The sequence below is a fragment of the Diplotaxodon limnothrissa genome, linkage group LG7 (genome assembly GCF_057381915.1).
Source record: "Diplotaxodon limnothrissa isolate DT_005_m linkage group LG7, D_limnothrissa_male_GT1.1, whole genome shotgun sequence".
NCBI lineage: Eukaryota > Metazoa > Chordata > Actinopteri > Cichliformes > Cichlidae > Diplotaxodon > Diplotaxodon limnothrissa.
In genome coordinates this window covers 41,890,172-41,993,238 of record NC_140602.1, presented here as the reverse complement: position 1 = coordinate 41,993,238, position 103,067 = coordinate 41,890,172, and the positions used below count along the sequence as shown (strand labels likewise).

Sequence of the window (103,067 nt, the reverse complement as noted above, 5' to 3'; positions counted from 1 at the left end):
CGCTTGTGAAGTGGCTGTTTGGTCTCTCCAATGTAGAGGTCTGAGCATTCCTCGCTGCACTGTACAGCATACACCACATTGTTAAGTTTGTGTTTTGGCGTTTTGTCTTTCGGGTGAACCAGTTTTTGCCTGAGTGTGTTGCTGGGTCTGAAATACCAAAGAAAAGCGTCTGGACTTCTTTAAGTTGCTTGAAGACGTTTCACCTCTCATCCGAGAAGCTTCTTCAGTTCTAAGGTCAAATGGTGGAGAGTCCCAGATATAAATATGATATGTATTTCAGACCCAGCAACACACTCAGACAGAAACTGGTTCACCCGAAAGACAAAACGCCAAAACACAAACTTAACAATGTGGTGTATGCTGTACAGTGCAGCGAGGAATGCTCAGACCTCTACATTGGAGAGACCAAACAGCCACTTCACAAGCGCATGGCACAACACAGAAGAGCCACCTCCACAGGACAAGACTCAGCAGTCCATCTGCATCTTAAGGATAAAGGACACTCTTTCGAGGATGCCAATGTTCACATTTTGGACAGAGAGGACAGATGGTTTGAAAGAGGAGTGAAAGAAGCCATCTATGTCCACTGTGAGCGGCCATCTTTGAACAGAGGCGGGGGTTTACGACACCAACTCTCTGCCATCTATAATCCAGTTTTGAGATCCCTTCCCAGACGCCTTAACGCCCACTCACATCCTGGGCCATCTGACCTCAGGAATTCGCATGATAAGGTGGGGCCAGGTTTCACAATGAACACACCCGAAACTCTGGCTGATTGGGACCCACGCCCAGTTTCACACCTTGGCTCAGGCGATTAGAGGATCATCAGGGGGTCCTTTTGTCCCTCTGGGGGGGGTCACTCCCACTAGGTTTATATCTGGGACTCTCCACCATTTGACCTTAGAACTGAAGAAGCTTCTCGGATGAGAGGTGAAACGTCTTCAAGCAACTTAAAGAAGTCCAGACGCTTTTCTTTGCAAGCTCCTTTGACTACGATGACCTGGATGACTGAGAACCTTCACAGACATTAAATGATCAAAGTTACATTTTGTGAAACTCTACAAGGTTCTGCTTAACAGAGGCCACTGATAAAGAATGACGAGCGTGATTTGAATTCGCTGTATAGTTTGTTTAATTAGTAGCAGCATTAACATCAGTGATGATCTGTGGTTGTCACTGTTCTTGACATACAGTAACCAATGCTTGATGAACTGAAAATAAAACTGAGAAAGTGCTAAAATCAATATCTGAGTATCTTTTTTTTTAATTGTCTCACACTGATGCCTATCAAAAGGGTCTGACCATAAAATAGATCTAGATTTTTATCTAAAATACATTACTGTGCAATAGTCTTGAAACAACATCATTTATTTGTATTTTGTTATGAACATGGGAAATGTGTACATCAGGGATGTCATACAGATTTTACATGGTGGGCCACGTACAGCTCACTTTGTTTCTACGTGGGACGGACCAGTGAACATTTCTGTCAGTGTTTAATCCCTGAGATGTCTGAATATAAGGTAAAGAAGTTCAACTGTATTTTTTAGTTTTCCTACATAATAATTGTAAGAAATGTCTAAAATTACAGAAAAAAACATTTTACTGAAATTCCTACAGAAGATCATTAAACAAACTGGGACTTTACTATCATTTAATTGCTTATCTGTTATTTAATTACTAGGTCTTTATCAATAGAAGCTGCAAACCAATTTAAAATTTGATATTGGACGTTGGCTGCCTTATGTTTCATTCTCTGTCAAGATGATCCCACACTGCTTCAATATTGTTGAGGTCCAGGCTCTGGAGAGGCCAATCTATTACTGATAGTTTCTATCCAGGTATGCTTTTTATTGTCTGTGTGTTTAGGATCATTGTCATGCTGAAAAATAAAAGCAGTTTCAAGTCAGATGCTTTAAAGATGGAGGATCTTTATGTTTTTTTATGTCACGCCATAATGTCAGACTCAAGGTTATGGACAATAATTGGTAAGTTTCTCTAAGAGTTTCAGCACATAGTGGTTTAGAAACATAAGCTGTCAGTCCTCTCTAAAGCAGTACTGCTTATGGCTGAGTCTGAGTATCCAGTGACATCTCCAGTAGTCAACACCATCAACGCACAGCCATAGCCGCCAATCATCCAACACAGCAATAAGTGTCTGTGCGTGCTGTTTCCTAAAAAAAACAACAGAGAAAAACGACATGCCTTTTTCATCTGACAGAAAGCAAAGAGGACAGCAAGGATGACGTCTAAACTCGCCAGACTATGACAGCCATCCTGACAAATTAAACCCTGCTCAGTATTAGTACATTGTGTCAATTGTGGTAGAATTAATGCATTAATTCAGGCTTAAAGTACTGTTTTATGGTATTATTTTCCCTTGAAAATGCAGACAGAGGTGTCAGAAATCTGAATGGGATGCTCCATTTGCATGCCAGCTCCCATTAACATGATAAAACCTTAATACAATGAAACAACTGTCTTCTATAAAGACTTGTTTTACAATGACTGCTCAGAAGTAGAGGAGGACGTACGTGATTAAAAATTAACTGAAGCAGAAACACCACAGTTTGAAACCTGGCTTTGTGCACGCTCGCTTATGTACACACTAATCTGGAAAACTAATAAGACTCAATATAATACCAGAGTCATCTGTATGCTAGGTGCAGACTCATACACTGTGGGGTAATAAATGACCTTGGACTGCTGACAACTTTTTGGGATGGCCTGTATTGTATTTCAGCTGGTAACAAGAAACGACGATATGCTCACAAATCAGATTAATTGGACAGGACTCATTCCTCTCCCCCTGACAGAGGACATCAGTGCCTGTTTATAGATGACAACATTGCTGGTGAAGATTTAACAAGGCCAGCAAACAGCTAAAGCCAACACAACATCAAATATCAGCTCTACATTTAGAGTAGCTATTTTATTCGAATGCCACAACCACACGGGATCTAAACCCAGATTGTATGGTTGGTAAACTGTGTGATAATTCTAGCATATTTTGACAAATATAAGACTGACTGGTCTGCAGTTTTATTTCTTCATTTGAGCAAAATAGGTCCATTTTAATTAAGCAGGTGTTTATGGGTGGTCTGCGGTTCGATCCCTGGCTGCATCACAAAGTATCCTAGGGCAAGATACCAAAGCCAGATTTGCTCCTGGTGCGTTCTTTGGTGTGTTAGTTTTAGATAGATGAAGAAAAAAGTGTGTGAATAGGTGATTGAGACATGTTGTGCAAAGCACAAGCACATGTCATCACACCTCGAACTACAGTGAGGAAGCAGAAAACTATCTATTCTTCTTTACTTACTTATTTGGCTATGTTTGGCTTACTGTGTAAGATTATCAACAATCTATTGCCACAACCACATAAACAGTTTGTAACAAAATATACACACTTTATTACTTACCCCTTGGTAGTACTGGTTTGGTCCCCTTTTTTCATCATTCATGGCATGACTTCAGAAGGTACCAAACATTCATCAGAGATTTTGGTTCATGTTGACATGACGGCATCATGCAGTTGCTGCAGATTTGTCAGCTAACTGATTGGAATCTCCTGTTCTACCACATCCCAGATGTGCTCTATTGGACAATAGACTGGACATCAACAGCCTGTACTGCTGATACAGAATAGGATGGATTTATTCTTTCATGTTGAAATTTGGACCTTTCCATCTGAATGTCCCAGCAGAATCAAGACTCATCAGACCAGGAAACATTTTCCAATCTTCTATGGTCCAGTTCTGGTGAGCACATATGAATTGTAGCCTCAGTTTCCCATCTGGTCTTCTGTTGCTGGAGCCCATCTAGGTTCAATGTGTTGTGCATTCAGAGATGCATACCCTCATGTAACAAGTGGTTATTTCAATCAATCAATCAATCTTTATTTATAAAGCACTTTTCATACAGAAAAAATGTAGCACAAAGTGCTTTACATAGTTAAAAGCAGCCCACCCCACCCTCCAACTCACTCCCCACACTCTCAATACACATATATCCCCCCACCCCCACCCACACACACATTTGACTTACTGTTGTTGTTCTGTCAGCCTGAAACAATCTGACCATTCTCCTGTGACCTCTGGCAGTGCAGAGAGCAGCTCTAACATCTTTACAATAACACGTATAAATCCAGATCTTTATTCCTATTTGCTAACACATTTGAAATCTCAGTAATTTAATTTAAACATTACCACCTTTGACTTTTATAAAGATCATATTTCTCAGTCCATTTTCCTAATGTGAGCTCAGTACACAGCGACCTCATGTATAAGAAAATCAAGTCCAAATATAAAGGCGCAGATTTGGTGGATTTGTCTACTGAGACTGATAGGAGAAGGCACCTAGTCCATCTGATATACACAAAATCACGACTGGCAAATGTTTTAGACAGGAAGTTTTCATTATTTTTCCTCAACACTCCAAATCAAACTCAAAAACCATGATAATCAAATGTCACGGCTCTCGGCTTCCTGCGAGAATACCCTCAGGCTTAATTATTCATTAAGAAGGCAATGATAGCAGAGTAATTGGCCACAACAAAGATGTGTGAAATTTTAACCGAAGCACATATATTTCCTGAAGCGGTGGAGGGTTTGCATTCTCCACAATCCTCACCTGAGCAAATGAGGCAGCAGAGATGAAACTAACAAGATCCACCGCTCAGGATTTTCACCTTTTCACCTGAAAATATCCAAACATTCACACACCATCCATAAAGGAAGAGGCTGAGTGTTATGTAAAAATTAGATTACAACTGAGTGTGAATAAGTGACCACTCATTTCTTTGTCTCCTTTCCCTTCCGTCAATAAGAGCAAAATAGGAAACACAAACAGATACATGATCGATGAAACAGAGAGCAGGGGGGGGGGGGAGTCAAAATAGCTGCAGAGAGATTAAAAATAAAACCACAGACAACTAGCATCTTGGATCAAACAGCTAAATCCTTTATGTATAAATGTTTTTCAAGAGCCTTATTAGCCAATATATATACCAACTAGGGGTGCAATGATGCACAAAATTCACGGTTCGGTTCGATACTTTGGTGTCACGGTTCGATATTTTTTCGATACAAAAAATGTTCATGCCTTTTTAATTTATAATTTATTAAAATTATAAATATATATTTTAACCCAAAAGTACAGTTTTTAAATTTAATGTTGCTGAAACAACAAAATAAAAAAAAATAAATCTATCTGATCGAGAAATCACTCATCTTTGGAAAAGAGAGTTTATTACAGAGAAATGGCTCTCAGGAGAATCATGTGGCTGTCTAAATGACTCGGGTAAAGTTAGTAGCATGCGTGCTTGTTGTTTTTGTCTGCTTCCACTTGTCTTTGCACTAGGATGATGTCGGTGTAAATGTGCAGTCATATTCGTTGTGTTCCCACTAGTGCTGTCAGCGTTAATCTTGTTAAACTGACATTAACGCCATAACACGGCAAATCTCCGTTAACGAGTTACCGCAGATCGCCCCGTGCGTGGGGCTGGACGGTGTCAACACGTTAACGAGCTAACTGCGCTAACACACTAGCTCCCACCAATGTAATTGAGCATTGCGTGGCACATCCGACATACTGTTTTTCTTTTGTCCATGACGCGCTTACCATCAGGGTCATGCTTCACATGAAAACCAAGATAGTTCCGAACACCAGATCTGAATGAGGGTGGGGGAGGTTCAATTTCAGGTAGCGTTGAGGCAGTAGCCATGTTGCAATGAGCTTAGCTTCTGTCTTGCTAGCTTGCGCTGCGCTCAGTGCAGCCTAGGCGGAGTAGTCGAACGCAGATCCACTGAGCGCTCAACACGGACAGCATCGTCAGAAGGAAAGTTGATAAAATAAATTAAAACTTTTGTATTGTTCGATACAAATGCGTACCGAACCAAAAGCACTGTATCGAACGGTTCAATATCGATACGAGTATCATTGCACCCCTAATACCAACTACTTATTTTACTTATGATGTAGCCTGCTTTCCAGCTAGCTAACATGACTGAAGAGCTTGATTTTATTTGACAAAGTATTTAAATTATTAATACACCCAGTGATTAAAGTGGGATATCAGAGGTAGGGAAACCCTAAGATCGGGAGTAGCAATGCAGTGTGAGGATAATAATCACTTAGAAATCCATCTATCCACTTATCCTTTTCAGGGTCATGGGGGGCGCTGGAGCCTATCCCTGCTGTCTTAGGGCAAGAGGCAGGATACAACCTGGACAGGTCGTCAGTCTGTCGAAGGGCTAATCACTTAGAAATGATTCAGTTAATAATTCCAGCAAATTTTCTTTGCTTACAGGCTGTGATCACGTGTCCTGTGCTACTAATATTCAATGCTATTTGTGGATCTAACGACCTGAATTCAACAAGATATAAGCAGATGAGCCATACGGCTTATTTCCCATAGCACACAAGGTACAGTTCAGCGAGTGAATCCAATAGGAATTTAAACTGTAAAGAGTCAGACATTTTCACATATTTATTAAATTAAAATTCTGAAAGTCTAAAAGTTCTTGCAGATCTCCAGATATGCTACTCTGCAGAAACAGCTTTCATCAAAGCAGTAGTTGACAGTAGATTCCTGTATAGGAATTCCTGTAGGGATCTACTGTGGCGGAATATTTTTTATTACATACTAAATTTGCAGCATTTACTACTGTTGAATTTATGAATTCTGTTTTCTAACAGGCTCCAGAGGCTCTAGAGTGAAGTCGGGGTGGAACACTTTTCCACCTTCACCCTACCACTTATCCCTTTGACATCTGAAGCTAAGTCATATGAATATTTAGTCTCAGAGATAAACTTATCAAAAGAAGCCAAGTTCAGTCTTGTTTGTGAGTTCACAAGATCAGGTGCCAGGAAGTTTATGAGGTTGTAAAAATACTGTCACACTGCCCCTCTTAGGCATATTCTCTGACAGACACACAGAGTTCCATCCCTGATTCATACATCAACAACCATTAAAGTCGAAGACAGCACCCATCAGCAGTCCCTGTGACATTCTATTTTGGTGCTTGGTGCCATTTGTTTACAGTCTTATACGCAGGCTAGAAAAAGGAGGGGGATAAAGTGTGAAGCAGATTGCATAATGCTGGCGTTTGTTACCTCCAGCAGCTCCCGGTATGCTACCGGCTTTCCAACTTTTCATGCCTGCTTCTTTGCAATCTGCAGCTGCAGAGCCAAACTCCCCACTGCCGTCGTCACTAAAGGTGTTAATTTATCGGCTAGATCTAAGTTATAAACACTCCAAATGATATATGTGAGACCTCCAGTTCAACTAGTGCACATTGCACATATCATACACTGAGGCGAAGACAGAAAATAGCTCATCCCTGACACAGATAACAATGCACCCATCATTTTGAGGCACGTTCTCTGAGGGAGAAGATGAGCGATAGAACCGGCGCCAAAGTGCGTACAAGCTACGAAGAGCTTTCCATGCATCTCGAGGGAAAAGGCTTGTTTAAGTGTCTGACAGATAGCCTGTTTTCACAAGACATAATTAGCTAGCAGAAACAGGTTTATTTTCATCTTTAAAACTCTCAGAACCTCCCAAGAGGACACAAAGAGAAGTCTCATTATATCACCATCATGGGCCTCTTTTATCTCTTTCTCAATTCCAACTCGAGACACTGAAGAGGATATTGACATGTAAGGCTTTTTTTGTGTTATTTTATAGATACTGCCTTCAAACTCAAGCGATATAAGAGTTAAAGGAGCAAAATACTAATAAGTTTTAGGTTTTAAGCTTTAATTCATTTTGTGGCTTCTCAATACTTTAATAGCTTTAAAAGTAACAGTGATTCCTTTCTCGTTGAAATTGGTGGAAAGAAGATATTGATGGGAGTGAGCAAGGTCACACACACTCAGAGGGTAAGGTGATGCTTTTACCTATCAAAGTTCACAGTTACCTAAAACAGAGAAGCAGCAGTTTCTCTCACTGGACTTCAAGTTGAGCAACAACACTTTTGCTTAACGATTATAATGGCTTACTTTAATGACTATCTTCTATCATCTTACTGTTTTGACTCCTCTTACTGTGCAAACATAATTAATCTGTAGCATCGTCATGATCACAGGGCGGTCTGCTCCCTTCTGTTTTTCTTTCCATCCCCGTTTCATCTTATTCCTCCATAATCATAAAAGGTCCCAGTATGCAAAATACTGAATGTGACAACCAGGATAAAGTTTTTTCACATCATAAACAGTTGGCATTTCAAACCACAATATCATATTGAGACTTTATCACTTTAGCCCTGTGCTCCTGTAAAGTTCCTTTTAACCTTTATTCGATTTTATATTGTTTGTCTTTTTTTAAATAAATAAAGATGCAAAATAACGGAAAGACACGCAGATATTCTTCTGTTGATATCTTTATATTGAAATTCATGAAGTATACACAGTGCATTCTACACTATTACAATTTGCACACGTTGATAATGTTTTTGTCGTTGGATGATAAAGCTACGTTTTGGCATTTAATTAACCAAACAGCAGTCTGACTGAAAAGCTTAGAGCCAAAAAAAAGAGCCCCAAATAAACAAACGAACATTAAAACATTGTTGTGAATCAAACTGTAGCACGGCAGCAGGTGGGTGGGTACAAGTAGGCATCATTAGTTATAGTTACAGAGTAGAAAATCATAAACAAAAACTCAATATTTAGGTTTTTTGTTTTTTTTAATGTTTCTTATTTACAACCCAGTGCCTTTAGAGGGATGGCCCTTCGTTTCTTTCAACTTCATGCGGACTCCTCCTCTGACATCACTAGAATACAAGCCAATCAGATTACACCTTTCATATCAGAATTTATACAATTTACAGTAAGTTTGAAAAATTGCGCTTTTTCTCATTTTTTTTTCAGTCTTGCAGTAAATTATGAATAGAAACTAGAATATTGATGAGCTCCCTTTTGAGTTGGCTAAATATGAAAACACACAAGCACTTTTTTACATCAACCCCCACAGACGGATTATCCTGATCCACACTCCTGAGCTGCTCACAGGTGTCTTCACATGTGTGGCCTTTCTGTCCCTGCGTTCGCAGGAGTGTCGGTCGCCACCTTAATGTTTAAGTCTCCTCAGCACTGTGATCTGATTGAGCACGTCGAATGCTCCGAGGCACGGATTCATCGATCTGTTGGGGGGTGGGGTTAGCGGGGCTTTTGCTCTGCGTTGGAAGCCAGTAAAGCAATCTAATCCCTCGATGCTACCTCTGACTGGATACTGGACTTAATAGCATAGAGACACACAACAACGCAAACTTTAACTTGTTGCATCATCAAACACCCAGGTCTTGTGATGTCATGCGTTATCTGGTTATTCCCCGCTCTCGTCTGTGTCCTTCATGCTGGTGTTTTGGACTGACCTCTCGTTGACAGAGCACGGTTTTGCTGCTAACTGCATATCTTCTTTCAGATCTCATGTTATTATAACCTTCTGTGCAGGTGGACATGAGGGACTACTTTTAACTAGCTTTTTTTTTTAAATATATATATTTACACACACATGTGTGTCTGCATTTTAGTTCAGTGTTTTTTAACAACCAAAAGTGTGACTGAAATGTGCCTGGCGTGCTGCACAACCAAGGATTAAATGGGACCTTGGTCAAAAGGTCAAAGATTGCAGTGCAGCTGGAGGCGTGGGTAGAGGGAGGCGGGGCTTAAAGGTGGGCTTCAGTGCAGTAGGAAATCAAACTTTCTGTCTGTGTGTGTTTTCCGATTCAGACTTCCTCTAAGCAGTGCATAAGCTTTCTGGCAAACGATGCATCGCTGTGTGTTTCAGCTATCCTCACACTCTCACAGTACGCTTGTGCAGCACACACAGAGGTTTGCGTGGTTTTGAGCTTTTCTTTGCGCCAAGTGACCCAAACCAAACAAACCCTGCGTGTGAAATTTGACACGAGGAAAGGTTAAGCTGTCGGTTAACATTACAGCAGCTTTTATCATAAATTACATAATTATACCAACCACTTTTTACCAACCTTCAGATCAAGGCTTTGTCATCAAACCTCTTGTTAGCATCGTTCGTATACACGCTTGAACATTGAAGCAGACTAGACAAACAGCTTGCATGCAGGCGTACACGCACAACCTTAGTGCTTTTTCTTTCCCTAGGGCTTACGCACACTTTCCAGCTCTTTCTTTTGAACACACACAGTTTTGCACATTATTTTAGTCAAATATTTATCCACTCAAACATCACCTCACAGTCGAAAACAAAGCAAATTAACATGCGCTCTTACATTCACACATACGTTTCCCCTTTACGCAAGCATATTTGACAAGGTACAAGAAAAAAGCAAAACAAAACAGACAACAACAAAAGGTATTGTTCAACGTAAATTAGAAAATGCTCCGTTTCAAAAAGGCATCTATTAGCTCTCGTACCTAAAACAAAACATTTACAGGGACTGGTAGTTTTGTGCCAGTAGTTTAGAAGGGAAGTGCACACAGAGCGGCAAGGAAGGACGGAGTGTTTTCTTCTCTATCCCGTAAGGACAAAGACATTTCAGGTGTCCTTACCTTCCTTCTGTGGGTCTTTAATATCAGCAGTACAAAGACAGAAATAATTATGCTGTTTTTTTGTTATTTTCATTTTTAAACACTTGTCTTTATGTGACTGCTGGAAGCACACTGTCTCAGAGAGTGGTACTGCTGTAATTCATTCATCTCATGTTTGCAACCCCTTCTCATCAGTTGGCTGCAGTCATTTGGGATTTGTGCTGGGCAGATTAGATCAGGAATGAGGGAAACACGACGATATTGTTGTTAGGAGGAACACAGCCTGTAGCAAAGTGATCCTGGGATTTAACGGCTAATGTTCATGTCAAAGTTATGGCCCGGTGGGTTACGTTAGAGGTCCGGAGGTTTCGGCGTGATGAGTTGCGCCGATCTCCAGACATAATCCGGTCGAAACTGGGTGGATAGGGAATGTTAGGTTAGGTGGTCTCCTTGCCCTGGGTCCCAGTGACGGTTTTGATGGAGCTGAGTGTGCGGTTGAACCAGGTCTTCTTGGCGGCCTGCACCTCATTGAGAGCCAGACCCAGGTGGTGCTCCAGATCCTGGATGAAAGAGAGCAAGAAATTACAGCCCAAACAGGCAATATATCTTATTTACTGCTTTTACTTTGCAGCTTTGAGTCCAACACAAAATCCTCAACTTTCCTCATCATCACTCCAAGTAATCTCCACACAGAGCGCTTTGTTGCAGTCACTTTAATGCATTTTTCCCCCTTAAGCCTCTATTTAGAAACTAGACCTCAATTTTTTCACTCTGCTCACACGGGTTTTTAAAAAAAAACACTTAACACAGCAATGTTTAAAAGCTCCCCGCTATAATAACAATGCTTCTTTTCTGATTCCATTACATGCTAACGTTGATTCAGAGCCTGTGATCACAGCACTGTCCTCAATTAGTAAATTAAATCGAGCTGTCGCATAAAGCTGCAGGTTTCTTCAACTCTATCTTCTTAAAAGAAAATGTTCTGCTTTCATTTGTTGGGCCTGTGCTGCAGGTTACTGCTGCTGCGCCTGTTCGGGGGTGATAAAGTAATTAGAGCAGAAATGTGGCCTCCTTTTTTTCTCCTTTCAACACGAATGACACAATGTTTTACTTTCAACTTTAAGAAACATCCCATGTCAGAATAATGAATGACTCACACTCTGACCTCTGGACCCTACCTGGATTTTGCACTCGGCCTCCACCAGCTGCAGTTTGGTCTGAGCTAGTTCCAGCTCCATCTCCCTCAGCTGGTTTTTCAGATCCTCCTTCTCTTCATCGGTCTCCTCGGCTCCCCCGGCAGATGCTGTGGTCACAGCGGCCCGTACCCGTCCCTCCTTGTTGAAAAGACTGCTGCATTTCTCGCAGCCTTCAACTTTCGCCTACATATGAGGGGGAGGAAGAAACAAACAGAAGAGGTAAGAGGACACTTTAAGCCTGAGCAAGGTTAGAGAAGAAAGAGACGGAGTGAGAAAAGGAAAACTTAAAATGGAACAGGAGAATGCCCCAAATGTTTTTCCTCTCACCAAACAACTGTTGTCTCAATTGAATGCAGATATTTATAGCTACCCAGCTGTCTTCTCGCTGTAAAGTTTTCATAATGATCACCACTTAGGCTGCGTCCAAAAACCCCATAGACTCATGTGTTAAAACAGATTTATAGCCTGGTGCTAAAAACAAAACAAAAAGAAAGATTTCTCTCTCACTCTTCTCATTTCTAAATAACTCATCAGGCCTGGAAGTCTGCTTCACCTTAAAGTCTGCTTCACCTTAAAGTCTGCTTCACCTCAGTGAATGGAACATCTCACCTGTGTAAAGTGTTGATGTCTACTGTAATTATCTGAGAAAATACATGCTGTGCTGTGTCACTGATTGTGATGTTCAGCCAGTCAAAAAGTGTGTATTAGTTTGTTACTTAGGATCGAATTGTTAGCCTAGGTTGACAGTGCGAGCTGATAACTCCACCTTCTCCTAAATCCAAAAAAAACAAACAAAAAAAGATGCTGACAGGTATGAAATTAAAGTCACCGCAAGAATCATAGTGTCAAAGTTCGAAGGGTTTTTGTCCGTTTTTGACCCATAAATCATGAAAGTGACCTTGAAGACTTTGTTGAATATGATCCTAATTTTAATGGATTGTTAACATGACCTCGCTCTACACCCCTACAGAGTTTTATCAGAATTCATTCAAAACTTTTTGAGCTATTTGTTAAATTCCATGTTTTTGCAGAAGGCATATGAAGTCTGTTTGAGCAGATGAGGTAAGTAAAAGTATTATTTACTTTCAGTTGCTCTTTCTAAGTTTGGCTCAGGATAACCAGACTAGTAGGGCGACTCCTCTGAGATTATTCTAGACAGATCAGTGCCTGAGTTGGCACCAACATGTAGGACTGTCGACAGGACTTTACATTCAGGGTTGCTTGCCACAGTAACAACAGCCGACTGAGGCAGCCGGTGGAGACGCTTCCTAAAAATGAATATTTTATGAGAATATTTAATTTGGATTAAATGTGGCCAGTTTTAAGCTGAATAGTAATTATATGTAAAGTTTCCAGTCTCATTGTTGCAGAAGTGGCCTTAATGAAGCAGCAGAGTGCTTGAGCTGCAATTGGTGCTCTTGTCACTTCAAATTCAGTTTTAGTGAGTCGCTGTCAGTGTGTTTATTTAAATATCTAAAAAAAAAAAATGCATCTGTGAGCAGCTACAGCAGCTGCTGACAGTTAGGAGAATTTCTGCACCATTAGTAGTATAGAAAAAAACTGCACAGATTTACCTCCACACAGGCAGAGAGGTCCTGCTGCAACCTTTACATGACTTGACCTTGGTGCACTAAACATTTTGTGAGCTTCCTGCCAAAACTGCCCTTTTCTTACATCGCCTACTGTTTGAACTAATACTTCACGGGCCACAGGTAAGACTGCCATGGCCTCCTCGGTCATGCTCCTCACTCTTCCCCCCAAAAGATCTGATTTTAAACATTACATTTAACTACAGGTTTTACTTTAACCTGTAGGTTCAGTCAAACTTTCTTGTTCATGTAATCTTTGACTCAAAGCTTTCCAGACAGAGCTAAGAACCACTCTCTAGACAGCCAGTTATCTCTAGACTAAGTAGGCCCTCTGTGCTGGGATGCCAGAGTAACAAGAGTTGATGCTCATTTTTAATATAATTGGTCAAAAAGGCTCATTGGCTTCTTTTGCATGTATTGGGGGATGGGGGTTCATGTCATAGATTTTACAGTAAATGATCCGTCCATCGGCCTCTCAATGCGGTGAAGTCGTCCCGTATCCTTAGCAGAAAACAGCTCTTCAGCATGTTTCCACCTCCATGCTTGACTATGCAGGGGGTGTTCTTTGGGTCTGAGTCAGCATTTCTTGGCCTGTACATGTGTCTTCCTGAGCACGGGGACCTTGTGGGTGCTGAAAAACTTCACACCATTACTGCATGGTGTGCTACCAGTGGAGGTGCCTCTTGGCGACTGTGCTCCTAACTGCCTTCAGATCATTAACAAGCTCCTTCCATGTACTTTTGGGCTGCTCCAAGACTTTTCTCATGATCTTCCTCCTCCCATGAGCCAAAATCTTGCATTGACCTCTACATCTATAACAACTGGTTATTTTATATTTCACAACACCAACTTCTTGGTGATGGTCTTGAAGTCCATTCAGCCAATCTTGCCCCTGATGTCTTTTGATAGCTCTTTGGTCTTGCACATGGAGGTGGAGAGGTTGCAATGGAAGAAACTGATTCTATCGACAGGTATATGCTTAACAACATAAGTTCAGATCAGGAGTATCCCACAGATTACAATTGATTGATAATCTGTGGGATCTAGAATTGTGGCTGGGTTGTAGGGGATCAAATACTTATTTCACTCACTGACAAGCAAATCAATGTATATGAGGCTGTGTCTCAGATGTTAAAACAGGTTATCTGTTCATCAGAAGTGTCTTTAAGCAATGAATTGAATCCTGCTGACAGAGGAGCACATTACATGGCAGCTCATGGAGTAATGAGAGGTAAAAATTGTAATACACTTTGTAAACTCATAAAGTGACAAAGTTAATCCTGGCGTCATGGTTACGTCATTTGGGTTGGTGTAAAACTCACCCTGATTTTCTCGAGTTCTCCTCGCGTAGCCGTCTGTTGTTTCTCTAGTCGTTCGCTCAGCTGGGAGCAGATCTGCAGAAAACAAAAACAGCTTGGTTTGTTCACCCACTTTTAGACAGAGCTCGTCAATTAAACCAGAGGAACGCTTTTCAATTAAAATGAATACTCAATACCAATAATCTGTACTTCAAGTCAAGCTTTTTCCAGTCTCTGGTGCTTCAACACAGCTCCAACAAGCCACAAAAGCTTGCTTAGTTTTCGGCCAACAACAATCAAAGATTCAAATCATTAATTTACCTAAGCACCCAGCCACTGGGCTGTTTTAAAACAAAAAACCTAATAGTAAAACAAAGTATACACAGGAAAACAGGAGGGAAAAAACTCCCTTTCAGAAAAAGTTTGATGAATATTTATGAATGAAAACTGTTCATCCCCATAATATGGTAAAAACACAATACAGACAGAGTAATAAGAATAACATCAGCACTCAGAGAGCACCACTCCCCCCGTAGGGCAAGGGCTATACTGAAACTGTGATGTTTTATAATGTTTTTATTATAACATGCGCATGTTTTATTATCCTAGGATGACGTCAGTCAGTTATGGCATCATTGTGACCTTGTAAGGTGTTGAATTGAGGTGGTGTACAACTCTCTCCATCGCTTTTCGTATGACATATTTTTTGATATGGTTTCTTCTTCTGACCTTTTTATCGCTAACAATGAAGGTCAAGGTCAAGTGCTCATGCCCCCCCAAGGTCTAGGATATTGTTGAGAAGTTTGAAGATGAAAACAAATTGTGGGTAATATACAATTTTTACTGGTTTTCACAACTGGTGTGTCTTAAATCACCTCAAGGTGTTGTTGGCATCTACTGTCAATCAAAATTTGAAAATGATATATTGAAAACTGCTAACAAATAGACAGACAGTTGTGTTTCCCCTACTGTGTTTATAGGTTAATAAGTCTGTATGGACTTTATCCTCTTAGCTTTAAGTGCATTAGTGGTGTCATAGGCCTTATGTATATTCAAATCTCCTTTTCCCCTTCTCCTTCAAACAGCTACAAGCATCCTGAGAGTCAAACAAACACCCACAAACTTTTCCTGTAGCTTGCAGACGGACAGAGAAATCAGAGTGCAACGAGTTATCCTATAAGAGACATCAGGCCGTCTATAGACAGTCCATCTATCTCGACATCTACTTTTGCTCTTATTCTCTGTGTTACATACATTATATTGGTGACCCTCATCTCTCTTTTTTTTTACTATACTTATCATGCAGCTATCTTTCCATCCTGTCACATTCTCCCTCATATTGGCCGTTACTATACCCAGCTCCGTAACTACTGACCTCTTATCTCTTCTTTTTTGATCTTTTGTCTGTAGTCCTGCAGTTTTAATCTCCCTGCGTCCTTTTTAACTAGTGGAGCATCTGTTTCTTTTTTGCTTTTTTCTTACCCGAGCTGCTGAGCCTTAAGCCATTCAAGTCTTCAGTCAGTTTTTGTCCCCATTTCGGCAGCAGGGATTTTACTCTACTTCAGTTTTTTTCTATAATTAGAAGGATGACTCTAACAGGGACATAGTGAGGAGGACAATATGTTCTGATGGGATTTCAAGCCTGTGAAAGATGGGGGTACTTGTCCATCTTAGGGCAAGGAATCGTTATCGCTGCACCATCTGCAAGCAAGCTGTAAATGATTATTTTGCTCATTTAAATTCAGGATGACCACGGTAGTCATTTTCTCCATCCTTGTTATGAGTTTCTTTTCTATACCACTGTTTCACAGTAATAATGGATTTTGCACTCGTTGCTGAAGGCTCAAGACCCAGAGGGCATTTAAAAAAAAAAGTTTTTTATATTCAATTTATTCCTACAAAACAATCTCAGCCTTATTTATTTTAAATATTTTCATTTAATAATTTATCCGGCCCCACGGTAACTTCACTGCCTGAGGCACTTTTTGCTTTCTTTCTATTGAATATTGCATGCAAACAGTATACTTATACTTACAATGCAGGAACTACAAGAACATGCAGTCTTAATTACTTCATCATTTTTCCACAAGGAGCAGATAATTGTGCTGATGCACCCAAATTAACAAAAATATGTTGTCCAGAATGAAAATATCTTATTAAAACCATTAAAAGTAAATCAGATCAAATTTATTTATTTAGTCAAAACTGACCGAAAACACCGACAAGGAAAACAATCAGAATTAGAAAAGAGAAAACAACGCAATGCTAACAGAACCCAAGAGACACGAGCGCTGGCACGTGCTGCTTCACCTGGCTAGCACCCAGCTAGCCTGCATCTATCTACAAAAGCTCCAGTCCTAGAACGGGGATTGCAATGCACCACTTGACACCGTTTTTAGCTCCACCGTTAACAGACTTGTCTTTGTCCTCATGAGCTCGAGGAGCAATTAGCACACAAAGCTTTTTTTGGCTATATTTCCACAGGAAAATAAATAAATAAATAAAACCCCCAAAGAAACTCTTGGCATTCACACACATTGAAAGAGCAAATTGCTACGTGAATAATCATTCGCATTATCTATGTTGTAAACAACCCAGGCTATTTTAGGGAATCCCTCAACTTGTCAATCCCAGCGGATTGAATGCTCCCCCCTCCCCCTCCACACACTTTGTTCATTTTCCCCCGCTCTCCATCAATCACCCTCTTCCTTCCTGTCACACTTCAGTCTGCTCAACACAGCTCTCAACCGCAAGCTAGCAACCCATGATACACACAAAAACCATCAAATCCGGTCTCCTCTCATCGGTGGGACATTCGATAACCGGTTTTCACACTTGCCATCAAAGCCAGTCGACGGTTATTATTTTTAGACTCAGGTGAAGTTGAGGTCTGTTCCTAAATTAGTCTTCTTTCTATTTCTGTTTCCCTCCACAGAGAGGAATAGGAGGTGGATTGTTGCATAATGTCCCCGCGCTGATGGTAATAGCACTTGATCTGGGTGAGTTTATATTTAAGCACGAAGTGACAGGATGAGATCTGAGAGGAATTCAGACAGACGGAACTTTAAATATGCTTGCAGGCTAAGCCATTAAAAGCTCCGGGTTCAGTTAAGGAACAGCTCTGCTTCAGAAAATAGATAAATGAAGGAAAACAGAGCGCTCTTAAAGAGTATATTATTTTTAAATATTTATGAGTGGTCCTGCCACGGTAATGGCTCGATCGAAGCTTAGATATGAAAAGACGGGCTAAGTAAGGAAAGATAAGTGGTGTAAAGCGTCTCAAAAGCTCACTTTCAAGGGAATCAGAGCTCCACATAATCTAATTCACAATTCAGTCACACACACAAAAACATAACTATAATCCAAAAACAAAAATACCATGATGGTGTTTCTGGTGAAGCTACTTGAGCTGAGTAAAAAGCAGAACTTATCAACAATGACAGCCAAGCGTACGAAAAAAGTCAACAAGAAACGAGTGGATTTAATTAGCATTATGCTTCGAGATATAAATGAACTAAAAAGTGACAAACATGCAAGCACTGGCTCAAAGTTATGTGAAGACTGCCAACTGCTGGCAGCTTATGCTCTCTGAATTTTTATCCCAACCTTCTGAATTATTCTTTCTGGGTCACTGTGAGACTTCAGTGGATTTCAGCCCGAAACCATTTCAGCAATAAATGCTTTGGTCAATTTTCTGACACTTTTCCATTCCTTGGTTTTTGATAAGATTAGACAATATTGCATATTGATAGATATATACTGTAGTCATTTTGGTTGGAATTATAGAAATGAAGAAACAGAAGCTGGCGACACCACCTCTGCTGGATTGTGTGTAAAAGGTGAATTTGCATTTTTAAAATTCAGCGTACTATGAACAATGAAACAACTCTGGATGACTTGAATTCAATGTGAAAAGTCTGTCCCTGCCAGAGTAACATACATACAACATGCTCCCACTATATGTGATTATGATGCTCCCATTTTTATCCTATTCTAAACTCTCACATTATTTCATTAATTAAATGTCCTATTACCTCATTCATTGCTTATTTTTGTATTTCCCTTCAGGTACACAGTCACCAGCCACTTTTTTGGTATACCTGGTATACTGCTTTTAAAAATAATGTAATCAGCCAATCACATGGCAATAACTCCGTGCATTTAGACATGGTCAAGACAATCTGCTGAAGTTCAAACCGAGGACTGGAATGAGAAAGAAATGTGATTTAAGTGACTCTGAATGATACATGGTTGTTGGTGCCACACAGGTTGGTCTGAGCATGTCAGAAACTTCTGATCTACTGGAATTTTCCCAGACAACCATCTCTAGGTTTTTCAGAGAATGGTCTAAAAAAGAGAAATTACCCAGTGAGCAGCAGTTTTCTAGACCAATTTGCCTTGCTGATGTCAGAACAGCCAGACTACTTTCAGCTGATAGGAATGCAACAGTAACTCAGATAACCACTTGTTACAACCAAGGTATGCACATAACATCTCTGAATGCACATCACATTGTACCTTTAGGCTAATGGACTAAAGCAACAGCAGACCACACCAGGTGGCACCCCTGTCAGCTAAGAACAGGAAACTGAGGCATTTGCTAAGGCTCACCAAAACTGGACAACACATTAGAAGAAAAACATTGCCCAGTCTGATGAGTCTCCATTTCTGCTGCAACATTCGGATTCACAGTTTGGCATAAACAACTTAAGAAGAGGGATCCATTCTTCCTTGAATCAACAGTTCAGGCTGGTGCTGGTGGTGTAATGGTAAAGAGGATATTTTCTTGGCACCCATTAGTGCCAAATGATGCTGATTTGGGCCACCACAGCCTATCAGAGAATTCCATCAAATAACACACCATATCTGTTATTTTGGACATGACATATACTCAAATGGCCTACACAGCCACCAGATTTCAATCCAATAATGTACCTTTGGGATGTGGTGTAAGGGGTGATTCATATTATGGACATGCAGCTGAGAAATCTGCAGCAACTCTGTAATGTTATCGTGCCAATATGGATCAAAATCTCTGAGGACTGTTTCCAGCAACTATACAATGACGAATTACATTAGCTCGGAAGAGAAATGAGGGTCTAAGAGGAACTAGTAATATGTACCTATAATAATAAATAAAGGCCGGTGAGTGTATATGCACTATGATCCACCTGTCTGTGAGGGTGGGGAGTAAAGATGTGGTTTTGAAGCTTGAACTAAATGGAAAACACAAACTAAAATAAGTTTGTTTTTCCAAAATAAGCTTCAAGAGAACTGTGATAAAAACTGTTGTGTGACAGTTTCCACTTTTTAACTTACATCACATATATGAAAGTGGAAACACTATTATTAGACCTGCTAATGTAACTATTCAGTTGCACACAGTAAACTGAAAAGTGAAAGTAGGCATATAGTAGGCAGACAGTACATACCTGCTTATATTCTCCAATAATGGACCCGTTCTTCTTAATTTCTGATTCTGACTTATCGAGCTCTCGTCTGCACATCTCCTTCAGCTGTAGATAAAACACAGAGATACAGTTAGGCTGTTACACGGCAGAGGCCAAGGACAGAAGTGGTGCCCGAGAGACTGTGTGACTGCCATGAAATGTAAAGGAGACATGGAAAGGTATTGGCAGACACTAAGTTCAGGGCAATGTCATGGCCTCTATGCAACCTCTGCTCGAGCACATGAATCAGTCACAGTTACACAAACTCAACAACACCACAGACACTTGGAGGACCACGTGAAACATGCACAGGATCAGAGGGCAGCAGGGTCTGTGCTCTCCATCAAAGAGAATCTTTACTTGAACTTGAAAAAATAACCATCAAAGACTGACAACCTTTGATATCTGAGGGTTGACTATACAGGAATGCGGTTTTAAAGTAAATGAGATTCTGTATCTTTTTCTCTCTCACTGGAACAATTATTGCATTTCTGTAGCAACAGTATATAACTTGAAGTAATAATTTTCTGTATGACTTTATCAGTCTTTGATATTGTTGTGGAGAAATACACTCTTCTTTATAATGGTCCTTTAGTTCATTGAGGTTTGTGGGCATTCATTCGGCTCTCTTTAAAATGTTAAAATAGACTTTGACTGGGCCATTGCAACAAACTTGACTATTTTCTTTTCCATTCTGATGCAGATTTGCTGTTGTGCTTGGGATCATTATCCTGTTGTATGATCCAATCCAGCCAAACTGTAGTCTCACATTTGACTCTAAAATACTTTGGTATACAGACGACTTCATAGTCGACTTAACGAGTGCAAGGTACGCAGGTCCTGTAAATGTCAAAACAAACCCAAATCATCACGCCTCTGCCACTGTGCTTGACAGCTGGTATGAGGTGCTTGTGCGGATATGTTTGTATACAGCGTTTGGTTTTTGCCAAAGTGCCACTGTGCATTATAGCCAACTAGCTCCACTGTGCTCTCATCTGTCCAAAGGGTACTGGTCTAGAAATCTTGCGGTTTGTTCAGAGGCAACTTTGTAAATCTAATCGAACCTAAAGTCTAAGATGTACTTCTTGGGTTTCTGTAGTGTATTGGATCATTAAACAGTCTAACCTTGCTGGGACTTCCACTAATGGGAAATTGTCAAAACCTCAGCTTTTTTTTACAGAGATGGCTAGATTTGTAGATCATCAGTTAATCAAGTGCATTTGATTAGCAACACCTGGTTGCTAATTACTCTCTTAATTCCTATGGAATAGTATATTTTGTTTTTTACTGTATGTAGGTCATCAACATATTAATGTAGGTATCATTAATAATCGAATTGCTTGTAACACCTTCAGAATGTAGCAATAGCAAGCACCCATCCGTTTTCTTTCTTCCACTTACTGTATCTAACTTTGGGTTGTGACTGGGCTGGAGCCTATCCCAGCTGCCATACGCCGAAAGGCAAGGTACACCCTGAACAGGTCGCCTGTCTCTGACAGGACTAACAGAGAGACAGACAACCATACAAACTCACATCCACACCTCTGGCCAATTTAGAATCACCAATTAACGTAACCCTGTTCATGTTTTTGGAATGTAGGAGGAAGTCAGCATATCCGGAGAGAACCCACACAAACACAGGGAGAACATTAAACTCCACACATGAAGTCTCAAGCGAGCCAGTGGTTTTATTTTTCTTAAAATATTTCTGTAATTGAAAGTATGTGGAAATGTGTCTCATGCAGAGAAACTGGCTGAGAGGCAAATATACAGCCAGAAGAACATGTACAAAAAGATGGCTGTGCTTAACATTTCCCAAGTCTGATGTAAGGCTTCAGGTATGACAGGGGTATATTCATCACATAACGGCTGTTTTGTAAAGACTTGAAGGTCAGAAAAAAATCTGGTCTCATGCTCACTATGAGCTGTGCTTCTAGCTCAGGAAAGTATAAAATGCGGTCTTGTTTCAAAGACAAGCAGTTCCACACAGGCTGTCATACCCTGCAAACGACAGAGACAAACAGAACTTCACTGATTGAGAGTAAATCAGCCGATGCAATATTTCTTGTGAATCCTGGACCTGTCCACAATAAAAACTGCTCAGTCATAGCAGGTCACCTTAATATTTCGACTTCTGTTTCAGCAGTTGCTTCCTGTAACCCTGTGTTTCTTATGACATTTTGAGGAAAAACAAACACATTAGGCATCAGCAGGAAACTTTTTTCCCCTGGCTCCGTTTCACTCTAGATGAGAGCGCGTTACATGCTCTAACCTGTGCAGACTCTTCCTCCAGCCGCCTCTTCTCATCCTCCGACTCAATCAGCTTCTGTTTGGTCAGCAGCAACTCTTTATTTAGGGCGTCCGCTTTCTCCTCGGCCTGACACACACATGCACAGACACACAAAAGACACCATAACCCAGTGCTCAGTAGGTCAATGAAAGTCAGAGTCGCCCTACTTTCTTCTTAGTTTTCTCTCTCTTTTCAAGGAATTGGGGAAAAAAAGTTTCTGTTCAAAAACACTTGCGCTTTCATCTTTGCTATAACCTTTTTTAGATGTTCTACCAGAAGTGACAAATGACAGTTTAACAGCCCCACCCAATCATACACAAATATTCTTCTTTGGCTTACATTGTCAAGGTCTTTGCGCAGGGCTATCTTGCTGCTAACTAGTTCATGTGCCAAGTCATCATTTTCTTGCTCCAGACGCATGTTGGCCTCTTGCAAACGCCGATTCTCCCGCTAGATGGTGAATGTAAGAGGAAAAAAAAAGCAGTGTTTAGAAAGAAGAAAAGAGAAAAACAACCACAAATCAACACAAAAATGTTAAGAATGAAATAATCAAAACGTTTAAGACAGACGACACTGAACACGGAGAAGTGACGATCCACCAAAGAGGAAGGAAAGCGCTGAGATAGCTGAGCAAGGAAATGGAGTTAAGTTTGATTGTGCAAACATGTCTTACTGGTTCAGCAGTTTCCAGAGCGATGCGACAACACACATATGAAACCGAGAGTATAAAAGTTCACTCTGATCAGCTGAAAACGTAGCCGCAAAGTAAGAGATGTCTGTAATGTTTAACAAGACATAACCGGTTTGTACATCATTAACAGCAATCTACAGCTGTAGTGGGAATAAAGTCGGAGCACTTAGCACAAATTCTAACACCTCTCCTTCTATTTCTAGGTCAACGTTTCCATCTTTGTTAAAACATTTCATGTCTGTGTCACTTTTCTTCTTTTTAAGCCGTCTGATCCTGATCCATTTGCACATGGATTTACATATCCTTGTATTAAAGTGTGGACTACACAACTCCAGCTTTTATTATCACTACTATGACTCAAACTGGCGTGAACATTTGACTTTAGCGTAGAGCGGATGAATCCCTCTTACATGGCAAAAATAGAAACACCCCAAGATCAAAACACTTCTTTGGACACGAACAAAAAAGAAGAAGTGATGGATGATCTTGTAGTGCACAAAACCATCTTGTTACCCTTGAAATGGCATAATGTATAGTTAAAGGCTTTTCTATGGCCTTGTAGTTTTTATTTGCTGAACAAGGACTGTCAAGGTCCACAAGAAATATAGATTTACTTTGTTCAGCTATGAATGTCAGAATATAGTCGCTGCTTTACCACTATATGGTAATCGTGGGGATGACACATAATTCATGAATACTGAAATGGTTAAACCAACCAACCACTAAAATAATAATGTTACTATGTAAAAAGACAGAAAACAATATAAAGAAAAGTTAAGCGAGATCTGTATCATCCTAATTCTAATAATATACGTTTTCTGAAGAACTCTAATCTGAACAGATATAATTTTTAAAAAATATTTTTACTGCTGAAAAGTTTTGTAAATTGTAAGTCATTTAGTAACCCACCACAAAGGCATGTTTAAATATCAACAAAAACATGACATTATGAGCTATAAAAGCATGGAACAATATTTCATAATGTATTTTTAAATAATATGCACCTACAGCACTATATGAGAGCATGCCATCTTTTTAATTTCACAGCAATAACATCTAATTTATATCTATAAAAGTTGAATTATATAGACCTAGTAACTAGCCAGCAATGAGCTGAGACTGCCATATAAGCAACATCTAACACCCCTACACTTTTAAAACTTTTCTCAGTGTTAAGCATATCATTTTGCCAACAGAACAAACAAGCCAAACAATACTGAAGCATGGGTATGTATAGGTACTTTATGCCACACCCCTTTTCCCCAGGGGGTCGCCATGGCAGATTTGTCCAGGCCAGTCTATTAAACACTACACCACAGAGCAATGCAATGAATGCACAGAGCCAAAAGAAATAACGGTTCTGTGTATTTGGTAGTGGAGAAAGATCAAAACATTCTGGGGAAAGATTAGAGTGACACGTGAGAAGAACCAACATTAACAAAAATGATACAACATTTTTTGTTTTGTTTTTTTAAATGCCCTGCCCAGCAGATAAACAACAGACATAAGAGGAGGAGGAAGAGGAAGTCCAACAGAATAACGGTTTGTTATGAACCATGCAGTTTTTGTTCTGCCGTATTTTTATTGTTATTTTAAGTGATGCACTGTGCCAGACATTTTGTTCCTGGAAAAGGAAGGATGAGACTGCTTTATGCTAAATAGGAGGAGCATATCATTCTTGTTTTGGCTGGTTTCTTTTTCCTTTTGCCATTATTTTTTTAAAGAAAAATATACTCATCATTTAACCTTCCTGTATTGAACATATCGAGACAAGAAAGGGGACTGAAATATTTTGTTAGAAAAACCACGTACCTCATATCTCTCGATGGGGGCCTCCTGTTGCTCTTGCTGCTCCCGTATGGTGTGGTACTCCTTTTCATATTTCTTCAGTTTCTTCTGGCTGATCTGTTGAGCAGAAAGAGTAAAACAACAAATGATGAAGAAAGGAAATACAACTAGCTTACTAAGTTTGGTTTAATGTGACGGCCAGTGGAGAGGTTTTCAAGTCTTTTGCAAACAAAGACAGAAGACTTTTAATCTTTGCTCGACTGCAGCTTTATTTATTCATGCATTTGAATAACATGTAACAACACACGGGGTGGTATTATTGGCCAATTTGCTACTGTTTGTAACATCTAATCTTACCAGTACCAATTTATAATGAGATGTGTGGATTTTCAATGCCCTTAGTTAAGGGTTCACAATCAATGCACTACAGTGTTTGCATACTTTGACTATATACTTTTCCCCATGTTGAAATCTCAACATTCATTACCTAATGATGTAGCATGACCTTCATGCTGTTCCGATTCATGTGTCTTTATGCATTCTCTCAGTGTGTTTGGTTGCACGTTCTCCTCCACAAAGTACAGAAGGTCATTCAGGGCAGCAGGTCTCTAATGCATCCATCCTTTTATTGTCTTTTTTCTCACATCTACGGCAAAACTTTGGTTCTCCAACAGCTCATAATTAAATTGCCAATGAAGTACAGAGAGTATCCACAAACCTCCCGAGTCCAAAGTTTTTTATAAACAGAGAATATTTTTCCACTTTGAAAGGTTTCAATCAACTGCAACTACTAATACTGTATGTAGGTGCACAAACATATCTGCACACGCATGCTCATGTGTAGTAGCTCAAAAACAGAACTATAAGGTATGAACACAAGCTAAAACTTTGACGCGCCAAACTTTTTTTTAAAAGTGTCCAAGAAAGAAATTCAAACTTTTATGGTTTTATTTAAATTTCTGGGGTAATTTGCATATATTAGCATTAGAAGTCATAAGGCTGGCAGATGAGAAGAGGAGGTTGGTGCAACAAAAGCACACTGAGACAACATAAATGACCTGGTTTGACCCTGAGATTATGTCTTGAATACAGTTTGTGAGCTGAATGCACAACACAAGTACTTCTCTCATACTGACTTTAAAAATCTAATAATGATAATGACCTCTCACTGCAGTTAAGTAAATAGTTTGCAGACTCCCAACCTGGAAAGATACTCAGCACTGCTTTAACACTGCTGTGAATATGATGTAAAGTTGATAAGATATATATCAGATAATATAATTTAGATGATACAAATGGCCTTGTTTAGGTTTTGTATCTCTTATAGTTCAATGACTTAGGAAGCAGGATGTTGAATTTTTATATATATGTTCATTTTCCAATAATGTTGGTTATTTTAAAAATATGAATTAGGGTACATTAAGAAACTAAAAAAGGGGAAGGGAATAAATTTGACATTCAACGAAGAAAGTTATGAAAGTTGAACTATGAGAATAAATTTGGAGACATTTTTTATAATTAATTTCAAGATTCCGTTTAAAAAAAAAAAAGAAATACCAAAGTCACAGATGACCTCAGCCCGGGCTCAGATTTAAAGGAAGAAACAAAGCTGGGAAAACTTTGGACTTCCAAGGTTAAAGTCATACATTAAAAGAATAACTCTGAGTTTATGAGAAACACCTCAGAATAAAAGCCTGCTGTAAAAAAAAAATAAAAAAATAAAAACTTTCAAGATTCCGGTCACCTTGAAGGAAGCGACCTAATTGTTGCTACTTTGACTTCCCGAAATGAAATAAATACATTTAAAAAAAAAGGGGTGTACCTGGAAAAAGATCACATAAAGTCAAATCTGAGATAAAGCTTCCAACACAGCTGCAACCCAGAACAATTTGTAGTCCAGTCAGCCAGTATCTTCAGTCGTTTCAGGTTAGTTACTGATACAGCCAGTCATCACCCCACATTGCTATCCAAGCTTCAAATTACTCTGCCTTGACTGAGATTTAATTCCCAGTGAAGTCATTACAGTAGTCAGTGACCTCAAATGAATTCTTGGAATTATTTTCTCTTGCCAGATAACATACTTGCTACGGGGAATCCCTAAAGAAAAAAAGCAGCACAGATAAGTGTAATACTCAAAGACAGCATATAGAAGAAGTCAAATAAGCCAAAAGGAGTATAAGCTAGAAAATCTGTGTTTTTCTGGTGGTTATGATTTAAATTCAAAAGCGATACCTCCGATTTATTTCCAGCAGATATTTCTTTGCTGAAGATCATTACATGATCTGCCTGCTGCCCAGCTGTCTAACTGCGAACCAAAAACTTCAAATCTCTCGGTCTGCTGGCTCCTTTACAGAGTCTGTGCAAATAAATATCTCTGCCCAAAGCTACCTTCAAAGTCAGGTCCCTTAAACTAGGCCAGACAGTTCAAAACGGGTCAGGACACAGGTGCGAGTGCGCCTGTTTGAGATACTGAAAAAGACACGTGTGTTCGATTTATCTGTTAAGGTTGGTGTAAAGCACGGCAGTGACCCCTAGTGGTATTTGAGAAATACTGCTTGAAAAAATCTTTTACTTTTGTGCATAATGATCTGCGAATGATCAACTAATGATCATATATCACATATTTGGTACCATATATTTTGTTTAATAATTTACTGTTCAGTTGGGTTTGAGGCTTTCTGAATATTTTAAGAAAATCATCTGTTTATTCTTATTTATACAAAATATGACAATAAGACACAAGTCTACTATCTTTAAGAAAAAGCCAGGTTGAGCAGGTATAAGTACTACATGCTCTGCTTTAAACTAACCTTCATGCTACAGGCCAGCTCCATCAGTTTCTTTGCGTTTTCCTCGGAGCGGTACCTCTTCGGAACAGGGACGCGAAAGAATTTGAGAGCACCCTCGAAGTCTGTTTGGATTAGATCATCTTTCGATGTCTGGGGAAAAGCAGATAAAAGGTAAATTAGACATAAATTTACATTACTCAAGCCTAAACAGCCTGTCAAGGAAAGACTCATTTCCTTTTTTGTTAAATGAAGAAACAATTCTTAAGGCAACATCCTGGGTTTGGTTAGGAACACGTGAGCACTAAGATAAAGACTGTGTTTGTGGCCAAGTCTATAAATCTATGGTAAAATAAAAGTTGTTCCACAGATTTATTTTATTTTGCCTGTTTATTTTATGGATGGAACTGTGTTCTTCAAGCACAACGTCCCCTTAAAAAAAAGCACGTGCACTGCTTTTAGCACAGAACAGAGGGGTGAGGCTGCACATGTCTCACATGCATAAACCTTTTAGAATTTGAGGTTCTGTTGGCACAACCTCTCCATTTCTGTTTCCACTCAAATCTTCTGGCCATCTTTGAATGCTCATTGGTTTGATGCTACAGTCACACTAAAGAAGACGGCGGTTGGAGCAGCACGACCAAATTTATTGCAATAAACTTGTGATCTCATTGACTTTTCAATGGTCACGTCGAAGACGGGGACCAGGTCAGTAAACCACTTGCAGTCAGCTTGCTATGCTGAAAGCAACTTTTGTGTTTTAAAAATTAGACTGAACTTATTTGCAAACCTTCACCAATCTGCTTGAGTGACTGCAGTCTCAGGCTGCCTCCTGCCAGTCGACCTGCATAAATACCTTACCCAGATGTTAAGGGTGTTGCCAACAACACAATTGCAATCTACACACAATCATCAACCAATTTCCCCTCATCACAAGGAGGTTGCTGTCCCATTTTCACTTTGGTGTGGCTGAACAATAAAATAATTCGTTTTTTGTCTGGGCTTTCTTACCTTTAAAAGTGCCAAGGCCACATTGAAGATTACACTAATGCCCTGAGGGGAGAAAAAAACAAAATGAATTGATTAATTACTGTTGCTTAAAGTTTTAATGAAAAAAGCGACTGACAAAAATCACACATAAACGTTGTCATATGCTTATTCTTGAAAAAATAAAACATCTAAAGTGCTTTCATAATAAAACCCCATATTTAAGTGGTGTGCTTGTTTCTAGGGATATACTTTTACTAAGTATGTGGATAAGCACAGCGGCTGCTCCTTTTCTTCCCAGATGATTTGTTAAAGCGGTCTGACTTAATGGGGTAACTTCATACCTCTCCACAGGATCTGAAGACAGCTGCTCAGCTTGGACCGCTACACCGGAAGGTCAGACTTTACCCTGGTCTGAGTTATTGTGTGATCTGAAACAAGTCTCCCTGGGTCTGGTCATAAATTCCTAAATCTTGAACCACATCCCAAGTCCTGCTGCTTTCTTCCACCATCACTGGACTGACATCATTCAGCAGATTAATGAGACGAGGGTTTTCCTATATTCAGAGTTTCAATTCCCAGGGTAAAAAAAAAAAGATATCTATGGTACCTACGGTGCTGTGAAAAAGTTGTTGCGCCCTTCCTGATTTACTACAGTTTTTTATATTTGTCACACTTACATGTTTCAGATCATTAAACAAAGTTTAATATCACACAAAGATAACCCAAATAAATTGTGTTTTTAAACAATGATTTCACTGATTAAGGAAGAAAACTTATCCAAACTTATCCAAACTTACCTGGTTCTGTGTGAAAAGCAATTGCCCATCTTGTTAAATCATGACTTAACTGTGATTAACCTAATTTTTGGAAAGCTGAGTTCAGTTTAAGTAAACAATATATTTGCATAATGACTGAAACTAGCAGATCATTCTTCACATGAATGATCAAGAAGCTGACCTCAGCTGAAAGTGAAGAAGTCACTTGGATGAGTGACGAAACATTTCTTCCACTAAAAACGCTACATCCAGATGAATCGAATCAACTTTTTGGGATTTCCTTACCTGGATGATTGAGCATCCATCAAGACATCTTTGTCTAATATCTGAATTTGATGATCTGAAACATTTTAGTGTGACAAGAGAAGAAAAATAAGGAAATCGGGAAGGGGAAAACCCTTTTTCACACCACTGTATAAAATTTATTTCAGAATCCGAGGCGATTTCCTTCTTGAGTTATCAATTCAAACAATTTTCAGAAGACTGGACCTCTGACCTTGAGCTGAAGGTTTAGGTCACAGAGATTCAAACTCCTTCAATATTTTTTGTAGACACACCTATGGTATGAATTTAAAACTCCTATGTCGCTTCATTCTCGAGTTACCCCACTCACAAACTTGGATCTCCATGTCACATCATGTCACCTGCCGGATTGGCAGGGTAACCACAACACCCCATCAGCCTTTAACAGCTGAGGGCATTTCTATGCCATGAGTTAATAAGTCATTACCTCTGTCGATTGAAGTCACTGAGGTTTGTGTTTAGATTACGAACCTCGCACAGCAGCAGGTCGATTATATGGAAGACCATGTAGAGGGGGAACTTGGCTGTGAAGAGAGTGAGGAACCACTGTGAGGCGTACATGTGAGCCTCCAGGCCCACATTCAGGAAATGGTTGTACAGGTCTGGTATATATTCCTGGAACAGACACGTTGAAAGCAAGAAAAGCAATAAAGACACAAAAGGACATGGGGTTAGAGAAGCAGATTGAAGAATGTGGAGGAGGAGAAAAGGAAGATGTAATAAAAAAAAGATAGCAAATGGGGGGGAAAGGAAGGAGAGCAGCTAGAAATCACTTCAATTCTACTTAAATACTAAGTAATACACCTTGCTGGTCTTATGTATTACATTATATAATATAATAGTATATATCAGTGTACAGGTGCGCAGAGCATTCAGTTATACAAGTTTATATCATACAAACCTGCATAAGTCTCTCAAGCTGAAAGAACTTGCAATGAAGATCTTCAAAGTTTTGCTTGAAAAGATCCCTGAGCCCATAATCAAACATGATCTTCACCAGGACACTGAATGCTTGCTCCTCTGGCATCTAAAGAAAACCAAGAGATTTACTTATTAGTGCCTTAAGTCAGTTCAGTCATGCTGAAAACAAGGGTTTCACATGAAGTTAACTGCAAAGTGCCCCAAGAAATTCTAAAATGTCACTTTAAAAAATCCTCTGGTCGGATGCTTTATAAAAATGGCCATTGTTTCTACACTAGGTGGCACTGTTGGCATTTCTCCGGACCACAGAGGAGTTTTAAAACAAGCTACAGGTTTCAGATGATCACTGTGACCATATTGTACACACACAAAAAAAAAAAAAAATAAACCCCAACATTAAAGCCTTATGACTATGCAGAGTTCTGCGGTTAAAACCTTTGCTAGAGACACATGCGTGGGGGTTACTGCAACATATACTCCTGAACACAACAACAAGATTAGGAAGTTGGTCTGGACTCCAAACACCTTAGATCCCAATGAGCAATTGTAGGATATGCTTGGTCCCAGTCAACACAGCCCATCCCAAGAGGGGACCTGTTTATTCCCCAGAGAGTCTGAGCTGTTTTGGCAGTGCAAAGGGAGAACTACTCAATATTAGGCAGGTGGTTTAATGTTGCCGTCTACATTACATAAACAAATAAAACCTCTAAAATTTCCTTTTATAGGTACTTATTGACCAAGTTCTGAGAGACATTAAACATAGGATGGAGGATGTAATAAATTAAGCCAATCCTCCAGTGTTTCTGAAAGCTGGAAGGGTATCGATGTCAAAGGAAATAAAACAGCCCCGCTCAGCTATGACACTATATTTGAAATACTTTTTTTTTTTCCCTGGACATGCTGGTATGTAAACTCACGTGCAACAGCAGCACTGCAGCCAAGAAGGACTGTCCCTGGCAGTACCCGATCTCCTCATCGTAAACAGAATAAGCCTAAAAAAAGAATGCAGACAGAAAGAAAGGTAACAAACTAGTGTCACGATAAATAATAATAATTAAAAAAAAGAAATAAAGAAATTAATGTATTTGTATAGTATAGCATACATTTTTTTCTAAAGATTTGGGAAGTTACACCAAGGCTGCAAAGCAATGTGTAAATACTGATCTTGTGCTGCATTTAATTGATGGTGAGAACGTAATTAGTATACCATATATCTACATTTACAAGAAACATTAAACAAAACACATCAACAGAACAGGCAGTGACCGCCCACAATTACAGTAAGCCAAACAAAATGAAACAAATATCTTATTTTTTCACCCTCAGCACGCTGGTTTGGCTACAGAGAACTTAAATTATAATGTGTATGAGCTGTGTGGCAGTATAATAATGAAGAAAGACTGAATAGGACCTAAAGAAATCAAGTCTAACTGGATAGATTCAGAAACAAACAGAAAAGCAAGAAAAAAGGGGTCTGAAGGAAATGTTGGTACAAATGTTATGTATTAAATTGCTTTGGGAGCTAGGGAGAGAATCAGGCGAAAGGGCTGTAGTGGCCTACTGAGCTACAAACACAAATTATGAGCATGAATCAAACGGACAAAGTGTGGATCAATCCATACATGCAGGAGAGGGAGGGCCCGCTGAATTATTTAAACACACCTGAGGAGGTGGTTGTCTGGGAAGAGATGGATGTCCTCACCTGAGTTATACATAATAAATGACATGAAACTAAAAACTGAACGCACTGCAGTCGGGACATTCGTGACGAATTATGGAGGTATAGCTTCAGATGTATGTATGCATATTATTGACGCACGTGCTCGTTTTCATGAGAAAGAGAGCACAGATGCTCGATGATCAAAACGCCAACGTTTTGAATCAAACGCGCACACCAAACTACGCGTTCGATTTAAAAAAAACTTGTTTTGCTTTTCACTCTTATGAACTCACTGAACCACCCAGTAACCCGGTGAGAAAGTAAATTAATGAGCGGTTGATTTTAGCGTTGGCACCTTCAACTACTGCTCTACAGACCTACTGTGGAGCCAGTCATTTACATAGTAATTATATCGTATTCCAGAGAAATGTGATTCAATTTCACATGGAGATTATTTTTATTTCTGACAGGTTTCATCAAGAACGACGGCTGCAAGCTAACCAACTGCTTGTTTTTCACCTGTAATTACATGCAGTTTTATAAAAAAAACAACTTCATGAGTGGGTGTGAGTTTACAAATCTATGTCAGGACACAAGCTGTCTATTACAGCTATTTATACTTCTTAATATTTAAAAGATTTATTAAATATTATGTGAATTTCAGTTTTGATTCAATTCCATTTAGTATGAAATTGAAATAGTGAGCCAAACCACAACAACAGGTGTGTCAAGGTGATTTATACCTTAGGTAAAGAACCTACAGTGTTAGAAAGACTACCCCAAAAATCAGACAATCCACAAAGAGCAGCACTAGGACTAGAAAAAATCCATTTTAACAGGAAGAAACCTCCAGACGAGCATGGAGGGTCAGCTATCTGCTTCGAGTGGTTGCAGGTGAGGGGAAAGAGGAAAGAAGGAAGAGTTTATAGGGAGACGGGACAAAACAATCTATGGGAGGGAGAAAACAAAATTTAATGACCTGCAGTAGTGGTGCATAAACATCTGGCAGTGAAGTGAGTTGAGTGGGAAAGGAAAAAACTTCATGCATGCAAAGACCACAAAATGCTGCCTTTTATAAGCAGAAAAGTAAACTAGCAGTGCACATTAAAGGTACACTGTGAAAAATATCACTGCTAGACATCAGTAGATTGCAGATTGGCCGCCATTCATGAAGTAAGTACAGAATGTCAGTCCTCCATTTATCTCAGCTGGAGTCCACGTCTATTCACACTGTAGGAGGCTGTAAAACTTTGTGAAAGGAGTCTGATACGAGTCGACGAGTCAGTGAAACTCACTTCTGTCTCATACTGAGGTGAGTTGTCGGTAAGTGTTGCTGTTTTGGTCACTGTTAGCCGGCGTTATTGAAACTGTCTTTGAAGCGGATCTGACATTCTGACACTCACGATGTGAGACTGTAATAAACAGGGACGGTCGCATGTCTAATCTGCTGACAATATCAGGAAAAAAACAAGCATGTTTATGCACATTTTCATGTGTTCAGAGCATGAGGCTTGAGGTGAGGAGGAAGAGGATGAGGTGGAAATGAGGGAGCAGAGAGAGAAGAAATGGATGAGGCAGACATAATAAGAATGGGATAATTAAAATATCCATGTATAAATAAAGTTTAAAATACCTATTTGTGATCTTTAAATTAAAAGTAATTTATGAGGCGTACTACATATGCCGCCGGCCTCTAGCTTGAAACATAAAAAATAATTAGGCGGAACAGCGACGCCCATCTCAGCTCAGATGGTGGCGCAACATGGCAAACATGGCAGCCCCTGCTCCTATGTAGTTTAAATGGATTAATTCCCAATTTATGACAATGCACTGATTATTGGAAGATATAATTATACACTAATCAATGTCTATTTATGAGTACGATGTTCTTTTTTCTATTGAATAAACTAAAAAAAATGACTCATTGTAATCTTTAAATGCAAACATATCAGATTATCCTGGAGTGCCTCTTGAAAACCTTTAAACTGCTCACTAATAGTAAAGCTTAACATTTATAATAAGTGGGAGCGTCATTTTAATCATCTCTGCTTAAGCCACTGGCCCAATATCCTTGAAGAGCACTGCGAAGTATTACTACTATTGTTCTTGACCCAGTTTATCACTCCCTGTTATTTCTTCATTATGTGTATTTTAAGCTGTAAATTTACACGCAGCAGAAGTTAATGTGGGGGAGAGTGGGGAAAAGAGTGCTGCTGACTTGTTTCTGCAGTTCTGCTACCAAATGGTTTACACCTCATTTGGCATACAGCTGTTGCAGTAGCTTTGTGCACTGTGTGAATCCATTTTAATGACTGCCTGGATAATGCCCTCTGCTGACTTCAGAGGAAAAATTAACCTCCTCCTTGTGTGTTAAGTGTCTCACCTTGCAGATCTTATAGAGGGAGTCTTGTCCATCTCCTCCAGTGTCTTTGAAGTAGTCGTGAGCTGGAAATGTCCGGTTAATGTCCCTGGTGATGGCGCTGTCCTGAGGGGACTCCTAAAAGTGAAAAGAGAAGAGAGAGAGAGAGGTTAAAGTGGATTGAAAGGAGGTGAAGAGGCAGAGGCAGGGTGAAATTCAGTAACTAAAACATTCAAAGCCATTTTTATTATTCGGTCTCTGCAAAAAGAGAAAAATCAATCCGCAGAGACCCAGCAGTGGTCAGTGCTGTAGAGTATTTGCTGGCCTCACACATTGCTGAGATTTACAGTATGGGGCAGGAATAAAAAGTGGTAGGACAGAGTGTTCCCTTCCACCGTACAGATTGTCCACAGCTCAGTGCCTTTTTATTTGTCTGTATCTGCCCACCCCACTTTGACTCTAATAATGACCACTTCTTCTTATACGTAATATAAGCATTAGTTTCTGATGGTATAGTACGTATGCAAACAACAGGCACATAACACAAAACAGATATTGTTATTTACTTGGTAAAACATGTTCAGTGAAACAAATAATATACTAACAGCTTTGCTTTTACCAAAAGTGGAAACTAAATGGTAATTTAATTTGTGTAATGTTGTATGTAAGATTCAATTCTTGGTTTGGTGACCTACTTGATGTCAACTAGATGGTCATTTGGGAAGAAAATAAACTGAGACTGAAATACTTTACAGCAACTATAAACTGAATTTAACAACCGCATCAGGTTTAAGACATATTGTCTTTAGAGAGGGATAGATGGATGGCTTAAGCAGTTATTATCCAGACTGCTGTGTGCTCTTAAGGTTTTGCTATTGCACGCTTTTTTTTTTCTGTAAAATTGAAAGTACATGCCATCAAGGTTAATTATTTGCGCTACTGTAACACAATACAGTTCTATTTGGTCCCAACATCAATATTTTAGACAAATTCACATTTCTTTTCAAACTAATGACCCAATTTTGCTACTTGCACTTTATTATTATTATTATTATTATTATTATTATTATTATTATTATTATAGTAGTAATAACTTTCATAGCAAGTTTATATAACCGGTAAGATATTTCACTAGATGAAAATGCAAGGGAGAACAAGAAGATTCAAAAAATCATCTTCTTGGGAGTACACAAATGTTCCAAATCCATCTAGCAGCCCTGGTATATTTCAGTGTAGACCAACTAACTGACTTGGGCCATGCAGCAGGACAATGCAATGGCATGGCCGACTCAAAGTGCAGACCTCAACCCGACTGAAATACTGTGGACCTTTAGAGAGCTCAACATAAACAAATGCCCGCAAACCTCAATGAAGTAAAGCAATGTTGTAAAAAAGAGTGGGCCAAAGCTTCTCCACAACAATGTAAAAGCCTGATAAAGTCATAAAGAAAACTATTACTTCAAGTTATTGCTGTTAAAGGTGGTCCTACAAGCGACTAAATCCTTAAATGTGCTTAGTTTTTCACAGAACCGCATGGCTGTATGTGTGGAGATTGCACACAGTACATATACAAGCCTGGGGAAACGTATTTCTTTGGCATATCACTCCACAGAGTGGATATACTACACACACATAGATCAGTGAATAATATAATCTAAACTAGCCGTGCTTTGCAAAGATTAATCACCACTTAATTCATTATTCATCACAAGTGAATTTCAGAGACACGGCCTCTAAATAAAAAATCTTACTCTGTAACTCCCCATTTGTATACAACAAATCAAACCCACTTTTAAACATAGCTTTATGTAGCATTTGTGGGTAAAATAAGTATAAATTTGGGACTATGTATTGGGTGATGTTCACTGAACTTTGTAATCTGGTGCCGGGATCATTCTCTCAAGCAAAATGAGGGCGTTGGCGCGACAACAGAGGGAAACACTTTCAGTCATCGGTGTAAACCTATAATGTCTCAGCCAAAAATGTTAAATTAACTTTTTTTTTTTTTTTTTAATTGTAAGACTCATTTCATACATGTAGGAAAATGTTTCCATTACATGCTGGAAATTCATAAATTACACCTAGAGTTATTTGCTTGTATGTTTTTTTATCCATTGCTGAAGAGCACTTTAGCATAACTAAACCTTTATTAATCCCTACAGGGGATCAAATTCTGTCCGAGAAAACAATCCTGCAAACCCATCCTCAAAGTAGATGTAAACTTAAAAGAGAACCCTTCATTTAAATCGTCAGTGTTTTCAAACCACTCGTGCTCCCTTTGTAGCTAATTATACCTTTTTGGTCACTCTGTTACTGTACCCATCAAGTCCCTCCTTTTTCCGAGGTTTCTGTTCCAACTTCCACAAAGGAAGAGAGTGTAACAAAAATAATGCAAGTATGAGAAGAAATGCAGGAAGAAAGGGATATTTAAACAAAGCAAGCTAATGGGGATAAGAGACCAACAACAGTGGTCCACTCCACGACTAACACCACACCCTAAAAAACACTGAGTGTGTATACATGTATGGTATTGTGTGAATTGTAGACCTTGGGAATATGGGATGAAGACTTTATGTTCTGTTCTGCCTTCAAACGACTGTTTTAGAGTAAATAATTGACTTTAAGGTTGAGGTTAAATGAGGTTTTGTTGTGATAAAGGTTGGTGTAAGGCTCAGGCAGTTAGCTGTGACAGTTAAGAACAAGGGGAAGGTGTTAAGTCAGTGAGTGAAAGTGATTTAACTAGATGAAATTCAGAGTAATTTTGGTGACTATAGAGTTGGTTTTTTGGTTGTCACAGAGCTGGAGCTCTGAATTACACTGTAGCTCTCGTTCAATCGGACATACACAATAACAAATCTAATTATCTGAGATTAGTCATGTTCACTTTTAAACACGGTCACCTTGCTAGCAGCAAGTTGGATCCCCATTTTACTTTTCCACGGCATAGCTTCAACCAGCTGCTAGAAATATTCCTCACAACTTTTGGTCCACATTGACATGACAGCATCACACAGTTGCTACAGATTTGTCAGCTGCACATCCAAAAGTCCTCTATTGGGTTGAAATCGGGTGGCCTGGTACAGTACAGTGAACTCTTTGGCATGTTCAAGACACCAGTTTGGGATGATTTGAGCTTGTGACATGATGCACTATCCTGAGGGAGAAGGCTATAAAAAGCTGGGCACACTGTGGTCATAAAGGGATAGACAAGGTCAGCAACACCACTAAGGGTCCCAAATTATGTCAAGAAAGTCTTCTTTGGTTCAGGCACCTGAACCATGGATCCATGCTTTCATGTTGTTTATGGCAAATTCTTGATGTCACAGCACAAATCAAAACTCATTAAAAAAGGCGATCCTGTGTGAAATTAAGCTACAGTTTTCTGTTCTTAGCTGACAGGAGTCCCACCTGGTGTGGTCATCTGCTGCTTTAGTCCTCTGCTTCAAGTTTCGATGTGCTGTGCCCTCAGAGACGCTCTTCTGGGATCAATAAAGCATTTCCCCCCCAGACAGCTGCTGCTCACTGGATATTTTCTCTTTTTCTGACCATTCACTGTAAACCCTTGAGAGGGTTGGGTTGTGTGGGAAAATCCAAGCGGATCAACAAGACTCAGACCAGCCTGTCTGGCACCAACAACCATGCCACATTCAAAGTCGCTTAAATCACTTCTGTTCCCCATTCCAGAGCTCGGGTTGAACTTCAGCAGGTCATTTTGACCATATTTGCAAACCTGAATGCACTGAATTGCTGCCATGTGACTTGCCAATTTGATATTTGTATTAACAAGGACAAGAAGAACAAGAATACCTAATAAAGTATATCTTCTAAACTTGGCAGGACCTCACCATAAAGTGCATCAGTAAAATCCAAAGTGATTGAGACATTTAGCTTCAAGGGTACTAAAAACTTGTGTCCCAGAAATCTATTTATTCAAAGAGAAAACCATTGCATCCAATGTGGCACATCCCACAGAGCTATAGTCTCTCTGTGAAAGATAACCATCCATGTTTATACAAGCACCACTTAGCCATACTTATCGTAAGTGTTTAGAGCATGCACAAAGACTTCTGACATAATGGCCAATTAGCTTCCTCCCTATCTGTCAGCTCAGTTAAAGAAAAGTTCAGAATTAGAGTAGCACGAGAGAGGAAGAAAATGCATTTAGTATCTCAACATAATGTACGGAAGCATGAGAGGAAGTGAGAAAAAGAAACAGAGAAGCAGAAAGAGAGAAAACATGAAAGATAAAATACATCTGGAGCTAACTGGAAAATTATCAATGGAATTAGAGTACGAACAGAAAACAAACAAAAACAAGACCAAAAAAAAGATCTCAGAAAAAATTATATTGATTCATGTCAGAGCCTGACTAATATGGAACCAATATCACTACCAATTACCAATATTTGATGATTAAAAAAAAAAAACACTTTCTGCTCTTCTGATTCATCAGCTGATATTTTTCTATAATTTGATATATTTAGTTTTACGTTTACTTGTTCACGTGTTACCTGACTCTCCTTCATTCTGCTGCTTTTTGTATAATATGGACAGACTCGTAAATAGCCAATGTCAAACGGTAGTACAAGCTACCAGTTAGTCAGTCTCTACTTGAGACCACTATGCCCGTTAAAGAGGGTCTATTTTGCTCATTTACTGCTCTATATTGATATTCTATGACTCTACTAAATGAGCTCTCCACAATTCCCAACTTAAAATAATTCCTATTTATCTTACAGTGGGCAATTGCACAGCTCCCCTCCTTGGTGCATACTCTGTCTAAAAAAAACACATTTTAGCTTCTTTTCCTCTCACTTTAAGCCAACTTGTTTTTCCTGATTGGAGCTGTGTGCCTGTGATGCCCTTATCAATGACAGCCATTTTACACTTTTGTAAAAGCATCGCAGAATATAAGAAAAATCTTATTACTTCCCCTTTGAAGCAGCCATTTTCTCTAAAGTGGACTCGGCAGATATGTTGTTCTAAGATTCTCGGAGGACTTGCCACAATTATTTATTCATTTGCATTTAGGTTGTCTCAGATCGGCCTTTTCTGTAGTTCTCTCTATTCTCGAGCACACCAGCCTGTTTCTGTTTAAAAATCTGTACAAACATTACAGATGCATCAGAACACTTTTGGCTATCAGTAACAAGTACTGCTGAGACCCACAACACCCATAAACTGAGTGAAAGTCCAGGAACAAAACATTTTCTGACAGAACACCAATAAAATGTCTTCACTGGGGGTAAGCCAAAAATGGCTGCGCTACAGTGCAAATGTGTGTGTGTGTGTGTGTGTGTGAGTGAATCTAAAGCTTGGAGTTAAGCACTAGACTAGAGCTTCCGTGAGAAGGCTGAATAGCTAGCTCTCTATTGTTTACGTCCCCGATTTTCTCTGACTCAACACAATAGCTGACATGTCACTCTGTTATTCTTTCTCTGCTCCTAAAGGACCCTACCAAGACACCAAGAGAACATGGGGTGATATTTATCAAGCTTGCCATAAACCTTTCACCCTGAACAAAATAATACAAAGTGCTGCATTTAGATTACTTAACTTGATTTAAATGTAAATGGAAGAATAAATGGTGAATGTTTTACTGTCCTGTTTTTAAAAAAAACGTAAAAAAAAACAACGTAAATATAACTGAGATGAATTCAGTGATTCCTTCTCTTTTCTTTAAAATGACTGGTAAATAACACTTGCTTAGGCTTCCCATAGTGCAGTTTCCTCACCTTAGCATCAGCCATAATTAAATCTTAATAGTCTGTCTCATGCCCTACTTTCTGTGCCATTTGTGCACTGGTTTCACTGCCTCAGCAAAAGGAGAGCAGACAAAATATGAATCTCATCAGAATAGAAATGACAAGTAATGTCAACTGCCACATATTTTACATCAGTTTCAGCAGCATTCAAATTCAGCTGAATAGCTGCAGGCAGAAATATGCTGCTTTTCGAGAGATCTGACATTTTGACTAGTGAAAACTTGGGAAATCAACAACAAAATTCAAAATTTAACCTCAGTTCTCCTTGTTTTAGTTCAGATTCAGTTGAATAGACTGAAATAACATCACATTTATTTGCCTAGTACAGATACACAATGCACAAAAATGCTACAAAAACAAGGCAACAAAGCATTGAGTAAATCAGAAGAATCTCACGTCCACCAGCAGCAAAAAAAACATTTAAATTATCCCCACATTCATGATTCACAAAAGCTAACATCTCACGCAAACCTCATCAGAAATTCAACACCGTTGGCAAATAAAATATTTTGCATTTTAGCATTATTTTAAAAATGGAGTGGCTCTATTTTCTCAATCTGAAACTTACATAGTTCCGACTGTTCATTACATGTATTATTCAGTGTTCAATGTGGGCAAGAGTAAAAATCTTGACTTTGGAAGCTTTCCAGAATACACCTCACTTACAGTGCTCAGGTTCCTCTTGTGTATTTAAAATAATCAGTTCCTTAAAACAGCTGCATCATAAGTCAGCCTTCAATGACACTGCCTGTTTTGACTAAAGCAGGACGATAAAATGATCTTGATAATTTTCCGGGGAAAGAAAACCCTCCATAACAATGATGATAACAGACGAGTAATTTACAAGAAAAACAAAACAAAACACAGTTTTGAATGTGGGTCAGCCCTAATTTGCTGATTACACTATCAGACTACAAGAGGGCAATGTAGATGACACGTGCAGGGCCAAGTCAAGGGTAAAAAATAATTTTTAAACTAAAAATACAAAGCCAGTCTCAAGGCGACACAAAGACTTCTAAGATTGGTAAATTGCGGTTAAGAGAGGCCCTAAAACAAATCAACAATATGTCTTCACCACCATTTTAACAGGTAGTTGTACTCCTCACTAACTATAGAAAGACCAACGTACTAACGCTATCTTTGCCTTTTCAGTCATAGTACCTGTGACGGGAATTGGACAAATCACTTTATCATTAACCTTTTCCATGACAAACGATTCGTTTATCCAAGTGAAAAAAATCCAATAAATGACACTTTTATCCATTAAAGTATGTGACTTCATTAGGACAAAAGACAAAGACGCTGTATGCTCATAAAGACATTTAAATTTATTCAAATGCGCTTTGATTACAGCCAAAGAAAAGGATATAAGCTTCTGGATGTTCAGAGTCATTTTAGTTTTCTTTCTTTGCATCTACTGAATACATTTTCATGACCTTTCTGAGTTTACTAATCAGTCTGTTGCAGGTGAACTATGTGCTCATTTACTATTGTGCCCACCAACAATTCTTTTCCTCTCTCTCACAGAAGAATGCTGCATTTAAGCTACAAATGACTTCCTAAACCAGCTGTAGCGGCCACATTTCCTCTTGTTCTTTAAAATCTTACCCAGCGTGCCATAGTTGTTCCTCATAGTCACCAGTGTCATGTCCTTGAGAACATGGAAGTGATTATTTTCCCACAAGACAGACTGAATGTGTACGCAAGATCAATGATGTGTCACCATTATACGCTACAATTTACAAAACTGTACCTTTAAGTTTTATAGTTTTAAATTAGTCAACTTTAAAAGCCATCAGTCTTTACAAATTGTGTTTACAGCAGAAAATTTAAACAGAAATATCTAAAAACAAACTTCAGTCTTTTTAATCAGTAAGCATGCTGCTAATCCTACCTAGATTGCGCAACATTTATCACTTTACAAGAACAAAAGGAAAAAAGTGAGTAGAAAAGAAATTTGTATAGTTTAACAATCAAACATTCAGTACGGCAATATTGTACACTTGTTTAGAGACTGAAACAAAAATAGGAAAGATTACAATATTTGGCATTGCTACGCAGATTACAGTATTTAAAGACAACATGTGAATCTATCTACCACCACAATACTTCATACTCACATACACTCACAACGCACAGAGGGGAAACACTTGAGGGAAGTGCAGCTAATAAAGAAATGAGCAAAGGGGAAAGCTTCAGTAGCACCCTTGCTGGAAAATCTTAAACAGTCCAAATTCAACCAATGGTCGCATCCTGACATATCTGTAAACTCTCATACACAACAAGCACACATGAATGAATAAATGCAAAAGAAAAAAATAAATAAAATAAAAAATTGTTTAAATTGTTCTCAGTCATGTTTTCACTCCTGGTTAATTTTGATTGTACAGAACAGATAAACAATGACAAAAGTGAACTTGTGAAATATAAGTATAATTTGCAAATATATTTCACAACTCGTGTGGTTCAGGTTACTCCGCAGTGAATGTGGACCTGACATTTTCATTTCTGTACGTGCGTACAATTGACAGTTTGTGCCTTCCAAAAACAGCCAAGTGTTAATAAACAGAGCCCTCTCTAGCTGTTAGAGGAAATCATTTCCCAACAGTTTAAAATCGTGTTTCTATCAAGGCAACGATATATCTCAGTAGTCTGAGAAACAGTCATATTCATGCACACAAGGCATCGCCGACCCACCGCAAACTTTGAGTAAAATCCGCTAGCATTGATCTTTTATACACTAGAGAAAAGTGGAAAAATATCCACGAATACCTACTGAACTCTCTTTGGTAGTTTAAATAAAATGTATAAAGCTCGAATTTCTCTAGCTAACCAAACGCATAAAAGAAGACTCCATAGCTCATCGCAAAAGTAATTCCTCGCAAATTTAGAGCTTAGGACGGTATGCACACAACCAGTCCCTCTTCTTGTTGCCGCACAGAGGTAAGCCTGCTGGCAGAGTGAATGGGCTATTTGTCTGTTCTGATTGCATGTGATCCCTGTTTGTTTGCGTACACGTGTACTAGATCCCAAATGCAGGCACAGTAATGCAGTCACAACACAGCAAACATCTAAGATTGTACTAAACAAAACAAAAAAAAGGAATCATTTGAGATTGTTACAAATATCTGACTCAGGATGTCATAGGATTGTTTCTCCTACCAATCCAAAAGATAAGGGGTAAGGCTCACAGTTGAATGGTTATTCATATGAATGCTAATGTAAATGCTCTTGGGCAGTAACTGTGGGTGAGGCTCGGAGCACTGAAAATTTTTGACTGGTCAAGTACTTCTGGCATTTCAGTCAGACGGTCTCGCAATCATAAAAATCTTTAAAGAACAATAGTCATTAGGAACAGCCCAAAGAAAATGTTCAGTTCCTTAAAAAAAGTTAATAAGTTTAGGCTTTTGTGGTTGAAAATATAGTTGTGGTTTTTTTTCTTTGCTTCTTTGTTTTTCCTCTAACCAACAAGAAAAATCTCTTAAAAAATAAATAAAATTAGCCCAAAGATGTACCAATAATCAATATAAAATAAGTGCAATAATACATCCTTCCTCGGCCTTTCAGTGCCCCAGAAACACAAAATCACATTTGCTACATAATCATAACAAAGGTGCAATGACATATTACTTGAAAGAGATATTCACTAATCATTACATCTGCATTTTTCAGGTTAACAGTCATATGCCAAAGCTGGTTACCATACTATATTACAAAGAAAATGGATGTAGTATGCAAACTCACAAATCATTTAAAGACATTTGTGAGCAACATCAATAAATAGGTTAATCTAAAATTCAAAGTCGGTAAATCTAGGTGGGTCTACACCTACCTACTCCTTCAGCGACAAGAGACAACAAATATTTAAAGAAAAAAAGTTGCATCATTTTTAATATTTAACACTGATTTATGGTATGAGGACTGAAAACCATAATTAACGAGCTGGTTGTTATCAGTTAGCTTCAGTACATCGATCCTTAATCACAGAAGTCACTTGTTGTGTTTGCATTCATCTATCCTGCGCTTCATTCAGTATTACTTATGTGACGATGATCTGGCAAATGAAGTGAAATCACTTGAAACGGCACATTTAGTTTTTCAACACAGTTTCGGTAAGGGTTTTTGTTATAACAATTTAAGGATTCACTTAAAAAAGGAACACTGGTAGATAAACCTTTTGTTCATCCTCAAGTTACTTTACGTCTACGGCTCTCATATACTTTTTTTTCCTTATTTCAACCCCCCTCCACCTATCATGCCTGTCCTTGACCATTTTAAAACATCATGAAGAGCCACTTTTTTTTTTTCTCATAGATTTACTCTCGACTTATTCTACTTGCCAGCTGTGGCTTGTGCAGAGAGGATGCTTGTCTAACTTCCAAATGCAACAGAAACGGCATAGGCTATTCAACACCTTGTTCCATCTCTTTACAGCACATTTTAGCAGCATTTTAACAGCCATCACTTCAGCCGTTTCTTACGTGTCCAAATGCCAATTTGGCAAAAGTGTTTACCCTACACGTGACATGTTGTACCAGTTCTCATCTCCCCGTGACCATATCCCCACCCCTTTTCAGCAGAACCAAAAAAAGCCTTTTTGGTGTTCCTAACCCCATAGTTGCTGCCGCTGCGCTGCAAACAGAAAGAGCAGAGACGTTTGAGGCCCTTCCTGAAGGCAGAGTTGGAGAGGCTGTAAATGAGGCAGTTACAGAAGCTGTTACTAATAGCCAGCCATGTGGTAAGGAATGATGCTGCAGGGTGGTGGTAGATCCCTCCACTCTCCAACAGAAAGTAGAGGATATAGGGCAACCAAAGGATATAAAACACACTAGTAATGCGAAACAACACCATAGCATAACGTCTGTCTGGGTATGCTGATGTGGACTGCTGATACTGGGGTTGGGACAAGTGGGGTAACTGTCCTTGCTCTACTGTACTGTTGTCCTTGACCACAGAGCCAACTGCGATTCTTGGGCCCTGCAGTTGCTGAGGTCCATAACGTGCATGGCGCTCGCTGATCTCTCGGGTGTGCTGTCGGCAGATCTTGAAGATGTTTGCGTAAGTGAAACAGACAGTTAGAGCAGCTGGAGCGTAGAGCAGCGTAACAATGAAGGTTGTGAAAGCCCGACTTGTCCTCCATTCCACTGCGCACCACTCCACAACATCGCCATGATAACCAGGTTTCCCCCATCCAAGAAAAGATGGGAGAAACACCAGAGCAGAGTAAAGCCATATCAACACAATACAGCAGCGCACTCGACAAGGTGTCACTAGGGATGCATAAGTCAGAGGCCGTGTGATGGCGATGTAGCGGTCTACACTCACGCATGCTAAAGACACCATTGAAACTGACTTTAAAACAGATACCATGTACCCGAACACCTGACAGGTGAGTTTGGGATCGAAGCTCTGAAGATGATGGAGTAGGGACAGGGAGGGGAAAAGGCAGCTGACTCCCACCAGCAGATCGGCATATGCCATAGTCTGGATGAAAGCACTGGTGGTGTGCTGGCTGAGCAGAGGGGCACAGTGAAACACAAAAATCACCACTAGGTTACCAGAAATAATGAGAACAGTCAGGAGAAGTATGATCGAAACTTCAAGGAGGCAGGTCGTGAAAATCTGGGAATAGCCTATCTCAAGTAAGCAAAAGGGAGCAGATGAGTTTGAGAAGTCAGCAGAGCTCTGGTTCAGTGGATCCAGCGAGGAATTCATCATCTTGGGCAGAAATATCTGTCCGAAGGGCTCTTCAAGGATACAGTAAATCCTAGAAGCCACTACTTTGCCCGGTCGCTGGGTAGAGCTCAGAGAAGCTGTATGGTTTCAGTCCAAATGCAGTGCTCCATAATGAGACTGCTGGCGTTTATCATTTCAAATGAATGAAAGACTGAAAGACCATAAAAAGGTGAGAAAGTCCCCAGGAATTGTCTTCAGAGCAGGCTGTTAAGGTTTCCAAATGATGCAATACGGGTCCTTTTCTTTTTCCTGTTTCGGCACTGCAAAATTCCCAGTTGAAGGCACAAAGAAGAGCAAAGAGACAAAAATTTGACTTTTAAGGAATTCCAGTCCGACTTGCTTGAAATGCCTCCCTTCCCTATATAGTCTGAGATGTCATCAACATCTGCTGCAGCTGCAGAAATCCCAGACTGAATCTCTCTCTTTTCTGTCTACAGTCCACAGAGTCACAGACACAGCTTCCAGTGAGGAGACATTATTGTTTAATGTGCTGCATACATAATTTACATGAAAGATTAAGCATCATTTTTATTCAGTCCATTAACTTGCTTGTCTTTCCTCTTCCCCCCGTTTCTTATCCTCCAGCTCTGATTTCTTGCTGCCGTTTCCGCCTCTCTGCTTGCTCTTGCCTCAGTTTCTGTCTAGTCCTTCGCAGAAAGATCACAGCAGAATGCCTTGAGCTGTGAGGATGAAGAAGGTGTGCGAGGTGACCGGTATTCAAAATGCACGCACGCCCACCTCAGCTGGGAAGGGCATCACCTTTGTCTGTAGTGGAAATCAGGCAGGCAGGCAGGCAGGCAGGCAGGCAGGCTGGCTGGGAGAACCCCCAGTGTTCATTTATTCTCCTTTGCTGTCTCTTTCTCACACTACTCGCTCTCTCTGCCTCTCTCTACAGAAACAGTGGCACTGAGGCACCACCCCCTTCCCAGTGGTTCCAACCAATGATCAACTGCAAAGACACGAGGCTGCCCTCCTTCCACCACCCTCCCACTCCTCCCCGTTCTTTTTTTTTTTCCTTGGTGCCAGTGTTTCTCATAATCACCCCAAGACTTAAACATGATGTTTCACACTGCTAAAATTAGAAACATTCATTGTAACACAGAACTTGTGAATTTGACTTTTAAAATCTCTCATCCCCCCACAAACACAGGCAATCAGGCAGCAAGAATCTGCCCAGTCTCTTTCTAGACCCCAGTACACAGCATTTGTAAGTAAAGCGCTGCTGAAAACAATAACCACATATTTTAGTACAGCTTACAGGAAATATTTCTATTATTAATCTTGGAGCAATCCACACAGGGAAAAAACAAATAAAGAACCAACAGCCCCACCATAGCTTTAGATTTCAATAGGCCAATAGATGCACAACCCTGTACACAAGTTAAACCAGGTGTTAAATATATGGGTTTAAAATCTGCATGTAACACTACTCAACAGGGGACAACTCAAATTCAGAAAAGAAGGCCAAACTCAAATGTTATTGTCTCTCATCAAATGTTTATATCTGCATTATGCACAATAATATAATATTAATGCACAACACAAATAAATCACCTTCTCCCAAAAATCACATGATTCAACACAAGACTACCAAAGTGGTTGCAAAAACAAAGCAGACAAACAAAAAACTAATTTTAGTTTTAAACTTTTGTGAACTCTGTAACAACTAAGCTTCAAAATAAGCTTCAGCTGCCATACAGATGCAGTTCCTGCCTTTACAGCCAAGACGCAAACGTGGCTATAAAAGACACGTAATTATTTCCTTACACCAAACTAACAATAAGTCATGATGAAGAGGTTTCTAAAGAAATTTTGAGTTCCAAGAGACACAACTGGCAACATCATGTGGACATTAAAAATGGAATGGCAGTCAAATGGGAATTAGTATTAGCACTGGTTTTAACAAGTGGGGACTGCAATGATCCCCAATGGACCTCCAAGTCAACTAAAGCTCAGAAACTTTTCCACAGGAAGCCGAGGGCTCACAAGACACTCCTGATAACATGCTGAAATTAAAGGTCATCGGTCAAATCTAATCATTCTAAAATACTGACTTTCATAGCTAAATTATTCTGCTTCTGATGATTGTTAGAAATAATTAAGACTGAGTGTTATCAGTAAGCTTAACATTATATTATTACTTTTATTTCTGACTACAATCATTCTGATTAAAAAGGGAATCCTACGTAAGAAGGTTGTTTCAGATTTGATGTCCAAGTTTTACTGTCTCAAAAACAAGAAAAAGGGGGCTTATCAGTACATTGAAATTCAAATTTTACCGTTTTGTTTAACAATGATGTTCATTTGCACTAAATAACTGAACAATGACAGTGTAATGTTAAAATGTCATACAATTTCTATAAAAATAACACCTTTACAATATTGCTATGTTAGCAAAACAACATGTTCCTTTAAGTATTTATGTGACGTATATAATGGCAATGGCATTTTTTATAGAGCACATTTCATTATACTTCAATTCAATGCACTGAACGCAGAAGATTAAAACATCCGTGTAGGTTTATAATGATAACAGGTCAGCAGGCAGCTTGTTCCAATGAACAGGTCCACGGGAACTTAAAGCACCATCAGCACACTTAGATCTAATTCTGGGGACAGTTACAAGTTCTGCACCTGATGACCTGAGAGATCTGACTGGGTTACAGACACTGAGCAAGTCAAAGATTTTAAGGGTAATTCTGTAACAAACTGGGAATCTGTGCAGTGACTTCAGTACAGGAGTAATATGTTCAAATTTCCATGTAACTGTAAGGACACTGGGCTGATGCATTCTGAGTGAATTGTCCTACTGATAATTTGGATAATCCTTCAAATACAAATAATACAACAATAAAATAATCAAAAATAATGAGATCTAAATTGAGATCACTGTCTAAAATACTGTCAAGGTTTCAGAGACTCTATTCTGCTCTAAAAAGTTTCAAGACATCCAACAGTTTATGTCATCAATGCAACTTATCAGTTTATGAACAGAGGTAAGATCATCATGTTTGTATCTGCATAAGGATGATTGGCTATACTATGATTGTTTAATTTCAAGAGTCAATCATTATCTGTGGCTATTAAGGCAGGGAGGAAGCGAAGGAAGTACTAAACATCTACACTGCTACATGGCACCAACTTAATTTCTCATGACATTCTCAGGTTGGTTTAATACCTTCCATATTTCTGAATGTTTGCACTTTTAGTAAAACTTTGTCAGTGAACTTGTTTGTGTCCTGATTCTGTATACATGAGCAGCGAGTTATTTTAAACCACATAATGTGAGGATTAAATTGAATTACTCAATATAGAGCACTAAATTTAGCAGCTTCATTAGGTAGTAATTACTGTCATATCTAGCCCAGCACTGTCAACATCCTACTCCTAATGACTGTCTGAAGACTGCAGAGTGTGCCTCGTGGTGGGCAATTTGGTGTAGCGTGATGGAGACCCAAACATACCCACACAGTCACACACACGCACACCAGCCTGCACCTTTCTCCTCCGCAATCCAGACACACTCCCATGCTTTCACGCACCTCTTCTGCTCAACACACGAGGAGCTAAAAATAGACGACAGTAGGACTAAGGGGCTGGAAGGAGGAGTGGAAGGGGAGGAAAAATGAGCATGGAAGTCAAAAGAAAAACAAAGCTTAATAAAGAGAGAGGAGGACGAGCTGGAGGAGAAAGATACGCAAAGCAGCAAGAAGCTAAGAGCTAAAATATGAGTACAGTGTGCTGTCCCGTGGTCTGCAAGCTCTGCACATGTTAGCCCTGTTAGCCGTCCATATGATGCTTCCCTGCTTAGCATCCGCTCAAGGTCAGGTGTTCAGCAGCTGACACACACCTGACAACAATAAAACACCAAAAAACTGCAGTACAGTCTGATACCTAAGGCCAGGGAAGGAAAAAATGGACAACAACAACAATCAACAATGATAAAAACGATAAAGAACACATTACTGATAGTATACTTTGCTTAGATGATCTCGTAATCATTTGTATTTGTTTGTATTGCAGGGTTTTCCTTCATATAGGAATTTTCCCACTTATAAATCATGATGAAGGAAAAAAACAACTGAAACAAATAGAGACCACACAACAATCAGCAATCCAAACTCAATATAAAATCCATCTTTACCCTGTTCTTTGTCCTCATCATTTCAGCAGGTGTTTGTGGGGGTCCAGTAAGTGCATTTCACTATTCTCAATGGTAGATTTTTAAAACCAACGGGGTTCGCATTAAATCTAAAAAAAACAGTGCAGTCTGTCCAGATCAATTTGGCTGTCAACATTAAGGACCTCCAGCATCCAAAAAAAAAACAAAAAACCAAAAACCCAAAACCAAAAAAAACAAGTTTTCCAGCCTCAGGTCATTCACTTGGCTCCCAGTCCAGACGTTTTTGCTGTAAAGCTTTCCTTGTGACACCCATTCAGAGCAGTCCCTTATCATCCTTCTCATCTCTGCTGCCCTGCCTCTCCAGGTTACAAAGAAACTCAGACTTACCATTAACTGCTTTGAGTATGATACCAATTTCTCCACTTTTATCGACCCCTGGGCTCTATTCTACGTTTTTGATGTAGTTGTTAACTCACTGAGCTACACTGTTAGCACCAGTGTTGGTCAAGTTACTTGAAAAAAGTAATCAGTAACTAATTACTGATTACTTCCCAAAAAAGTAATCCCGTTACTTTACTGATTACTTATTTTCAAAAGTATTTAATTACTTAGTTACTTTTTATTCTGTCCCTCCTGTTATTTCTAAGGCATGTTTTTTATAAGTTTGTTATATGGCGGGTCATAATCATTCGTTCTGTAATTAACTGTTGCAACATGTCAGAAAATATGTTTATTCCTGATCTTGTCTGGGCAAAGCCTGCCATCTAGTGGGTTGACAGGGTAGCACCATGTTAGAGCGCAAGCAGTGGTTTTCTCCCAGCGCTCGACAGGGAAGGTCCATTTGGCTGTGTCTCTGTAAATTCCTGCATCTGACGCCCTTGAAAAGGCATAATCTGTAAGTGTGGCAAAACGGTTTATTGTTCCCACTTATTAGTACCTTGTTCAGCAAAGTAATGAGCTTCTTGTGTGTTTAGCGAGTTTGTTACATTACTAGCACAAGCTAGCTGTTAGCCCTTTGTTTAGCCTGCTAACATGAAGCATACCAGCATGTGGTGTTAGCTGTATCTCTTACCATCTCTGTATCTCTTGATTGTGTAGTGACTGTTTACATAAGTCAACAATATTTAATGTAATCTTTGTGTATTTGTATGGAGAGTGAATACACTCTATTCTGTTTCTGTTATTACAGTTTTACAAAAAAAGGAAAATAAGGATCAGTAAAGCTCCGAAGAATGGCACGCGGTCTCCTGAGTGTTTACTGAAGCCATTTTATGTTTAGCTCACTGCATAAGCTGGATAGAGACATTCAGCTGAGGGCAGAAGAGTAAAAAGATTGTCCACGCATCAAGTGCACTGCCAGGATCCTGAGACACTCCAGCGACAGCAATCATGTCCAACCACGGGGACACCTCGCAGCTTTCACAGCTGGAAGTCAGGTCGGAATGCAGATCAGCAGCTTCACGCCGGTCAAACAGCTCAGCAGCTTCACGCCGGTCAAACAGCTCAGCAGCAAGCCTTGCTGCAGCACGAGCACGAGCTGAAGCCGAAGCTGCTCGAGCAAGAGCAGAATATGCCAAACGCCAAATAGACATGGAGGTCGAAAAGGCCCGGATGGAGGCAGCGCTAAATGCTCTGAAGCAGGAGGGAGAAGCAGAAGCAGCACTTGCAGCTGCAAGGGTCCTAGAGGCTGCAGTTCTGGACCAAGCAGAGTCTGTGAAGCCACCAGACATTCCTGCCACAATAGCTGCGGCTGTCAGCCGCACTCAAGAGTATGTAGATACCCACTTCCACAATAACACTAATATGGAAGGTGAGTCAAAACACAGTAGAGAGCAAAAATGTGACTTAGACAACACCCACACTACAGGGCCGGACATATCAGCAGCAGCTGCGCGTGGGTACCCCCCCAGTTCTCCACCTGTTTGGCAGCCCAAACTTCCACCTCCCCATTGGTCCAACTATGTTGGAGCAGCCAAACCACAACGACAAGCAGATGTATCAGACCTCGCTGCCCTCCTCTCGCGTCGTGACCTACTGACAGCAGGACTGACAGTGTTTGATAACAAGCCAGAGACTTATCTAGCATGGAGATCTACGTTTCACAATGCCACTGAAGATTTAAACCTAAAGTGCAGTGAAGAACTCGATCTGCTCACTAAGTGGCTTAGTGGGGAGTCTCTCCAGCATGCTCTGAGAATCAGGGCTGTCCATGTTAACAATCCAGAAACAGGTCTTCAGCGTTTATGGCAAAGGCTAGACAGGATTTATGGCTCATCAGAAGTTATTGAAGCTTCTCTGTTCAAACGCCTAGAGAGCTTTCCCAGAGTTACTCCGAGAGACAATCACCTTCTACAGGAACTTGCAGATCTCCTCCTGGAACTTGAAGCAGCAAAAAACGAAGGATATCTGCCAGGCCTCAGCTTTCTTGACACTCCAAGAGGCATAAACCCAATTGTGGAAAAACTCCCACATACCCTGCAAGAGTCATGGATCAAACAGGGGTCCAAGTATAAGAAAGAACACAGAGTGCACTATCCGCCTTTCTCCTACTTTGTCCAGTTCGTAAATAGCAATGCTGAAATGAAAACTGACCCCAGCTTTATCCTACAAAATTACAGCACTGGGCACATGAGGATAGAAAGGCCACTGGTGAGACAATCACATTTTAGAGCCCCGCTAACAGCAAACAAAACACAGGTTGGCACACCCAGCAACAAATCTAACACTCACTCTCTTGATCCCGACAAACGGTGTCCAGTACACATGAAGCCCCATTCACTTGCAAAATGTAGAGGGTTTAGGATGAAAACACTGGATGAGCGGAAAAGTCTGCTCAAAGGGCTTTCGATCTGTTACAAGTGTCTCTCATCAACAGAACACAGGGCCAAAGACTGTAAAGCTGATGTTCGTTGTCTGGAGTGCAAAAGCGATACCCACATCTCCGCCATGCATGCCGGGCCACCCCCTTGGAGAAGTGGGAGCTTTGATTCTACACCAGAGGCACACGGCGGGGAGCCAGACATCCCGAGCTCCACAGTGACTACATCTAACTGCACTGAGGTATGTGGACAGGGACAACAAGGACGGTCTTGTTCTAAAATTTGCATGGTTAAAGTATATCACAGCACAGCCCCTCAAATGAAAACGAAAATGTACGCAATTTTAGACGACCAAAGTAATGTGTCACTGGCTCGTTCTCCCTTTTTTGACATGTTTAATGTACATGGTGAAGCCTTTCCATACACAATGAAAACATGCTCTGGCACAACGAACAAAACAGGCCGTAGAGCTCACGGCTTTGTCATTGAGGGTGTGGACGGAAAAGTGTCCATACCACTACCAACACTGACAGAGTGTAATCAGATTCCTGACAACAGGAGTGAGATACCCACCCCAGAAGCTGCAGCTGCTCATCATCACCTAGCTCACATAGCTGCACAAATACCCCCTCTTGATCCAGAGGCAGATATTCTCCTCCTCTTAGGCCGTGATGTAATTCAGGCTCACAAGGTTCGACGCCAGGCAAATGGGCCCAATGAAGCACCTTATGCCCAAAAGCTTGATCTTGGATGGGTAATTGTTGGGGATGTTTGCCTCTCGGGAGCTCACAGACCCACATTGAACTCCTACAAGACTAACATACTGGATAATGGCCGCCCCAGTTTTCTCTCTCCCTGTGGCAACAGAATCTACACAAAAGTGAAGATCACAGAAGAATGCCCCCTTTTTGAGAGCACACAGGTCAAAGATGAACTGGGCAAACACATCTTTCAACAAACTACTGATGATGACAAAATGGCACTCTCTGCAGAAGATAAGACGTTTCTGAACATTATGCACAAAGAGTTTGCTAAAGATGATGCAAATAACTGGGTCGCCCCCCTGCCCTTTCGTCATCCCCGACGTCGCTTACCCAACAACAGAGAGCAGGCTCTCAACCGCCTCATGTCCCTACGGAAGACATTAAAGAGAAAGACGGAGATGAAAGATCATTATGTGGAGTTTATGAAAAGGATCTTCGACAAAGGTCATGCAGAAAGGGCACCCCCTCTCAAACCCCACCAAGAATGCTGGTATCTCCCACACTTTGGTGTTTACCACCCCCAAAAGCCAGCAAAAATCAGAATAGTCTTCGATTCAAGCGCCCAGTTCGAAAATGTGTCTCTGAATCAAGTACTGTGTAAAGGCCCAGATCTCAATAACAGCCTTGTGGGCGTGCTTCTCAGATTCCGAGGTGACCCACATGCTGTGATGGCTGACGTGGAGCAGATGTTTCACAACTTCACGGTCAGAGAGGACCATCGTGATTATCTGCGTTTCCTGTGGTTCCGCGATCACGACCTCGATGGAGAAGTGGACGAGTTTCACATGACAGTCCATGTTTTTGGGAATTGCCCGTCCCCCTCAGTTGCCATCTATGGACTCAAGAAGACTGCTGTGGAAGGAGAGAAAGAATATGGCAGTGATGTAAGGGAATTTATTGAGCGCCATTTTTATGTAGATGATGGGCTAAAGTCATTTCCCTCTGAGACCCAGGCGATTGACGTCCTTCACAGAACACAAAGGATGCTGGCTCAGTCTAACATCCGCCTTCACAAGATCTCATCCAACAGCCCTGTAGTCGTCAGTGCCTTCCCAAGTGAAGATCTAGCCACAGGCCCGCAGGAACTCCAACGTGGACAACACGCCCCACTCATGCAACGCAGCCTTGGGTTAGGCTGGGACCTGTCGACAGACCAATTGTCATTTCAAGTTGAAATCAATGACAGGCCTTTCACCAAACGTGGTGTATTGTCAGTCATCAACAGTTTGTATGACCCACTCGGCTTCGCTGTGCCAGTCAGCATCGAAGGCCGCTCCATTCTGAGAGAGATCTCTATGGACATTAGCGAATGGGATGCACCGCTGCCGAGGGAGAAACAGGACAAGTGGCAACAATGGAAAGATTCCCTAAAGCACTTACAACAGCTCAAGATCTCCCGCATGTATACATCCATCTCACTATCTGAATCTCAGAGAAAAGAAATGCATGTTTTTTGTGATGCATCCACAAAAGCTGTTGGAGCCGTCGCTTACCTGAAACTCACAGCAGGCAATGGGCTCAGTGAAGTTGGGTTTCTTCTTGGAAAGGCCAGGCTGGCTCCAAAACCAGACATCACAATTCCAAGACTGGAACTTTGTGCTGCTGTGCTGGCTGTAGAAGTGGCGGAAATGGTCCAGCAGGAGCTTCACACTACTATCGATGAGGTGAACTTCTACACCGACTCGAAGGTGGTCCTTGGATATATTTTCAATGAAAAAAGACGCTTTTATGTGTATGTGCATAACCGTGTGGAGCGCATTAGGCGTTCTACCCAGACCCACCAATGGCATTACGTACCCACACAGCTAAACCCAGCTGACCATGCCACACGAGCACTGCCCGCTGAGCATCTGTCTCACTCTACATGGCTTAGCGGACCTGCCTTCCTTACAGATTCAGGCCAACGACAAATACAGAAAGAACCTTTTGACCTTGTTTGCCCTGAAAACGACACTGAGCTGCGCCCAGATATCGTATCCTGTGCCACCTTTCTGTCAAAAAAAGAGCTCGGGACCACAAGGTTCGAGAGATTCTCAAATTGGAGTCGTCTGCTAAAAACTATTGCCAGACTGCTGCACATTGCCGAGTCGTTTAAAGGTGAAACAGAGAGCACATGTCGTGGATGGCACAAGTGCAACAACTATGCTACAGAAGAACAGCTCCAGCAGGCCAAGGTTACTATCATTCGTGCAGTTCAAAAAGAGGTGTATGCGGATGACATCAAGCGCATGGAGCAGAGTGAGTCCATTCGCACACAAAGTCCACTTAGCAAGCTGAGTCCTTACATAGACGCTGATGCAGTCCTTAGGGTCGGTGGCCGGCTCGCAAGAGCTCAACTGTCAACAGATGAGACACACCCCATGCTCATTCCCAGTAAACACCACATAACCCAGCTCATAATCAGACACTTTCACGCACAAGTATGTCATCAGGGCAGACACTTCACCGAAGGTGCAATCAGAGCTGCAGGTTTTTGGATTGTGGGTGGGAAAAGAGCCGTCAGTAGTGTCATCTTCAACTGTGTCATATGCCGCAGATTAAGGGGCAAGCAACAAGAGCAGATCATGTCAGATCTACCAGAAGACAGAATGTGTACAGACCCTCCTTTCACGTGTGTGGGCCTAGATGTTTTTGGTCCGTGGCCTGTTACAGTCAGAAAGACACGAGGTCAGGCAGAGGCCAAGAGATGGGCAGTGATCTTTACGTGTATGAGCACTCGTGCCATACATATCGAAGTGATAGAAGCAATGGACACTTCATCTTTCATTAATGCTCTGCGCCGTTTCGTTGCCATGCGAGGTGCTGTTAAACTACTCAGATCCGACTGCGGCACAAACTTTGTGAGTGCTTGCAGAGAACTCCAAATCGACAAGAAGGGTTGTCATAATGACAAAATCAACAAGTATCTTGGAGACAGAAGCTGTGAGTGGCAATTTAACCCTCCACATGCATCGCACATGGCTGGATCTTGGGAGCGCATGATTGGCGTCAGTCGGCGGATCCTTGACGTAATGCTGCTGCAGCACGGAAATGCAAAGCTCACACATGAGGTGTTAGTGACATTCATGTCGGAGGTCACTGCAATAGTCAACTCAAGGCCACTTACCACAGTTTCTGCTGACTCAGAGCATCCTGAGATTCTCACTCCTGCCATGCTACTCACACAAAAGGTTGGTGCGCCCCCAGTACCACCAGGTCAGTTCCACGATCAGGACCTGTTTAGAGCGCAATGGAGACGTGTACAGTACCTAGCCAACATCTTCTGGGGACGATGGAGGAGAGAGTACCTCAGCGGACTACAGGGTCGTCGCAAGTGGAGGGCATCAAAGCCCAATCTACAAATTGGAGATGTGGTCCTGCTCAAAGAGGGACAAGAAAACAGGATTGACTGGCCACTAGGGCTAGTCACAAAGACCTTCCCCAGTCAAGATGGCAGAGTAAGGAAGATTGAAGTCAAGATCATCCGCAGTGGCGAATGTAGAGTGTACCTGAGACCCATCAGTGAAGTCGTCTTGTTGGTACCTAAGAGCTAAGTCTGAAAGACTCTTAATATCCTTTGTAATAGTGGGATTCAGCTTTAGTTGGTGTGACGTCCTGCAGACGTCAGGCGGGGAGTATTCTGTCCCTCCTGTTATTTCTAAGGCATGTTTTTTATAAGTTTGTTATATGGCGGGTCATAATCATTCGTTCTGTAATTAACTGTTGCAACATGTCAGAAAATATGTTTATTCCTGATCTTGTCTGGGCAAAGCCTGCCATCTAGTGGGTTGACAGGGTAGCACCATGTTAGAGCGCAAGCAGTGGTTTTCTCCCAGCGCTCGACAGGGAAGGTCCATTTGGCTGTGTCTCTGTAAATTCCTGCATCTGACGCCCTTGAAAAGGCATAATCTGTAAGTGTGGCAAAACGGTTTATTGTTCCCACTTATTAGTACCTTGTTCAGCAAAGTAATGAGCTTCTTGTGTGTTTAGCGAGTTTGTTACATTACTAGCACAAGCTAGCTGTTAGCCCTTTGTTTAGCCTGCTAACATGAAGCATACCAGCATGTGGTGTTAGCTGTATCTCTTACCATCTCTGTATCTCTTGATTGTGTAGTGACTGTTTACATAAGTCAACAATATTTAATGTAATCTTTGTGTATTTGTATGGAGAGTGAATACACTGTATTCTGTTTCTGTTATTACAGTTTTACAAAAAAAGGAAAATAAGGATCAGTAAAGCTCCGAAGAATGGCACGCGGTCTCCTGAGTGTTTACTGAAGCCATTTTATGTTTAGCTCACTGCATAAGCTGGATAGAGACATTCAGCTGAGGGCAGAAGACTTTTTAAAAACACGATTTACAACCTGTATAGGTGATAAAGCGATAGATCTTTCAGCCCAATTCTACTTTTTCTGCATAATCCATCATACAAAATGTAATCAAATGGAAAAGTCTCTTTTTAAAACTTGTTTTATTAGTTTTAATCTTTTAACTTTATGCATCAAGCAAAAATTAAATTATATGCAACATTCTCTGACTGGAAGAAATTAGTTTAACATTTAAACCTATTTTCTGCACATTCCAGCACATGAAATAAAATATTTTTTGTTTTTACACTCAGTCTTTCAAATAGATGCAAGTAAAACACAGCAGAAAATAAATAAAATCAAAGACTCAGCGGTCCTTTTGCTCTATTTTCACCTGTAAAGTAGGAGTGGGGTAGGTGGAGGTTTACCCTGGTGCAGGTGTGCTGCGGTCAGTTAAAGAATCCGCTAGTTTCTGTGTGAATTTCCCATTACGTCGTAGCGCACTCGGCGCTTGTTTGGGGGGGGGGGTTCGGTGTAAAAATAAGTTTTCTTCCCACGCACAACGGACACTAATGTTTTTGTCACTTTTTATGGAATCAAACTTAAAGTAAGGTCAGTACTTCCACGCTTTAAACGCTGCACGCTCATACTCTCTCCCACAATCGATATATGATCCATTGTTGATCTCTGGTTAGCACCCAAGTTTGTTAGGTTTAACTACTTCATCGTTTTGTTTTGTTTTTTTCTTTCTTCTTGCTCATCTTGCCATGAGCCATTCCATACCAGACAAAACCCAGTATTGCTGTAGGAAGCTCGAGTTAATTGTGAAATTAACAGGTAATCATGCTAGTGCTTAGGGCAGCTTATTTCTTTAAAAGAAAGACCACCACTGCCATAGTCTTTGCTGGTAAGCACTTGTGTAGCCAGTAGATTTCAAGGCCAAGATTTTCATTTTTGTCCACTAGTCATTGTTCAGGAATCCAGATACATTAAACAGAAAAAACAAATAAAATCTAAATCGACAAGCTAAGGGTTTCAAGATTTCATTTCAGCAGATTTGGTATTTGGTATTTATTTATTTATTGTCATTGTCAAGAACAATGAAATTGCGTTTGGGGCTTCCATACAACCCAAAAAAAAGAAGAAAATAATAAATACCCCTTAAAACCCAAGTGTACATATTTAACCCAGTGTGACTCCAATGCAATAAGACAATCCTTAGCAAGCCCAGCTTTTTGTAATCTCTGCACAGAATCTTCACCTACACGCAGCCAAAGCCTGCTCAAACATGACTGGCCAACAGCACTAGGAATATAAACTGACTAGAGACAAAAAGTTTCTGGTACCAAACATTGTGAGCTGTGATACATATTCATATGCAAAATCTGTTTACAGAGATTATCTAACTATCTAACCAAAAGGTGTCCAAAGGGAAAAGAGCTAACTGATAAAAGCACAAGGCAAGAGAAGAATATCTACACATTAGTGCAAAAACAAAAATAGATTCAACAAAAACCAGAACAGCACTGAAATGCTTTAATCTGACTTTCTTAACCTTCTGGGATTGGCTATGTAAGTATTTCAGTTTCTGCCTTCAAGAAGTCTGAACAGCATAAACCTATGGCACGGATGTGTATACAGTCACACAGAAAAAAGGAGAAAGATATGCTAGGATGACAAGACAGCAGGAGAGGAAAGAGAAAAAGGCATGATGACAATGTGATGAATCACAAACGAGCACCCAGACAAAGAAAAGCAATGAGATGCACGACTTGACATGAACACAAATGGGCGCAGGTAGAAGCCAGAGAGTGTCAGAGTCAGGTGTAAACAAATACAAATAATTATAAAGACACAAAGACAAAGAGGCAGGGAGACAGGTCATTATGTGGGTCAAGCAGACACATTCAGGCAGACAGGTAGTTAGAAGTGATTGCTTGGCTCCCCACAGGAGGCTGGTGCGGCAGGTCTGAGGATCACTTTGAGTCTACACTGCACACATAATTGTGTCACACAAAGTGTGCCCTTTTGCTTGGAGCAAACTTTCAACTATTTTGCCCACCTAGCCTAGGCAAATGAGACTGAAACATGCTTAAATACAATCCAGTAACACCATTATGAACCATGCATGCACTAGTCATATATGCTGGGCAGCCACTTTGTTGGCACATGTACACGGCTAAAAATGCTAACGCAAGCAAAGTTATGCCTATTTCTCTTTACGACCTTTCCTCCAAATTCCATTCACAACAACATAATAAACTGCTACTTATAACCCATTTAGTCAACGTATCTGCTTGTGCTGCATTCCAATTTATTGTTGCAATATTAAATAGTTTCTTGCGATCTAAAATAAACAAATACTTATAACTTATGTTATCCCTTGTTGTGATCTGATGTCCACATTACTGTTATCAAGATAAATAGTCTTTGAAAAAAATGCTAAAACCACTATTTCACTATTTAAACTGAAATAGATTATTTACCATAAGGTCTTTTACTTACTATATGAAATGAAAAATACAATAAAAACATGTCACGCTATAATACGGTGACACTGTTTCTGTGACGCGCTGTAACAACAACTCGTTGTCTGCCAGTATACGTCACGTTGCCTTTCGTAACATCCTCCTGATTAAAATCATCTGCCAGTGAACCTGAGTGCTGCTAAACCCAATTATTTGTTTTCCAAACGTAGTTAACTCCATCAGTGATTGGATTCTACTCACTATAATTTATGGAACTGATGCAAAATATGATGAGTTTATTGGGCCCTTGTGGAGTGCTAACCAACCCTCATATGGAGGAAATTCATTGGACCTCATTGTGAAAGTAACAGGGTAAATTTCTAACTATAATTTCTCCTTCCGTCAATACCCCGCTTTCAGTTAACGTGGATGAACACCAAGTACAGATAGGGTTAGAGAACAAAAGATGGAACCAGCAAGGACACGCAACAAAGCACAAAGAGATACACATAAACATAGGCTGGAAAGTGAACACACTGAGAAAAGTAAGAGCTGGCACATAGTATGTGTAAATGTCAAATCATGTGCCAAAAAAAGGCAAAGAATAAATGAGCCTCAGCAGTACATAAGAGAATAAGAAAATTAACACAATGGGAACAATAAGTCCTTCCTAATTTTTACATACTATATTTAGAGTCCCATTATGCAGCACATTTCAAAACCTGCATATTTTTTATATTATATTAATAACAATGTATTTTCTTTTTTAAGCTATCTATAATCTTTCCATTCTTAAACTGTTCTTGTCTAATTCACTGAGTTTTAACAAGTCTAAATAAAATATAAATCCTCTGCATGTGTTTCCCTCCCTTTCAGTGGGCTCCAGTACAATCCTGGAATGCTGTCCTGCTTGTGTAATGAATTCCCACCCAACATCCAGTCCAAAAGCTATCAATATGTTGGCACAAGGATCCGTTGCTCAGATTCCACTCATGCCATTCATTTTAACGGAACTACAGCATGGCTAATGCATTATTTTGCAAGAGCTCTTTTTGAGCAGGCACTCTTTTCCAACTATTTACCTAGCAAGTGCAGGAACACAGAAAATGCTTACAGGCAACACTAGAGATAATAGAAAGGGAAAAGGTGGGTGACAAAAAAGAAGGTCAGAGGGGAAAAGAGGAAGGCAGGGAAGGGCAAGGTTAACATCTTGTCACCACCTGAGACCAAGTTTGCTGCCCTGCAGGTCCTTGCCTTTATATAAGAACAGCAGACAGAGTTGTGGTCAAAAAATAATAAATAAAATTACATAAGCTAATACACTGCTCTCAGCGCACAAGAAGGGTAGTCATGTACAAATAAGGCCACTTAAAAATGCCACCCCCACCCAGCTAATAGGTTCTAGGAGTACCCCCCACCCCCTTCTCCTGGGGTGCATCTGCTTTCCAGTATTCCTGTGTTCGTTTATCTCAGAAGTCAGAGGTGGGAGTGATATCACTCCCAAGTTGAGCATATTCCAGCCGTAAAGTCGATAAAAGCAAGGCGAAAATTGGATTTCTTTTGCTCCTTATCAAGTTAGAGACATTCATGCATGACTAGCAATAGAGCACAGTGCTTATTTTTTTGCACCACTGCAGCATGCTGACAGACAGAGCCTGCTCAATGCTCTGTGTGTGGTTTATTTAGCCAGTGACAGATAGACAACAAAGGCAGCACAGACTACAAGTTTTACAGTTTTACTATCGTTTACATGAGCAGCTGCCATATTGGATTGTTAAGCATTGCTAAGTCAGGACTGGTGGGACTGCTCTGACTTTTCAAGTTGGAAGTCAAACTTGAGGGGGCTTTCCAGTTAAGAATTCCATCTGGAAACTCTGAAATACTGACTTCCAAGTTCAGTTGCAATTTTTTGGTACAAACCTTTTGTTATTTCTTGCTGAACCCCTCATTTCTTTATATTTTGCTTTCAAGGAGCCAGACTTTCTTCTAATTTTCTTTGAAGGTGGTGTTGAGCACAAGTTCTCAAGGCTTTTTTAAGGACTTTCAAAGTTTTGTTTGGACAATGGCTATTTTTTCCACTAGTTTTCAGACTAGTACTTGTACCTGATCATTTTACCATGATTTCTTTTTGTGGGGCTCAGGGGGAAGAGCAGGTTGTCGGAAGGTCTGTGGTTCACTTCCCGGTTCCTGTAGTGTGCATTAACCCCAAAACTCAAGTTTGATCAGAATGATTGTGCGTGTGTGACACTAGACAAGACACAAGTCACCCCTGAAGCTTCCACACAAGCTCACACAGATGGACTACCACAAACACATCATGGTGCTCTGACAACCTGAAACTTAAATGCAAGCTGAATATATATATCAGAGCAGATGTCCAGATCTACACACTAGCAGAAGTCCTAAAAACTCAAATAAAAAGCTCGCAAATCAAACAGTCTATGTCGTTTAATATAATACATTTCTGGCTGTATATAGGCACAAAACATAATCATGTTTTCCTCGTCTTAATGTTTTTGATCTTTTCAGTCATTTTTGAAAACAACACAGCTAATATCTTAAAGGATTATTCCCTTTTCAAAATGACTGATATGTAGTTACAGGCTCTAGACACTATGCTTCTCTGTTACTGAAGGCATCTAATGGGGCCATTAACAAACCACTAATTTGTTCTGAAAAAAGATAGGTGTGTACACACACATAACACAGAGTGTTATCATCTTGTGCGATCTACATGGCAACAGTGGTTATTATCACAAGTTTGAAGCACATGAGAGAAAAACTTATGACACAAGGCCACTGCTGGCCTCTGGGGTGTACTTTTGAGTTGCTAAAATTTAACCAGGACTGAAGCAAAAAAGAAGAAAACAGTAACACATATTGTCTGGAAGTACAAACCAAAACCAAAAAAACACATAACATCTATGAACTAAATGTTTCCGATCTGAAGATATAATCTCTTGTATTGCACTATGAAATCTAAAGTGACACCAATGAAAGGACAAAACTGTTAAAAGTTAACAGTCTATCTCAGTAACTGTATAAGAAATCCTCAGAGGGGATATCTCACTGATGAGCCAAAATAATACAGGTGCTTCAGACTGAGTGACTGTGTTTAAGGACTGCTTTTCTAATCACTGAACAACCTGAATTGAAAGTGTTTTCTACTCATCAGTAATATGTTTGCGAGGCATTACCTTTGTAATGAGTGTGCGGTACTCTTCTACCAGGTGGTCATTGTTATGACAGCCTGCCAGGAGCTGCCAAACCTCCCCACGGAGTGCCTCAGGAATGCCGCTCCGCACCAAAGCTGGCAGCTGTCTGGGACGCACTGATAAGTTCATGTGCCTACAATGGGGAAAGAAAAGATCAGTTTACCAAATATATACTAAAATAAAATGATGTTTATTTAATTATAATGTTTTTAATGAGCCATTATCATCCCTATTGATGACTGGCAGAGCCAAGACCAAGATGACAAGTGGGGCTTGATACCACAAGAAAAATGATTTATATGCAATCACACCTCGCCTAATCAATCAATACACTCGACCAAGAACTCAACAATCACTCTTTCAGAATGCAACATATGAGCACCTTTTGTACAGCAAACGCATGACAACTTATTTATCTATTAAATTATTTTTTAATGTGTTTTATTTTATCCCCATCTTACTTTCAGCAGCAACAAAACAACAGCTAATAAAAAGCAATAGCCCAACAGGAAAAAGCAAGAAAAACACATAAAAACTAATTTCAATGTTTTCTTTCCTTCTTTCCTTTCACTTTTAAATCTTAAGCCTGCTGAGAGTGTTATACCCTGCACGCAGATTTAAATGAACTCAGGGATCTGCAAGCCCATTAGTGTTAAGAGATACAGAGGAGAGGTAGACACGCGCGCACATGCACACGCAAAAGAAGGAGAAGGCAAACTGGAGGTACCTTGGCACTAACTATCGCCTGACTGAAGCAGACAGAAAAATCCCTGAATCCCTGATGATTCTCTCACCCCCCCCCGCCCCTTTTCTTAATTCATGCCCCCTCTATTTTTCTGGGTTTGTTTTGTTTATCTGTCCCGGGCGTCAGGTTATGCAATACGTGGCATTTCTACCGAGACCAAGATGGGAAACTGCGTACATGTGTGTGCATGCATGTGAGAGTGCATGTGATGTAAGTAATGCCAGGCCTGGTCCTCAGGGCATAAGATTGTAAAGGGCTTTCTGTGATTTGCTTCTCTGTGCCCCATTCAACAATGCCACAATACATGCACACAAAAAAATCACAGAAGCACACAAAGAAAGCCTAGTGTTATGACTTGCTAGTCTTATGATTCCTTTCTTTATTTAGCCATTGTTATTATTAGCAAAGAGAGATAAACATAAAAAAAAAAAGAAAGAATTAATCGCTTTAATGATCATATCATCATTGGGTCCTTCTCTGAAGGTGTTTTAAAAGCCAAATCTAGTACAATAGGATAACATCATCATACTATGTATATACTGTAACAATTTAAAGTATATTTCAGCGTTGCACTGAAAAACAAACAACAACAGACAGGGACAAAGACAGCTGAAGATTAGAGCTTGTTTGCGTGTTAATTTACAGCTAATTAAAGCTCGTGCAGTTTCTATTCTGCTCATCACAAGCTTTTGATTAAAAACTAATTCCACACTGGAAGAAGGAAATCATCTTAATAAGCTGCTTATCAACAACTGCTACCCGCTGTTCTTTCCTTCACATGGATTACACTGCATCTGTGTACAATGACTTCAATGGCGACGGAAGTGGAGCACGAAGAGGAAAACACCTTACCACTTGGATAACAAATCTCCCCACGTCTCCAGGATCTTCTCTGCACACTCCTTTGAAACATCACCGGAACCGCTAAGTAAGGGCTCGTCATTATCTGTGAAGAGGGGCGGGGGGCAATCAATTTTTTTCAAAGCAACAATCCATGACCATACCTTTTTAAACATTTAACTCTGTCAACAGTTAATCTTTACTCCTGCATGTACAAATGAAATCATAAAAAAACAAACAGCAAAAATTTGATATTTGTTTAAACCCTACTTTGATGTTAATATGCAGCAACTGAGAAATGGGATGTGCTCATTTTAAACTTAATCTCAGTAAGACTGTTCATAAAAAAATAAAAAAATAAATAAATGGGGATGCATGCATTTTACCACTCGTTGCATCATCTCTTCTTTTAAAAGGCAGTTTGATGAACAATGCATAATGTTCCCCATTCTTACTAAGTGTATGACTTCAGTGGCTCAACACTTCAGAGCCTCCTTTTTCAACTTTTCTTTGAGTAATGATGTCAAAAAAGGTTTCTATGTGTGACAGATCTGGACTGCATGCAGATCAGTTTATCACCAGATGGGAGCACATGTTACTCCAAACCTGTACGTTTAGTTCAACATTAATGGTACCATAACAGAGGCTACCCTTAGTACTGTGTGCTAATAACAAGGCAAAAGATCCCTCTCCTCTTTAGTTTGGAGGAAAATGTGTCCACGACTGCCAAGAAGTATTTCAAATTTTGACATGATAGACAATTTTTCACTTTGCAAAACTGCATATTGCAGTAAACAAGGCCCAAAGAAAGCAGCAGCAGTATTTTAACTAAGATGTTACTTTTACAATATTTTTGCAACATGTAGCTGGTATCAAGATCAAAAAAAGGATAAATTGAAAAATGTAACAAATGAACCAGTGCTAAGTTGTGTTAATGAGCTTTTTCAAGATTGCACCAAAACGTGTATAGCTTCTAAACAAAAAGCACTTTGTTTAAAAGGGTAAATGTTACAATTATGTCTCCTTCGCAATCACTCAAAGCCTATTTCAAGGGGCCACGCCTTTGCTGTTTTGGTACAATAGGACTAGTAATAGGAATGATCTCCCAAGGACCTTAGACAAGAATCAACTATGGCTGTCTTTAAATTTAAGCTGAAGACACAAAATTCTTGTCAAACTTTTGGAAACTGCTAACCTCTGGCAGGGATGGGTACCAGTATGGCACCGGTTCTGACATAAACGGTAGTAACCAGACCGAAAAGTAGCGCACATGTCGGTGCTTTATTTTCCTGAGATGTCTTACACTTTGGATTCTAGCCAATCATTTTACCTTCCCAAGGATAGTAGGCGGGCCCAGGTACGTACGTTCTTTTAGAGCAGAGCTACAGATTAAAAATGCCCAAGGCGAAGCGGTCAAAAGCGGGGTTTTTTTTAAAGCAGAGAAATGCACCGTATTTGATAGCTTTCTGCAAGACCTCACGCTGTGCACATCTACTGCGGGTGTGGTGCCTGTTATCGGACCCGGAGTTAGCAACATCCCCCAAAAACACGAAGAGGAGAGTCCTGGCCCCTAGCCCTGCCAGTGTAGCAGAAATGATGACGGATGATGATGGCAGCAGCTGTTCTTCTCTGCGTGAGTAGTTTGATGTTGTTCGTGTGTAATTCACGTTGAGTAGGCTAACCACGTTATTACATTAATGCATGTAAGGTGAACTAGCAAACACCTCGTAGTTACATGCGGCTGTCTTCTTGTTTGATGGCAGATACTCCCTTCACCCTGGCCAAAAAGGCTAAAATGACCAAAGAAAAAGTGGAAAACAGCTAAACATGAGAGGTGTTTGGACAAAGTTTGTGTTCTCCATTCTTTAAGCACCGGTTTGAGCACCGTTTAAGCACCGGCACCGTTTCAAAAGTACCGGTTTGGCACCGGTATCGGATAAAACCTAGACGATACCCATCCCTAATCTCTGGACATTTGGTTGAAACACGGGTTGTTGCTGTGTTGTTTTATGTAAATTTGAGGAACCCCTCTTTTAGCTATTTTTGAATTGTAAAGCATTTTCAATGTGCTGTATAAATAAAATGTACTTACTTTTAGACTACAAAAGTGAATAACAAAAAAGTAGCTGAAAAAGTACGGCAGCATTACAAGTACCTTCCTCTTCATCGTCCTCGGGTGGGGAAGGGACCATCCCGCCAGGCCCAGTTGGCAGGATACTGGGACTGGCTGTGGTCTTCCTTTTTTCTCTCTCGGTTTCACTTTCCAAACTCACCACCTCATACAGTGTGTCAGAGGCAGGGCTCTTACGCTCTTTACGCTCCATCTGAAAAGAGAAGATGTGTTTGACCACAGGAAAAAGTCCTAAGGTTTACCTTTCCCTTAAATCCAAACGTCTGACTCTAACAACTATCATTAACAAATTAAAACTTTCACAAAAAGTTTTCAAGGGCGTATGTGTGAGTTTTCAACATGGAGTAAAAATGTGAGGATATCATCCCCTGAATAGCTGATAAAACATTTGTTACTTCTTTTCTTTGTTCATATACCACTTAGTAAAAGGCACAAAATATTGCATTCTACCACTGCAGGTCACAGCTAATATCTGGTCACAGAGACCATCGGCTGAATTAATTTAAATGCAGATTGCTTCATGATTTGACAAACCTGTCGCAGTTTAAGGTAGAAAGTCTCGGTGTAGCTGCGCTTGCTGAAGGGCCAGAACAGCCTGTCGTTTGGGGAGCACACTCTGACCCTCGTCTCCAGAAGAAAACGAACGGGCTCTTCCACCTCTGTAATCACCAGGTCCACTGCTGTTGTCATGTACATGAATTTATCTGAAGGGGGGAAAAAAAGACAGAAGTTACAATATTATCTGTACTTACTGACCGAATTTTCCATCTACAAGTAATTAATATATTAAAAACAACTGTTATCGTTATCATTCCTTTTTACAATGTCCATTTATTATATCCTTTATTTCTCTACAGCTTGGCTTGGGCAAAGTTCTGTTAATAACCACCACACTCAAATACTTCTGTCACATACTGCCGTGAAATATGAGTGAATAACCAGCCAGCAATCCAATAAACTAAGGAAATAATCACTAATGAAAACTATTTATGTCTTATACAAATCTTAAATTGATTCTTGGCTCCTACCTTTAGGCGTTTCCTCATTCACAGCCTGGAACTGAGGCGTGTTGGGGTTCCAACTTCCTGTGATGATGTAAGACTTCCCGTCTGAGCTCTTTCCCATTGACTCCTGAGGAGGTACAAGTCTCAAGAAGTTAGCAAACAGAACAACAAACGCATAGATACACATAGAAAAGTGAAAAAAGGGGCCCACCAGGTCTAGCAAGTGCATGTCACTGTTCTTCACATTTTTCCCAGGGCTGAGCAGGAGTCCAAAACACCTAAGGAAAGCACATATAGAGAAAGAAAAATGTGCTAGGAATATGATTACATAAGGGGGAAAGAAACGCGAGGCATACGACTATGAATCTCTCAAAAAAAAATAAAATAAAAAAATCGTTTAAAAAAAAAAAAAGGTCACACATGTTACCAATAATAGCTTCCTGAAATGATCCTCTAACACAGACCAGAGCACGGAGAACGTTAAACACTCCACTAAAATCGTCACCTTCTCTAGGTTCACAAATCAAGAACAAATCATGGCGAGGATGAAAGTCTGCAAAAAAGGTAAAGAAATGTTTAAATTTCCACTGATTTATTAAAGTGTGGAAAATGAGACTAACCTCGATCACCACCTAACAACAGTTCTTGACATGGACTGACATACGGATGTGAAGGTGTTTATTACAGAGTGACTTACTTCTTAAGAATGTCTGGTCAACTTTATGGACATTTATGGCCGTTTACATGAACTTAGATTGTTTCCACATTCTTTTATCAAGTTAAGAGCCACCTCGTGTGGTTTTTTCTCCTCTTTTCTTTCTTCTTTCTTTTTTTAAAATAACTCATCTGAAACCACTCCACTTCTCTCAGTTAATTAGAAACAACTTAAAAAGAACTCTGAACAAAAAGACCTTCAATGCCTCTGAGCACGACCATCATTTATGAGAAATTTAGACATATTTGATCACTGCATGAAACTAAAATTCACAAAAACACTTAATCATGAGGACTCCAGGGCACTGCTTAGTAAAATGCTGACCTATATTCTGAAGATGTGTGTGCATGAGAGTATAAGTGTTTTAACTCTTTATCTTACCTCTCAATAGCCAGTTCTTTATTTGAGGTTTGCTGAACATAGATGACAATTTTCTTGTCCAGTCCTGCACGCAGCTTGAAGCTTTGCTTGTCCTTGTCTTTTGCCACAGCGCTGGAAAGAGAAGAAATATTTTTACAGTCTAATTAGAGTGTCTACATGCTGGAATTTCTCACTTTTCATCCCGACCACCCCCCCCCACTAAAAAAAACCAAAACAGAAGCCCCACTATCATCAATTTATATTGTAAATCTGCTGTATGACTTCAGATTGATGGGATTATTTACACTGTAGAGAAGGAAAAACTATTTCAAAATGTGAAATGTTATTGTTACAGAATATATGTCAACATTTAAAGTGTCTTCAGAGGCTTGCTAATTTAATTTTATCAAAGAAAAAACAAAAGCAGGCCATGAGTTCCTGCATGTAGAAGCCGCTTGCTTGGAAGTTGGAACACTAAAAATAACCCAATGCTAATAAGGAGGAAATACGAGTCGGCTAAAAATATCCACGGGCATATTTTTGCTTGTTTTATTTTGTTTTCCAAATAACCTGACCCTTTGGGCTGCTTGTCATCACATAGAAGTAAGTCGGGACTATGGGAAAATAAAATAAAAACAACCTGTGAAGAAGGATTGATGAAAAAAAAAAAAAAAAACACAGGAACTTTGTTGTTATATCTTGTGGTAAAAAGTGTGTTTGATTGGTTAACATCAGAGACCAAAGAATACTTTTTTCTTTTTTTTAAATAAATCAGTGCAAAGTTCCTTTCATCATTTTTACCCAAACCAATTAGGGGATGCTTCCCCTCATGGGCAGCACCCATCCCAGAAAGGTTTGGGACTTTAGTAGTAAAAAACAACAACAACAAAAAAAAGTTGATTCTTAAAATTAAGGATGTATGCTCCCGTATTTATATGTGTAATATGTTGACTAAAACATTTTACACTCCAATAGACAGCTAAAATTGCACTTTTGAATTCAATGATGGATTAAAAATTAGAATGCATGATGAGTGAATGTGACTCCCACCTGAAAGTACCCTTGCCATCGTCCTCCCTAATCTCCAGGCTGACAGTAAATGTAAACAAGTCACTGTCAGGGGTGAGAGGGGGAGCCTGCTGAGACGACAGAACTGCCCTCTTAGCTGACCGCCGAAAGGCTGTGGCAAAGCTGTACAGTATCCTACTAACCTGCAGGAGCAAAGTAAATGCGCACAATGAATATCTATCCCAAAAGACAATATAAATTTAAAGGTCTTCTAACACAGACATATAATTTAAGAGTGTCAAAGAAAAAACACAGGCAAACTCAACAAAACATCGTATAAACACAAGATAACAGTTGCAAAGTAAAAAAACTGAAAGTGTTAAAGAGGAAGAATACTAACAAGCTAAAGCTTTCCAGCCAAATGATTTAGGTTTCCTGTGCTGTAACCATAGACAAGGATAGTGCAAGTGGTCGAAGTGGAATTTGTCTGGTCATAATTATGAGGAACAGAAGAGACCTTCAGCAGATTAACCATTTTGAATTGTATTTAATTTTGAACTTTGAGTGTGGGGGTGTTGTTCCTGTGTAACATAAAGCAAGCTGTACCAGAGGTTTGCCAAGTCTCAAGAGGAGCAAGAGCTAGAGACAGAGCTTGAGTCTGCCAAGTGTGAAAACACAAGGTGGTAATAATTTATTTACATCGTCTCCACTGAGGGGACTTTAAATGCACAGGTTTCACAGCGAGCAAAGTTTTTTTTTCTGTCCACTTACTACTAAAGAGACATATGTGGCTGATAATAAACAGAGCTATCCCCCCAACTAGAGGACCACTGCAGAGTGGTTTTGGATCATTTCTAATTCCGGTAAACAGCACCGCTCATGGGGGGTCAGTGACTAGAGGGGTGGGGTGGGGGAAAGTGCGGTTATCAATAAATAACAATGCTCTTCGGCTCTTTCACGAGACCAGAGTACAAAGCAGCTTCTAACCTCTGCTACAGAAAGTCTTTGTTTTATCTCTGGTACAGTACAGGGATGTTAGGAGATCGCAGGAGGTCTATTTATTGAGAAACAACACTGGACAGGATGTAAGAGATGGGGGATGAGTAGAGCTAGATGGGGGGGGGGAAATTACCCCCTGTATTGGTACATGTAATACAATGGGACTGTTGTTCTGTGCTGCTTAAAACTGATCAGCTGTCAACATCTTCATTTTTCACGAAGGAACTCTCTGTAGGCAGTTGTACGCCAGAACTAATCGGGGCAGGCAGAACTTAGTTTGATACAGAGTGCTTTTCAAATAGCCCCACACAAGCCAAAATAGCATTAAGGTCTTATCAACTAATACCAGGTTTTCTCTGCAAAAGAGGCTGTCAAAAACAAAAGGGCAACTATTTCATCCTTTACTCCCAACAACTGGAGTTTCATTCAAAGAGTCCGTCCCTGATCTCAACTCAAACTTGTGAAATCGATTACATAAGAAGTTTGGATTTGATCCGTATCTAAAAAATGCAGCCTTTAAGGATCTGGTGCGTGTTAAATGTCTTGTTACACTGTTTTTATTTCCACCCGGGATGTTTTTTCACACTTGCCAGCTTTTTCTTTCTTCATGTACTTTCCGTGCACACGAAGCTTTGAGACATTCTTAAATGATGTCACGGTAAAAATCAGCTTCAGCTGCCAATTTGTGTTTCACTTGCATCAGCTTCTTAGGATCCTAGAATACTTCTGTAAAACCCATCTACTGGAGCTGAACTGATGTGAATTACATAGAAATAGATACACATCTCTGGATGAGAGAGGCAAGTTTTTGTCAACTGTTTACTGTGAAGTTGAAGCTGATGTGATGCATATGACAAGAGCAGCTTTCTCCCCAAACGAACGGGTAACCAATGGGCTGACTCGCTACAGTCTAATAATCTGAAAGGGAGGCCCAAAAAAGCAGGAGATGCTGTGGACTGGTTTGTTGCTATGGCACTTGAAGGAAGAGAAGGGTGGGTGCAAGATGAAGAGTGCCAAGAAGAGAACAGAGATGTCCAGAATATTTTTTAATTTGAGTGAGAGTATTTGCATCAGTGTTTTAGTGAGTATGTGTATTACAGATCGGAGTCTCGGAAACTGGATAACAGGATGAAGTGTCTGGGGGCTCACTGTGACACTGAAGGAGACGGCTTTCATGATGAAGAAATCAGGTCACTGAACACTGAAAGCAGAGCTTTAACCCAGTTTCATGAGCGGGTACCTTCTTCTCTTCCTTTACATTTCTGCTGAACCTACTGCATACACAGCATTACAATAATCGGCAGATACACCAATCATCTCATTACAGGCTAGGAAATTGTTTTGGGACATTTATGTGAATGTTAATTTAACACACATCACCAACCTAAGCCATGCTGCCTAAGAGCTGTGTCCTACCCCAGACTTCCTTCTTGAATTATCGCAATCATAAAAGGTTCAGAAAACTTGACTTTGACTGAATCCACAAACTCTCCACTGATTGAGTGCCCGTGGCCCACAAGACCCAAAGAAACCAACACCGGCGTCCTAATGCCACATCAGGTCACCCCCAGAGCTGCCGTGTCCACAACTCAAGTGTGTGCACATGTATTTGTACTTGAGGGGTGCAATAGTGTGAAAAGAAGAGACGGCAGTGCCATATATAAAATCAAGAAGCTTTCACTCCCCCTTTTGTTCACTAACTGAATAGCAACTACATTGCTATTCAGTTTTTTTGGGGTTGGCTACTCTAGTTGTTGTTGTGACCTTAGCTTGGAAAAGAGTGCCTTATATACCACATAGTGGTATTAAGTTAGACAAAGACAGTTGCATAATCAGTGAATGCTTACCGCCTCTTGGATTTGGCAGCGAAAAACATGGATCCTGAAGATCTCAGCATTGTAGTGGCTCTCAGTGAAGGCAAAGCAGTCACTCTCCGGTGTGCCATCATGGCCTCGTACGCAGAACAAAATCTTATAGATCGGATAGTTGGCAATCTCAGTGTTGTTGTGTGGATCCAACAACCTGTTAAAACACCAATAAAATTACTGTTGTTTAAATTCTTAAAAGAAACAAGAGTGTACCAAGTTTGGACATCTGCACTAGAACTAATCCACACAACTGACCGAAAATCTATATTTTCGCCCTACCTGACAGTCCCTTCAGACACGCCTGGCACAGACAGTGTAACATCCAGGGGGAGTTGGCACTGCCCTCTGAGGATACTCATCATACGGAGGGCCTCTACCTCACTCCGGGGGGCATTGACTGAGGCACATCCTAGATATGTCAGCTGGCTGAACACGACGCTGTCCTCATCTGGGATGGGGCTGCCAGGACTACATTCTGATGATGATTCATCAGCTGCAGTTATGAGAAAAGACAGGCAGTGAAAGAAAGAAAAGGATAATATTATGACATCTATTATAATCTTTCAGCTGTACATTTTCATGCGAGAGGAGGTTAGAAAGAAGGAATGGAAAAGTAAGAGAAGCTTAAGGAAAAAATATAACATCAATTGGCAAAATTCATGAAATTCAAGGAAACCAAGAACAAAATGACAACAGTCCTCATCCTTTAGGAAACAAAACGAATGAGGAAACAGGATGGTTTAAAACATGTGATGTAAAATTGTCGGTATAAATATGATTCAACTTCATCTCATCCTGACTTGCCTCTGTATGACCTCTCATTCAGCTCACTCTCTTGGGCTGTCTGAACAGGAAGCACCATTTCCAGCTTGGGTGGCGGTGGGGGTGCGCTCAGAGGGTCAGTGCCTGGGGCTACAGGTGACGCTGTGGTATAAAGGGCATGATCGCCCCTACCGAGATCATCCATCCTTGCTTCTGACGCAAGGCCAGCGTCAGCCATTGATGGGTCCATGAGGACATCTTCTAGCTCCCTTTGAAGCTGCTGCTCACTTCCATTGCCTACAATCTGATGCACACACATAGGTGTACACACACACACACACACACACACACACACACACACACACACACACACACAGAAATAATCATGCACCCAACCACAAAAAAAGCACAAAACAAACAAACAATTTAACCAGAATTAAGAATTATTATTGAGTTTTGCAGTTTGCAGAAACATGCAGTTGCCTTGCCCATAACAGTGACATGGAAATGTATTTTGAGCGACTGCAGCGTGTTTAAGGTATGAATCACTTGTTTCAGTTTGGCCATTAAAGATGTATCTTAGGTATATTTCAATATTAGTACATTGTATTGAGATCACTTTGGGTGGACGTATCAAGACTTTAGAGTTATGCCAACACTGATTATAAATGAAAGTATCAACTGAAACCTTGAGCTTGGCCAAACAGCACAAAGTGAGGTAAATGCCTGTTCCCTGCCTGCTGCAGCAGCATCCAAAAGCTGTATAAGAAAAGGAGATCAGCCGGTAGGGGTCACTGTTGTATTGATCATTTAAGGATAACAAAAATGATGTAAAAATATAGAACATTTTTCCAAACAGATAGAGTAAAACCTAATTTATGTCTTTGGCAGAAAAGAATGAGGTCATTTGTCCATTGCTGCTGGACTTAATTATCTTAATATATTTGCAGGATGGATACTACCACTGCCGATTATCTTAGTGATACAGGACTATTAACATGATAAAAAAAAGAAAAAGCATTCTAAACAAGCGTAAGTGTGCTATCAATTCTATATTGACGTTCACACTTCTGACGTTTTGTAACTGTGTAGCTGTAGAGGGCCTTTACAGGAAGTGCTACAAGCCTGGGCGACTGTTGCATAACTACAGCCTACAGTCTAATTCTAACATCATCAAATCCAAAGTATTAAAGAGCTGAGGCCATCGCTGGACAGACGGCAAAATTACAGAAAGCACAAATAATCACAGACAGAATCACCACTGAATCACATCACAGGAAGAATAAGGTGAATAATATTCACAAGCAAGAGAGAAGCTGAGGAAAGGAAAGAGAGCGAGAGAAGAGACTGACCTTAAAGCTGACCCCTTCCTCAGAAATCACCTGCATAACAAACAACAAGTTTAGACACTGACTCCTCTGCTGACTGGATGGGCTGACTGGAGGGAGATGTGCACAAGAGTGTGTCGGCAAAAACCAAAACGTGATGTCAGGATGACCGCGTGCCAGTGGATGGAGTGATTTCGCCATTACATTGTGAGAACAGAGGATGTGTGTCACGTTCTGCTTTTTAACCATCTGACAGCAGGCAGACGATGGCAAAATACGCAGCGCAAAAACTTGATTTTATTGTCCATAAAAAAAGAGCTGTGATGCTTTTACAGACACTGGTCTTATGAATGAAATATGAAAACTCAAAAGACAGAACACGACAGAAGGTCAAAGCAGAGCAACTTTCTAGCGAATGGATATTGAACATCTATGCTCTGCTGGCGCCATCTTCTGGGAACTTTACAGAATAACTTTTCTTTACAAACAAACAGGTATCGTACATGAGTGACATACAGTAATGAAAATAGTCCGAACGTGTGAGGCCGCTTCTTAAGGCAACTCAATAAAAAGAAACATGATAACAACTAAACTGAGAGACACGTGGACAAAATGCATCCTGTGAAGAGATCGAGCAGAAGAGGCGAAGAGAGGTAATCTGAACCCATTAGGGACACACACAGGATAGTGGCTGGCAGTCACAATTATTTCCTAGAAAGTCTTTATATTGTGAAAAGAGCTACGCCCGCATCACAAAGCACCGATATTTTCCCCAGCAATGGGTCAAAGCAAGGTTATATCACCACAATACCTGGATATCTTTCAAAGTTGAGCAGTGAATTCAACCATAGAAAACAAGCTGTAAGTCAGCCTCGCTATAGCACAATATCATATTACGCATTTAAACACAAGCACCTGACTGACACAGCAGTTGGGAAACGGTCTCCCAAAGTTAAATAGCATCCAACTTAATGACACTCAGTGGCAACAATATCTGGCGGTGGATGCATGAATGACATCCTTCATTTGCAGCCTAAACAGCACAGGGAAACTTAACCAGACAATTTACCCTCAGTTTATGTGGATGTGCACAAATCACCAAGGGCTTCGTCATTAAAAGTAGCAAATACAAACACCAACTATGACCAACTACGGCAAAAAAGGCAAAGTGAGAATGAGGAAGCAAAACAATAAATGCTGGTTTATGGTTAAGAGTGTGAAATTAACAAACCCTGCTAGATGTTAAAAAAAAAGAAAAAAAAGATGGTTGTTAGTAATGAAAACAGTATGTTAGCAACATGAATCTGTATAAACTGTAATTCCTAATTTGCTTTTTTATGAGTTCTATTTCTAACAAATAAATAAAGATGAATAAACATTGAGATGTTTTGATATATCATGGTCCATCAGATTTAATTAACACACAAGGTAATAATAGTCACACCATTTAGTGTGCTGGACATTCTCGTTTGGTTTCCTACTTTATACTGTACAGTTTATTCTACTTATCTGATCAGGCCATCTTAACTGTTATTATTAATGAGTCTATTCAAAGTAAAAACACCTCTGGAATTTAATGGTAAGGCCATATAAAAAAATCTATCTATTAAAAAATTAGCCTAATCTAAAACAAAGTTCCCACCTGACCCTCTGTGACCCTTATGCAGAACACGTTTCACCAATGTTTCTCCATTTTACATAACCTATGTGTTGTGTTAAAATAGGACTATATTAGCAAATGAATGACCCTCAAGAAATTGCAGCTGGAAGATGAGTGTGAATTCAGATAAAGAAAAAAAGTGTAAATAAAGACAGGACCTCTTATATCACGCACTCACTATGTTTTGATAAAGGTTTCTTCAGTAAAATTAAAAAAGAAAAACAAACACACACACACCTCGGGTGCCAATGCTTGTTTCTGCTACTCTATGTCGTAGACATAAATATGGTGCAGTTTTGCTGTTGAAACTACAACATACTCCGTCATCTTGATGCTCAAATGCTGGAAAAAACATGCATTAAATTTTTTTTGAACCCCTCTAACCACTTTGAGACCCTCTAACTTGTAATAAATGTTAGAAATATGAAAGTAAACTTGCAACTACTTATGTAAAATTGTAAATTTATCTTAAAAAAAAAAAAAAAAAAAAAAAGCTGATTCCTGGGGTGTCAGGTGGAAGGCTTTTCATGGAAGTTTTTTAATGGGAAGACCCTTATGCCATTGTGCCTAAGTGACTATTAGTGCACCTAATCTCCAACAAGTCCCCCTTTTCTACCTTGCACTTCCATCCGTACCTACACCCAGCCAACCTTACCTTCAGTCCTGTCTTTTCGTCATCACTACCATTATTAGTAGAGGAGGGTGTCTCGTCCCCCAGCCGGGACACAAGGACAAAGTCCTCACTGTTGAGAGTGGACACTGAGTCTGAAGACACGCTAATCTTCCCCACCGAGCCCTTGTCATCCATGGCTGCCGCTGTTAAATTCAGCCACGCTGCTCATGAATGGAAGACGGAAGGCGGAAGTGGTGGGAGATGATGAGCAAAATCCCCTAGAAAAAAATAAATAAAAAGAAAGAAGCAGAAAACAGTCATGATGAGATGAGATCCATGAAAAGCATCTTATAGAAAGGCAAGTGGCTCTAAAAATGGTGAAAGTACTTGTGATTCACTTTTAGAGGTCTTTTGAACACCCCAAAGAAAGAGGTCATTACCCAGAGAAAGGCAAAAAAACAAAAGAGCGCAAAACGAAGCTTAGTTCAAGTGAAGGTGATAGACAAGAGAATAAAATGATGAAGCAATGAAACCAGAAAAATCAAAGAAAAAGCATCTGTGGGTCATTTAAAGCAATTTTATATGCTTCAGAAGAATAAAGTAGACTAGTTTGCAAAAACAGCTTGATTTTACATGCATTGCAAAGCTATGGTGATGCGAATGACAGTGAGGAAGTAAGGAAAAAGACAACTTTTTACAACCATCTATTTGACCCATGTTCCGTCTACAAAGTCTCAGCTGTGGTTTCACACTAATGAATCACAAGTTCACAAAAATACATTGAACAATGTAAAAGCACACACTAAATAATCTAACTGCAGTACATGCACTCCTAAATGCATCCCTGCAACACCAACCAGCCACCACAACTGCAAATAACAACTTTTGACTCTGCTGGTAAATTACGACTGTGGGATGCCACTGTGTAGTTCACACTGAGATAAGAATTAGCATTAAGGTAGGGAAATCCAGGCAAAGCTCTATTATTAGTATTGAGGCATGAGGTAACTTCTAAATAAGAGAGGTGGCAGGAAACACCCATAAGCATTTCTGGCCGTTTCCTCTCGCTGCTCCTCCCTTTCCCTCTTTCACTTCTCTTTTTGCCTCATCACTCACCCTGCAATCTATTTTTCTCAGTGTCCACCTTTGCCCTTGCCCTTCTTGCTTTGGGGAAAAAAAACCCACCCAAAGCAAGCAGGTTTAACAATGAGAAAGTATCAGGACAAAAGGTCAATCTGGATTATTAGAGATAACACAAACACAGTCACACTGACCCAAAATAAACGTCTATATTAGAGGTTACGTGATTTTGCTGGTGATATGATTGTTATTTTTAGGCTGCAATTTATTATTGACAGCTTAAGGTTTATCCTCTCGGTGTACGTCTCTGGATACTGTGGCTCTCGCTAAATTTTTAAAGGATAAAATACGGTTTCAAAGCAAATGAATTCATTTTCAAAATATAAAATTCAATTTCAATTCAGTGATGATCATTTTCAAACCAATAAATTGAATTTCAAATTAGGCTAATTCATATTCAGTTTGTAAAAGCATTTATTCAAGTTACAATTCAGATTCAATCCGAGCAATTTAACTTATTCAAATTCAGTTTCTGATGGCACAGATTTCTGCCCATACTAGCGTTTCACCTTTATTTGACTTGGAAAAATAATTTGTCGCTCTATTTTAAAAAAAAAAGTCCCTTGTAAAGATGCAACATTAATTCACTTACTATTAGAAGAAAACAGGAATAACCTCAGGTTTCCTTTCAGCACTCTAGCCAGGCTGAGAAAGAGTCCGAGCTTTGTTGAACTTAATTAGTAATGACTTCATGAATTTCTTCACAATTAAAATTTTCACCATTAGAGAAGAAAATTTTTCACAGCAGTCCCACAGATGTATCATTATGTACAGCACCTATAAAACTGCTCTTATTTATTTTAAACTTTAACTCTCCAATTGATCTTTCAAAGTTAGCTTCAGTAAATACTTCCTCAAAACCATCAACCGTATTCACTTTATTATCTTTATCTTTATTCGCGGGTTATGTACCACAGGCCTTTAATGTGGCAGTAATTAAACCATTACTTAAAAAGCCTCTAGTTGACCCAGCTGTCTTAGCTAATTATAGGATAATCTTCAGTGTTCCTTTTCTTTCAAAAATGCTTGAAAGAGTAGTTGTAAGCAGCTAACTGATCACCTGTAGATGAATGGTTGATTTTAAGAATTTCAGGTTTCAGAGATCATCACAGTACACAAGCAACATTAGTGAAGGACTCGATACTGTAGACCACAATACTTTATTACAGAGATTCGGTATTAAAGATACTGCGCTACAGTGGTTTGAGTCATATTCTCACAGTACACAATAATTCAGACTCCATAATTAATAGGGGTGGGGGGGAAAATCGATACTGTGTAGTATGGTGATATTTTGTTTGCTAATAATGTATCGATACAGGGACAGCAGAAATCGATATTTTGTTACAAACCATTTTTTGTGGACTGGAACATGCTCTGACTTCAGAGCATGTTGATCAGCTCCTTTTTCTGAGCAAGAATCCTGACATTTCTTCACTGTCCAAATGTGTTTAACTTGTTTTTTGGCAGCAATAAACATGACAGTTTACTTATTTTAATTTAAGACATGTTTTATTTTAATTAAGTTCAAAACTTTTTTTATTTAATGTAAAATTATATTTTGTTTTAATTTACTTTCAAATTCTTCAGTTGCTGAAGGGGCTGCATAGTTTTCATAAATTGCATAGTTCAGAATAGCTATAATTGTACCAGATGGTTGCATTCAGTTAAGTTGGACTAGACTGTAATACAAACAGTTGAGTTTGTCAACAATAAAACTGACTGAAATGAGAGAAAGACTGAGTGTGAGACTTTGATATTAGATAAAATGAATATTGATAAAGTTTACCTTTATGTACAGAATTTGAATATCGCAAAATATTTTTAAAAATTGCAATAATATCGTATCGTGCATTAAGTATTGTGATAATATCGTATCGTGAGTTGTATGGTGATTCCCACCTCTAATAATTAACAACAATAGGTTAATTGTATAGGTTAATTATGGAGTTCCACAGGTCTCTGTGCTGGGACCAATACTTTTTAAGAGCTTCTCTTAGGCAGTATCATTCGAAGGAACATTTTCACAGCTATGCAGATGATGTCAGGCATGTGTAAAGGCATGTGTGGCGGAGTGTAGTCGGCAGTGCCACGGCAGGGAAGGCGGACACACCTGCACGGCATCACAATCCTGCCTCACCAGCTTAAAATTGGTGTAGGGTCCTGTGTTTGGTTGTTAGTGTGTTCAGCTGCAAGCTGGAAAGCTGCAGCAGTGTGTGTGTGTGACTGTGGACAGCAATCGAGAGTCAATAAAGAATGCTGGAAAGCATGTATGTCTCGTCGGGTCTGCCGTGGTTTGTCACAGTAGTGCCGAAACCCAGGATGGGAGGCATGACGGACCCACAACCAGGCCAGCAAGTGGATGAGCTGGCCCGAATGGTGGCCGAAATGGTGGGCACACAGTGGGAACAGGTGGTGGCATCACGCCGCCTGCAGGAAGAATCTGGCCGCTCGGGCCTGGTCCTGGCCGGCACCGCCGCCACTGCCACCAGCGTTCCCCAACGGTGTTAGTGTGGTCCTGGTTTGGTTGTTGTCAGTGTGTTCAGCTGCGAGCTGGAAAGCTGCAGCTGTGTGTGCGTGTGACTGTGAACAGCAACCGAGAGTCGATAAAAAAATGCTGAAAAGCGTATGGATGCGTCGCCGGGTCTGCCGTGGTTTGTTACAGAATCTCTTACAGTTTTTTACAGCCGCTAGGACACATTTCTCAATACTTAGGTCACTTTTGCAAAACTCTTCACACAATTCTCCTAACTGACCTTCAGCTTGGCAAAGCAGTTCATTTCACATTCAAAATGCACTACAACTACCAAAACACTTCATTCAGGTCTCAAATAAACTCATTCTTCCAGAACACTAGCAAAGGTTGACAGCCGACAAACACACTTTGTCACCCACAAAACAATGACCTAAAAAACACTAACAACATGTAGCATTACACAGTGTTTTCTTGTGTAAAACAAGGACACATCTCTGTTTATAATTTCAATATATGTTACTGGAATGAATCAGACATCATGCAGAATTCATTAATATTTGTTTATGTATTTTTAGTTTTTTGCACTAAGTAATCCCAAAATACAAGAATTTGTATACACACCATCCACTGATACACATACAATAGTAATGCTAATCTACTCGGTCTTCTCCATTTGGCCACAGGTTCTCATCCACATCACATCTTATGTCATCTAGGCCAATACACCTAGGAAATAATCTTCTGGCATGCCAGAATTGAAGGAGTTGAAAAATTGAAGGAGTAACACCTGTGTAGATGTTCATCTACAATGAGAATCAGCTGTGGCTGGTTAAACTGCATTTTTAGATTTAAAATATGTTTCACTAAAATATTGCTGTTGAATTTTGCTGTCTTTTTAAGTTTTGCATTGTGTTATTGTTTTGGCCATACGTTTAACAGTTTTGAAAACAGTATGTAAGTACATGCAAAATGTCCTGTATGTACAAAGATTTTTGGCAGTTGTTGTGTCTGAGTGAGAAAATAATTCATGAAATTTGAGAGATGTAGTCATTGAATGCATTTTGTGCCAAAACAATGATAACTGATCCTCAGTTTGGCCCACATAGACTTCTGTTGTGCTCACTGTGTGAGGAGTTTTGCAAAAGGACCTAAGTATTGAGAAATGTGTCCTAGCGTCTGTAAAAAAACTGTAAGGACAAATGCCTAGATGACCTCTAATATTCTGCCTCAAAACTCGTACAAAACTGAGGTTATTGTACTCGGTCCTAAAAATCTTAGAAACACAGCATCTCAACAGATGCTTACATTGGATGACATTGCCATTGGCCTCCAGTAACACTTAGAGGAATCTTGGAATCATGACCAGGATGTGCCTTTCAATGTGAGTATTACATGGATTTGTAGCACTGCTCACATTTGTGCAATATCACTAATTCTAGAAACATCCTGTCTCAAAGTGATGCTGAAATACTAACTGATACATTTATCACTTCTAGGCTGAACTATTGTAATGCATTATTTTCAGGTTGCAAAAATGCTACAACGACAGTACAAACAGGACAAGAAAGAGAGCATGTTTCTACCATATTATCTTCTTTTTACCCGTTTAATCCAGAACTGAAATTAGAATCTTTCTTCTCCCTTACAAGGTCTTGAGTAATCAAACCCCGTGTCCTTAAAGACCTCATAGTATCATATTGTCCCAACAGAGCTCTTGGATCTCAGGATCTTACTTGTGGTTGCTAGAGTTTCTAAAGGCAGAATGGAAGGCAGAACTACCAGTTTGGATTTGGGAGACAGACACTATCTCTACTTTCAAGAGTAGGCTCAAACCTTTCCTTTTTGATAAGCTTATAATTAGGACTGCATCAGGTGACTCTGAACTATCCCTTAGTTATGCTGCAATATGCTTAGACAGCGGTGGGTTTCCCCTGGTGGACTAAGTGTTTATTCTTCATTAAAGTCTTTTTCACTCTCGATATAATTATACAGCACTAGTGCATTTATTCATTCATATAGTAAATAATTTTAAACTGGTTCTCTCGCATGTGTATTTTGCCCCGTTTCCCTCTACTTGCCTTTGTTTCTCCTAACCCCCACCTGGTCGGGGCAGACTGCCCTTGTGAGAGTTTGGTTCTGCCACAGGATCCTTCCTGTTAAAAGAGAGATTTTTCTTCCCACTGTTGCCAAGTCTTTGCTCATAAAGAGCCATCTGATTGAGATTTTTTTTATGTTATAGGTCTTTACCCTACAATTTAAAAGCACCTTGAGGGCACACCTGTTGTGAATTGGCACTATATAAATTAAAGTGCTCTCTTTATCATTTCAAACCACTCTGAGGAAATTAAAATCTGATTACTCCTCTAAATATTCTGGGTTTTTTTTTTTTTGTTTCTTATGCTTTTTTCTTTTTAAATTTGTGTTGCAAAACAAGGTACAATTATCAAGTGAGGCTAGAACTAGTGTGCCAACTTCCCTGTTGGCAACATCTATTTGGAAAGGCACAAACACAACAACCCGCTGATCTGAGCAGAGTCGGGTAAAACAAGTAATGTGCGACCTGTTGTGGCAATAAAGCAAGATCATGTTTAAACTGAATTGTCATATTTTCCTAGTAAAGAATTATAAATAACCACATATAAATAGATTTATTTAACATTTGTTATGTTTCATGTGTATGAAAAGCAAAAAAAAAAAAAAAAATCAGCATGGCCAACTTCTTGGCAACCAGTTGGTAGCTGCAACTACTTGCAATCAGTTGCCAAATATGACAAAGTTAAACACAATCACCAGGCAACCTTTGACCTTTCCTGGTTGCAAGAAGGTTGTCTTATTTCGACTCTAGTCTGAATGAGCTATAACACAATCATAACACAAAGACCATTCAGCTGACAGCCAATTATGCTAACCTTTACTGGATAAATATCATAATTAATGCCAAGGAGTTAGAAACTATGTTTCACCCACTTTGTAATGAGGGACTGTGCACACAAATTACACACACACACCTCTATTTACCTTCTCCACCTGTTTCACTTTCTAATCAAAAAAGGTGCTCCCATGCATACCTGTTATAATCTATTCTGTCTTTTCTGAATATTAATGACCAACAAAATATGCAGTGCTACTTTAACATCCCACACTAGCATAAACACTATAAAGCAAATGGACGAACACACCACAACTTGCTTAGACCCTACCTTACAGGTTAGTTGTGCAACAATAATTTGATACACTGTGTACAATGTAGGTACAAAGTAACACAAATATATCGTTAAAACTAGTATATACTGAGAATATTTAATGATAACTCTCATTCTGCATGGGCGTTGTTACTTATGTTGCAACAGACAACACGGTTGCATGCGTGTCTATGGACTGTGCTTCTTTGGCAGCTTATTTACTCTGCTGATAGCTTTGCTGAGCAGATCATTTTAAAACATTGTCATTGCTGTTATTTCATACATAGTTTGGTGATTTTCTAATCCCAGTATACTTTATAGACACCTCAATAAGACTAATTAACTGTAACTACTAACTGTAGCTATTAATAAGCCAAATCTATACTGGTTTCTGCGATATGACGGTTTACTCTCATTTTGTGCTCTTGGATGTTTGGTCTGGCAACTGTCTTGTTCCATATGAAATAATATTAATTGAAGAGAATATCTGACAAAGTAAAGCAAATACCAGTCCAAAAGAAAACTAAGCATCAGACTCAGTAGCATTCAGACACGGTCCTTTGCATCAATCCCCAGTCTCTTTCATCCCTGCAGGCTTTCAGTCTTGAGGATACTTTGCAGATGTTTACACTACTCTTGGCTCTTGGTGTGTGTGTGTGTGTGTGTGTGAGAGTGAGAGAGAGAGAGAGAGAAAGAGCAAAAGTGCCTAGCATAATTCGAAAGTAGTGCATATTAAAGCAAACAGGTAAAATAATATTAAATTACAGTGGCATGAAGAAGTACTTGCCCCTTTCTTGCTTTCTTAGTGTTTTGTTGCATTTAAATGTTTCAGATCTAACAAAATACAGTTTTTAAATGAACCTATGTTTGAATAAATAAATAAACAAAATACATTTTATTTTAACCATTCAGAGGTGGCCTTGCTCGTATGTTCAGAATTACTGTAAAGCTGTATAATCCTAAAGCACTTGAGCTTCAGGGGATAAACTGATGGCCAGACATTCTCCTTCAGGATTTTCTGGTAAAGAGCAGCATTCATGGATCCATTAATTATGCCAAGTCACCCAGGCCCTGAAGCAACACAGCAGCCCCAGACCATCACACTTCTACTACCATGTTTGCTGATATGATGTTCTTTTTATGAAATGCTGTGTTAGTTTGTTACAAGTTGCAGTGGGATTCAAATCTTCCAAAAAAGTCCAACTTTTGACTGTCAATCCACAGAAATTTCCCCAAAAGTCTTGGGGATCATTATGGTGAGGCAAAGGTGAGATGAGCCTTTGTGTTGTTTTTTGGACACCTAAGAACGCTCAGATGTCAATGACTGAGAGCATTCTATGAGCCTACCTTACATTGTCAGACAGGTTCTATTTAACTGATCCAGCAGGTCTGGTAGCAACCAGGGCTGAAAGATTTGAGAAAGGGCCAGAAAGGTTTGGGTGGCCGTTTCCTCTTATTAAATTAAATTATATATTTTTTTAAAAATAATTTTTATGGGTTATCTTAGACTAACATTAAACTCTTTTCAATGATCTGAAATATTCAAGTGTTGTAAAAACAGGCAAAACCTAAGAAATCAGGACAGGGACAATTACTTTTTCACATACAGCAACATATTTCATTCGTCCAGATCTTTATTCCTGTTTTAACTGTTTATATTTTTTTTCCAAATTGTTTAACTACTTTTGGAAAGATGGCTAAAATAAACTTTAGGGATAGCTATAGTGCCATCACTCGCTGATTTCTGAAGTCCCATTGTGAAGCGATTTCCCATTGCTCATCTTAGCATTTTGAAACTGGATGTGAGAAGTGAGAGGTGGATTTATGAAACTGCATGCTCACTGGCTAAACACTTGCCCATTACAAGTCATAAGCTGGATATTATAAGTCATATCCTGAAACTTATTTCTGAAACCAAGCCCACAAACTCGTCAGCACAAGCCCGGAGGCAGTTTTCTCACGTCTTTCAGACCCCAAAGCCATGTCCACCTTTTTTATAATGTCTAATAGTCAGGCCTTCTGCCTGCTGGTCCAGAGAGCATGTTGTTTGCTTTTCTTAAGGTAAATACTAAGACTTGCACTTTGATTTGAGAAAGCCAGGCGAAACTTGATTTTATGCACATACAACAGTCAATACTATATACACCCATACATACATAAAATACATTTTTAAAAATACCCACTTGTGCTGGATGTCACATACCCTACAAAACCCACAGACAGCTGTATTATGAACACAAATAGGCACTCACTGAGAAACACGTGCATGCACACACACAAACCTAATACTTTGACTAGCAGGAGGCTCCAAAAGACTTATAATGCTTCCCTTGTCACCCCAGTTTCCTTTCTAGCCTCACCAACAGAGCTCTGCCTGCTCCTGCCAAGATACACTGTTCCTTATCAACCTTTTCACTGCCTTGGTACACTTCCAAGAAGATCGACAATCGCTGCCAGTCAGTCAGGATACTGACCATTAAAATTATCTGGGTTCTAAAATGCCTTAAATTGGAGGTCATTTCCAATACCTTGAGTGTTTTTAGCAAATTTAAACTAATTTGTTCAGTCAACTTTAATTTGACTTTTTATGTCTCATCACTATATGATTCTTTGTTTTGAGTAGCAGGTTGAAGAGAAGAGAAGAGAAGAGAAGAGAAGAGAAGAGAAGAGAAGAGAAGAGAAGAGAAGAGAAGAGAAGAGAAGAGCCCACACCCTGGATGAATCCAATAACTCAACTGTTCAGCATATTTCATAGGTTCATATGGATATGAAGCAGCAATAGTTCTTCCAAAGCTTGTTTCCCAAAATGTTCTCTGACTTCAACATGAATACTCTGCATGTCTATGAGATGCTACAAATGTGAAAACCAATATAAGTTACATTTACTCTGTCAAGGAGGAAAATAAAGTAAGCTCACGTTTAGCCTTAAAATGCAGCCAGGTTCATTTTGAGTATCTTCTTTCAGGACTACAACCTACATCGTCTACTCATTTATCAACTATAAATCAACACAAAGCGATAACAGTAGTAAAGTGGTGAGGTCTGTGTATCCCTTAAAGTGGCTCACACACTTTAGTTTATTTTAAGTTGAAAACAGGAGGATACCATGTTAACCCATGTGTAAAAATACACACACTAGAAACACATGCCTGCTTCTTCTTTCTTTTTTTTTTGCTTCCCACTGCTATCTAGCTGAACGGGCTGTTCTGGGCTGCCAGCTGGGCCCTGTGTGCACCTCACGAGGGAGAGGAAGACACAGCCAGACACAGGCAGAGCATTCAGGCTTGCACCACAGTCCTTTTCAACCCGCCTCACAGCACTGATTTCAGCCAGGCGGAGATAGCAGGGGGGAAAAGGAGGAAAGAGGAAAAGAGGGAAAGTGACAGAACAGCTCATCTACTACAATGGGAGTGTAACAGTACAAAGCAAAATCAAAGAAACACACACATAAACAGTATTTTATTTGTACTGTGTGAGCATCTAATTATAATCTTCATTCAGATTCACTGCAGGTCAGAGGCCCCTGGTTTAATAAAGTGGTATGAATGCTCTCGAAAGACTCGCGCTCAACAATAAAATGATCTCACGTGACTAAATAAAATACGGCAGGCCTGCCTTTAATTTCACAAACACAGAACTGATTGCAACAAACCTGTTCACTGTAAAATACTGAGCTACAGCCATGGACTGGCTATTCACAGCTACTTACTTAGTGGTGTTGTCTCTGAAAAATAGAGGTATGGCTTTTAAAGTAAAGCTGACACTTAGATGTGTGTTAACATGCATGCAACAATAGTTATGTGTGATGAACATACAGAAAATGGAACTGAAAGTGAATATGAATTCTCACTTTTGCATTTGTCCCTACCTCAGTGATAAATATGTATGTCAAAGTTTCTGTCGTTTAGTGAATTAACAATAAAAATTGAGCAATTTCTTATCAAAGCCAAAGCCCAGATGCAGGAAAACAAAGCAGGGCTGCAAGAAAGAAAAAGGAAGAAATAAAGCGTACAGCATCTATAACTCAAAAGAAGTGTGCAAATGGTCTGTGAGTAAAAATAGAGAGGTAGGTACAACCCTTATAAGATGAGCAGCTGAAATGACATGATCTAACCCTGCTTTTAACATGCAACCAAAGTTTCTGTTTCAGGTGACTTAACATTGAGTGCTATTTTTGGATCACACATCTAAAAATGTGGGTGGGTTTGTGTGTGTATGTATTTAACCTTAAAATAGCTCTTCTATTTACTGAGTATCAAGGAAAAAACACAGAAGACAACTCTCGTGAGCAGTGCATACAATGTTGTCTTGCAAGAGGCGCAGATCTGCATAGTGATCTGAGCTCTCGGCCTGTGGTTGTTGATGAGATGCTATCTCTAGCTACAGAGTATGAGGGCGTGGAAGTGGACTGAACAGTATGTGGATTCTAATTTATTCAGTCGGTCCCTGCTGGGCAGCTAATACTAACCAGCTGTCTGCGGATATCAGGCTAATGTCTTCTCAACACAAACAGTCCAGATGATTGAGTGAGCCCACTTTTAGTTTCTGCTCGGTCTGTGTTCAGTGTTTTTGTGTGCACCTAGGTGATGACACAGATTTTAATGGAGTATCACAAGTGTTTCATCCAACGTGGGTATTCATCTAATGCAACTGAATGATTAAGAATCAAATACAAATCAGCTGCATCCATACAAGGTACAGTACAGCTAGCTAGATATAGCTTTACAACAGTCTGCAGACATTTATTTACCAATAAACTGCTTCCCCCTACCGTTAATAAGAAGCCACATAAACTGAGGACGGAAATACGTCTAATCCACCAAGTCATAACATTTAAAATCCAGAAGGTAATCAGGTCTTTTCTATACATTTTTTTTAATTATTAATTAAATTTGATTAACACTGAACATTAGGATAGCTGTTACTTGGGAAGAAGAGCAGGTAATTCACTAACCACAGAAACACTTGCTCAGTATCTTTGGGGACGATACTGAACCCTTAATTGCCCCTGATGCATCCATCAGTGTGACACAAATGAGCTTAATAACTCCATAAAGCTCCAAAGAAGCAGTACATGCAACAAAATCCAGTTGTGCAAAGTTGAGGCCGATGCAGACTTGTCCAATTCGTTGGTTATTTGGCGGAAACATTATTTCCCCCAAAAGTAAACCGTTATCAAACGCCCGGGAACTTTTGAACTCTAATGTAACTAATGTATGAATTAGAGTCATCTCACCCACAGCACATGCACTGAAACACTAATCCACAACAGTTGGTGCCCTCGCCATTCAGTCTACATCAGTTGTCCAAAAACAGGTGTGTATGAGGGGTGTTACTCGCATCTCAGTCCAAAGCCAGATATGGAAAAAAACATCTGAACAGTAGTGATAGAGGGAGGTGCTAAAATCTATTCAGTTTGACATCTTTACTCTGCTTTATTGTCTTTAGTGGTTGATATTTATTATTATGGTGTAAGGGCCTAATAATAATATAATGTAATATACTTATATTAGCTGAGCTATGTGCATGGTAAATGGTAAATGGCCTGTATTTATATAGCGCTTTACTAGTCCCTAAGGACCCCAAAGCGCTTTACATATCCAGTCATCCACCCATTCACACACACATTCACACACTGGTGATGGCAAGCTACATTGTAGCCACAGCCACCCTGGGGCGCACTGACAGAGGCGAGGCTGCCGGACACTGGCGCCACCGGGCCCTCTGACCACCACCAGTAGGCAACGGGTGAAGCGTCTTGCCCAAGGACACAACGACCGAGACTGTCCAAGCCGGGGCTCGAACCGGCAACCTTCTGATTACAAGGCGAACGCCCAACTCTTGAGCCACGATCGCCCCCTGTGCATGTCATTTATGTGTTTGTATTTGGGGGAGTGGGTTTGGTATTTGTTTATTGGTCACTTTTTTGTGATCGCTGTTTACTTTTTTGATTGTTTTGATTGTAAGTGCACTTTACAGTAAGTCGCTTCTTTCTTTGCTGATACAGGAAAGAAAGAATCTCTGTGAGACATTTTCCAGATTAGGGCTGGGCCATATTATACCGTTCACGGTAATACCGGTATAATGTTAGGCAACGATAGGAAAATGAAATATCGCGATAGAATGGGAGTAAAACGCGCATGCGCAGTGCCTTTGTTTTCATACGCACATGGCCGATTGTTGAGTGAAACAGATGAACCAGAATTGGTTTGTAAAAACGGTGCAACTTCCGTGATGTGGAACTGGTTTGGTGTTTGTCTGTCAGATACACAACAAAGCACATTTTTTGCAGAACATGCAAGCGGCCGTTGTTATTGTCATATTTGTCGGACTAAGATGCTCTTAAATCTGGGAGTAATCTGGGTCCTAAACTCAGTATTCTTCAGGTCAAACAACACTGCAGCATCACTTAGAGTTAAAAACTGTCTAAATTCTTTCATCTTTAATAAAACGATCAGCATTGCTGCTTTACCAGGTGTAACTATAAAGTTTAACTTCCAGGCATCCATGAAAACAAAAGTTATTACATTTAACGGAGTTAGAAGTTAGCAGGAAGCTAGCGGAAGTTAGCTCGCTAGTTTCGCTAGTTACCTAAGCATGATATTGCATGTTCTGACTGAGAGATTTCTGAAAAAAATCAAACGTACAGCTCTGCTATCACTTCCAACATAAATGAAGACAGGAAACTAAACAGCAGTGACGTTTGTAGGGTTACTGAAGTTGGGCTAGCTGGTATATAATGATGTGCTACGTGATCGCTAGCGACACAGCTATGTTAGCATAACATAAACAGTGAAGCTGGAGGACGAACACTAACACTTTTCCACTTATAAAAGTTAACGTGAAGGTTCTTCATGGTTAGAGACAAATGCAATCGCATGGCAGGATGCTGTAAACGGACCAAACTTCAGTCAGGAGAACAACTGAGATAATCCATCCACAATGCGAGGTTAGTCATTAATATACTGCAACAACATGGGAACAGAGCAGCTGCCAGAGAATTCAACATTAATGAATCAATGGTACAGAAGTGGAGGAAGCAAGAAGAATGAGTTTAATAAAGTTTGATTTATCTGACTGCTTTGTTTCGCTTAATGTGCCTTATAATCCCGTGCACCTTATGGTCCGAAAAATGCGTACTGCACACTGCAGTTTAATGTTGCAAAGCACCTCTTTTTAACTTCAGTGGATATTATACATGGTTATGCTCAGGATATGTCAGCCCATTTCTACTGGAAATGCCTTTTGGTTAAACTTTCAGCAAGGAATTTGCATTTGCACTGTTACATTTTTATAAAGCTTTAATGTACATAAAAACCAGCTTCTTGTTTAAGTGAAAATAAATGGAAGGTTGTCTTTTTGCGCTAGTAATGTTGTGGAGTTGTATTTTGTCTCGCATCAATTATATCGTCGGTTATATCGTTATCGCAAATTTTCAAATATATATCGTGATAAATATTTTTGGCCATATCGCCCTGCTCTATTCCAGATAACATATCAGAGAAGTGGCACGGCCCAATCTTAGCCTCTCAGCAGCTTTTTAAGTTGTCCCTAAAGCCACAAAAGTATTAATGTTAAACAGATAACATAAGTTTTAATTACCATAAGTGATGAATGAAGTGGTTCCTGATATTATCAACACCACATAAATTAACAATCATAGCAATCTCCATATAGCGGTCTGTTTATCAGACAAATAAAGTACTTTATTGTGCATAAGCATCTGTAGTAAAACCAGCATTATGTATGTTATTGTGTAATGTGGAAGAAAACACATGCATAACATAATGCTTCCATAAAGTATAGCTGTGAATGTGCTGGCTTTCCTCCTCTTCTAATATAGCTGCTGATGGTTAATAGAACAAATATTTACATAAAGTCTAATCTTTTTTTTTGGCTTTGTTTTGTTCTTATCGAGCGCATGCACCGAATGCATTATATGCAACGAGCTTTGCTTCGTAATACTGGAGTTTCAGGAAATACAACAGGAACAATCAGCTGACTGATGGAAACTGTTCAAGCTCACAGACAGATAGACAGACAGTAGTCGTCAGCATTAAGTGAGAGGAATATGGCATATAACTTCTGGTCAGTTTGTGTTGACACAACTTGTCTCATTAAAGAACTGACAATGTGCAATGTTAACAGTGTAAAACAGAGCATAGAGGAAGCTGTAACACAGCACACACTCATTCTGATATATTGAAATCAGGGTCAGCGAAGTTAGTTTAAAAGGTTGAAGGGGACTACCCTGGAAAATGAGGCCTTTTGCGAAATGTTATTAATGTATTTAAACAGCTAGTTTTGTTCCAAGGTTGTGTTTTGGTAGTTAATGGGTCCTGCAGGGCAGACTGCCTATGATTTAAAAAATAATAATAATAAAGTTATTCCAGGAAAGAACTTCATAACCTCCCTGGTTATTCCCTTGGCACGTGACTATGACAGTACAGCAAATACCTGCAGGGCATTTTGTAATAGCACTATAAGTTTCCGTCTTCTTGAAACAATGACAGCATGAAAGGCTCGTTAAAAGCACCGACAGCCTAATTCTAATATCTGCTGCTGATCTTATGAAGTTATTGACTTGTATATTAATATCACATATGCCTTCAGTACATGCTTGGCTATTTGACCTTTTATTCATGAGGTCCCCATCGCACTGCATAACATACGGAAGGACCGATCCGATCTGATAATGAGTGCATTGATAAGTATTAATATATGTCCATATTCTGCACTACAGTGACAACTGCAACATCTACACACAATCTGGCATGCTTAGCATTCACATTCATTTCCATGTGGATATAGGCAAAACTGCTACCTGTCAGCCTATTAAACCACACCTGTCCCTGAGCAGGCACTAATCTATTTCTCTCGATTAAAACGTGCGAAGCTCGCTAGCTCCAGTGTTCACTTACTGCTTCAGTTAGCCCTCACCAACCTGCCTAACGTTAGCTAATACAGCTATAGCAGTTATAGCCTCAAAGTCAGACCAAAATGTTTAATCGCACAGTGAACATTTCCCCAGACACTTCCGTCAACACGACACAATCAATGCAAACTCTTAGGTAAATGGGTTGCAAATAACTTTAAGATAAATCCGCTGCCTGGCCCCGCGATGGACAGAGTGTTCATACAGGCCATTACAGTATTATGGCTGGATAGCTAACGCCTGCTAGCCATGCTACTCTGGCACTTCCAACCAACAAACAGGTATATTTCCTCCTGACCAGGGAGACAGTCACGCTTAACCTCGAGTATAAATGCGTGCGCAAGTGCAAAACAGCTTACCTTGGTTCCCACTTTTATTTTTATTCCAACGGCGGCTGGCACAACATTGCACTTCCCAAATAACATCAGCAGACAACAGCATCCAGCCGAGCTGTAAACACAAGCCCAACCAACCCGCTGACAACCACACCGCGCATGCGTCTGTCACTGCTCCTCAGTCTATGCAGAAAGGAGGCGCTGGCTGGTGTGCAGCTTTGACTGATAACACGAGTCTGTTTTGTTTTGTTTTTTAAGTCAGGGCTCATCTTAAATGAGAAGTGTCAAACACACTGGGCCAAGTAGGAGTCTGTTCTCCATTTTTCAAAATAAATGCAGTTGCAAGTGGCGTGAATGTCTGTGCTTGGCTCTGGAGGTTTTTATGGTATAGATGGAGGTTTCCATATCTATTTCATAGATTTTCTTATCTATTTCATATCTATATCATATACAGTTGCTGCTGTCAGGTGAGAAAGTAGGTGTAATCATGAAATATTCAGGGTGTGCAACTACACATAGACTTCCTGTTGCTTTATTCTTGGATTTCAGCAGCTTCAAACACTAATGTTTCATTCTTTCATGACAAGGCAGACTGGGGTTTCACAGAAGTCCCAAGTTCTTACCTTTGAGTGCTCATTCCTTTTCTTAGTGTTGTAAACATATGTGGTGCTGATGCTGACCATATAACTCCTTGGCTTAATAGTACAATAGTTGGTACAGTCATAAAATAATGATATGTTCTCCTCTTGTATTAATTCATGCACTTCTACATAGAAGAACCTTTGTTTCCATATCTCCAAAAGTTGAGTCTGTTCATCTGGACGTAGCGTTTTCAGTGGGAGAAACGTTTCAACACATCCAAGTGACTTCTTCAGTCTCTTCAGTCTTTGTTTCCATAGTTCACACTCAAGTTAATCAAATGTAAACCCAGAATTTTGCAGTACTTCAGTGTAGATGGTGCCCAGGGGTATGTATAGAAGGGATGAATCGGTTGTACATGGTCCCTCTGAAATATGGTTCTCCTTCTCTAGTTGCCTGCACCCCAAATGCATTGGACTAGAGTACAATCCCACCACTGGATGAGAGCACAGATAGGACCATTAACGCAAGTACTTTACTCAGGTTTTATGTAGTTATACTTCATTTAACTATTTCCATGCACTTTATATTTTGAGTGCAATTATAGATCAAGTTACAGAGCAATATATCTGTAATTAAAATCATCAACAGCTGCAATGTTAAAGATACATACACATAAATATTTCTAAAATAATCGAAAAATATCATACATATGATTCTAACAGTGCCATTTCACGTGAGTACATTTTGTTCAAGAACTTAAATATATTTAAATATACATCCTGTGAACTACTAAGCTATTTAAAAATGATTCTTTTACTTAGGTAAAAAGTCTCTAATACCTTTTTTTCACTTTGCAAAAAACTATCCATTAGAAGTTTCTGTTTAAATTCATATGCAGCTCCAGTTTTCACATAATAAATCTGTAAAAAAGGACTGCGTAGTTTGAAATTGTTTTTTGATCACCAGTTTTATACACTTATTAAATATATCTGGTCCTTGTGTTGCACCTCGTTAAAAAAAAACCCAAAACAAAACAGTCTTGATGGCGCCCTTCTGTTTACAACATATCTTGGGTTTAAAAAAAACAACAACTATGTCCCGCTGCAGTCAGTTATGAGAAACACACCTACGGTTCTCATTGTGTCGGTGCCATGCTGGCCCTTCCTGTCCAGCCTGTTGTTTCATAAGGGACGTACGTGGGAACACAAAGCACAATACTCCGTTTAAATATATTGAAAACCAGGTCACCACATCACAGCAGGCTCACACACATACTTAGCCTGTTAGGAAATAAGAGATTTCTAATGAACGCTTCACAATAACACTGACCACCTCATGTTTAAGTCCACACTTTTAACAGCCACTTTGATTTGATTAGTTTAAATGCACTGCAACAATCACGCAGGAAGGAATGTATAGTCCTGCTGCATTTTGAAGCAATGTGGGTGCATCATTGTGATATTCTACTTAAAAAAAGATCCTAGGAAATCACATTGAAAAGTGTTACAGGAAAAATGATTCTATGTTTCTTTACCTTCTTTTAAATGTACAAAGATGCCTTTTGTCTGCCCTCTGCCTATGGTTAGATTAGTTTAGAATTATCTTTTTAGACTTTCCCAGCAAACACATCTTGTTTCTGGGACATATTGTTTTAGATTGTTTTATCTTCCCTAGCTCTCTGCTGACGAGACTAGCACCATATATGGAGTTGTTTTATTTTATCTGTTTATTATTTTCTTATCCTGTTCTCACTGTCTTTCCTATAAAAATTACCAAGCCACTGTGCATGGTGTGAGTTGTCCTTAGCAGCTCACCCGTGTACACGTTTGATAAAGAAAGTAACTTTGTCTCATTGTGTCTTTATTTCTCCTGGGTCTTTTACAGAGTTTTCCCCCAACATTTCTTGGTCCTTCGAGCCGGATCACCTCCATCGTGTCCCATCTCCGTGACCAGTCCACGTTGTTCGCCTGTCGACAGCCCACACACCAGGTGTGTGGAAAAAGACCAAGAGCGTTAAATTCGGGTCTTGGCCAACGTCTTAGAAAGCGACCCACGGTGGTGGGACCCGATCGAGGTGGACCAGACCCGGCGACACCGACCAGGTAGATACAGACACACTGACACAATCTTGCGTAAAAGCGTATTTTAAATTCAGGGAATTTAAAATAGCGAAAGTAGCTCGTCGCGACTGGAAGCTCCCCACCTCTGTGGGTTTAAAGTAGCTCGTCGGCTGGTAGCTTGGAGCTCGTCGACTGGAAGCTCCCCACTTCTGTGGGTTAGGTTTGGAGCTCTGGGTAGCTCCCCCAGCTGGGTCAAGGGAATAAGTAGCTCGTCTACAGAAAGACTGGCAGCTCCCCTTATGATAAGGGTTCCGATCGCGCGAATAAGTGTGAATGTGAATGTATGTGTGTGTATTGTTGTAACTGACGGAGCAAGCTGACTCTTCACGGTCCAATAAGAGACTGAGCTGCTCCTACTGTGTTTTTCTTTTACTGCTATTCACTGACGTGCTGGTGAGTTGAGAGAACGGTCGAGTTCCGTCTCGTAAAGTTCACACCGCTTTTGGAAATAGTCCGAAAGTAGAAGGGCGTGTGAGCAACCACTCTCGTCTCTAATACCAGCGAAGGTGATAGCAGCTGTATTGTGTATATATTACTTAAACAAAAATAAGTAAATACATAAATAAGATGGGTAATCAAGCAAGTGAAATTAAAACTCACTCCTGCTGACGAGCAGTGGTGAGAAAAGAAAAGTCCAGACGCCAGACAAAAACAGAGAGAGATTTAAGAAAACAAAATATAAACAGTCAGAAGAACAGAACTCAACTGCCAGTTTAGTAAAACCAGAAGACGAGACACTGTGCAGTTCCCACAATCCTTTTAGTAAACCATCACTCACTCCTGCAGCCGCATCTGCAGCAACACCCATATCAGGAAGAACATAATAATCCCTTAAGTGAAAACTAGAGATCACAGTAGTTTTGTAGTAGTTTAAAAGGGTTGAAAACAGACCCCACTGAGTAGATATAAATATAAAAAGTACGAAATAAAGATGAACAAAGGGAAAGTTACAGTAGAAATTATCTTTAGAGTATTTGAAATTAATAATAGCAAGGATAACAACCTGTAAAGTGATATTAACAATGAAACACAGTTGGCATGATGACCATGCCCAGCATGTATAAAATGAACATAAAGCAAATAATTCACACGAAAATATTTTAATAAAATAAATAAGGTATATTAAGGCTGTGTCACTGTTCAGCCAAGGACAGTGTGTGAAAAGGTAACTGTCTCCACCCTGGGAAAAGGATGATTCTGCAGGTCATCTGAAGCCCTTGATGGATACAAAATAAAATATAAATAATATATTATAATAGAACTGCCTGGTCCGCCATGCAACAGAGAGAACAAATGTGACCGCAGATTGGATGAATTCTAAATTATCTGTTTGCTGAATAAGATGATCCTAACTAACAAATTGGCTCAGTAGTAGTATAGTGGTACACACTGATAAAATATTATAATATGCTATTGCTGTTATATAAGACAAAGAGGATAATATTAACAATGACATAATATTAATATGAAGAGGCACCTTAATCGGTTATGATGTGAGGTGGATAATTGTTAAGCAGTAGTCTGCATCAAGCTTAAGGTTTGCTGAAACTCAGTGTAATGACATGTGAGATGAAGACAATACGGAGAATAACTAAACTAATGAAGTGCATAGAGGCACTTGACCAGCTTGAAACCTATCATCCTAGAATGACACATTGCTGAGATATAGAGCACACCTATAATAACAACCAATAAGCAAAACCCTGTAGACAACAGCTACAACTACAGGATTGAGAAGCTGAATTAAATATGTAGACACTGCTAAGCTGATGAGCATGTTCCACATTTTCTTTTCTTTTTATTTATTTGTTTCTTTTAGAGCAGAAGCTGCTGTAACACACCCAAAGAAAGACTCTAGGTCTGACCAACCGTCTCAGTCGTGGGCAAAAAGATGACAGTCAATAAAATTCTAAAAGATAATTTATTGACAAAAAATATATCAGGAGATAAAAGATAAAACAGTCCAGTGTCCCACTTATGAATTGTATAAAAACACACAGTACCAAGGCCAGAGCCAGCTATGCCACACAGCCAAGTTGCACTCCACATGTTGCCTTTAACAGGGTTAGAAGTTGTCCTTGGAGACCCACCACCCTGCAAGCATATAGTCAGTGGTCACTCAAGCCTCTGCAACCCAGCTGCCTTTAGGCTGTGGCATATAATAGGCCCTGGACTGCACAGAGAGACAAAACGACACACTTAATATAAAATTCATAGGGCAAAACCCATCCATCCCAAACATATCTGATTTCATCACATTACATACCTGCACAGAGAGACAAAACAACACAGCAGTGTTTGTAGTGTGGGCTATATGTAGACCAGTGTATCAGTGCAATCAAGTACACCTGCCTCTAATTAGTCCAACCCCATTCCAGCCATTGGCTCACCAAAAATGTGACAACCACAAAACCACTCCCAACCCAGTGCAACTTCACACAATAATATGGAGCTGAATTAACACAGGCACATTAGTCTACCATGTTACAAGCTGCATGCTATTAAAAGCCAACATATGCAGACTTCTGCCTTGTTCGGGTGGCAGCATTTTTCTTTTTTCTTTTGTGTCCTGACACGTTTATGTTTTTTGTTTTTGTTTGATTGTTTTGTTGGTTTTGGAAACGAATTTAAACGAACTTGTGACCATACTTGAGAATCACAGTGACACATAGTGATTAGGCATATGATTGAAAAATGCCTAGGTTTAGAGCTGTGAGCTATGAGCTGTGAGCAATGCAAAGTTAAATATATATATATATATATGTATAAATGGGAAACAACCCTAACTTGAAAGTTTGAAATGTGTGACATCCATGAATTGTTTGAAAAACTAGAAATTATTTAAAATTGCCTTAAGTGAAAATGTAGTGTTGCATCTATTCTCCCAAACCAAGAAAAAAAGAAGAAGCATTCTGTAACTTAAAAATAAGGCTGACGTGTTGACAACAGACTAAAACACTAATCCGCAGGTGGCTATCAGGAACAGAGAGGCGAGCAAAGTCATAAACACCAAGGCTGCAGACAGCCACGCAGAAACAGCAGATAACATAGAGACAACGCCTGCTAGAACCGTGGAGAGGAAGGTCACTTCCCACGAGATTGTAGGAGTAGGCCACAGAGAAATAATGCAAAACAGTTTTGAGGCAGCCACTTAAGAACTTATTTGACCTTACAGCACAGGCCGAAATTGTGTAGGTTACGCAGTAACCACAGATAGTAAAATAATAGAAGCAAAACCACTCTCTTCTTCATGTTCAGCACAGAGCGCTGAGCTGATAGCTGTGATACGCGAAAGCTAAATACACAAAGACAAACTAATAAACATACATACAGACAGCCAGTATGTTTTCTCTGCTGTGCATCATTTTGCAAAAATTTGGCATAACAGAGGAATGATTACACCAACTGGAAAACCGGTTCAGCATGCCAACCTCTTACAACGCCTACTGACTCTTTCATTACTACAGGCAACAACTTTGCCGACAGAGCAGCAAAATAGGCGGCACAAAAGACAAACATCACATTGATGGCAGTAAACACACATCAGATTCCACTGGATGTGTTGAAAAATGAACAAAAGCAGCAAGCACAGCAGAGCAGGCAAAATGGCTAAAACACGGTGCAGTTCTGACAAACGACTTAATGATGTGTTATGGCAAGCCAGTGTTGCCAAAATTCCTCCACAAAATGGCGGCATTAGTGACTCATGGCTGTACGCATTTGTCAACGGGGGGACTGACCAGTATTGTCAACTCTCATTTCTACACTGTAAATTCTACACTGTAAATTTTGAAACCTCAGCAAAACAATTTGTCAGAACGTGCATGACGTGTCAAAAAATATAATGCTCAGGGAAACCTGAGACCACACAATCCATATGGACTTTATTGAGCTAAATGAATGCCAAGGGTAAAAATACACCCTAGTGGTTATAGATGTATTCTCAAAGTGGCCAGAAATCTACCCAGTGAAAAAGGCAGATACAATTTCAGTAGCAAAATGTATGTCTAAGTTGTAGGAAAATAAAGAGATGATTGTAAATGACGAAGAATGTAATGATGTCTATCAAGTGTCTTGCAGATCACAGCCCGGTGACTGGGTTCTGATCAAAGTGCTCCAAAGGAAAAACTGGAGCTTGCAAAATAGCGGAACGACCATCTTGCATCCATCAGAGCCAGTAAGTGAAGCCATCTAAACACAGCTGACGGCAGGCTTGCCCACTTGTTGTGATCTCGCCCGGTGGAGGGGTCAGCTTTCCTGGCCGGGGGGTCTACTCGCGACAGGAGGGTGTGTCCCGTCGTCATGAGATGGTGGCTCTTAACAACTGCAGCGGCCCTGACCATGGCCGGGCTCCTCACCTTTGCTTCCGTGAGGGACAATAAGTCACGCTATATGAAGAAAAGGCAGACACTGTATGACAAAGGAAAGTACACCAAGTTTCCCCATGGCTATGCCACTAATTTCTGGTGGCAGTTTATGAACACTACAGCTTACTTGAATAATAAAACTGACTGCTATGCAAATACATATACACTTTCTGCCCACCAAGGAACGAGAGGAAGTGTATGGACTGTTCACTCAACGAAACCTGTGCCAGTAACGCGACACTGATGAGCCTCAACTGTCGCTCCAACTACAGCTACCGAATGATACTACAAACAAAGACTCATTACCAGACAGGATGTGCACGGACGGCACCAAGCAGTAAAGGAACCAGAGTTTCGCATCTGAGGAGGAGTGAAATTCTTACAGAGCTTGATCCCCGGCATTGGAGTTGCCGAGGTGCGGGATCACGTGGAAATCAACCGATATGCTCTGCTACGACACATCAACTTAACTAAGGCCCTGGGAACGGCCTTAGCAGGAGAACAGCAGGCCATCAGAACGATGGTGCTGCAGAACAGACTGACACTAGACCTGCTAACAGCATCACAAGGAGGAGTTTGCAAGCTGATCGGGGAGACATATTGCACTTTTATCCCTGATGGATACGAAACTGGAGGAGACATTTATGAAGCTTTGCAGAATTTGTCCATTCTGCAAAAATATGTCACTGACCACACATCTGGAGCAGCTACACCGCCATGTCTAAGAGTAATGATTTCAAAGATGATAACAACTACAATGACTGCTTATGTTGCCGTGCCTAAAGAAGAACAGCATCCCGTTGCAATTCTGTTAGAGGAGAACTTGTAGTAACTGCTAATGAATGACGTGGTGATTAAAAATGACTTGTCAAGTGATCACGCACTGATTAAAACATTAGTAGGTTATGCAGGTTTTCGTCCTTTTATTTTTTGAAGTTTTCAGTTTTAAACATAAAGTTTTCCATTTTAAATATGAAGTTTTCATCATTTTACATATAAAGTTTTCAATTTAAGGTTTGCATCATTTTAAATATAAGGTTTTCATCCTTGTATTTTTTGAAGTTTTCATTTTACATATTAGGTTTTCATCATTTTTAAATACAAAGTTTTCATTTTAGTTTTCATCCTTTTATCTTTTGTAGTTTTCGTTTTAAAATATAAGGTTTTTATCCTTTATTTTTTGTAGTTTTATTATTTTTTCTTGTTTATTCCACTTGTTATTTCATTTACTATGATTTTCATTTACTATGTTTTTCTTTTTATTATTTTCTTTTGTTTTATTCTTTAGACCAAATGACTTCCATTTCTGCTATGCTGACATTTTGAAAATTAAAAAATTGCTTAAGATACTTAATAAATAACCTTCACAGACAATTGTTGTATACATTTAAAATAAGTTAAAACAGGAGGGAATGTTACAGGAAAAATGATTCTATGTTTCTTTACCTTCTTTTAAATGTACAAAGATGCCTTTTGTCTGCCCTCTGCCTATGGTTAGATTAGTTTAGAATTATCTTTTTAGACTTTCCCAGCAAACACATCTTGTTTCTGGGACATATTGTTTTAGATTGTTTTATCTTCCCTAGCTCTCTGCTGACGAGACTAGCACCATATATGGAGTTGTTTTATTTTATCTGTTTATTATTTTCTTATCCTGTTCTCACTGTCTTTCCTATAAAAATTACCAAGCCACTGTGCATGGTGTGAGTTGTCCTTAGCAGCTCACCCGTGTACACGTTTGATAAAGAAAGTAACTTTGTCTCATTGTGTCTTTATTTCTCCTGGGTCTTTTACAGAGTTTTCCCCCAACAAAAAGAAAAATCATTAACACAGTGGTGTAGCAGTTAGCATTGTCACCTTGGCGCGCAAAGGTCTCAGGTTTGAATCCAGCCTGGTGGCCTTTGTATGTGGATTTTTAATGTTCCCCTCATATCTGGGTGGGCTTTCTCTCAGTTCTCCAGCCTGGATGCATGGGTGGATCTAGAGGTCATTTTTTTGTCTACGTTCACACTGCAGGTCTTAATGCTCAATTCCGATTTTTTGATCAAATCCAAATTTTTTGTCTGCTTGTTCACACTACAAATAAAATGTGACAGCAAACGTGCTCTAGTGTGA

The 103,067-nt window shown here is 39.8% G+C and overlaps 2 protein-coding genes across 3 annotated transcripts; both read right to left on the bottom strand.

The window, feature by feature from the left end:
- Positions 1–8,378: 8,378 nt before the first annotated feature.
- Positions 8,379–94,000, bottom strand: rabgap1 (RAB GTPase activating protein 1). Of its 2 annotated transcripts, XM_085359715.1 has the most exons (27): positions 93,908–94,000; positions 77,858–78,093; positions 75,567–75,596; positions 74,257–74,518; positions 73,732–73,945; positions 73,432–73,606; positions 70,628–70,788; positions 69,599–69,709; positions 68,714–68,780; positions 68,527–68,629; positions 68,033–68,202; positions 67,523–67,691; positions 65,380–65,473; positions 63,765–63,915; positions 34,631–34,744; positions 31,505–31,579; positions 30,568–30,693; positions 30,138–30,281; positions 28,609–28,650; positions 27,622–27,750; positions 24,836–24,928; positions 22,672–22,782; positions 22,315–22,419; positions 20,025–20,108; positions 14,617–14,688; positions 11,688–11,888; positions 8,379–11,069 (listed from the first exon to the last, which is right to left on the bottom strand). In XM_085359715.1, the coding sequence occupies exons 2-27, from the start codon at positions 78,008–78,010 to the stop codon at positions 10,947–10,949; spliced, it is 3,279 nt and encodes a 1,092-aa protein (XP_085215841.1). In that variant the 5' UTR covers positions 78,011–78,093; positions 93,908–94,000; the 3' UTR covers positions 8,379–10,946. The 2 variants fall into 2 exon arrangements, with proteins under 2 accessions (XP_085215841.1, XP_085215842.1); XM_085359716.1 differs by lacking the exon at positions 75,567–75,596.
- LOC146628808 (putative G protein-coupled receptor 21) lies at positions 44,607–46,506 on the bottom strand. Its single transcript, XM_085358094.1, has one exon. It carries the CDS (start codon positions 46,087–46,089, stop codon positions 44,887–44,889), a length of 1,203 nt encoding a protein of 400 aa, XP_085214220.1. The 5' UTR covers positions 46,090–46,506; the 3' UTR covers positions 44,607–44,886.
- Positions 94,001–103,067: the final 9,067 nt, after the last annotated feature.

Bases quoted from the DNA above. Each gene is read 5' to 3' on its own strand.
- rabgap1 (XM_085359715.1), bottom strand. From the start codon at position 78,010: ATGGATGACAAGGGCTCGGTGGGGAAGATTAGCGTGTCTTCAGACTCA. The intron at 68,630-68,713 runs GTGGGCCCCTTT...GTACCTCCTCAG, and splicing joins ACATGCACTTGCTAGACCTG to GAGTCAATGGGAAAGAGCTC. The intron at 24,929-27,621 runs GTTAGTTTAAAG...TCTGCTCAACAG, and splicing joins AGCTGGCCTGTAGCATGAAG to ATCAGCCAGAAGAAACTGAA.
- LOC146628808 (XM_085358094.1), bottom strand. From the start codon at position 46,089: ATGATGAATTCCTCGCTGGATCCACTGAACCAGAGCTCTGCTGACTTC.